This window comes from Phaenicophaeus curvirostris, chromosome 2 (genome assembly GCF_032191515.1).
Source record: "Phaenicophaeus curvirostris isolate KB17595 chromosome 2, BPBGC_Pcur_1.0, whole genome shotgun sequence".
Lineage (NCBI taxonomy): Eukaryota > Metazoa > Chordata > Aves > Cuculiformes > Cuculidae > Phaenicophaeus > Phaenicophaeus curvirostris.
This window is the reverse complement of record NC_091393.1, coordinates 14234541-14378719: the sequence shown is the minus strand read 5'-3', so window position 1 is coordinate 14378719 and position 144179 is coordinate 14234541. Positions and strand designations below refer to the sequence as shown.

The following is a 144179-nucleotide window of genomic DNA, read 5'->3' as shown; positions in this document are numbered from 1 at the left end:
AGTTCAGATATCTGAGGGGACAATCTGCTTTGTGACAGGGACGTAATCCAAAGGAAGGTGGTTTCATGCAAGAGAATTTGTTCTGCTCTTGCGTAAGACAGGGACAAATCCTACTTTCTCAAGCTACTCTCTCCAGGGAAGATTAATTTCTAAGCAGACCTCTGTAAAAGCCACAGCCTCCAGAAAGCTTATGATCTCTCATGTTGGGCTTGGCCTCACTTGGGTATAACTTGGAAAGCACCAAACCAGCATTTAGAAAGCAAAGGCTTTTTAATTTGTGTTTCTGAACTCTGGTAGCAAATACCTCTGAAGGATGCCACTGGAGAACAAGGTCACAGGTGGTCACATTCAAATACAACACACGTCACTGAACACCAGGACAGAAGCACTGACCTGAGAAGTTTCAGACACTGATGCCATGGTTTTATCTTTGAACACGTGACATATGGGCAGCTTCTAAGAAATACAAAATCCAAATATCTCCAAAGTTATCAACATAGCATCAAGACAAACGAGTGCAAGTGAGGGAAGTTTATAAATTTGACCTAGTATTTTAAGCTCTGCAGGCACACTGTCTTAGGGTGATGGAACACAGGAACAGGCTGCACAGGAAGGTTGTGGAGTCTCCTCCTCTGGAGATACTCAAAACCCACCTGGACATGTTGAATCTGCTTTAGCAGGGGAGTTGGATTGGTGATTTTGTGAGGTCCCCTCCAACCTCGATCGTTCTGTATTGCCTGACAAGTATTTACTGCTACAGACTCTCAGAGAAAAAGCTTAACTTGAACAGAAACCAAACAGACAGCAATTCTTATCTGGTGCACTTCATTGAAAACATCAAAGCAGCACTGACGGGTATAGTCAGGAGAAAAAAGGTAAGGCATTGAAAAATATTTTAAGGTAAAGATACAAAAATATTTGTTTTTTAAATTTGAACACAGCCCAAAAAGCAGCAACTGGTACTTGGAAAAAGATAAGGATTATGGATGAAGCAGAACATATTGGCATTTCAAGTGGCAAACACAGTTTAAAAACCAAAATATTTTAATAACCAGTAACTGGGAGATGTCCCCTTACTCACTGTATTTTGCATTAGCAGCTACTCTACAGATGAAAGCCAGTTTAATATTTTGTGTGTGTTTTCTGCCCTGCAACGTACAATGGTACATACCCTTAGCCTATAATTCCAGCAACAAGGAAACAACACTAGTTAATATCTTAAAATCTTTTGACTGCTTAAAGTCCTGTGCTGCCACATTGTACTCTGCAAACAAATTATTATATGGAATTACAGAAATCCAGCACACTAGAAATGCTACCTCATTCCACAGTTTATACAGGCTTATACACTTAAACCGCTAGCTTAAAAAGATTACACCAGTAATTCAGTAAACGGTCATGTGTTTGTGATCAATTAATGGTGGTGTTTAAAGCTAGCTGCTATAGATTAAGCTATAGGACCATGAATAAATAACTTCTTATAACAAATATGCAATCCTAGAAATACAACTCGCTTAAACTCATTTGCACTTGAGAAAACGTCTCTTCATCCAGATGAATATAAATCCCTGTTCAAGAACAAAATACAATATCTTATTAAATGGTTTGCAGAATTTATTAGGTCTTTAATATACTCAATGCTTTCTCAAGCTAATTGCATATAAAGATCTCCACCATATACATGACAATTTCTGTGCATCATCTAAAAAAAAAAGTCACCAAAAATAATATTTTACAGAATACAGTTACCTTTTAATGAACCTAAAATCTAACCCTTCTGTTCTTTGATTTAAAACCCTGACCTGCACATTGCTTTGAACTGCAGTACTTAAATTAGGTTTCACAGCAAGCCCAACCTGCATTTCAGTGAAAAAAATATTTGAATTTCTATAGTTTACTGTCTCAACACAGCAAAAAATGAATGCGGTGTTCACTCCAAATAAGAAAAAAAAGTGTATCACGATTCCTTTACAAAAAAGCCTGCTCAGCATACATATGCCCCAAGAAAATTAGGAAACTCCTCCAGTAAAAGGAATTCACCCAAGCTTGTGAACGGAAAAAACACTTTAGGTTCTTCTTAATTAGCACTTGGAGCTGCTCAAAGAAAGCAAAACTAGCAAGCATAACAGGTAAAGTATACTGGGTATGACTTAGAGCAAAGAAAATGTGAAAAAAGTAGATTCTACCCAAAACAAACATTTCCCAATTTAGAACAAACTTTAAAAGGGACTCACACAGGTAACAAACAAATAGGTTTTGTGATATCTTTGTAGGGTACTAGTTTACTGGCCAGGCACATATATTGTAAATACACAAAGAATCCAGAGTGCTAAAATTTACACAGCACTTAAGGATTTAACATAACAGAGGTGGGCAGGACACAGGAAAAATATTTAACAACTTATATAAATATATTAAAATCTCAGCAAGAAATGTAAAAGCCCATGCACACAAGACAGTAAATTGAAAAAAGCATTTAAGACTTGACTTTTCCGTTCAACAACACTGACACCTGAATTCCAGAAAGTTAACAATTTACAGTATCTTATAACAGTCTTTCCCCACACAATCTGTATGTACTGAATCATACTGACATTACACAGCACATGAAGAAGCAGCAGATGCATCAAGGGAACAGGAGCTATATGCATCGTGTGGCCTGCCCAGTTAGAGGCAAATATCAGAACATTGTTTCTGACATCGGCAGAGATACAATCGATAGAGCTAATTGTATACCCATCATTTTTAAGAGTTGATCCACAATACGGGGAAGGGAAGCTTTAGATTAAAATTATGTACCCAGTTGCAGAAGTGACGGAAGCAGAGATTTATCTTTCAAAAACTGGGTCTGTTCTGGACTGGCCTTGATGCACATGCAGTACATTTGTTTTCAGAACACAAGATTAATTGGGAATGTCTGCACTAGTGTTTCGATTTCCATATTTGTGATGGATGATCAGCAATACAACTCCCAAGAAGAAGCATATGGACCCAACAGTAATGTAAGCGATTCCCAGAAAGGGATTTTTGCCTCCCATCCACGAGATGGTGCTTAGGATCATTCTTTTTCTTCCATCAAAACTGTGTACGGGATAATCTGAAAAAATACATAGGAAAACAAGAAGCACATTCCAAATCTAGCTTTATATAATCAGGTACATGAAAATTTTAGATTATTTCATTCAGGTTCCAAATACAAGCTGCTGCCTCTGAATATTGGAAATGCAAATATGAAACATATAGTTGTTCTTTTAGGCTGAGACTAATCAGAGCCCTGACAGCTACTCCAAGAAAAATGCCACATTAGGAAATGTTAACCGTTTTTTAAGGGAAAAGTAAATGCATGATTTTGTGAGGTTTTGAAAGCAGCTTCAGTAAGTAGGGAAACTGAATTTTAATTCTTCGATAAAAGTAAGTAAAAAATGACCGTTCTTTCAGTTTTATACACACTCCAAACAGTCATGCAAAGGAAAATACCCCAGAAGCTATTTAAAAATTATTCTTAAGTGCTTTAAAATTCTAATAATTCAGTAACTATGACAACCCTCCTCCACTAGACTCCTGCACTTCTAGCTAGTCTTTAGTTTGTCCAAGACAGAAGGACAGAACTCCCTCCCTTATCTACACCTATGGACTTCTCTCTGACATCCAAAATCAGTCTGCTTTTCATTGTCATTACGCTCTGAAGTTAAACTTCTCAAATTTCTGGGCTACCAACTACCTCTGCTCTTTCCTTCTTCCTGTGCTTCTCTCAATCCCTTTACAGCACCCAATCAACCTGATTTTGCTCTCATTTAAGCTACCCAATCTGATTTTATACACAGTTCACAAGTCCTAGTCCTCACGGAGTTTCAACCACTGTAAAACCTGTTGGAAGCACAACACAGCATGGCATAAACAATCCAGGAGGCTCCTGGAATGCATTGATGATAACTTCCTTCTCCAAGCGATACAGGGGCCAACAAGGAGAGGTGCTATGCTAGGCCTTGTTCTCACCACCACGGGTGGGCTGGTAGGGAATACGAAGCTCAAGGGAAGCCGTGGCTGCAGTGACCATCAAATGATGGAGTTCAAGATCTTTAGGGTGGTGAGAACACACAGCAAGCTCACTACCCTGGACTTCAGGAGAGCAGACTTTGGCCTCTTCAAGTGTACACAGAAGACATTAGTGTCCTACTGGGTAAATTCTAACACTGAAATGTTCCCTAGGATTAACATCTCAATTATCTCCTCACAAAGGCCTCCTCTGAAAGTTGTTTTTTGTTTTTTTTTTACCGAACTAAATGTATTTATCCTGGTTAAAATTGTAGTTTTATAAGAATGTAGTCTTATACGAACTACAAAATAGCTTAAGAACATTACGTGTAAAACTGCACTTAAAGACTCTACGTCCAATCCAGTCATTTCATTTATGAAGCTTAAAAACTTAACTTAATTTTGCATTCCAACAGGTCATACACAAGTTAATTTTAGAAAAAAACTTGCACAGTACTAGACGGTAATTATTTTACCCCATTCTCACTACCAGTTTTCAGCCACAGCTCAATACCAGCTTTTTTCCAAAGATGGTAATAAAAATGGCTAGCTCACACTTGCCCAAATATACACCCGTGTAATCCAGCTAAGGTCCTTAGCCGTTTTCTAAAGTTTTTCAAAGGATACTGTATGCAATAACCAAAGAATATTTTCCAGCCTGTAAGGTAGGTTGTAAATTATTCTTCCTTTCAATGAGACGATACAGCTTGCGGAACGTTGGCAAAGCAGCAGTACGCATCCACACAATGAAATCTTCATTGATAAAACCATTGTTGTCAGGCTCTGAGTCCAGCATATACACTGGCTTGGGCCAGTTCACAGGTTTTGTTGTGCCTACAATTAAAGACAAATAAGAATAATAAAATATTTTTAGTAGAGAACTAAGTAACACACTGGCTCATCAAAATTCATTCTAGTATTACAAAAAACATATCAACTAAACAGCACGAACAAACAGGTTGGCTCAGTAATATTGCAAGAACTGGGCTGCCAGTTATTTTGCAGCTTAAATAGTAGTTCATATCCATTTATTCCCACGAGAGCATTGTCAATTTGTTTAAACAATTATGCCTCCTCTATACATTTATATAGTTAGGAAGTCTTGCCTCAAAAGATTACTTCAGCGAGATAGATCTCCATTATGATGACATCTCCTCTGCTCACTTGTTAAAGAGTTTGACTACCACTTTTTGGACTGTGAGCAAATAAAATTCTGTACAGTATTTTAGATGATGCCGCACTAATGCTTCCGCTAATTTTATTGGAAATACATTTCGACACTGTATTAGGGTAAGGTATCTGCTTTTCCAAGGCTGGCATCACATCGGTAACATGTAATTTGGCTGTGACTAAGCCAGAAACCCACATCAGATGAGACCTGTAATTACTACATACACCTCAGATGAACACACACACCCCTTAGAGCCCTGAGAAAGATTATTTTCGGACACTGGTAGCCAAAAAAAACTTTGATTTACCAAACTCTATTTAACTGAACAAATGAGAGAAAACAGTCACTTCTATTCATGATAAAGAATGAGGGGTTTAGATTACTTTGCACAATCTACCAGCAGAAACATTTGAATATAAACTCCATATGCAGATTAAACAAAAACTCCATCTGTTTGATTAAACAATTGCATAATTTCTTTTCAAGTTAAATCCAAGCACTTCAGCAGTTTGTTAAAGCCAGCACTACTGGTTTTGGCTGGGACAGTGTTACATTTCTTCATAGTAGCATGTATCCTGCTATGTTTTTGTTTTGTGATGAAAACAGTGTTGACAGCACACTGATGTTTTATTTATTGTTGAGCATTGCTTACACAGCCTCAAGGCCTTTTCTGCTCCTCACACTGCTTTACCCTGCCAGCGAGAAGGCTTGGGGTGCACAGGAGGCTGGGAGGGGACAGAGCCGCAACAGCTGATCCCAAGTGACCAAAGGGATATTCCATTACCACATCACATTGTGCTCAGCAATAAAACTGGGCACATAGAGACAGGCAAGAGCTGACGCTGCTCAGAACTCAATGGTGGCAAGCAATTGTCTGATGCATTACTTACAATTATTGAGTTTTATTTTCCTCTCTCTTTCCTGTTTGGGTTTTTTTCCTTACAATGCGGGGTGGTTTTTTTTAATTATTAAACTATCTTTATCTCAACCCACAAGACTTCTCAATTCTACCCTTCTGATTCTCTCCTCCGTTCCACTGCGTTAGTAAGCAGTCAGCTGGGGTCAAACCATGACAGCGATGCAGACATTACGGTCTTCTCGAGGTGAGAAAAATATCAAAGATTTTAAAAAAGAGCAATTATTACAGTCAATGTAACACCAAACACTTCCACATGAAATTTGCAGCTTTCATTATTTAAAGACCATCTTTCTACATAGCAGAGTAGTCCTTAGCTTGGATTTCCTCAGAGAGCCACAATATTTTTAATTAGCAAATTCACTAAAATTCTCCCAGCTAGGTAAAATTCACTGGAATAAAAATGTGTTTGAAACATTCTGTTGTTCTTAAAATTTCACTTTTTTTTTTTTTTTACCTTGGAAAAGCGCAGTTAAGTTATTTCCATCTCCTGTAGGATTCCTGAACTTTACATTTTTATCTGTCCACCACGCAATGCCTTTTTTAATCAAAGTAATAGGGATCCTTGTGTCATTATCAATGCGATACAATTCCAATGTATCTGAGGAGAAAATCAAATTAGGAAGTGAGAAACTTTATTTAGAAGATGACCCTGAAAGGCAGTGAAAAAATTACCTCTAAGAGAAACAAAACAAAAAAATGGACAAGGTATTTATTATGTGCCTGCCACAATCACAAGCTGTTCTGTAAGAATCAATGTATATTAGGTAGCACCATATTACACGTATATGGTATCTGTATGTCCACACCATAGCAGCTTCTCAGAACAGTTATTTCCATCCTTTGTACGCTATCGCATTAAATTAATTCTGATCATAATTTTGAAAAAAGCAACAGCAATACAACACAAAATTCTGAACAATTAAGAAGTGTTAATTCAAAACAAGTCTGCATTGTCTTTACTCAGAACAATTTGCAACACAACATGAAACTTTCACTGCACCACAAAAACATCTAAGTGAGAACTCAAAGTTGTGTTACCATACCATTAAACATACTGTTGGCAATAGCTCCACAAGGAGCAATGGGTTTGTCCTCATTCGTGCGATAAGGCTCACATTCCTTACTTGGGTTCTGATAGTCAGAAAGAAAAAAGGCAAATGAGTCTGTGCTACTTTATCCAACCAACCTGCTTTTTACTAAAGTACCTCAGTAACATGCACATCTTAAATGTACCACAAAATAACATTTTCACAAGTCAGGCTATTTACAAATACTTTAGCATTAACTACTAGTTAGCATGATTGATTTTTTGTTTTACAAGCAGAAATAAAATCTAAATAAAATATGAAGTCAGAATCCATCCCATCATGGTCATATGAAACATAAGATTTTTCTGGGAAGCTATTAGAATTCTTATCTTTTAATATAAAAAGTTTTCCGACATGAAGTACTTAAGTAGTCTTGTATTAAGGTTTTTTTTAAGTATTTATCACTGTATAGAAAAGAAAGCTATAATAAGAACTGAAGTGTATCATAAAACACAAAAGGCTGCAGGGATTCCAACATCATACTAGAAGTGCAAGCAGAAAAAGTGTCCCTCCCAAGTCCCCATGTCAGTCATCGGATGTAACCTACTGAAATTCTCCCCTTTTTTAAAGTTTACAGGTAAAAAGGGAGAATTATTCTTTCTGGGGCAAAAACCCAACTGGATTTCCACTCCTTGCAAAAATTTCTATTCCTCCAATTTCCTCATAGGAAGAGGAGAAGTCTGGCCCGAAACATTATGCAGCACCTTGAACAGACTGTACAGCACTGGTGTTTTCCAATATTGCTGATGTTCAATATTGAACTAGAGTGTACAAAAATGGATGCACTTAGCTGCAATATCCAAATCAAGCGCTAGGTAACCAAATATTATTTTATACTAAGAATAGAAACTTCAGACAGAACAGACAGAGATAGTTACTACTCACTGATGACGACAAGACAGTTTAAAACTATATAAATTTGAGAAGTGATTAGAGTACTGCATTGCTGTCCAAGTAATGAAATGGACATGAAATTTCACAGTATTTTACATAGTTATTTTCTGTAAACAAAATATGAATTCCTTCTGGTTGTCTTCTGGTACACAAAAATTCTAGTACCTCATTATTATTAAACCAAATACTCTATGTGGTGATTTATGCAACAATCAGAAGTTAGTTGCTTATTAATAACCAAGCATGAATACCTACAAGTAGCGAACTGTTATCTCCATTTAGCTGGCTGTCATCTCGAGATTTCACATAACGACGATGGTTTTGATAGAAGTTGGAAAGTCCGTAATACATGAATACATTGCTCTACAAGAAGGAAGATGGGGCAAGAGGAGACTTAATTCACACAAAGCTTAAATTTTCACCTCTTAAACTCTGCTTTTACTCTACAGCAACATTCATAAAGTAGGAGACTCAATCCTTTCTTCACACTGAATACCTAGGAGAACTATCTGAGCATAAGCTGGCATCCTGAAGTTAAAGAGTATCAACATGCCATAATCTATCAGAATGATACTCGTCATCACTAATCCCAACACCTATCTTGTCCGATGTCAAGCATACAAACCTCATTATTTGCCTCTAATTTGTCAGAAAGCTCTGGTATTTCCAACTCTTGTTGGAACTTTTATAAATCATGCTGGGATAGCAGATCTACTCGCCAGCTACGAGACACAGAGTAAGTCTAAAGGTGTGGAACACAAGCATTTGATGTTGTACATTTATAGATAAGCAAGGTGTTTAAAACCATCTACTGGAAAGGCATACAAAAATCAGATCCAAGTTCATAGGAAAATTAGAAATAATTCTTTAAAATGAAAGAAAAAAAATAAAGACTTAAGTGATACAGCTTTCCTATCAGTTACAAAATAAACCCCATAAACTGTTCTAATTTGACTTTGCACACAGTGGGGCATACCTCAAATGAATGTTCCAGTGTGAAATTGATGGTGCAAGTACAAGGGGGTGTGCTGTCCCAGGACACATTCAAGCACTTGTTGCAAGGACTAGAAGGCTCTGTTCCTGTATAGTCAATCTATAACAGAAAAAGAAAAAAAAAAGTCATTAACTTAAAATGGGAGAGTAAAGCAAATGGATTAATAAGCCAGAAAATTGACATGGCATTTATTTCACAATCTTATTACACATCTGGTGTATGTGTGAGAATGGCTGCACCATTCTCAGAAAAAGATAAAAACATCCTCCATCAAGAAGAAGAGGAGGGTGATTGTTGTAGGGGACTCCCTCCTAAAAGGAACGGAGGGACCCATTTGCAGACCGGACCCGCTCCACAGAGAGGTCTGCTGCTTACCGGGTGCATCAGGGAAGGAGGTAGCTAGAAAACTTCCTTGCCTGGTTCATGAGACAGACTGCTATCCTCTGATAGTAGTCCAAACTGGTAATGATGACCTAACAAACAAAAAGGCCAAAGCCATCAAGAATGGCTTCAGGGCAATTGGGAAAGTGATGGAGGGCTCTGGGGCACAAGTAGTATTCTGCTCCATCCCAATGCTAAATAGAGAGGAGGGGGAAGCCAGGAGGAAGAATTCGATTAATACCTGGCTCCGAGCCTGGTGCGAGGAGAGGGGCTTTGGTTTTTTTGATCATGGGGGGGCTCACGCACCCCCAGGCTTTCTCGCTAAGGGCGGGACACATGGGTCTCCTAGGGGGGCTAAAGCCCTTGCCAGAAACCTAGCCAAGCTCATAAATCGAGCTTTAAACTAGATGTGAAGGGGGAGGGGGTTGAGCCCAGGCTAGACAGGAATGAGCCTGGATGTGGGGAATTGGTGATTGGGAGAGGGTGCGCGGGCGAGGACCACCAGTACCTCACCGCACAAAAAGTGGGGGAGAACACACCTCGGGCTGTTAAGGGAGATGCAGGCACTCTGGTGTCAACTGATCCAGTTACCAGGCAGTTGGGAACGAACCCTGTTCCCTCTAGGAGGGCTGAAGGCTCGGCAGCTCAGCTGAAGTGCATTTACACCAATGCACGCAGCATGGGAAATAAGAAGGAAGAGCTGGAAGCTGTCGTAGGGCAAGGGGCCTATGATGTTGTTGCCATCACGAAAACGTGGTGGGACGACTCATATAACTGGAGTACGGCTATGGTGGGGTATAAGCTTTTCAGGCGGGACAGGAAGGGTAGGAGAGGAGGTGGGGTAGCCCTCTTTGTAAGGGAGGACTTGGACATCACTGAGATGGATTGTGGAGATGAGGAGGTTGAGTGCCTGTGGGTCAAAATCAGAGGAGCCCACCAGAAGGTAGATTTTGTGATGGGAGTCTGTTACAGACCACCCAACCAAGGAGAAGCAGCTGATGAGCTCTTCTATAAACAGCTGCGGTCAATCTCTAGATCCATGCCTCTCGTTCTGGTGGGAGACTTCAATCTGCCTGATATCTGCTGGGTGTACAACACAGCAGAAAGGAAGCAGTCTAGGAGGTTCCTGGAGTGCGTGGGAGATAACTTCCTTGCACAGTTGGTGAATGAACCAACCAGGGAAGGTGCCCTCCTGGACCTCCTGTTGGTGAACAGAGAAGGCCTTGTAGGGGATGTGGCGGTAGGTGGACGCCTAGGACTAAGCGACCATGAGATTATAAAATTTTCTGTTCTAGGTGAAGTGAAGAGGGTGGTTAGCAAGACGGTAACATTAAATTTCCAGAGGGCAGACTTTGATCTCTTCAGCAGGCTGGTTGGTGAAGTCTCATGGGAGACAGTACTCAAGGGCAAGGGAGCCCAGGAGGGCTGGGGGCTCTTCAAAGGGGTGGTCCTAGCAGCTCAGGAGAAAGCCATCCCCGTGGTCCGGAAAAAAAGCCGGCAGGGGAGAAAGCCAGCTTGGTTGAATAGAGAGATCTTGAGGGATATCAAGAAGAAAAGAAATGTTTATGGCCTCTGGAAGAAGGGACAGGCCTCTTGGGTGGACTACAGGAGGGAAGTGAGATTGTGTAGGGAAAAAATCAGAAGGGCTAAGGCTCAGCTAGAAATTGGATTGGCCAAGTCAGTGAAAGATAACAAAAAATCTTTCTACAAATATATAAATAATAAAAGGCAGACTAGGGAGACCATACAGTCCCTATTGGACACAGAAGGGACAACAGCAACAGGGGATGAGGAAAAGGCTGAGGTACTTAATGCCTTCTTTGCCTCAGTCTTTAGTCGTAAGGAGGGTCGTTCCGCCTGTGTACAAACCCAGGAGCTAGAGGAGCATAATGAGGCTCCCATGATCCAAGAGGAGGTGGTCAGAGACTTGCTAGCCCGACTGGACAGTCACAAGTCTATGGGGCCGGACGGGATTCACCCTAGGGTACTGAAGGAGCTGGCGGATGTGCTGGCCAAACCCCTTTCCATCATCTTCCAACAGTCCTGGAAGACTGGGGAAGTCCCACTGGACTGGAGGCTGGCTGATGTTGTGCCCATCTACAAAAAGGGCCGCAGGGAGGACCCAGGAAACTACAGGCCTGTCAGTCTGACCTCAGTGCCAGGGAAAGTCATGGAACAGGTGATCTTGAGTGCTATCATGAAGCACATGCAAGAGAACCGGGTGATCAGGCCCAGTCAACATGGGTTCACAAAAGGCAGGTCTTGCCAGACTAACCTGATCGCCTTCTATGACAAAGTGACCCGGCTACTGGATGAGGGAAAGGCTGTGGATGTGGTCTTCCTGGACTTCAGCAAAGCCTTTGACACAGTTTCTCACAGCGTTCTGCTTGAGAAACTGTCAGCCTCTGGCCTGGACAGGCGCACACTCTCCTGGGTGGAAAACTGGTTGGATGGCCGGGCCCAGAGAGTGGTGGGAAATGGTGTGAAATCCAGCTGGAGGCCAGTGACAAGTGGGGTTCCCCAGGGCTCAGTGCTGGGTCCAGCCCTGTTCAATGTCTTCATCAATGACCTGGATGAAGGCATCGAATGCACCCTTAGCAAGTTTGCGGACAACACTAAGCTGGGTGGAAGTGTCGATCTGCTGGAGGGTCGGGAGGCTCTGCAAAGGGATCTGAACAGGCTGGACCGCTGGGCAGAGTCCAATGGCATGAGGTTTAACAAGGCCAAATGCCGGGTCCTTCACTTGGGGCACAACAACCCTATGAAGTGCTACAGACTGGGAGAAGTCTGTCTAGAAAGCTGCCTGGAGGAGAGGGACCTGGGGGTGTTGGTTGACAGCCGACTGAATATGAGCCAGCAGTGTGCCCAGGTGGCCAAGAAGGCCAATGGCATCTTGGCTTGTATCAGAAACGGCGTGACCAGCAGGTCCAGGGAGGTTATCCTCCCTCTGTACTCGGCACTGGTGAGACCGCTCCTCGAATCCTGTGTTCAGTTCTGGGCCCCTCACCACAAGAAGGATGTTGAGGCTCTGGAGAGAGTCCAGAGAAGAGCAACAAAGCTGGTGAAAGGGCTGGAGAACAGGCCTTATGAGGAGCGGCTGAGAGAGCTGGGGTTGTTTAGCCTGGAGAAGAGGAGGCTGAGGGGAGACCTCATTGCTCTCTACAACTACCTGAAAGGACGTTGTAGAGAGGAGGGTGCTGGCCTCTTCTCCCAAGTGACAGGGGACAGGACAAGAGGGAATGGCCTCAAGCTCCGACAGGGGAGGTTTAGGCTAGACGTTAGGAAAAAATTCTTTACAGAAAGGGTCATTGGGCACTGGAACAGGCTGCCCAGGGAGGTGGTTGATTCACCTTCCCTGGAGGTGTTTAAGGCACAGGTGGACGAGGTGCTGAGGGATATGGTATAGTGTTTGGTAGGAACGGTTGGACTCGGTGATCCGGTGGGTCTCTTCCAACCTGGTTATTCTGTGATTCTGTGATTCTGTGATCAACTCCGAAAGCCCACTCTGGCCTATTTGTTGATCTCAAGAGGTCCCTAACAACCTAAATGATGTTGTGATTCTCTCTATAACCTTGTTTGAGGATGAAATAGAACGTAACACTGAGGTGGGCATTACTGCTGGATGAAAACAAAACAAAAGAAAATCCAAAATAAACAAAAAAGAACCCCAGACTAAACCCCCAACAGTAAATACTCCAGACAACACAAACACTATGACAAGCAGATCTGAGCTTTTACATGCCTTCCAGAAAGTTTATTTCTTTTAAAAAGAAGCCTAGATACGCAATAAAAAAGATTTGCATTAGAAAACTTGCTTTCCTGACCATTTTTAGCCGTTAGTCAGAAGATTTAAAATTTTGTTTAAAAAGAATAAAATCATGTCGTGCCCAAGAAGTTTCCTAAAACAGGGAAGATGAACATACTGGTATGGAAGGTGATCAGTGTTTATCTGGCTTATACAATTACCACCCATCTTTAACGGTGGAGCTCAAAACATGTCAGTATCTTAAACCTGTACATATAGGCTACCTGGGCAGTATGCATAATGTATTCTTAGCAGCCATCAGCTCACTCTACAGCCCAAGCCACCTCAAGTCCCTTGACCACATCAGCTTTCTCTCACATACAGCTCCAGCATGTGCATGGCAGAAAATTAATTTAGGCTTAGCAGGAGAAAGTGTAGCAGGAGAAAGCTTCCATCTGCCTATAAACCATGTATTTCTACACTTACCATCAACTTCCAATTTAGAATTTAGATTGGTGCAGTGTATACCAAGTTATGGCAACAAACTGTTTTAACAGCAGTATCATTTAAACTACAACACCTATATAGTTTCGTGAAAGGCTGCTGCTGTTTTGCCCCGATTTATGCTTGTAGTGAAATGCATTATCAAGAATTAGAGTGATTTAAGATCTAACCTAATACCTGTATTAAGGTTGGCTAAAACAAACATGCAGTTTCAGGGTTCAGGAAACAACTAAAGCCAATTTTCCTCTGGATGTTCAAGGTCTCTCTTCCTGTGATTTCTCTGATCTCCAATAATCTGCTGATAGAAGAAGTAGCTTTCCCTCAGCATTTTTAGCCAGATTTCTGACAGATGAGACCTACACCCTAATAAGCCTGTGTGAAACAACTCAGCTTCAGAAGCTATTAGCTGGCAGAAAGAGGATCACATAATCTTTGCTTCCTTTGCTGACCAAGATATTGAGTTTATGCTGATCTAGAAATAGCACTGCTGCAGCAGTCCTGAACAGTTCTGTTTCACTACAGCAGACAGACTACCACTGCTCTCAACAAACAACACATCTCATTTATTCAAGGCTAATCTGGTGGGGTTTTTTTACCCCTGCTAAAGTAAATTTAAGCAATCATTTCCTTCTGAAAGAACATAAAACTCCAGATCCTGAGCTAGTTCTTTAGTGTGGAGAGATGTTTTAAATCAAGAACAAAACTCAAATACTCTAAAGCTGCAAAAGACCTAAATACTTCACTTAAATTATAATTGGCTAAAACCTATGGAGCATGAAACTGATGTATATTGAGACAGAACCATGCTTTTGACCACTGACACCAGCTTCAAAGCTATCCAAGAGCTTTCCTGTACAGTAGGTGCAAACACAAGCAGGTTTTTTCTGCATTGACATTTCCAGGCTACATCAACAGATAGCTGAACTTTAAAGGGATAGAGATATCTGTCTTCATCTCTCAACAGAACAAGAAAACAAGGACTTTGAGAATTGAAGGACTGAGCTGGGGGTCCATGACAGGAATTCAACTGACGCACTGTTATGTCCCATGGGATCAGCCAGCAGCTGAGGATGATGAACCTACGCAGAGTCAGCTGTTCCCAACAACTGCTGATCTAAGGAGCTTGGGTACATCCAAGCTATCTGGCACCAGTGCTTTTTCAGGCTGTTGAGTCCTTCTCAGTTGATTTACATTTTTGCAGTACAGAAATAACACAGCTACTGTACATACACATTCTCCAAACCATTTGTGATTTTGGACACTTTATACACTGTCATGTCATTATCTTATGCTGCTTGGCCACTTCTTACATAAAAGGCATCCCGTAACTCTGGTCCTCCTTTCTGTCTCTCTCTGTATGATTTATTAAGTTCCATATCATTTTTGAGGTGGTGTTACTGGAACTGCTCACAACACCCAAAGATGTATGCAATAACGATCTACTTGCAGTTCCTCATTCCTATTAATGCCTTAAAGTCTATCTGGCTTTTTAACTATGATTATGCATTTCACAGCAGCAGTTACAGCACAAAGATCTCTTTCCTACACAGCTAATGTTTTGGATATTCCTCAATTTTTTATCACACTGTCACATCCTCCGTCAATGCTTCTTCCTTTAATAACAGGGCAAAAATACATATTTACACAGTTAATTCTCATTTGCCACAGAAATGAGCTATTTTTCATGATGGACACAAGAAAAAGGGCTGTTTATACCCTTTGAAACAGTGAGAACATACTAGAGAAGAATCAACACAAAAAAAACCCCTACAATGCTAGTACACTTAACTGTTGGAAATCTTCCACATTTAAGTTCAAGAGAGCTTATAAAGGAAATCAACAGAAAAGCTACATTTTGCTGCTCAGTCCTCACACCTGTATGACAACAGCACTGTTCACAGAGCTACTAATGGCTGCAATATCGAGTCCTAGGAAAGAGTGATTTGAATTGTACATAAATATGTATTTCAGGGACACAAATTATACATCCTACTCAATTCCAAACCGCGAAGTTTACAGGCAGATATATACATGCACACATACTTAACAAGTATGCTACAAACTAGGAAGCGGGAGTAAATAACTACCTCTGCTTCCTCCCCCAGTTACATTTTCAAAAGAGCTTAGTCACTGCACCTAGCTTCTGTGTGTCTTGTCTCCCAGAGCTAAATTTACAGCTAATTGTGAATAACATTTGGAGGTTACTAACAAAAGCCAGCATACAAAGCAGGGACATAGCAAAGCACATAGAGGATGGCAGTCTTATAGTGCATCCCTCACTGGTGTCAGAGCACAAATGTTTGTCCATGAAATGCTTCATCTACATTTTGGTGCTGCAACTGTAAAGACTTTTTGGATTTAAACTTTATTTCCCCCAAAAAAATTCAGCTGCCCTTAGGATGGGAGAACAGAACCCAGGTTTCCCCAGTCATACCAGCGTACCCTGACTGACTGATCATACTCTCAGAAGCCAAGAACTCTGTCCCTCCTGTCCTCATGAAAGCCTAATGATCTGACTTGGGAGAGCCTCATGTAAAGTGAATGATACAAGTCTGAACCCAGAGTAAACCAACCAACCAAAACCATTCCCAATCTTGAATATCTTGAAATTAGAAAGGGTAGAAGGGCAGCACTTGCCAACCATTTTCCAACTACAAATAGCTACTACTGCTTCACATATGCAGTCTGACTGCACAGCAGAGCATCAGTCATGGTCTCAGTACATTTTCCTATGGTAACATCTAGTCTTTGGCTCCAACTGGAACTTTTCAGGAGTACATGACTGAGCTGCTAAGCAATAACAGTACATAAAAATTCTGTATATTCATACTGCAACAATTTAGTTACAAGGAGTTGCTTATGTTGCTGGACTCGTGAAACTCTGATACATTTCCTGTCCTTCTAGGCCAATGCAGAGCCAGTTATAATAAAAAAAGGGAGATATATTTACTCTATTACATTTACCTTGCAATCATCACGATCCAAGATTTTGTTTCGCTTTACTATAGAACAGGCTATTTTAAATGTAGTTGTCAAAAAAATCAGTTTCCAAGGTTTTGTTTTTTCACTTCTCTCCATTGAGTATCCAGTTGAAAATGTGACTGTATGTACCTATTGTATGACTATAACTTGGAAATGTAGAAGCCTGCATACCCATGACAACTTGGCAACGTTCTCTGAAGTATGTGTGTTAATTTTCAGACATTCTGCGTGTCCTCAAACCTTGACACAGGAAACAACTGCTTTTCAAACGTATGTTTACACACAACATTGGGATACTGTAAGATAGGCTTCAGCTTTACTTTTTTTCACTTCTGCTTTTCTCCTTGACTTGAATTTTAGTACTTAACATAAAAGGAAAGTGAACCCTAAGTTTTCTTATAACATTGTTTGCATTTTAGCAGAAATATGAAAACATGAACCCATTACTGTTTGCCTCAGTGTTTCTTTAGTTAATCAGGCTTCATTACCACATTGCTACCACTAGCCAAGCCCGTCTTCAACACTACCTATTTGAAAATGACAGCTTACTCTGATAACTGGAATGATGTGATCCATGAAAATTCATATTCTCCAATATAACGATCCAACAAAAAAAACATGCTTTTTTTCCCTACAATCAATTTCAGTCTCATTAACTCACTGACACTAATAATAGTTGTCAACTTGCTTTTCGAGGCTGTCCCCAAGCCCTTTTGTTTCTTTAGAACACAAAGTAATTCTGTTAGCAAACAGACCTGTGATATATGTTTTAGTTTTTGGTTAAGGCTCAGCAACTTTTCACAATAGAGGTGTGGTTAATTATCAGATGTAAATGACTTGGGGTTTGCAAGTGTAATTAGAAAAAGCCACACTCTTCAATCTTTGCTTCTGAGTTTACTTTGAACACCCTGGTCTCCCATAAAGCATCTAAAACATTAAATCAGCAGTGCGCCTAAGAGTTATAGCAACATATTCACCACAGAGTCTTGTCCTGAAACTACAGTTGCTTTACAATGTTTAAAGATTTATAATCTATTGCCACAAGCTATCCCAAACATGACGCACATGTACTACTGTACTACTGAGAACTAAACTCGCATTGGGCGGTGTTAATTAACACATTAACTTTGACAGAATCATAGAATGGTTTGGGTTGGAAGGGACCATTAAGGTCATGTAGTCCAACCCCCTGCAGTGAGCAGGGAAACTTCAACCAGATCAGGTTGCTCAGAGCCTCATCCAACCTGACCTTGAATGTTTCCACAGATGGGGCTTCTACCACGTCTCTGGGCAAGCTGTTCCAGTGTTTCACCACCCTCAATGTAAAAAATGTCTTCCTAGTATCTAGTCTAAATTAGATAAACTTTTTAGTTTAAAACAATTATCCCTTGTCCTACTGCTACAGGCCCTGCTAAAATGTTTTTCCCCATCATTCTTATAAACGCCCTTTAAGTATCGAAAGACTGCAACAAGGTCTCCCCAGAGTCTTCTCTTCTCCAAGCTGAACAACCCCAACACTCTCATCTCAGCTTTCTTAGGTGTTTGTTCACTGGGGAGCATGACAAATTTGGCAGGAGGGCTGTGATCTACGCAAAGGATGCTCTGTAAGCTCAATATCTACTCAGGGCAATTACTGGATGGTTTCTCACAAAGCACACATGCTAAACCAACATTCAACAGCCAGGGCAAGGTATCTGTTTGGCACAGAAACTACCTGTCCATCCCACCTAGTGCAGCAGGAAGGGATGCGGGTAGATCCACAGGAAGGTGTGGCCACCTACAGCCAGGCAAGGTCCAACATTGCTCACCCTTCCCGGGCTGGTGCCCTCCGAGTGGCCTCCGGGGCTGCCAGCCCCTGCCAGCCCAGGCTCAGTCATACAAAAAAATAGTTACTATTACAAAAAAATGGAATATTTTTATTTAAGCTAAAGGAGAGTTAAGTTTTCATCCCAGTAACAGTATTTTTCTCAAAGTAAGACAGAATGTCCCTCTGATATGATGCTTTTTACAGCTTCTTTTTTCAAATTGTGTTTTTCCAGAAAATGTTACACATTTTTTTCTTTTGGAAATGATAATATCTTGCGTATAGTATGATCTGTGGTGAACAAACGCGTCTTTTTCTATAATCACTGCTGTTTGCAGTCTCTCTGTATCTCAAATGCAAAGTCAGGCAGAGCTGGAGCCAGCTCCAAATCAGCAAAGAGATTTAACTGTTGTGAAGTTCATAAAAACATTAAAATTAGTCCTCGGAAGGTAAAATAATATGCATAACATTTCTGAGAAAGTGTATACATATGCATGTAAGTGGGGAATATATTCTGTGCCCAGCTCTTGTCTCGTTGCAGAGGATCGATGGAGATCACAGAATGGTTTGGGCTGGAAGGAAGGTTCCTTCCAGCCCAAACCATTCTGTGATCTCCATCCCCCCTGCCATGGGCAGGGACACCTCCCACTAGATGAGACAACTCAAAGCCCCATCCAGCCTGGCCTTGAACACCTCCAGGGACGGAGCAGCCACAGCTTCCCTGGGTAACCTGTGCCAGCGCCTCACCACCCTCATCGGGAAAAACTTCTTCCTAATGTCTAATACAAATCATTCCCTCGCGTTGCCCACGCCTGATAAAGGCCGTTCCTTCCTAAAACGCCCAAATAAATCTCAGAGCTGTGTCACCAGGACCCTCCGAGCGCCCCCCGCCGCGTACCTCGTACTCGCGGATGTTGTTGGAGGTAACGAAGATGCCGATGCCGATGGGGATGAAGATGAGGCCTATGATGAAGAAGGCCGGCAGCACCGTGCCCGCCGTCAGGATGGGCTGCCAGGCCGGCAGCCGCTGCTGCTTAAACGCCGTGTTATCGGGCTTGCGGGTCTTCACGGCGCCCCCGCCGCCGCCGCCCCCAACCGCGCCGCCGCCCGGCACCCCGACGCCGCCCGAGGGGTGCCCGTCCGCCTCCTCCTTCGCGCTGTAGTTCACCGCCATGGCGCCACCCCGCCGCCCGCTCCGGCCTCACCGGACCGGAAGCCCGCGGACCGGAAACCCCGGAAGGGGGAGGAAGGGGAGAAGAGGCGGTGGGCGCGCGGGTGATGACGCCCCTCGCTACCTCCCCCTGCGTGCGCAGAAGCGGAGGGGGACACGTGACAGGAAGCGATCGCGCATGCGCACTCTCCCTGCGGCGCCGGATTGGGGGGAGGTGAGGGCAGGCAGCGCGGACGCCGCTGCGCGTGTGCACAATCGGGCGGGGCATGTGACCGGAAGCCACGCCCCCTCCCTGCCGCGGGCCGGGGGTGTTAAGAGACACAAGAGGGGATGGTTGCGCGCGCGCAGAAAGAGGGAGCACGTGACCGGAAGCCCTCCGCGCCTGCGCACTCTGCTGCCGTAACATGAGGTGGGGGAAGGCGCGCTCCCCACCCGCTCCCTACGGAGCGCCCTCCCGGAAGCGGAGGGCACGTGGCCGGAAGCTGCTGGGCTACGGGACGGGGTTGGGGGAAGGAGGTGGAGGGGGAGTCACGTGCCCGGAAGCCCCCGCGCATGCGCAGTTGGGGTGGGGAGGCCCCGGCGTTGCTTTCTGGCAGGGTTTGTGGGAGCGGGGACGCGTTAAAGTCGGAGGGCTGGAGCACCTCAGCGATGAGGACAGGCTGAGAGAGTTCATAGAATCATAGAATAACCAGGTTGGAAGAGACCCACCGGATCATCGAGTCCAACCATTCCTATCAAAAAAAAAAAAAGAGTTGGGGCTCTTCGGTCTCAGGGGAAGAAGGGTCTGGGAGAGGTAGAAGAAGGTGATGTCTCCTCTCATCATCTCTTTCTGCAGGCTGCCTGTCTCAGGAGCACGGTTGGATGGAGAGCTGGCGCCAAAGCTCGGACCTAGCAAGAGATTTGACTGCTGTGAAGTTCTTAACCACGTTAAAATTAGTCCTTGGAAAGTAATACAGTATGCGTTAGATTTCTGGGGGAAGTTATACATATACGTGTAAGTGCCCTTGTGGCATACGTTCTGTAACCAGCTTTTGCCTTGCCACATGTGATTGATGGAGATCGCTCCTCTGTGTATCCCAGGCTGATTAAAGGGTGCTCGCTCTCTAGAACTCCAAAATGAGGCTTGGAGCGTTTGTTTGCCCGCATATTCAGTATCGCAGGAGACCTCATCATGGCCTTCCGGGACCTGAAAGGGGCTATAAGGAAGTTGGGAAGGGACTTTTTACAAGGACAAGGGGGACTGGCTTTTAGTTGGAAGGGGGAATATTTAACTTGGACATGAGGTAGAAATTCTTGTCAATCAGGATGGTGCAGCGCTGGCACAGGTTGCCCAGGGAAGCTGTGGCTGCCCCATCCCTGGAGGTTTACAAGGCCAAGTTGGATGGGGCCTTGGACAGCCTGGTCTAGTGGGAGGTGTCTCTGCCCATGGCAGGGAGATTGGAACTGGATGGGCTTTAAAGTCTCTTCTATGATTCTAGATCCAACGGTAAGCCCAACTACTACCATTCCTACTAAACCATGTCCTGAAGTGCTGCATCTACACCGTTGGGCATCTCCAGTGATGGAGACTGTACCACTTCCCTGGTCAGCCTGTTTCAATGCTTCACCACTCAGTAGCAACTTTTTTCTCTAATATCCAACCTAAACCTGCCCTGGCACAACTTGAGGCTATTTCCTCTTGTCCTGTTGTTCTCCTTAGTTGAAGAGACTAACACTTACCTCACTACAGCCTCCTTTCAGGTAGTTGTAGAGAACAGTAAGGTCACCCTTCAGCCTCCTTCAGGGGAAAAAAATGCAGTTCACTCAGCCACTGTGGGTAACACTTGTGCTCCATATGTTGCCTTTTACTTGCCTTAGAAGATGACCTGTAAGTCAGGAATGTGCCCTTGTGGCCAAGAAGCCCTGTGGTATCCTGGGGTGCATTAAGAAGAGTGGCCAGCAGGCTGAGAGAGATCATCCTCCCCATCTGCTCTATTCTAGTGAGGCCGCATCTGAAGTACTGCATCCAGTTCTCAGCTCCCCGGTTCACAAAAGTCAAGGAACTACTGGAGAGAGCTCAGCGGAGAGCAAAGGTGATCAGTGGGGAGGAATATGTGTGTCATAAGGAAAGGCTGAGAGACCTGGGTCTGCTTAGCTTGGAGAAGACTGAGAGGGGACCTTATCAATGTTTATAAATATGTAAGGGGCAGGTATCAAGAGGATGGGGCCAGACTCTTTTCAACAGTGCCCAGTGACAGGGCAAGGGGCAACGGGCACAAACCGGAACATGGCAAGTTCCATCTGAACATGAGGAAAAACTTCTTTACTGTGAGGGTGACAGAGCACTGGAACAGGTTGCCCAGAGAGGTTGTGAAACCTCCTTCTCTGGAGATCTTCAAAAAAGCTGCCCGGACATGTTCCTGTGCAATCTGCTCTGGGTGAACCTGCTTTGGCAGGGGAGTTGGACTGGTTGATCTCCAGGGGCCCCTTCCAAGCCCCACCATTCTGTGATTCTGTAACCTAGCTTCAATTCACTGAGTAGTAATCACGTGGAAGGAGTGTGGGGGTAAGCATGCGTATGGCAGAAGAGCTACTGTATCAGGCACTGCTCAAAAGAGCAGACCACTCAGCGTCTATATAGTTCACTTTATTGGCACTTCAAAGTTTTTTTGTGAGGACATGTAGTCCTCTACTGTGTTTAGAGAGAGCACAGCCAAAACCCACTTTCAGCAAGTATTTATGCGTTTGCTTGATTTTATGAAATAATAATTAGAACTATTTAATTAAATAATTGTATAAGCATGTAATTCAATCTAAGACTTTTCGGCTGCCTATGGAACAGTTTCCATAAAACAAATGCTTTTTAATTCTCCAAAGAATCACAAGTATCAACAAAGAGCACTGAGGGGAGCAAATGGCCTGTGCAGATGCTGTCTGGCTGTGGCAACTCAAGAGACCTCTTTTCATAGGACACTTAAGCATCTAAAACACAAGAATTAACTGGGTGCCTAAATAATAATTTAGAGTTCAAAAATTCATTTCATTTAATTCCTTGTGGCATCTTTGCTAAGGCTATATCTCATTCTTAACCTTCGCATTATCTTGTGGCCCCTACCTTTTGCTGTCATCCCCTCCCTTGTTCCCATTATCACCCTTCTCATTATTATCTTTTGTTTTCAATTACCAGCTTCAGCTACGGTAACTTTTACTCCCTCAGACTCACAGAAAATCCAGTGAGGTGTAGCCTGGGATGCCAAGGGAACAACACTGCTCATAAACCTGTGCTGTGAGATGGCAAGAAATTTCTCTGGCATCAGGAATCAGCAGTATTGGGAATTCACAAACCTCATGCTGTCAGGTACGAGAGGACTGACAAGAAAGAGGACCTCAGTCAAGAAAACAAAGGTTGATGTGAAAGTTTTCCTTCAAAAAGTTTCAAACTGACTTAAAGGGGAGATGTTTTGCCTAGGGTCCAGACTAAATCCCATCCAGGAAAACCTCAAATAATGATCAATGGAGATGCTAAGTGCCCTGAACTTTTATGTGCTTATCATCTCCTCCATTTGTATCAAATGATATGCTAATGCAGCCATAGCCAAAAAAAACCACAAAAAAAAAAAAAACAAACAAAAACAACAACAGGATAAATCTGGGAAATGTGGTAACAGGAGAGAACAGGAGAACTTCCTCCTCTTCCCCGCAGTGACATCAGCTCCTGTCTGATTTTGAACTGGACAAATTTAACAAGGTACGATGGGGTACACATCCTTGTGGCCAAGTCCTGATGCGAGGGCAAGTTCTGACAAAGCAACAGCTGAAGTGAGGTGTCTGAACTAATTTTTGCTTACTATTCTGCATGATGTGAAAAACTTGAATGTACCACATAAATGAGATCCACCACTGTTAGCCATTTACAGCTCTCTCTTTTCAAGGAGTTGTATCTTAATCTGTATGTTCATCAGTAAGCTTGGCCTATACACACACTGTAACAGCTGTGTTAATTAGAAGCATGATCTTAATTTTTACCAATAATTACATCTTCCATAGCATAACTGGAGGCAATCACCGGGTACATCTTACTTCCATTCTTTAGAGAAATAAATAATATCAGCATAAATACTTCAATATATTTGGTTTACTTTTTCTGCTGGTAAGCTAAGGTCTTGGTTGGATATTATTCTACATCTTTACGGTAAGGCAAATTCATTTATATCCTGGCAAGCATAACCAACAAATTTCATGTTTATGAAATTCTACAATGAGGTGCTGTGTGATGTAGTGCACTTCACATTAGTTTGTGAGCAGATATGAGACAAATGGGTATGGAAAAAAAAAAAAACCATACATTTATAATGTTCCTATTTCATATGTGGAATGGCAAGCTGATTTATTAGGCACTGACAGCAATGCTTGATACACAGACATCTTACATTGTCAAGGCCTCAGTGTGTTACATTTATTACCCTTTAAGGCAAGGAAGAAGCAAATACATGTCAGGCCACCCAAGCAAACATGCTAAAATTACAAAATTGTACATTGAAAACTGAAGTCTGATCTGGGGGGGTATAAAATGCACCTTAAAATTGTACAAAAATGGGTGTATTGTACTTACTCTAAAATACCATTAACTGGCATTTACTTTTTATTTGTGTTCCATTAAGATCTCAGAATGGTTGTCTTCTGGCACTTATCCTATCACACTGCCTACTTTTTTCTAGGAAAGATGTAAGCAATACTTTTAAAAATCTAAAGACATAAAAGCTTATGCTGATAAACCCACTAATATTTAGAACAGGCAAGGCAAATAAAATGAATGCACTAACTGCTAAATAGATTGTTTCAGGGAGCAAATCTACCTAACTTAAAGCATTAAATTTGGAGTTTTCAACCTAAATGTTACTGTTCAGAAGAAAAGATAAAGCCCGGCAATACACAGTAGGAGGTGGAACATTCAGGGCATTTAACCTCCATTTTATATCTCGTTTTCTACATTAGAGATGGTTCTACAGAACAGGCAGTTTTATCTCCTCTTTGTGTCCAATTATGTTTCACAGTGAGGCAAAATGAAAATTTGTTGCCTGTAGAGTTTTTCTCTAGAAATTGAAGTATTGGAACATCATATTTTATCACCTATAATTATACTAACACAAGACTTTTAATCCTTTTTAGACAGTAAGAGACCTTAAAGAGAAAAGAGATCTTCACTGGTTTTCAGTTGCTTAAAAACTACTGATGCCTATAGCCCAAGGTAGCTTCTACATTGTCTTAGTCTGGAAGCTCTCCATGATTGCTTCTTTTAAAATTACAACACTTGTAGAAATAGAGCATACCTTTAGTCTATATTAATCGCCAAATATAGGCTATTTATGTGGCTAATGGACTTCCTTTACTAATTTGGTTTATATTCAAATCCAAATTAGGTAATACAAAAATTGACTAGGAACATAAGTGCATTGAAGATGAAATGCACCCTTTGAGTTTTAACCTTCCAGGCATTTCTATGAAATAACTTTAGTAGCTTGCCAGGTGTCAGATCAGAATTTATTATTCTACCTGCATAAACCATTATCAGTGACAAAATAGTGTGTATCTCCATGGGTCTTTTAAGCACAGTGTTACTCCTACTTCAAAAGCTACAGTTCATCAGAAGTATTTTAAAATCTAAATTATTTCAAAATCACCACGACTGTATTTATGCTTTAAAGAAACTTTTATTTTGCAAAGCTGAAGAATGTAATGTATTTGCAAAACTGTAATTGTTTATCTATTTGTTCAGGAATCATAAACCAAAAAGGGACAGCTTATACACACACTCCTACTGGATTAGTTTTATATTAAGATCTAGACAAGGAAAAAAAATTCTACGTTTATTGGGACCTTTTAAATCTAGACTCAACTTCAGAATAAGATTTTAGTTATATTTTACTCATATTTAAAAGCTGAAGTTTCTTTCAGGCATGTCACTGTCACTTTCAGATAGCCAGCAATTTCATTCCAGATGAGCTCAACGTATTTCTTAGCATGGATAGGTTTTGATTCCCAAGTAATGTTTGGAAAACAGAATATCTGGGTCATTACAATGTTTATTCTGCTGTGCAGTAAATTGAAATGTGGCACATACTAAACTTTATTCACCTCAGCTGCATTACTCTCTGAAAAGCTGGACTCGCTCTAAGGTATGATCTACAGACACAGCTATGCTATTAGCATATATTGTCTGCCTTAAGGAAAAAACCCAGACCACTCAAAAACTGCACATACCATCTGAAGTACAAGTTATACCAACAAAATTACTCTTTTGCAAGGATAAGCGGCATTTATTTTGATTACTCAGCATAACTGTTTTAGCAAATTTTACAACGCAGATCAACACCAAGAAAGTTTATACAGGTCTCAGAATATCCCACCTCTCTACAATGTCAGCATTTGCTGCAGAACTCATATCTAAAAGAAAAAAAAAACATCTCCTATGGCTAGCAAGCAAACTAAACCATGAAGTTCAAATTGGCTACGCAGCAGTCCATTATTACGGCTTCAAAGATGAATTGACCTCCTCATTTCTGTGGGACACTGAGTTAATGCGCTATTTCTGGTGTCCCACAGTATATCTCCTACAAGCAACACCGTTTTCCCTTCCAAAAAGTAGTTTTTCCCAGGAGCTTCTGCAATTAAAAAAGCTGCAGTATTTTAAATATGTGCCAGCGGTATTTTAAATATGTGTCAGTGACTTAGATTAAAAATAATTCATTGTAGAATGTACAAGAAGAAATGACTTTGTCTTGCTGTATCCAGCTTAATATATAATTCATTCAAAAATCATTTAAAGTACAGCTGCCACAGAACTCTCTGGATGCTATTTGAAAAGCTACAGCCACCATTATAAAATGTGCCCTTCAGCGTATGGCAGAGTGCACGGCGTCTCATTTATACAGTCCTGCTAGTCCAGGGCTGCATATTCTGATCATAGCAATAGGACATCTCTGCCAATGCAGCGAAAGCACAAGGTTAGAAGCCATTAAGCCATCAGGGGTTTGGCGATGGATTTCTCTCCATATCTTAACATCTGAATCAGTTTTACTCTGTACATCACTGTGATCCCACAGTGAAATGTCAAAAAAAGAAACTTCCAGAGCCATTGATTCTTTCCTTGTAAACAAATACATCTACGAGTACTGTCAACCTTAAGAAATTAAGAGTTAAAATTCAAACACTTGATTACATTTGCATAGTTGCGAAAATTTATTAGTTACAGTGTAATGAAAATCAACATTTTTGGTACAGGCAGAAGTAAAAACATACATTATATAGAAAAAATCACAGCTTTAAAAACTGGCTTATATTGTTTAAAATGAGTAAATCTGGTTGTATTTCAAGGCATTGGACTTCAATACTTAATTTTAAGCCAACCCATCACACAGTGCAAGAAATATTCTGCAACAGTACAGATTCCATACAGCAGTCTTCATAGTACTTAGTCTCACAGAATTTTATGGTGGCAAAACAATGTGCTGAATATTTTTCCATTTAAACACAAATCATTGTTGAAGTTAAATTTTTCTTGCTTTACATATTCTCTCTACTACAAAAATATCCAATAGCAAATTTGACAGTGTATTCTACAAATAAATGCGCCATGGACAACAGGAATCGCAACTTTGGGACAGTTACTTTACAAAGTGTATTATAAAAATAAATTATATGGCAAACAACAAACAAAATCAAGCACGTGCCTTAGGCTTTGCAAACCAAAGTGAAATTCAGCTGGGAGAAAGACTGCTTCTCTCTCTCTGACTATATACTTTCAAAATATCAGCAAGGCCCTTCGTTCTTAAAGCTCTACCAAGAAATATATATATAAAATCTTAACGGAAGGAATAAGTACTTCCATGAATAATCAGTAGCACAAGTGACCCTGGTGTTGATGGTAGAAAGCTTGTACAGTGATCCATCCAATGGGCAAGGAGGGCAGTGCACACAGAGCGTATAGTGGGGGCGGTAACTCATCTAGAGTTCATGCGTAACTGGTGAATGATGACACTCTCTAAAAGAAAAGAGCAAAACATTTGGTTTCATGAAACTGCAAATATATTACAAGCTACTTTAAAGAAGAACAATTACAATGGCAGCGCCAAGCAGTTTTCTTCTAGAAATGTCTCGCAGGCTTACTTGCACATCACTGGTTGATAAAAACAGTCCTGGCTTATGTTAGAAAGGGAGACTAAATTAGTACCAGGTTACAACTCGGAAGACTTTGGCTTCCACTTCAGTGTCAGGGCCATTACTCGGTTGTCCATAGGGAAATGGAGTAATGTAGTTGAACGGATTAAACCACAGGAACACCAAGGTTCCAGCCCCACACCTGCATCAGGCAGAGGACTTGGAGTTGAGTTTCTTGTATCCTATCTGAGCAAATCCACCATAAACCTGCTGGTAATTCTGAAATCAGGATTAGGAAGAGGTATGAGGTCAGTTCTCATTTTTAATTTAAATATGTCTTAGAAATCTATGCTGGTTTTATTCAGCAAGTCTACTTGAATTTTGCTACTGACTTTAACGGGGATAAATTGAATCCACAGCATTGAAAACTTAAGTGTTGGCATTGTCTTTGAAAGGCTGGGTTTAAGCTTGCTCTAATGTAGGAGATCCCCAATCCTGATTAATCTCTGGGCTCTGCTGAGATACTAATGACCTCGGCATCTGTTCTTCTCTCTATATACACTACTCTTATAGGCAACTTTTCAAATATAAGAATTTAGCAGTTGATGATGTTTTCCTTTGAAAAGGGGTATTTTATGCATTTTAAATAATATAATTGTACCAGTGCTAACTAGAAACATAGACTAATATATTTTAGAAACATTCATTTTCTTAATTGAAATTTTTTCTTTTCTTTCTGAAGATTCCTTCCTCTCTTAAAAGGCTGAAGATTTTTCAAAATTTACCCACAGAATGACACTGATCATGTATTTATTCCCTTTTATGTTTTTATTGAATTCTGCCTTCGTCTGCTTCCTAAATAATATTCGAAATTCGTCTGATGAAGTTCTAAGAGGAAAGGAAATCAAAATGATTTCGATGCCCTCCCAATGCCAGAGCGTTGCCACTAGATGGCAGATGGCAGTGATGCTTTTCATACCTGGTGAATCAGGAAAGCGAGCAGGGCTAAGGCAACTTTCAAGAACATGTGCTAAGAAAATGAAATAACAGAATTTCCCAAATAAAAAGTATGTATTTTCCACATAATTTATCATTAACAAATGTTTCCAACAATCTATGTATACCTGTTCTCCCGAATTTGAGCAATGAATGTGAAGGAATGACAAACTACAGTAAGATTTTACCTTGCACTTCTAGCTCTTTCAGATTACAATGTAAAAAATTGCACTTACTTACTTAATATCTGATTGTAACCTCAGGTGAACTCTCCCATTAACTTCAATGGGAGTCACACAAACTCTATATGAAACATTTTTTTCTTAATATTCATTATGTGTATTATAGATTAATACAGTTTAGATATAAAATTCAACAAACTAAATGGGTAGCAGAAGAATATCATGCTTGAACAGCAAAACTACAGTATGTTTCTGAACAAGTCTTCCTCTGCAAACCAAATACAGCAATTATGCAAAAAGTAGGAGAAATAATTAAAAAAATCAAGTAATTTCCACTTCTACTATCTATTTGTTCATACATTTCTTATACACATGTGTATGAAGCCTGAGTTTTTTCTAACAGTTTCTTGGTATTTAAAATGTTCATATAAATAAATATATGTATTTATACACACACACTGTAGTTAGTAAAAGAGACATCCAAGCAGTTACTCAACTAAAATTGTAATAGATTTTTTCAGAGTTCTGTAGGACTAACCTCTATAGAAATATGATTATACCTGTAAGGTACGATTTCATAATTTTTTCTAGTGCTATACATACAAACATTTCAAGGAGCTAAGAATTCACTTAAACAAAACAACTGATTTTAAGAAAAAAACCAAAGTTATTGTAGAACGGTTGATTCTGCTTTCAGTCCCACTGATATAAGTCAAAACTTCTCTGGGAAACACATCATTAATAGCTGACTATCAAACTACCAGTTCATATAATGAAACACATCAACTGACATTTTAACATAGAGAGTTTAATTTCATCTTACAATATATACAAACGAACAACACCAGATAATACAAAAAAACAGTGTGTACCACAGACAACACATGCCCGGGTGACAGAAAGGAACCATACATCAGTATTTCTATTTTTTTAAATCCTGTTGAAGAAAGATTATAAAGTGGAGAACCATTCATACCTGAGTGTTTTATACCTGACTCTCAGAGCTGATAGCTCTATATCTGAGAGGAGTTAACCCTGACTGCATCTTCCAAAAAGCCAAGTACAAGCAGTGTGAAGGGAGTAAAAAAGATTCTGTAATAAGAAATGTGGCATATAGTTTTACCTGAGAGCTCAGGCAAAATTACAGGAAATAGGGTAACTCACACTGATGCAGGGGAGAAAAACATTCCCCTAAATGAAAACAAGTTCAAAAGATGAGCTCATAGAAACTCTTGCCAGCAAACTACAGGCTTCAAAGCAGCTCAATGAAATCAGCCACTGATGTGTGATGGGAACATATAATTGGTCTGAAAATTGTCCCGACTGTTGCAGCTTATGTCAGGCACCTGAAACCCAGCAGGACAGTAGCTTACTCTCATTAAAGACATGCTTTTCCACATCTGATCAGAATCACTGAATATTCTGTCAACACGAGGCATGTTTTATAACGTGTGTAACATATTTCAGGCAGTAACATGTGACTTGGTGTAAAAATGGCATGAATGAGCATGTTAATATGATGCTAATTGCTATGTGCTGCAGGTGGTTCGAGGTTTAAATATTGAACCATGCATATCCAGAAGACTCAGAAAGCGTTCCTTGTTTTTTTGAAAAATTGCACTAATGAGTGTCACAAAAGGAAAAAAAAAGGGTGGAAAAAAAAAATCTCTGTTCTTCTATTATTTACTTAGCAAGTTTACTGATCTGAGAGAAATCCCCCAGGCATTAGGGATGAAGTTCTATGCTCCTCATATTCAGTCGCACTTACTCAAATGTATTGCTCTGCTAATGACTCTGTTCGCAATACTACTGTGTAATGGAACAGTCATTGAGGTGACTGTGACTGGATCTTTTCTAGGGAACACAGTGGAAAACTTAGGAACAAAATATAAAGTTAGAGAACTGAAGGTGCACCTTCTCAGTCCCTGTGTGTTGCTTGTGAATGGGTTGGCCCTTTCCCTGCTCTTCCCCCTTTCCACCTTGCTGCTGTCTTCAGCCTTGTTCCCACTGCCGGGCTTGGGTTATTGCAACTGCTTATATGGCTTCACAGTCAGGAGCAGGGCGTCTCTCCAACTAACATCGAATCCTACCAAAATGACAAAGATTGGTTCTCATCTAGCCCAGTTCCTGTTAAAGCACTGTAATTATCATTATTACTCTGAGTTGAGTGCATTTTGCTACTGAAACTGTTTCACTTCATTAAAAGAAAAAGTCAATACAAAGAAAGAGAGAGAAAACATGAGGATGAGTCATTCTAGACGATCACCTGGGCAGAGAAAGGTTTGGTTCCTGCATTGTTATCCAGTAACACAGAATACACAAGAAGCTCTTAAATAAAGGCCCTAATGTTTTCCTGTGGATTGGTGTCTCAGTCTGATTCTTTGTTGCCAAGTAAATTCCCAGGTTTGAACAAAGCTTGTCCTTGTGGTGTTCCTGATATCACACTCTTGTGTTCATTCTTTGATGTTGTATGAAGGTGAGCTCACCCTACATTCTTCCACACAGTGGGGCACTCCTAAGGTCTTGCTCCTCTTCTTTGTCACACTTTTCATTAAACTGGAAGAACTTGTTCTGGAGACCCCTATTGCTTTGTCAGGTTTGGTTGAAATTGATTGATGTGTTCGGTGGTATTCAACGAAGGACAGATAGAGGGATGGGTGAACAGAGACGCTTCATCTTATAAGCCTTCTTTTGAAAAGGACAGGCTCTAAGGCTGCCTTTGGAAAAGAGACCAGAATCCTGGGGACTCCTTCTTCCTAGTTCAGTAAGCTGACCACTCAACCACTCTCTTGTTTCTGCTCAGTGAATACTGAAGCCCTCCATGCAGAACGGCACAGCCTTTACAGGAGGGAATGAGAAAGCCATCTCCGTCCCCCTCAGCTGTCTGTCATTGGTGAAACTGGCTGGAGCTGGCATGGGTTTGAGTCTCCTCTGAGAGAGGAGGGACCCGACTCCTAGCTTTGAAGAAAGGTTTCAATCAAAATCTTTGTAAAGTAAGCAGCACTGCCCCAACATTTGTGTGGTATTTGATCTACTAGAAGACATTCATGATTCACTTTAAAACAGCCCCTGGTTTCCTACACCTTCCTTCTCTCTTTTTTCTGTCCTGAGAGCCTGGAACTAAGCTATGTTAAAGCTAACCTTTGTGCTTTCTGACAGATTCCTTTTAGTTCAGATCAGTTCCCCAGTTAGGTTCAAACACTTGTGCCAGCTCAAGGGAACCACATGGAAGTGAGTACTTTCATGTCTGGAGGTGACAAAGAGAAGACCACAGCTTTTGACTCCAGTGTGGAGTTACATCCTGACTTTAAGTGACCATGAAATTGTGGCTTGACTCAAAGCCCTTAGAGGAAATACAAGAATACCTAGATTATGGATCTCAGTTAGGTTCAGAAGCTGCAGTGCTAGTTAAGTCACAACTGAAACACCGATTAGACAAGTACAGTGGAAGAACTTCAGGAAAGTCTTCAGGATGCCTCTGGGGCTTAGGCACCATCTTTAGACTTGGTTGTCTAAATTGCCTTCTGGAGCCAACCTACTGAATGGAGGATCTTCCTGTAGTCACTAAACATAACTGTCTTCACATTCAGAGGAAATTCAAATATAATAAAAATATTTATACTTCAACTTTTAAGACTTCTGAACTACAGGCTTTCTTTTTTCTTCATCTTACCCTTTTACCTTTAAGAAACAAGAATCTCAGATCAATTAAAACAGATGTTAAACACTATGAGTACAATTAAATACCTACTTTTAGCTATTGTTAAAATCAGTTGCCTGATTCCAACTCTTTAGGCTTCTGCTATGGAGCAAAAGTTCCTTTTTGTTGTGCTGCCCCCAGGAAAAATAATAGGAACCTCACTCTGACCTGTCTGGAATTTCTTGAGTCCATCTCACAAAATACTACTGACTCCACAAGAGTAATCCCCAGCTGCAGTTCTGATTCAGTTGTTCTAATCCATGTGTCCTGGATTTTAGGTCCTGTAAGGCTGGCTTGTTTCTTCAGGTTTCTTAGGTCTCAGGCAAAACAAACACATTTTTCAACAACAGGCACACACAAAATATTGCCTTGCGTATAGCAACAGTTAACTAAGAATCTAAGTTTCTTTGAAACAAGGCTCTGGAACTGAAAGCTTAAGGCAGCTGTAGTTCATCACCGTATCTAGTCACATTAACTTGGGGCTCATGTTTGCAGTATTAAGTGACTGTTTTGACCTGAAGACTTGCTTCAGTGCCTGTATTTATAATGAATATCCAGCAAAAAAAAATCTCTTAATAATGTGTTTTCTTCAAACATCTACTAAAACATCTATATTACAATAAGAACAGTAAGATTTCAGCAACAATTTATTAACAAATTAAGGCATTTAAGTGATAATTATTGGTTGAGAGGATCTAATGTATTTCTGGCATAGTAACTCACATTGTTTGCTGATTCCAGTTTCCAAGTTTTATCTGAAATAGTGGGAATTCAGTGTTATGCAAAATGCTACTAATAAGAACCTGATTTTCAGATGCCATAGGAACCAGAACCATAAAATTAATGGGTATTGCAGATGCTGCACATGTAATACTTGAAATCTATTTCTTTTCTGATGTGGCAACAGCTTTTATACCAGACAAAATGCCCTTCGTGTAAGTAATAAAATGCCAGCTTTACTCTGGGATAGCAGCCATATCTGGATCTTAAATTGGAGAGCAATGCAAAGTGCAGACTGAAGACTAAACATTGCTTGGACTGAATATAATTTTATTGACCCTCTGTGGTAGCTTCTTCCATCAAATCTTCTCTCCCAGACTGAAATCCATATAATATTTCACCCACTGGTGCGTTTTCTTTTCTGTGAATTCTATTTATTATTTATTAGTGGTCTTCCTGCCTCCCCCTCTGAAAGCTATTCATAACCATTTTTTTAGCTTGCTGTGGTGGTTGAGGTATTAGATAAACATTAAAACCTTCGTTCATCAGTCTGCCCTATTTCTTTTGGTTGTGACTTTCTTCTTCAGAAATTGATCACCTAGTGGAAATGTCCTTTAATAACTTTACTGTTATTAAATAAACAATCACAATGATCACCAGCCTCCACACCATTTCCATGCTGGAACAACTCCTTACAACATGCTTAAAAATGCAAACACATAGATGAAGAAATCACAAAGAGGGAAGGAAAAACAATGGTGTTGTGAGGTGGTACATATTAAAGACAAAATATTTCTGAGAACGGAGAGTAACTTCCATACCAAACCCTATCTTTTTCACTGTCTATACCTGAGCTGTGCCTTCAGACAGCAATTTCTGCCACGTGTAGTTTGTGCTGACTTCCCCTCTGGGACACAAGGATGCTTGTCCACTAAGGTTTAAATATAACACAAGTTAATCCAATCAGGAAAATTGAAAGCCTAGTGAAATCAATGGAGTGACTTGCTTCGTAGCCTTTAGGGGTATTTGGAGCAGGCAAAAATGGTCTGTATTGATTTTAGCCAGATTACTGTTTCTCAGACTTTTTCTAATGACTAGACACCTTTTGGCTTACTTGCCTTATTCCCAACACGGAGCTGGCAGTATCCTAGAATGTGTAAGTCAGGGACCTGGTTGTAAGTACTGTCCACAAGTGTTAACCCTCCTCTGAAAGAAATAAGCTGCTGCTTAGCACTGCTGCTGCCAAACGTTGTGCAACCTCCCTATATCCTTGAATTTTGTAACCGCCTTGAGAAAGGAGCTCACTCACTGGTGAGAAACACCAGTTTGCATGGAACACACTCAGAGAGCAGGCTGGTCACACAGTGCCCATCCTTTCTCTCTTCCCCTCCCTCCCACACCCGAGGTACTAGTTTTCACTAAAACAGCACCTCAAGTGTTCTGTCTCCTGGCACTGCTTCCCTAGGAAATGTGGCATCTCAATAATGTGATCACAGGCAGAAAAGAAAGTGCCCCATGCAGTAGCAGAGGTAGGAAGTGATCCATTAAAGTGGAAGACAAACTAGTAAAAGTGACCAAACTTCCTTCGATCTATTAAAAAGTGACCAAATCTATCATTAAGAAGTCCTGAACCAGATTAATAACCTAGCGCAGTTGCCTCATTCTCACTTCCTAGGCTGAAAATCTTCCTGGTCTACAACTGCCTTTTTAGTGGCCTTTTTTTTATTTTTTTGCTTTTTTAAACTTCAGTAAGAAAACAAAAGGTTGTTGTTATTTTTAAGTAGTGAATGCACACAGTTATTAGTTTGTTGTAAGTGACAGCTGCAGAACTTCATTAGTACAGGCAAATGTGAGCAACTACACAGACAAGGGGCTGACTTCCATGGTAGCAGTAAAACCTGCAGAACGTACCCCCTGAGCCACCGCCATCAGCCCTGACCCCCGCCCAGGGATGCAGAGCTGCTGGCTGAAGATTTCTTCAGTTCTATTTTCATAGACTGAGTCTCGGCACGAGGCTCGAATTTTGTCACATTTCCTGCTCCTGGGGCTGCCACTACTGGCTTTCCTGCTTTCATACCTTTTGACACAGGAATGCGGGTGGGTGTAGGTCTCGGGGATGACCCATCCAGTCCTGTCTGCAAAAGAGTGAGACAGAGCGAAATTACATGAACGGAGGATACATATATGCTTCTCATATATGCTCATCATATACTTTTTACTGGTTCTTCATTTACCTCTCAAGCAACCGTGTCCCAAATCAGGCCTATCGGCAAATTAATATTCACATTCAGAACCTGGCCATAGCACATAGAGATAGAGTAAGGCCAAAGGTACCATCAGGATCAGAGCTGAGGTCCAGTGTTTTGGATTAAGATGTCATAGAGATGTGATTCCCTGCAAAATTTTGATTCCACAGCATGACACAGTGCAGGACAGCCTTAAAGGCTACCAAAATGCTGGCTTAGCTGTCAGACAGGTACAATATTAGTGCAGGGAGGCTCTGCAAAGAGATCTGAACAGGCTGGACCGCTGGGCTGACACCAATGGCATGAGGTTTAACAAGGCCAAATGCCAGGTCCTGCACTTGGCGCACAACAACCCTATGCAGTGCTACAGACCAGAAGTCTGTCTGGAAAGCTGCTTGGAGGAGAAGGACCTGGGGGTGTTGGTTGAAAACCAACTGACCATGAGCCAGCAGTGTGCCCAGGTGGCCAAGAAGGCCAATGGCATCTTGGCTTGTATCAGAAACAGCGTGACCAGCAGGTCCAGGGAGGTTATCCTCCCTCTGTACTCGGCACTGGTGAGACCGCTCCTTGAATCCTGTGTTCAGTTCTGGGCCCCTCACCACAAGAAGGATGTTGAGGCTCTGGAGAGAGTCCAGAGAAGAGCAACAAAGCTGGTGAAGGGGCTGGAGAACAGGCCTTGTGAGGAGCGGCTGAGAGAGCTGGGGTTGTTTAGGCTGGAGAAGAGGAGGCTGAGGGGAGACCTCATTGCTCTCTACAACTACCTGAATGGAAGTTGTAGAGAGGAGGGAGCTGGCCTCTTGTCCCAAGGGACAGGACAAGAGGGAATGGCCTCAGGCTGCACCAAGGGAGGTTTCCACCTCAGGAGGTTTCCTGATATCCAAGGCTGGATATCAGGAAAAATTTTTTCACAGAAAGGGTCACTGGGCACTGGCAGCGGCTGCCCAGGGAGGTGTTTATAAGAGGGGTAGACAAGGTGCTCAGGGACATGGTTTAGTGGCTGATAGGAATGGTTGGACTTGATAATTCAAGAGGTCTTTTCCAACCTGGCAATTCTATGATTCTATGATTCTGTCTTGCACAGAGGCTACCATGGGCCCTCAAAATAGTACAGCCATGTAAGGCTAGTGCTGAACCCAGAGTAACTGCCATACTTTCAGTGCTGCAGCAACATTTCCCAGCACTACAGATAAAATTGAACTTAGCTTCCCACCCAAAGTATGGCGGGGCCACGGCTGGGGCCACTTATTTCTGCACCGGGAAGTGCAGGGAGCTGGGAGTGACAGAGGGCAATAATTTGGATTTCCTTTTCCCGTGGCTGTGGGAGAAGGAACATGGAAGAGGGCTTTCCCCCTCCAAGCTCTCGCCACAGCTTGATGAACTCTGGTGAGGGTGAAGCAGGCAGCCCAGAGTTCCAGGGATACCTCAAGGCAGTGCAGACATAAATCATTTTACTACCTCTGCCAACTTGCCATCCTGGAGAAGAGCCTACCAAGCACACATATCCTAAGGTTTGGGGGCTTCAGAATGAAAAAAAAAGGCCTTGGGAAATTTTTAATGTTCCTTCTGTATGGAATCCAATTGAGGACCCAAGCATGAAGCTGGCAGATACAACATAATTCCTGAGATCTGTGCCATCTGGAGCTCCAGCTAGATGCCAGGCTGGCTATCGTAGGGCTTTGAAAATGGCAGTCAGTACATACATTTAGGCAACTGAATCCCCCTGTGTAAACCCGCAATGTGCACTTGGATAAGGCAAGAGGATTCAACAGGGCCAACTAGACTTTTCTGTCTCCATTGGCCAGATAATGTTGCACGTACTTGGCAGAGCCAAACCTGGAAGCTATCTTTAATCAACCATGACCTAAAGAAAATACTTAAAAGCATGACAGTTCTGTGAGGAAAACGTGTTCTACCTTCTGCAGCGTGCAATACAGACACAAACGTTAACGGTGACAACTTCACTGTCTCAGCTGAATTTCAAATGTGACTTATTTCTGTTCAGATACCAAGACTTTGATCTCACAAAACAGAACACTTTTCATAAGATCCCGCAATCCTAGCTAGACCCATCGACAAAATGATTAAATTCTGCAATTTATGACCTGCAAGCAAAATTAAACTAAGCTGCTGGAATAGACTGGATAAGGAGTTTGTGTTGAATGCAACACGTATTTGCACATTTGCTTAAAAATGCTTCTACAAAATGCTCCGTGAAGGAGCAGTTTTCTCTCTCGAAGGAATTCCAGCCAGTAGCATCAGAGCCTTCTGTCTGCATCCTGAGTATTCAAAGGAAAACCATTCCTTAATCTTCTAAGAACAGTTCAAAACCCCATGTGTACACAAAAAAAAAATCACAATTGGAAAACTTGAATGCTGTCTGCCCGGCAGGAAGGAAGCCATTTTCAATAACTAAAAGCAACATTTACAATAGGAGTCTAAAGGGTAATATGGAACTCACATGTAGATGTCAAAACAAGTTAGAGCCATACAATTCTGTAGGGCAAAACATGCAAATGCATTCCATCAGCCTTGGAAAATACGTCAACATCCCAGGGAACCCAAATGACAAACATCTTGTACTCCTTGAAAGAGCTGCACAGTGTGTAAACATGAGGCAATCAAATGAAGTAGCTGGAATCTCAGGCATTTCTTCAGCTTTATTCACATGTAAATTATTAACTAAGGATTTGGGGGCTTTCAAGTTACTCATTTCAAGCCTAAATCACTCAAAAGCACTTTGAAAAGAACTCTAACTAGCTTTACATTTCTTAGTTGCCTTCCTCTCTCACTTGCTTTAAATTTCTTAGTTGCCTTCCTTACAGCATACTAACATGCTTATCATATTGAAGCTAATGCCTGCTTCACACACAGCAGCAAAAGCATTTTGTGTTCGCCAAGTGAACTGGCACAAAGGTGGCTCTTGAGCAAGCCATCCTCTTTGGTGAGAGCGATAGGATAAGCAAGCAGTGGACGCGCTCTGGTACGTGTCTGTAGCGTTTGTGGCTGTGAACCCACACGACTGTCTGTCTCTTGATCATTTTTTACAAGGACAAAGCTCGAAGTAGTTCCCTCCAGCCCTGTTTGTCTGTAGGCTGCTGTCTTCTAGCTGATTTGGAATTTTGCTCCAACCAGAAACCGAGTCTTAGCTCCATGGGATGTAGAGTGACTGTGGCTGGCTCTGAATGGGCAGAGCATGGTGCTGGAACAGCACAGGGGGCCACAGCAAGGTTAGAAAATACAGTACTGAGAGCGAGATAAATACATGCAGCTGCTAAGCTCCTTAGGTCGATAATCATTGCTCGATGCAGAAAGGGAGTTGCAGTAAGGTTGGACAGTCCCATTAAAGGAAGAAAAGCATTCAAATATACAGAACATCTAGTGTGATTTAGTGGTTTATAACAGATCCTGTTTATTGCAGTTTATTGACATGCAAGAGTGCTTTCATGCATGCATTTACTTTTGGAATTTTCTCATTAAAAAACAAGTGCTTTTTAGAATCATAGAATAGTTTGGGTTGGAAGGGACCACTGCCATGGGCAGGGACATCCCATCAGCCCGGGCTGCCCAAGGCCCCATGGAACCTGGCCTTGAACACCTCCAGGGATGGGGCAGCCACAGCTTCCCTGGGCAACCTGTGCCAGCGTCTCACCGCTCTCATAGTGAAGAAATTCTTCCTTATGTCTAGTCTAAATCTGCCTCTCTCCAATTTATAGTCATTGCCCCTAGTCCTATCACTACAAGCCTTTGTAAGCAGCTTTCTTGTAGGTCTCCTTCAGGTACTGGAAGGTACCTTCCAGATACTTGTTCTCGATCAAGTCAAGAACCAGATTACCCTGGACAGAAATGGTTCAGTTCAGTGATGGACACAGTTGTCTAGTGTTCTGCACAGGGCTGATAGGTAAGATAGAAGACTCAAGGAAACCTGCAGCCTCCGATAAAGCTGCTGGAAGTTAGGTAGGCTGCTTGGCAGCACTTAATGACAGTACAGTAGTATATTCTGGCAATTGAATCCCGAAAGGGCGGGACCTGAGATGTAGCCAACAGAGTCAGTGGTGCCCAGTGGGCAATTCAGCTCACACTGAAGCTGGCAGCATCTCAGCTGAATCATTCTCCAGTCTCCATGGAGCCAGCACACGGAGCTCGGTGCTGACAAGCAGACTAATGACTAGGGACTGACTCAGTTGCCCAGACTGAGGCATCTCGTGCCATCTGAGGCATCCCATCAGCTTCCACTGCAGAAAGGTACAGGTCTGTGTTATACACTGCAGCCTTATCTACATTTCTTAGCTGCCACGGGGCATGCAGATGGCACCAGACATCTCTATGTGGGCAAGTGAGCTGTCCTTTGGGTATTTAGTAACTATAAGAGGAGCTTAGAGCATATATGGAACACCTACAAAGAACAAAATGATTTCAAACTGCATGCTGCCCAAATGCAAGTAGCCTTATAGCTGCTTTAACATGTGCCCAGTTAGCTCTGGCACCCAACAGCCTTTCAGCTGTACCCCACTGCCTCAGTCACAGAATGTTCTGCACGGTTGGTGTCGTGCCACTATCCTGGCTCTGCTGCAGCAAGGATTCCCTCTGCTCCCTGTAGATTTGCATGTCACTGGATTCACTGTGTACCCCTGGCACTGGATGCCAGTGTTGCAGGAGGTGGGAAGCACAGGGATTAAGTGATGATACGACTGGCACCCATCCTGGTAGCTGAACAAAATCTGAATTCACAAGCAATCCCACAGACAAATGTAAGGCCAAAACAAAACAAAACAAAACCAGGATATAGGCACCACAGCTGTTTTTTCCCCAAAGACTGTTTGGTTTTATTCTGTTTTTTTTCCAATGTAAATTATACGAACTGTCCCGCAAACGGGGACTTGGGCTGATGTGCTAAGGCAAGACTAACAACCAGGCTACAGTTTCAGGCTCATTTTGGTCTGCGTATCTATGGTCTCATAACCATAGAATCACAGAATAGTTCGGGTCGAAAGGGACCTTAAAGAACATCTAGTTCCAAACCCTCTGCCATGGGCAGGGACACGTCCCACTAGATCAAGCTGCTCAACCTTGAATTTTTGGTTGTGCTGTGGGCCATCTGTAATTTAAAAATATCCGCTAGGTCTGCTAGGGTAGTCCAAGTATTCTCCTGGGATTGGTTTTGACTCTAATCAAGCTAAGGAGGACCAGAACCCAATGTTTCCACTTCTATAGCCCAATTCCATAGGGTATCATATAAAAGGTGGTTTACCAGCCTAGGTTTTGGTTCTTTTTTTTTAATCAAAGTGGCAATGGTTCTGTGTAAATGAAGAAATCAATCCAACTGGTCTAACAATCTCTATCACATCAGCACTGGGATCCAGGATGCATCAAACCTCCTGCTGTGGTGACACCTGCGGGGCTGGACCATGCGGGGGGTGGCGCTGATGTGATGAGTTCAGCTGCTCAGCTGTCTGGCCTTGGGAAGAAAAACAAAACATCTCTAAAACGTTTGGGTCCAGCAAGTCCAGGTGTCACTGGAGACTGAGTTACTGAGCAGTTCCTTTTTTTGTTGATCATTCTGGTTAAATTCTCCTTCAGGTGCCTGTGACTTTCTTTGGATCAGGGTCCCATTTTATCCAAATAAAACATGTTGCAGACTCAGAACAGGACTTGGATCATGGGAATATAAATCTCTAACTACTCTAAAGCATATGTTGGTGTAAATAAACAAAACCGTAACACCCTTTAGTCCATGGGATTCAAAAATCATGACTATCCATCATGATTTTAGGCCCACATATGCACAGGGAGACACCGCAGCTCTGACTGAACCTTTAAAAGCACCATGTGTGCACCTTAAAATTCACTTCACCTGCAGTACTGAAGATAACTATAAATTCAAATTGGAAGAAGAGTTAAATGTTTTCAAACATGAAAACAGTAACTGCAAATTTATTTTAGCAACAGAGAAGAGCTAGGAACTTCAGTGTACTTTCCCCTTTGTACCTGGCACTGCATTAGTACATTGTACATTGTATGAGGACAGCTAAGAAAAATATTTAAACCAAGTGAGCTAAGAAAAGCAGTTTTATATCAGTTTGTCTTTGATTCTATGAACTTAAACACTCAAAATTATATCAATGGTGGTTTATTCTAGTGTTACTAAGTAAATGTTTGCCCCTTGTTTTTTCTGACTAGGGGTATTGAAATGTGTTTGTAAAGTAGTCATTTGCAAAAGAGATGGTGAATATACAACTTCTAATTTTTTTTCATGGGGTAGAGGTGGAAAGGTACATTTGCACTTGTTAGAAGCTCCCTGTTCATCTGACTAGGGACTTCAAGAAGCAAAGGAAAGCATGAGATAAAGTAAATCTTACAGTTGAACTATTTTCATTACATTCCAAATCTGGGAGGAAGAAGTGAAGAAAGAAGTCACTTTTTAGCCAGATGAAAACAAAACCAAAAAAGTTTTGTCTGTCATGGTTCAGTGCATCATCACAGCAGAGACAGACATCTAGTAAAAAAAGAATGAAGAACTCTGAAAAAAAAATTTCCAAGCTTCCGAAAGACAGAGAAGTTTGTAAATTAATTAGTTCAAGACTTCTTAAAAAATGAACTTGCCTGTAGTATGTAGAAAAATACTGCACTGTAAAGTATCTACAGTACATTATATATATGGGGAGAGAGAAAGCATGCATGTGCAATCCCAAAAGGATCCATATGATGACTGGAAGTTTTCTTAAGCGAGGGAAATGGGAATGATAGCCTCACTCCAAAAGTGTGGAACTGTATCTTGAATACCCTTTGACATTTCAGCTTGGAAAGAGATGCCTGAAGAGGCTTGTTGTAGGGGTCTGCAGACTCCTGAGCAGCACAGACAAATGAACAGGGGTGACTATTCAGTATTTGTCAAGATACAAGAAAGAGGCTGTAAGCAATGAAGGTATTGCATAAAAGGTATTGAACAAAAGAGCATTTTTCCCAGAGCCCACAGCTAAATTCACTGCCCCCTGATGTTGCGGAAACAACAGCATAAATGAGTTCAAAAAGCAATTAGAAGAATAAATAGAAGAAAACTTAGCCATGGTCTATTAAATACAAAGATGTGGCTACAGGCCCTGGTTCAGAAAGAAATGCCCACCTACTGCCAAAAACTAGGAACAGACACCGAGGGAAACATTTCTGCATGTTTACCCACTTAAAATAATCTTCCCCTAAGCATCTGCTACAAGCTCTGTCTAGCTAGATAATCTTTTGCACTAATACACTACTGCTGGTTTTATAGTTCAGTTAAGTTCTTCTTTCTCGGGGTATTTTCAGCTAAAGTAATGCAAAACCATGTCCAATAACAAACTTAAGGGGAGGAATATCAACAAATATTGTCCAATATGTTTAAAGACAAAGGTTGAGACACAGATTTAAATACAAAAAAAGGAGCTGGGAAACTACCACAGAGGCTCAGAGAGAAAGCAGCAAAAAATATGCTGAGTAAGGTCCATTTTAATACAACATTTATAGAATTGAGAATTTCAGAGGAACAGAATGAGCCTTACTATTCACTGGCTGAAAGAGGTTTGGAACTGTAAGCAACAGTACCGTGTCTGCCTATTTATTTCTTCGGTGTTCAGTATTATAGGTGATATTAACTGAATTGGAATTATAATAGGATTCTACAGAAGAAATACCAGCCTGCATGATCAGACTTCTAAGACCGACCAGCTGGGCCAAAAATCATTGAATATTTTCAGAAGTCTGAAATTGCACCAAATAACAAAAATACAGTTTCCCGCTCTGTCATCACCATCATTCTTTGTCCCTCTATGCCTCTCATTTGCAATTTTACAGGATTGCCACTATGAAATTACCTTTAAAGGAATTTTGCAGGGACTTCCTTTGAAAGCTATTCCTTTGGGAGATCCCAAAAGTATTCCAGCATCCAACACTGGTACAAAAATACATGAAAAATACATGAATTTGGAACCTCTTGTGGCACGAGGATGGGACTCGGGTCCCACTGAGGTGCTGAGGGACATGGGTTAGTGATTGATGGGGATGGTTGGACTCAATGATCCAGTGGGTCCTTTCCAACCTGGTGATTCTGTGATTCTGTGAATCAGGAAAATTATCATTTTATAGTAAAGCTTGTATCTGAAACAAATGTAGGGAAGTGAAGAGTTTCTCCTCACCCTAGCCATTCTTTCTGGGGTCTCAAACCCAAACTATTGTTTCACTTCTCCTCACCATAAAGACTACGACATCATTAGACTATGCTGCTTACCACTGACTGTGTTCCTCGTGTGGAAGACGTTGTAACAGGTGTTATAGTGATAGTACTCGTCACCTTGCTTGCTGCAGGTCGCGAGGACAGGTTGTTCCGAGGCGATCGAAGGACAGTACCGGTCACAACTTCTTTCTCTGCTGCTATATTCACTGGTCTTACTGTTATTACAGGACTGGCACCATCAGGTGCAGCACTGGGAGAGCGTTTGAACTGGGAACCTAAGTGGATGTGGATTTTGTTGTCTTCTGTTGTAATAATGTTGGCATTAGCATTATACTTGCGGATTGGAGTTGGGACGGTTTGTTTTTCTGGTGTTACTTTGAAGACAGCCCTTCCCATGGTCATATCTTGTGACTGCGGAGAGACAGCGATTTCTGCCGGTGCTGCAGATGTTGATACTGTCATAATCTGAATGGGTGATGCAGGTCTGTCCGCGAAGGGTGGTCTCCCTCCCTCCGGGGATTTTTCCCTGGAGAATGTTGTTATAGTGACTGGAGATATAGAACGATCAGGGCCCATGGGACTTTCACCGCCTTTCCCTTTTTGAGGCATAATGTTGGGAGAGGGAATGATGGTTATTCGTGGCTTCTGATTTCCCAAAGTAGGAATAACAGTGGTACTTGAGAAAAATTCCTCTGAGGTTGGACTGGTTATCTCCAAAGTGGCTGTGCTGTTCTCATGGTCTGGTGTCACCCGAATATGAAGAGGTTGACCCTGCTTTGGTGAAAGAACAACCTCCCCAGGATGCGCTGGACTACCATGGGTTCGGACTCCTTTGTCAGGAGTTGCCTGAGCCCCAGTTTCCCTCTTTCTCATCCATGGTATCCACGATTTCCTCATTGCAAGTTCATTCGCTGCTGGAGGATACCTCTCGAGCACTGAAGAACGCTCCATGGGTTTTTTTAGACCTACTTGTCGCAGATTGCTCATGATGTGGTTCTCCTCCTGGAAGGATTTCCTTATAAACACTGCTGGAGTTTCTTCTTCTGCTGCTTCACTGCTTACAGCATCTGTTTGCACTCCGGTGGATGTCACAGGAACATCCACCATTCTTCGTCCATTTATGCTGGGCCTGAGAGCTCGGCTGTAACGCTTGGAAAGCTCCAGCTCTCTCGTTAGGTTCAGAACTTCCTGCCCCATACTCTTGTTTTTATTTTCTTCTTCCACAAACCTTTGCTGCAGGACTGAGTAATCAACTTGGAGCTGAGAAAGCTGGTCTTCTTTGTTCATCAGCTCATGGATTTTTTCCTTAAGAGCTTGAACTTCTGCTTTCAAATCTCTGCTTTTAGCCTCTTCCAGACGAAACCTGTGCCTCAGCTCTGCCTCCTGGCTCACTGCTTCACCTTTTTCTATTGCTTTGGTTTTGGCAATCTGGAGCTTCATCTCCTCTAGTTGTTGAGAAAGAAAGTTAGCTTTATCCTGCTCAGTCCTAAATTTCTGTTCTAGCTGATCATATTCATCTTCTGTCTTCATCAAATCTCCTTCAACCACTTCCAGTTGTTTGAGACGTTTTTTCAGCCTCTCAATTTCAACAGTAAGTTCTTTAATCTTGTTGTCCTCATGACAACCATGCTCTGGTCCTTTCCTGGCTCGACCTCTTGTAATTTCTCTTTCTACTTCCTCTATACCATCAATTCTTTTCTTTAACAGGTCAACTCTACAGCTTAGTTCAGAGGATTTTTCTTCTTCACTTCTCAGTTTGCCAATTAACTCATCCCTTTCCTTTGTCAAGCTAGACACTTTTTCCTCCATTTCAGATTTCAGTTTCAAAAATTTCTTACTTTCTTCTATCAGTTTCTCTGTTACATCCATAACTTTCCCTTGTTCAACTTTAAAACTCTTGCTTAGACCCTCAACCTTTTTCTCCTCCTGTTTTATTTTTTCCATCATATTTTTTCGTTCATCAACCAACATTACAGTAAATGACTTCAGCTTAGTAAGGTCATCTTTTAAGCTTATTTCAGCCTTTTCCAACTTGCTTTCTGATGCCTCAAGGTCTTTCACTCGAGTTTTCACCACATCCAACTCATTTATCAAATCCTTAGTCAAATTCTTTTCTTTCTCCAAGTTTAAGTGTAGCTGGGTGCATTCAGACTTACTTTTACTGAAAGCATCTTCTAGCTTCTCTAGTTCTGACATTCTTTTCTGCAGTTTTTCCACTTCAAGTTTCAACTCTTTGCTATGGTGCTCTTCCTCTTGCAGCTTATTTTTAAGCTCTTTACACTGGGATTCAGTTTTTGTGATCTCTTCATCTTTCCCCTCCATTTCAAGCACACGCTTCCGGAGGTTTTCCACTTCTGCCATTAAGCTAGAGTTCCCACATTCTCCTTTTGCTATTTTATCTCTTAGTTCTTGAAGTTCCTCTTCAGCTTTTTGAAGATTTTTGTTGGTTTCTTCTAGCTCCTCTATTCTGCGAGTTAACCCCACTAGCTTTAGCCTTAGCTGTCTATTATGTGACTCTTGATTAGCCAGTTTAGCAGTCATCTCCTCGTGTTCTTGAGAAAATGATGATGTTTTGTGTTCAAGTTCAGCCTCTAACTTCATCAGTTTTTGCCCATCTTCTTTTGTTTTTGCACTAATAATCTTAAGCTTTTCTTCTTCTTCCTTTAGTTTTTGATTTAAGTCCTGTATTTTCTGGCTTTGTTGCCCAAGTTGTTCAATATGCATTTGTCTTTCATCCACCAGCATGAGTGCAAATGATTTGAGCTTGACTAGTTCTTCTCTTAGTTTATTGAGTCTCTTTGTATGTTCTTTTTCCTTCCGGGCTTGATAGATCTTCTCCTGCTCAAGAAGTTTCTTCAACCTGAAACAAGTTAGAAGAGATGCATCACACTATAATATATATATATGTGTATGTATGCGTATTGGTGTAGTTCTCCAACTTTTAAGTCAATTTCATTTTATCAGATTTTTTTTCATTAATAACCTAGGTAGACTTTCAAGAAATAACTGCCTGCTACATGCAAATATTTTAAGTTAATTTAACTCAAAGCTATATAAACTATATAAACTATATAAAACTATATCATCTAGAAATCTGAAAAACAGTGAGATTTTATATATATATAGATAACAAATACATTAGGTTTTAATTCCTTTACATTTATTTCTCTTTTGGGATGATGTTGGTAAAAATATGTAATATCCCAAAAGTTGCTCACCAATCCATTTATACCAAACTTGTTTTACAAAGTGGTTTTCTCTTTATGTCTTGCATATAAAAAATGTATAAAATAAGATAAAAAAAGAAAACTAATTGTTATATGCAGCCATAGATAAATGGATCAGTCCTGGCTATAAATAAACCAGCAGGAGAAAATATTGTATTAGCACACAGCTGAAAAACATTTGGGCATCACGGGCATAAGAAATTAGCAGGAATATAAATCCTCAGAAAGATAATAAGGACCTACATTTTTTCCAGCCTTGCACATGCAACGTTTCAATAGAGAAATGATAAGTAATGTAAGTACTTTATATCTGTGATTTATGTTCAGGATACACTGACATCAGCACGGGAAGTGCCTGCACATACTGTAAGCACAGATGATGGTGATCCTCAGCTGACAAAGAGACACAGATAACCCAGGGATATATCCTGTACTAATGTAATTGCCTTATTGTGAAAGCAGTAATAAGACTTATAGAAGACAACACAGGTATACATGCTGAATATGTTGTGAAATGACATGCTTTTAAAACCACTGTCAAAGTATATCCAACTCCCATATGCCCTGTCAAGACACGTGTGATAATTCAAATCCACTTGCTTTGCTTACCCTGTGTCTCTAGCTTTTCAGCGTCTTTGTAACTGAGAAACACAGTGAAGCGATAACAGCAGAGCAATTCAGCACCTGTTAACTAATTTGCAACAACTGAAACACCCGCATCTTTGCAAAGATCAACTTGTATCAGTATTTCTATCTTAAATGCTGGACTGTAGATGGTAGTGGACGAAACACAGATACACATTCCTCTCTCCTGCTGCAGCAATGAAGTGGTGCAAAGAGCTCCAGGGCATAGTGGCATATACAAAGGATGTTTCAGGGAGCTCTCACCTGAACTCTAAACTTAAAACAACAGCCATATTAATCTGGTCCTCCCGCAACTGTTAATGTTTCACTCCTTGCTCCTCAGGGACCAGAATGAACAGGAACTACAAAGAAAAGCTATAAGAAAAGAGAAGGAAGTCAGAAAGCAGAACACAGGATGCAGTAGGTAGGGAAGGAGCAGGCTGAAGTATGCATTTGAAAACAAGAGTCAGATAGGATGTGGGAGTAAGAGAATAGTAGGAACCCGTGGGAGAGAGAAAAACAAACAAACTTTACAACCAACCTTGCTGGGTCAGAGATTATTCTCAAAAAAACTCTTTAGTTTTGGCAGCTCTTTGGAAAGAACTGAAAAGGCTGCTGGTGGATGCCTCAATATGGGTCAAGTCAGAATGTCAAAAGGTAAGAAAAGACCTGCTGCCACTCACAAAGCATGCACTTTTCACACTGAAGAAGGAACTTTATTTGCATGCAATATATTCCCTGGCTGCTCCACCACACTGCTTCATGCAAAAGTTTCTGCCAAGAACTCTACTCATCTTCCCCGGGCTACATTTTTAAAGAAATAGTATGCATCCTTCCACAAAATATTATTTCCCGTGACAGAACAATGTGCCCTAACCTGGTGATGCTCCAAATGACCCTTCTCCCAAAGTCATGAACATATATATGAGAATATGAGATCTCCAAAACAAGGAATGTTCCCACAGGAAATTTTAAGGTCAAACAAACAAACAAATAAATAAAAGAAACCAAAGCAGAAGATGGAAGATAGAAGAAAGCACATCACCACCTTGGTGTACCTAGCAAGACAGCCAGCACTGGGGAATAACTGGCCTGGCCCCTCTGGCAAAAGCTAAAATAAAGCACTGTAACTGTGCCAATATGTGGAGGTAAATTGGTTAACCTGTCTGTGCTGAACAAGGTAGGAAGCACTCTGCAGCATGATTTTATCCTGCCTCAGCTTTTACATGGTGAAACTAGACCACCTGAGATCTGACAAGTGGACTTCCACAGAAGATACTTGACAATGCTTCTGTTTTCCACGTCCAGGGAAACTGCTTCTAAAATCTGGTTCTGTGAGGGATGGGTGGGAAAGCAGCATCTAAATCCGTGCAGATGCTAAAGTAATAAACAAAAACTATGCCTTTTCAGTGTCACTTCTAACACTAGAAGAAAGCTGAGTTTAAGCTTGCTCCTGCTTTTCCATCTTTGCACAACTCTCATGCCCCAGTGGTTGAAGTGGAATTTCAGCAGGATTGCAAGGTGATGTTGCCCCTTCATGACTCTTATAACTAATTTATCATCAGGCTCCTCATCTGACTGCTGCTGCTAATGACCTGCATGGGCTCCAATGCAACACTAAAAGCACCTCACAGACTTAAAGCACAAGTCTCTGCAGTGTGTTATCCACAGCAACTGCACTCTGGATTGTCAAGAGGTTGAAAGTACCTGTATTCAGGGTCGAGAAGAGAAGTGGAGAGCTTTAATAATAAAACACGAAGATAAGATACAGCCAAAACACCAACAAGTCAAAAATTTGGTACCCTCAGTCCAGTACCTGTATTTGCTGTGTCAGTTTGGGGTTTTTTTTAAGAAATGGGAAGAAATACTTAGACAAAATTGGACAGTCTGCATTTATCAGTAAGAATGGTGCTGAAGCATTTATTGCACAAGGTCTCTCTGCTTCCCCTTCCCTCCTCTACGCTTCCAATTGATAATCAGAAGCAAAATGGGATGCTGATAACTGCTGAATCCTATCCCTCCAGAAAAGGGACTTCACAGAACCACACAGAATCATAGAATAACCAGGTTGGAAGAGACCCACCGGATCATCGAGTCCAACCATTCCTATCAAATGTGGCACTTTTATGTGGCACTTTTGCTTCCTTTGCTAAAATGATGGGGTTTCCCCTGTGACTAACCATACCACAGTTTTTTTCTCTACTGTGCCTTTATATAGGTGTGAGGGAGGAGGTGTTGCTCAGCTCCCCCATATCCACCAGAAAATACGCAGTGTTGCACCATCAAAACAATCTGATGGCTCTTGAGATCACAGTGTCTCATTGCCACAACCACCTCACCACCGACTACAGCTGGTGGGTCAGCAACTCCAGGATGGACAATGTGAAAGGTGGTTCCTCATGATCATTTAGGTTGGAGAAGACTTCTAAGATCATCGAGTTCAACCATAAAGCTAACACTGCAAACTCCACAATTAAACCTTGACCCTAAGCATCAAATCTCTGTGTTTTTTAAATACCTCCAGGGAGCCTATTCCACTGCTTGACAACCCTTTTGGTGAAGAAATATTTCCTACTATCTAGTTTAAACCTCCCCTGGCGCAACTTGAGGCCATTTCCTCTTGTCCTATTGCTTGTAAGGTGGGAGAAGAGACCAACATCTGCCTCGCTACAGCCTCCTTTCAGGCAGTTGTTAAAAGCAATACGGTCTCCATTCAGCCTCCTTTCCTCCAAACAACCCCAGTTGTCTCAGCCTCTCCTTCTAAGACTTGTGTTCTAGATCCTTCATCAGCTTCTTCGCCCTCCTCTGGACACGCTCCAGTGCCTCAATGTCTTCCTTGTAGCGAGGAACCCAAAACTGAACACAGTATTTGAGGTGTGCCCTCACCAGCACCAAGTACACACGGATGGTCACTTGCCTGCTTCTGCTGCTCACAGTTTCTGATACAAGCCAGGACACTATTGGCCTTCTGGGCCACCCAGACACACTGACAGATCACATTCAGATTGATGTCATCAAACAGCCCGAGGTCCTTTTCCTGAGCCAGCTTGCCAGCCACTCTTCCCCAAGCCCGTAGCGTTGCATGGGGTTGTTTGGACTCAAGTGCAGGACCCAACACTTGGTGTTTCTTTTATTATGGTTATATTCCCATGCTTTGTCCTACCAGTCCTCATTGCCTTCCCCAGGCTGGGGCTAATCCCTCCTACAGGATCAGATCGCATGTTTTCCTTAAAACCAAATCTGGCCAATATCCTAACAGTTTTCCCCCGTCTGCTACATGCAGCTTCCAGAAAGTCCAGTTATTGTGTCAATGTATTTGTCAGACACGGTTCTGGTTTATGGCATAGCACAGCTTGGAAGATGGCACACTGGGTAAGTCGGGAGGAGGTGTCAAACACAGGCAGGTCTCCAGTCTCTGCCCCAAAGGATGAGTGATGGAGGACACAGATGGCTGTAACTCCTTCCAATGTGAAATACAGAGTGGCTGAAGGACTTCTTGCTGGATTCTATGCTGGATTAACTCTCCTTGTTAACCATCGGGGTGGTTTAACATTCTCTTTAAGGCTGATCAGTTCATTGAATCAATAAAGGCACAGACTTTGCTTAACCACATACATTGTGGTTAACACTGGGGGTGCTGGTTGACAGCCGACTGAACATGAGCCAGCAGTGTGCCCAGGTGGCCAAGAAGGCCAATGGCATCTTGGCTTGTATCAGAAATGGCGTGACCAGCAGGTCCAGGGAGGTTATTCTCCCTCTGTACTCGGCACTGGTGAGACCGCTCCTCGAATCCTGTGTTCAGTTCTGGGGCCCTCACCACAAGAAGGATGTTGAGGCTCTGGAACGAGTCCAGAGAAGAACAACAAAGCTGGTGAGGGGGCTGGAGAACAGGCCTTATGAGGAGCGGCTGAGAGAGCTGGGGTTGTTTAGCCTGGAGAAGAGGAGGCTGAGGGGAGACCTCATTGCTCTCTACAACTACCTGAAAGGAGGTTGTAGAGAGGAGGGTGCTGGCCTCTTCTTCCAAGTGACAGGGGACAGGACAAGAGGGAATGGCCTCAAGCTCCACCAGGGGAGGTTTAGGCTGGACATTAGGAAAAAAATCTTCACAGAAAGGGTCATTGGGCACTGGAACAGGCTGCCCAGGGAGGTGGTTGAGTCACCTTCCCTGGAGGTGTTTAAGGCACGGGTGGACAAGGTGCAGAGGGGCATGGTTTAGTGTTTGATAGGAATGGTTGGACTCGATGATCCGGTGGGTCTCTTCCAACCTGGTTATTCTATGATTCTATTGTTCTTCCTATCTGATTTCTGCGTATATCAAGCTTAGTCACTGAGACGCAAAGGAGGAATCCCACAGTATCATTTTCATAGTGTCTCTTTGCAAAGCAGAGTGGGACTTCATCATGAATTATAACTTACAGCTGGAGAATAATATTTTCATGTATTTGAATGACATCACAATGGTTTCATACCAGAAGAGCTGCAACGGGCGTTACTGGATTATAGATGGGATTTATCTGTAAATGGTAAAAGCAGTAGCTGCAGAAAGACCTTAGCCTAGCTAGAACTTCTTGCCTACATTTGTAAAACAAATTACAAATAGTGGTCAGTAGATATTTTCTTGCCTCCTAAGGGATCATAAACTTCATGAGTACATTTGAAATACAATAAATGTAGCAAAATGGGAACTATAAAAACTGTGCTTAGCACTGATAGCTGATGTGAGAAGCCATCCTCCAAAGTGGCTCAAAATATTTTGAAAGAATATAAAGAGGTTTCTGGTATCAGGGGAAAGATGCTCAGTGATTTCCAAAACCCTACCTCCCCCCTCGAGAAAGTGCTCACTCTAGAATGTTTTAGACAGAGCATGCAATAGTGAAAAACTCCCAAAACATTTACTGAAAATTATACCAGTGTTTGCATTGCCTTTCCCATTTATGCTTCCATCAAGATAAGAAAACAAATGCTCGTGGATCCTTTTCCTTCTCTAGCATAAAAATAGGCACTCGCTTATATGAGGAAACCCTCGAAAGGAAAGGCAAGTCAGTTGATGACCTGAAAACACACAAGCTGCTCCTGCACTTTGCATGAATATTTTGGCTCCACATTTCAGCTGTCTTGGCCTGGTTTAGCTCCCTGCTTGGCAAACAGACCAATCCAAGCTTCCTAAGGTGTCTCCCAGTGTTTAATGAAGCACTGACAGAAGAGACTAATGCGAAAGACAATGTGGAGAGGTGAAGGGCTTTTCCCTGCTATCAAGATAGGAGCAGCAGGAGGAACATGAGGTTGAAGAGAGAAGTTGGGAAGAGGGGAAGTAGGTAAGGTCTCTGGAGGACCTTTTAACTGAGTCCGTACGCAGCCTGGAGGTCCACAGAGCTCCTTGGTGCCACTCAAGCACAAAGCCATCTCAAGATGTGCTGCTCCTGTAATACATTATTTTGCCATTTAAATCCTGACAGGTTCATTGGGATGGGCTACAATGACTTCTATCCTATTTTGTGGATGGCCAGCGAGTGGGGGTTAAGAGAAGTGCATTAAGGAGGACTCAGTCACTCTAAGGATGAGCTGACTGATGGATGATGATGGCTACTTCCTCCCCAAGGGGCCAGCAGCATTTCTGCCACTCACACAGCTATCCCGATGAAGCACTGGGAAAGTAAATGCCTTTGCAAGCTCGTCTTTCCGCATCAATCCTAAAGAGTTTGCTACTGCATATGCCAAATTAGAGGGACTGGATAACTTCCTACTGGTAGCTAGAGAGCTGCTGTCCATTAAGGGCTGCGAGACACTGCCCGCTATGATCCCAGGGCAATGAAAACCAGCAACAGGTGTTTTAACTTAATAAAGGAGTTCCCTTCATATTGTTTTTTTCCTGTTTAATGTACAACAGCTGATTTTGAAGATTATTTCTACAGCCACTGGGAAATCCTCCACATGCCAGCACTGTTTCTGAGTGCTCCTGTGTTTGGGACCAGTCTGATATCTCCAGAGGCTGAATTTCACCGATTCTGAGCACTTACAACTTTAGCTAGAGTCCAAGTGAGCCAAAAGGTGGTCAGGCTCTGTAGGAGGTGAAACAATCAGGCCTAAGACTCAAGTTGAGCAATTCAGAATTAGGTAACACCATCAAATCATCAGCTTCAGCCCTTCCCTCGTGTCCATCTCAACTGGTAGAAGAAAGATGTAAATGAGATCAGATCCCATGGCAAGAAAAACAATAAAGCACCTCTGTGTTACTCTCTGCTTTCTATTCATTAAACTTTTAAGGCAAGGAACAGAGACAAATGTTTGAATGACCTTGCTACAGAACTTCCCGAGCTGCTCTTCAGTTTATCCCAGGGTCAACAAATAAAAAAACGTGTAAACAAATAAAAACTTGTAAAAAAATAGTTATCGGTTACGGCAATTCTCAAGACATTTTTGTGGCTACCTCCTCTACAAAGTTGAATTGTAAAAACCTGCGTATTCTTCACTGCTGCATTCACTTTTGAGAAGCGGTTGTATCAAATTCTATCAAAAAGCAAATTAATATTCTTGCTGCTTCAAAACCACGTGAACGATTCCCAAGTTATACTGCAAGAAAGGAAACATCATCTTTACTTAGCAGGACACACCGCTCGTCTTCCACAACCGTTTTTCCTCCTCCTTTTGTTACTAACACTGATTTTGTGAAAATTAAAATCCAGTTTGCCGAAATCCTTCGTTTGTGCTGACACTTCAACTCCACAGCGACCGAGGGCACTATTTTGGACTAAGAACACCCACCAAATTCAGCGTCCCAGTTCCTCAGTCGTATTAGAAAAGCACCCAAGATGCTTAAGAAAACCATCAAAACCCGTTCGGGTTAACGAAACAATATCACGACCAGACAGGCTCTTTATTGCAGCCTCTAATTAAGATATCCACACCGTGTGGAGGGTCAGAGGAGGGGAAGGGGGCTGAGCACAAGGCGTGCAAACGGCATCGGTGAGAACGAGGAGCTGAGCCAAGGAGATGAGAATTCCGAGCCCTGTCTCCAGAGCTGCGGGTCTCACGCCCAGCCCGGCTTATCCCGCACATCGCCCGGTGCCGGGCTGCGGCGAAACCCCGCACGCAGGCAGCAGAGAGGGGCGAGGCACAGAGAGAGTTACAGCGGTCGTGAAAATAGAACAGTTAAAATAAATGAAACATTTAAAAGAATTAAAAATAATTAAAACAATTTGAAAGGTAAAAAATGAAACAGGAAAAGATAATTAAAATAAATAATAAATAAAAGAAATTAAAAAATTATTTAAACAAGTTAAAAATACTAAAAGATAAAATAATTGAAATAAATTAAAAAAACAAGGATTGAAGTTATTACAAGTTAAATAATAAATATTTAAGAATTAAAAGAAATTCAAAAAGAAATTGAAAAATAGTTGAAACAAGTTAAAAATAATAAAAAAGTAATATAAATAAACTAAAAAATAAAATAATTAAAACAAGTGAAAAAGTAATAAAAAGGAAAATGAAATAAATAAATTAAAATAATTAAAAATAAAACAACTAAAGTCAGAAATTCGAAGTAAAATACTCAAAACAAGTTAAAGTAATAAAAATTATTAAAATAAATGAAAAAATAATTACAATTAAAATGCTTATAAGAAGTTAAAAATAATAATCAAAATAAATTTTAAAGTAATAATTAATATTAAAATACTTAAACCAAGTTAAAAGTAATAAAAATAACTAAAATAAATGAAAAATAATTAATAAAATACTTAAAGCAAGTTAAAAAGTTTAAAACAAGTTAGAAATAACAACTTAAAACAAGTTAAAAAGAAAAATAATTAAAATAAATGAAAAAATAATTAAAAATAAAATACTTAAAAGAAGGTAAAAGTAATAAAGCACAAAATAATTAAAATAGAATTAATTTAAATAATATTTAAATATAGAATTTAAATAATATTATTTAAATTGTTATTTTAAAATAAAAATAATAAAAAATAATAAAAAAACATTTAAAACAAGTTAAACAATAAGAATAAAACAGTTAAAATAATAAAAATAACAGAATTTAAATAAATTAAAAATAAATATTTAAGACTAGTTAAAAATAATAAAAGACAAAATAATTAAAAATAGTTTCTCAAGTAAAAAATTAAATATCAATCTTTAAAAGCAGTTAAAAATAATAAAACACGAAATAATTAAAAGTAAATTTTAAAATAAAGAAGCAAATAAAGAATAAATATTTAAACCGAGTTAAAAAATATCAAACCCCATAATAATTAAAGGAATTAAAAAAATCAAGATGCCAAACGACTGGAAGTAAGCGCACCCTGGCGCTGCTGGAGGCTGAGTCCCCGCATCCCCAGGTCCCCGGTGCCCCCCCCATCCCCATCCCCGCGCGCCGCTCCCGCCGCTCCATCCCCGCGGCTCCTGGGCGGCGCCCCCTCACCTCGCGGCCGCTCGGGCCGGTCCCGCGGCGCTCGGCGGGCTCCGCCCCGGCCGGGGAGCGCGGAGCGGGGCCGGGGGAAGGGGCGGAGCCCCGGGGCGGCGGGGAGGGTTCGGGGGGTTCCCCTGGGCACAACCATCCCCCCCACCACCACCCCATCCCCGGGGTGTCCGCGCCCCGGTCTGTCGAGCGATTCCGTCTCGGGCCCCGAGGGGCCCGCGGTCACCTTGCCAGGCTTTACAGAGGAAACTACGAGGACAGGCTGGGAGAGTTGGGGTTGTTCAGCCTGGAGAAGAGAAGGCTCCAAGGAGATCTTAGAGCGACCTTCCAGTATCTGAAGGGGCTACAGGAAAGCTGGGGAGGGGCTGTTCACAAAGGCTTGTGGTGATAGGACAAGGGAAATGGGGATAAACTGGAGAGGGGCACAATAAGACTAGACATTAGGAAGAGTTTCTTCACCATGAGGGTGGTGAGGCACAGGCACAGGTTGCCCAGGGAAGCTGTGGCTGCCCCATCCCTGGAGGTGTTCAAGGCCAGGCTGGATGGGGCCTTGGAGCAAACTGATCCAGTGGGAGGTGTCCCTGCCCATGGCAGGGGGGTTGGAACTGGATGATCTTTAAGGTCACTTCCAACCCAAACTGTTCTATGATTCTATGAACTAGAAACCACTCAAACCTTTCCCTTCCTCTTCCCTTTCCACCTCTTTTTTTCTTTCCTCTCTCTCTTCCCCTTCTTGTTCACTTTCCTCTTTTCTTAAGAAGCCTGTAATATCAAAAAACCCACAACCCACTGAAAACATATAATGTGAAATGCTATCCACAACAATGGCCCAGTGTGTGTGCTTACATTTTTAAGGAATTATCTAATTCCATGCTCCTCTATTATTTTTTATTGGGAACCTTGCCTTACCCAGTCTACAGACTGGACAGTGCTCATTTCAAAGACAGATACTTAATGGTTGATTTTGTTTTTTATTCAAGGCCCTGTTTACCACAAACTTTTCAGACTCCACTGAGAAGAGAGCTTCTCATTTCTGGGTGGGAATTGAAGCACAAAGGGAGTAGGGTCTAGTTTGGACACCTGCTCTGGGGTGCAAGGGATGCGGTTTCCAGAGAGCTGTGGGGCAAGTGCTGTGTGGGCTCAGACCACAGCCCCGTTCGCTTCCAGCTCCAGAGTCCTGCCTGTCAGAGCCCAGATCTCCAACAAGCTCAGTCTTAAAGTGAAAAAAAGTTCACTATCCATGTAAATTAGCTGCACGTGGCTTAACTAGCACCATGTAGGAAATCCGTCAGACAAGCTCTGCATGAGTAGAGTCACATTTTCCAAGGAAATGTATATCAGCCTTAATAATCCTCTCCCACTTTATATTCTCCTACACCAATTACTAAATACTTTCCAAAACATGAGGTTGGGGTCCTACAGAGAGATCATTTCTTCCTATGTGCACAGATGACGCATCACAATATGTTTGTGTTTTTCCAGTGTCAGAGGAAAGTTTCTGTACAAAACTTGTGCTTGATTATGCAATTACAAAGATCACCTGCACTGAGCAGACAAATGTTCTGCCTTATCTCCTTACTGCGTCCATTGCAGTCCAGTAACTGTTCTGGAGGAGCTACACATTCTTTAAAAAGAGGAAGCTGCACGTGCAATGGCAAGCACTAAAATAAATAGCCACCATCTAAATTTAATGATGTGGCATTACACTGGCACTTAGAGGGACCTTCAGAAGAATTCAAATCCTTTAGATTGCCCGCATAAAAGTCTGCACTCTTGAGGCAACAAAATAATTGACAGCAATAGCAGGTTTTCAGCCTCAGGGCAGTTTGATACTAGAAGGGCACAGAGGATTTTATAATCAAGTTTCAAAACTATCTGCTGACAGATGGCTCTGCATAACCAGCAGCTGAGAGCAAGGCTCTGCCTCACCAGTGCAGCCGGCTCTGCAGGAGGCTATCTGGTTGCACACGCTGTCCCAGCCAGCTCTGGGCTCAGCTCATTGCACAGCTCGTCCCAGTCCTGCTGCACCTCTCCCAAATCCACAGCACTCCTAGATGTTCTCTGATCCATGATGTGCTCGGACCAGGCTGCAACTGCAAGTGACATATTCCCTCATTTGTGTTTTCATGAACTGAGTTCAGAGAAGAAATTTTAGAGACGGCAAGAGGATCCTAATATTTATATTCAGAAAGCAGTTGTGAGGCTATAGCAGTCAGCTCTGTACAGATGTGACATAAAGCAGCGGAGGGGCACTGGGGGTCCAGGACAGAACGGATCACCTGTCTCAAGAAGTCTGACCCCTCACAATCACAGCAGCCATGCAGCAGACTCCTGCCTACACCACAGATTTCAAGGCATTATCTCTGCTCATGACAAATTTGACAGCAAAAAAGCAAATAGAATGGTAATGTACCATGTGAGGACCAGAGGGTGACTGACGACATTGCCAGTGTCCTCACCTGGCAAGGGATCACTTAAAGGGAATTCCAAGGGGATGCTACAGACCCTGCTCCAGTCTAAGCCACTGCCTCTTGCCCTGGTGCAAGCAGAGTCATCAGGAAACACACAGTGTCCCCCAGAGAGTACCACATCATAAAACTACAGAATGGTTGAGGTTGGAAAGGACCTTGGAGATGTCTTGTCCAGCCCCATCTCTGAGGGGTATGGTTCAGTATTTGATAGGAATGGTTGGACTCAATGATCTGATGGGTCTTTTCCAACCTGGTGATTTCATGATTCTATGAGATCTTGTTAGAGCAGGCTGCACAAGTCTTGCTCTACCCAAGTCTCAGAAACTTGCAAGGATGGAGATATCACAACCTTCTGGACAACCTGTTCCAGGGTGCAACCAGTCTCATCTTGAAAAAAGTCTAGATTAGGTCAGATCACTAAGGAAAGGCGACATACACCATATACACTGCCTCATGGTAATCACCAGTGGCACCTGTGACCACCAGCAATCCCTTGAGGGTACTTATTCCAGACCATGAGCTCCTCCAGTTTACTCTGCAACTTAGAAGAAAAAGCCCAGGGAACATCATGTAGAGACACTGAAGTTGTCTGGATGTGAGCCAGGAGATGACTGGATGCAAGACTTATTAGAGAAGATGCAGCATGGTCCATGGTGAGTCTACACAGCCTGCACTACCTGAGGCACATCCGTACCATCACCAGACACTTAAAGTATTCTCCACCATCAATCCAACTATTACAGGTACCCTCCACTTAGGCAGTACCAGAGCTATAGAGGACATCACGTAGGATGTCACAGCTAATGTGAAACATGCCTCTAACCTTTACAACTTTTCTTTTACTGCATACGAATCAAATGATAGGTATATATAAAGATATAAAGGTACTTTCATGTTGTTATTTCTCCAGAGGTTTTAAGTTGCATCTAAGACCGGGGAAACATAACTTTCTCCCCAGAATTTCATGACTTTTTTTATTTATGCTATTGGGATGACGTAGTCCAAGAAACACGTTCCTGAGTGGAGCAGCACTTGCAATATTGTGAGACCAGATAAGAAAAACACCAAGAAATAAAAACAGGGGAGGGGATAGACAGGAATCCCAAATTCCCATTCACCTCTGAAAGTCAGAAATAGTACTGTGCATCTGGCACAGTCGTCTGCTGTAGAGAAGAGTAACTGGGAAGCAAAAGATGGGATTGGTTTAACTGTTTAATGATGTGCTAATAGACTACACATTTCTCTGATATGTTGTTCTCTTTAAAAATTCACTGAACTCTGCAGAGCAGTGTATTCCTCTTGTGGATCTTAGAGACTTGTAAGGAATTATGTCCTTGATTATGAAATACTTTGTAAACAGGAATTTGTAACCTTTCCAGCAGACTGCCCTACTCTCTGTTGGCCCTTTATCTTCAGTGCGGAAACATATGTAACTTTTATAGAAGGCAATGCTTGCAACTTTCTCCAAGTTCTCTAACAGACGAAAAGCCAAAATATTTCTGTTTATGCAGAACAAAACTTCTCCTGAATTTGTTTTTCCTTACATACATGAAAAAGTACAGAGTAGCTTGCTAGGTCTAATTTTTTTGTTCATAAAACCCTCAAAGGAGTGAAAATGTTCCATATTTTTTTTCTGTGCTTTTCTTTCTTTTGGTAAGTCAAATCATTTGATAAATCAGACCTGTCCTCCACTTTTAACTTAGCCAGTTGCCTACTCTGAGTGTAACAGGTTTTAACAAGTTCAGTGGCGCATTGGTAGAACACAAAAACTTCGAATATCAAGGGAGAGAGGAGGCAGATTTTAATTTGCTGCTGAAGATACCGTGAACAAGGTGTTCCCCTAGGCCTTATGAGCACTAATAAATAATGAAGATAAATACAATAAATTCTTGAAACATGACTTTGTAAGAAAAGGCTGAGAAAAAGACTTCACGTCGCACTCCATGCTGTTATATCTCAGGCAATACATTTTATATGCCATGTGTATGCACACTAAAAAACTTCATTTGGTGGGCTGCATTGACAACTGGCTTTGTTCACCTTTGTTCTTATTTAAAACAGGTTGTTCTATGCAGCTGTTAAAGAAACTGTGCATGTGTGCACACACACACACTCAAACACTAGCTTTTTATTGCTCCCCAGATCTTTCTAAAGAAGTCATGCTGCCTAGATTTAAAATTCTTTTTCTCTTTGCAGCATGAAAATTGCCCTCTGTTAGCATTCGCTGCCTTTTATGGAAGCAGGATTCAAAAGTTTAACAAAAACATTTCTGGCTTTATTTTCATTTTCCATTATTTTTTTCCCCCCTTCTGGCTTTCTTCTTAACACTTGTGTATATCCTTTTGGTATCTGGGAAAGCTCGGTGTCTCCAACATTACACACCTGACTGGATATTTTAATAAATAAATAGAACAGAATCAAGCAGAAATCAGAAATTAATATGGAAATAGACATGAAATTGTATCACTAGTTTCTCCTCTCCATGACAAACAAAGCCTGCATTAATGGGAAACCCTTAAGTAAAGGGGATTGCAGGTGAAGTAGGACCTGTCTACGTAGCTAATTATACCTGGTCAAGGGTACTGGTTTGCGGTATGTTCTCATCATTATTTTGTGAGTAAGCACCAACAGTATCATAGAAGCAGGCTCTGGCACTCTAACATCTGGACACCTTTGGAGTCAGGGGCAAAGGTTTCCAGAACCTCAAAGAAGTGCCACATGGCAGGATCATAGAATCATAGAATTAATTAGGTTTGAACCATTCACCTAGCACTACCAACTGCACTGCTAAACCATGTCCCTAAGCACCACATCTACACATCTTTAAAATATCTCCAGGGATGGTGACTCAACCACTACCCTAGGCAGCCTCTGCCAGTGCTTGACAACCCTTGCCATGAAGAAATTTTTCCTAATATCTAGTTTAAACCTGCCCTGGTGCAACTTGAGGCCATTTCCTCTTGTCCTATTGCTTCTTACTTGGGAGAAGAGACTAATATCTGCCTCGCTACAGCCTCCCTTCAGGTAGCTGTTAAGAGCAATAATGTCTCCCCTCAGCCTCCTTTTCTCCAGACTGAATAGCCCCAGTCCCCTCGGCCACTCGTCCTAAGACTTGTGTTCCAGACCTTTCACCAGTTTTGTTGCTATTCTCTGGACACACTCCAGCACCTCAATATAAATGGTTGGACTTGTTGATCCAAGAGGTCTTTTCCAACCTGGTGATCTTATGATTCTATGATTCTGTGAACTGTCATAGAATCACCAGGTTGGAAAAGACCTCTTGGATCATTGAGTCCAACCACTCCTATCTGCCACTAAATCATGTCCCTTAGCACCTCGTCTACCTGTCTTTTAAACACCTCCAGGGAATGTAACTCAAGCACCTCCCTGGGCAGCCTGTTCCAGTGCCCAATGACCCTTTCAGTGAAAAATTTTTCCCTGATATCCAGTCTGAACCTCGCCTGGCACAGCTTGAGGCCATTCCCTCTTGTCCTGTCCCCTGTCACTTGGGAGAAGAGGCCAGCTCCCTCTTCTCTACAACCTCCATACAGGTAGTTGTAGAGAGCAATAAGGTCTCCCCTCAGCCTTCTCTTCTCCAGGCTAAACAACCTCAGCTCTCTCCTCGTAAGACTTGTTCTCCAGCCCCTTCACCAGCTTTGTTGCTCTTCTCTGGACTTGCTCCAGAGCCTCAACGTCCTTCTTGTGGTGAGGGGCCCAGAACTGAACACAGTATTCGAGGAGCGGTCTCACCAGTGCCGAGTACAGAGGGAGAATAACCTCCCTGGACCTGCTGGCCACACCATATATACTGAGGGATGGGACACAGGATTCGAGGTGTGGCTTCACCAACTCTGAGTACAGGGGAATGATCGCTTCTTTGCTCCTCCTGCCCACACTGTGTCTGATACAAGCCAAGATGCCATTGGCCTTCTTGGCCACCTGGGCATGCTGCTGGCTCATATTCAGACAGGTGTCAACCAACACCTTCATGTCATCTTCCACCAGGCATCTTTCCAGCCACGCTTCCCCCAGCCTGTAGCCTTGCATGAGGTTGTTGTGATCCAAGGGCAGGACCCAGCACTTAGTCTTGTTGAATCTCATACAATTGGCCTTGGCCCATTGATTCAGCCTGTCCAGAAGGTTCATTGCTGTCCCCTGTAGACCTGCCATATTTAGCTGCTTCCTAGCTTCCATGCTTTATCAGAACACCCTGCTAATACCACCTTTCTCTGTTCTGGTCTCCACGCTTGGTTCTCTAAATTACTCTCTTTTGATGTGCTAGTGACCTGGAGGCTTTGAGAGCAAGGAGAGCTGTGGCTCTCCTCAGCTTATTGGAGAGAGAAAAGCTTAGTCTTTTGGCAGTGTCCTGGCCTCTTTTGCTCAAGCTGGATCTGGGACATTAATTAAACCTGACTGACTTTCGCCTGTGGTGCTTTTGCTCTGTTGGCAGTTGACTTTCTGTTGTTGCCCCTTTTGCTGCCGCCCCCTCACCTGACTTCTCCAGGTGTGGGTTTATAGAAATAGAAGTACTTCATCTAGAGATAGGGGGTCATGCTTTCAAGCATGACAGCAAGTAGCTCATAAGGAACAATGGTGAATATTCCCTTACTTGAAAGAGAAAATCAAGAAATCAATACAGAATTACCTTTTTTTTTTCCCCTAAAATGTATCATCTGTTTGTGCAAGCAAGTTCTGGGAAGCCCAGTGCCTGTGCTATAATGCATCAACCAACATCATCAATATGTTGCCATCTGCTTTGTTTTTTCTGTATTTTTTTTAATATATCTTGTTCTGTTTGCAGCTCAGTCTCTCTTCCATATTCATCTCTTCATCATCTTTCTTCCTTCTGTCATCCACCTTTCAGGCTCTACAACATTCTACTTTTGCCAACAGCTACTTCCCCTCACCACTCCCTCTGTTCTCATTAATCTCTTAATTCAGATTCACTTCCTATATTCTTTGTCTTGTGGCTTCCATCCCTTGCCTTAAACGTGCCTCTTCATTATTCCTTGTCTTTTACCTTTCAGTTCCATTGGTTCAGCTCTTGTCCCATTGCCCTAACTCTTGCTTATCTTTTCTAGACTTCCTATAGTAATGTATTTGATAGAGTGAATAAAACAAGCAGGCAAGAAAAATGAGAAAAACAGGCACCAAAGAATTGCTGCTTAGTTTTAGCATCAAGCAGCTGATGGTCTCTGGAGTCAGCTTAACAGGGTCTAAAACATGGGAGAAATGTTAAAAAAAAAAAAAAAGTGAACAGCTTTAATATCTGGTTTTAGGAAGTTGCATAATTCATGTAATGCGTGCCCTGGGCTAGTCAAGTATGGAAAAGCTCACACAGCTTTACAGTGGCAATGCAGCTTGAAAGCAAGAGGCTGCTCTAGTGAAGTCAATATAAAAACTCTGTTTCTCTCAATATGGGGTCTCAGAAATATTTTCTTAGAAATACAGGCTATGTGTGCACTGTTTATGTTGCATTTGGCTCCTTCAGTCATAGCCTGACAAAAGGAACCTGGCCTTGTTGTTTTCTAGATGGGTATTTTGTTGTCAGCTGTTGACTTCCACTGAGCATCCTTGTTTAGAAGGATGGTATTATTTTTAAAAATGTTGCATTAATATAAGAAAAACGCAGAATCAGTTTGGAAAAGCTTATAACCTTTTTGGCAGAAGCAATAAGCAATACTGACCAAAAATAATTCAAAATACCAAGGCATTATATGGCTGTAGGAATTACATAAAAATAATCTAGCAATAAATTATTACTATCATAAACAGAAATGCCTATAGAAGTTATAGAAAAATATAATCATAGAGGAGATAAATATTGATGGTAAGTTATTTTGCTGGAGAGCAAAATCTTATCCAGGAGTTGTAACTCCACTCAAGAAACTCTGTGTGTAATATATTTGTATATGTTTATATGTATACTTCTGTAGGTGCGTGCACACACACACACACACACACACACACACTCTCGCTCGCTCTCCCTCTCCCCAAACATTTTTAAACCTTCTTGCCCTGATTATCATTATCCCCATTAATCAAGAAGAGCTCTACTGACTTCAAAGGAATTGCACCAGTGCCAAGTTTGTGCTCATAAAATCCAGTGTCAGGTCAGTGTTTTTACAGATTACTTATTTCCTAAGACCTGAAGAAGTTGGATGCAGAGAGCTCTACGTACTAATGATGGGCACAATAGTGCCTGCCACAGAAAGCAAGTTGAACCAACAGCACATAGTCTGTCAGGTGAGGACACGAGCCAGTGAAACCAGGACACAAAGTCTTCTCCATAGTGGGATTAGCAGTGCCCACAAAGCATTTGTTGCACAGCTCATGTGGCAATGCTCTGTCCTACCCACTGCCCCTCTACCTTTCACCAGTGTGGACGTTGCTGTGGCCCTACTGCTTTTGGAAAGCAGAATTGTATCCCAGCTAGTAATTTACAAAATGAAAAGAAGTTGAAAGCTGTGCATCATTTTAAAACAAGTTAAGTCATCTAGGAAAAGCCTGATATTTAAATGATGAAAAGAGAATAAATCTATGCTTTTCCAGTTTCTCTGAAAATAAAATTTTAAAGAGAACTGTACAGGAACTTTCATCCTGTGATACATATACTTGTCACCAAGACATACTTTTTCACCTATGACATAGTTACTATTATCAGAAAAGCATTGCTGTCACTCTGCTATAATTTAGCCTGATTTTCTGCTCATTTCTTTATCTTTTGTCATTAGATCATTACAGATTCAGCTATGTTATATTGATCGTTGTCTAACACAAACACGTCTGGATAACAGAGGTGTGTGAGCAATTGATTTTTCGGTTCCAGAGCTGAACCAAAAATTCAATAACTAATTATCAAAGAAAAAAAAAGCTTTATTTTGTCTCATTCAAGTGAAAAAAGAAATTAATGTGGCTTTCAGTGAAACATTTGTTCATCTTGAATAAGTCATTTCACTTCCATCTTTGCCATTTTAAGAAAAGCAGCAGAGAGGACTGTATCTGGGCACCACTCAACAAGCCAACAAATGGAAAATCCTCACTTTTTGGGCAATTGAGAGACCTGGCTCAGTGAATTCCTGTGTCCAAGGGAATTTGAATGCCCAGACACTGATCTACAAGAAGTGTTTCACCCCTTTGGTGAATAGAACTCTGAAAGTATGAAGTGACTTGTAAAAGCAGAGCAATTTTACTCCAGAAGAGTGGGAACAGGCACCCTAAGAGACCCAATGACATGACGAGGGAGGCTTCTAAAGAGGGGTGGGTTCAGGTCCTAATAGGTTGAAGAGAGGATTGAAAGTCTCCCACAGAATAAGTGAACAGCATAATCACAGGGTTATTTGATGGTGGGTTTTGTTTTTTTTACTAGCTGGCCTTGTGAATTAAGCCACCAGATTTCCTTTGGTGATGTTTATAATAATTATCTTACAACCAAAGTGGCATTTTTTTAAATGAGCTTTTAAAAAATTAGTCCAAACTCTAATTATGGCAACACAATATTATAATCTCAGGGGCTTTACAAATATGCACTGAATTATATATTTTGCATTCTGCATTTCTTCCCCCTCAGATTTGCACAAGCTTTGGCAAATTTCACAAGAATGTTTAGCTTGGATTTTTGCACCCCTGTTTTTTTTTTATTCTGCCTTAACATTTTTCCACATAGAAGTCTAAAAAAGAAATGAAAACTGAAATATTACAAACATAAGCCTCATTATTGGTATTCTCCACTGTGGGTGGAGATACTGCAGGAATGAGGAGGGATGCACAACTTGGCACCCTTTTGGGGAAAGAAGATGGAAAAATCAGTATCTCTATTCAGGGTTAGGAAAGCATCTATGTAGGCTTACTGAGTCAGAATAAACACTCAAATCAAATGACATCTTGAGTTTCTTCGCTCAAACTTAGTGGAAGTTATCTGATCATGTAAAACAGGTCTTAAGTATTTGTACAGCATTAATCATAAGTCATACACTTCACTATCCATCTGTACATCTCTGCACAGGTAAACTTCCATTTAAATGAAAAGCAAATATCCAACATGTTCAAGCCTGGGTGCCTGTTAGAATATATTTATACTTGTAAATAATTGGCATCTATCTAAATTTTTTTAGAAATTCAGTGTAACCTGGCACTTCCACTGCAACCTGTTTCCAGTCTTTCTGAGAAAGCAATTTTCCCAACATAACCCTGATTCAGTTCTTGTTTTCTTTGCCTAAAAAAATGACAACTTAAAAAGATGGCCTCAGTAGAGCTGTGAACTGATATTTATTTCAGTAGTATAATAAATCTGAATCATGCCAAAGGCCTTTTAAATGTTAAAATGGTTACCTATTGCACCCTGGACAGAGTTTGGGTTCGTGAGCAGATTTTGAATGAAGTCATTTTTTCCCCCCATCTGACCCTGGGAGCATTTGAATTGATGATTTTAGCAAGCAGACTTGCTAGGAATAATGAGCTACATATAATTTTGTATAATAATTCTCTCTCAAGCACTGTGAAGCTGATGCCTACTTAGAAATAATTTTGGAAGAATAGCTGAAACAACACATGATGCCATTTTATATAATCCCAGAAGTGACTGAAAGACTGGACAGTTTTGAGGACTATCCAAGTGTGATGAGATGGATTTGGATTAGTCACAGCTCATGGCAAGCCTCACATTGTGTAAGGCTTGCAGTACTTGCATATTGTTTCTCCACAGTCCAATGTGGCTGTTTGTTCTCACATTTTTAAATTACATTTGGAGCCATTTTTTTTGAACTTGGGATCAGATTCATTAGTTAAAATACATACTTTGAGCAGCAGCTGCTGCCCTGCAGTCAGCTAGCAGCTGTAAAACAGGACCTGCAAAGTGGACGATCTTCAAATTTACTTAACTGTGCAGAAATGGCACTTGTCATTGCCAGTTTTTTTCATTTATTTCTTTTAATAGACTACTACAGAATTTGTGATCTGTGATCCTGTGACTGTATTACACTGACAAAAAAAAAAAAAGCCAGTGTTGCCAAACCATACAGACAGCATGTCAGCCTAAAAGTAAAGAGTAAAAACTGTACCATTGCCCTTGTCTTCTACATTATAAGATTCAAAGTTTAGAGATGCAGTTACTGAAAAGTAGACAGAGTGACTCAGTGCTCTACTCTAGCCTGTAATGTGCAGTAAGATGAGTAACTGCTGTAGGCAATGGTGAATTCCCACAGTCCCATTGGGCTGGCTCTTCTTTTTTTCTGGGTTATGATTTGGATACCAGGATGCAGAAACAATCGCAAAATGAGAAGAAAGCCAGAGTACAAATATGGCTAAGAACTCTTAGAGAAAAAAAATATCAAAAATCTTTCTATAAAGTAACTTAATTCCCAGACTTTAAAGGAATCACCAACAGATTGCACAATTACAGGTCATAGTCTGTGTTTGCTCTATACACCTCTGTATGGGGCTGTTCTTACCACAGCATTTGGCCTTAAACTAGTAAATCACAGAGATTTATGAGCTCTGAACACTTCATACTTTTGGCTTGATTGTTCCTTTAACAAGTAATTGACCGATAGATACTCTGCCACACTGTCTTCCTGCCAGCTTCATTGTTTTACAATCTCCATAAAAATCAAGAGAAAATACAAACTGGAAAGATAATGCACACAAAACATCCAAGCTATGTCACACTCCAGCTTTTATGCTTGTTTGGGTCCCTGAAATAAACAAAAATACAAGCACTTCCCAGTGAAAGGCTTGGTGCTGCCGTCTCGTGGGAAAAGGGAGAAGGGGAACTTTGGTAACAAAAGCAGAAATGAAAAAAAGGGGAAAAAAAAAAAGGTTAAAACCTTCTTACATTAACACTCCCATTTTTGTTTCAAGACGGCTGTGTGCTTTATTGCTCACAGATCAGTTTCCTTTGCAGGTGATGTGGGCCCAGAATTACATCACCAGCAGAGCAGCCAAGAGCATCCTGGTGCCAGGATGACCGAAGCCGAGAGGAATGTATTATCACAGACCGCCAAGGGACTTGCCAGTGCATTCCTTGCTGGGGGTGCTGTGATGGGGGAGGCAGAGAGGAGTCAATTTTACGTGAAGCCTGAAAAGAAACTTTGTGGAGGAAAGATCTGGGGTCATAGTCCTGCTGTCTCCTCTAAGCAGATCTAATTATGGCCACGTACTTCAAAAAAAGAGTTTAACTAAAACCAGATTTAGCAGGGCACTGCTTAGGAAATACAGACTGAGTCCTCTGCCTTGCCTTTGAGGAAAATGCGAAATGCTTCAGTGCACTGGGAACAGTGTTGTGGAGGCTGTAAAGAATAATTTGAAGCTGCAGAAAGGAAAAACTGAGCCAATGTAAAATTCTCATCATTTCAATGAAGCCTTACAATAAGATGTGACTAAATATAATATCTATGCTTTTGTGCAGACAGTGCTTACATTAAATACTGGGTGTGTATTTACTGAGACATTGTGTGGTGGGGTAAAAGAGTCTCAGCAGTCTCAGGGATCGTGCTGGAAATTATCAAATTACTCACAAAGCGGTTGCACAGATCTCCCTTAACAAGCTTCAACAAAGCCTTTCTGCCACATCGCACACTCTGTTCGACAAACTGTGTACCCTGCATATGAAAGGAACTCCTTTCTCCACCCATTTTTGAAGGCTTTTAGGCTATTCCTGCCATCCATCCTGCAGGACTGGCTGCAGGTCCTCACCACAAGCCACTTTCTGGACCATTCAAATCAATGGGAACTTTCCAGTGCCTTTAATAGCAGCAAAATGTGTTGTCAACAAACGGGATTAGAAGAAGAGTACAAGACAAATTGTTCAGAGATTAGCACCTCTAAAAATGTCAGGATTTTAAACCTCATCTCTTAGGTCGATCCAGAGGTCAAAGAAGTGCCGAGGTTACACAAAGCTCTCAACCCTTTCCAGCAGAAGGAAAAGCCCTGTGGATCACATTAAAAAGGTTATACTCAATCCTATTATTTTTAGTTTCTTATTTTTTTTCCCTCCTGCTGTCCGCTAAAGAGATGGAAGGGCTGAGACTAGGCAGAGGAGAGAATAACCAAGCACTGCTCTACGTTAAGCCTGTTTTGCACAAGAACTTTTCGGGGCAGGGAAGCGCCAATAGCTGGTGGAGCAGCAGCCAGTTCAGCTGGTGCCCAAGCTCACGCTGCCAGCTAAATCCCTGAAGTGGGGCTGAAGACCAGGAGGATGCCTGTTCTGGGAGGACCAACTTTGTCATTACAAGTCTTGCTGCATGATATCCTGCTCTTCAGGTGTCCACTGCAAGCTGTGGTGCCAGTGCAGCTCCCATCAGACCCCTCATTCTGCACTTGCCAGACCAAAGACTCCTTACCCTGCTATCTGCCACAAAGGATCTCTGAGGTCTTCTCCTTATTCCTCAGCCTCCTCAGGTGGCTGTTTTTGCACTCACAGGGACAGAAGATACTCAAGGACAGCTTGATGTTATGGGAACAGTGGCCACGGTGAGCGAGTATGGTAAAGGGGAGTTTTGGTCAAATGGTAAAAATAGGAAATACTGACCATAACTTTCAAGGCATTCCAATCTTTAGATATGATTACAGCACACTATAGGGGAATTTGCAAAACACTTACGCCACCATGTCTGTAGAAGCGCCTCCCTTTAAAAGCACCAAATTTCTTTCATCTTCATCTGGCAAATGGTTGTCAATACTCTTTTCCTATAACATACTGACCTTTTCCATAACCTTTCTACAGCTTAGCTGCACTTGGTGTCACGGAGCCAACAGCAACAGTCAGGCCCTCTAGCTTTCTCCATTTACCCCTCCTGGCTGTCTACATTTTGAATATCCCTGTGTACAATTTTCGCTTTTTCATGCTTTTCATACAGAATTATTCTTGAAAAATCATGTTTTCCTGTTACATCCTTCCTATGCAAGGCTAACCTAATAATTAGTCACTCATAGGGACTGTTTGCTTTGATAGCATGTTGTGGACAGGTTAGAGATAATGTATGAAATTTTATGTAAAAAAATATTCCAAAGTAAATACATTAAGAGAGCGCTAGAAATACATTAGAACTGAGGTACATTTCTGCTTCTAAAGATTTTATCTTTTATCTTTTTTATCTTTTATCTTGTTAAAACTTCCACAAGACAGCAAAAGCATCTGTGGCCTCTGAAAATTGTTGTGAAGAACAGCGGTTAGGAAAGACTGTTAAAATGCTGTGAGAAAAGAAATTACTTAAATTCAGGATAGAATTTATTCTTCTCTCATGGTACTGGACTGCTATGAGATGCTGTCCCACAGGACTGTTCTTCCTCGGGCTCACCCTGTCTCATTAACATTATAACTGCAAGTGCAGTAGAGTGGCTGACAGGCAAAGTTTGCCTCCATGTCCCTTTTCTTTTTCATGGAGACTACAAGTCTGTTCAGCTCTTAATAAAATAACTCTCAGGTCTCAAAGCACCGCAGTAAAACAAAATACATATATAGCGGTGCTTATAAAACAAAAGTGCCTAGGCAGGACCCTGAGAAATGCCTTTCGGCAGGTCAGTTCTCCATCTTAATATGCAGGTTAAGTGAGTATGGGAGTTTCTTTGCATGTTTTAAGATATTACAACTTAATCTTTCAACTACAAACTCTTTCATTTTGAAAAAATCTACTGCTCATTGCTGCTGTGGGGCTTTTATGAGAACTCATCCCATTACACATGCAGGTCTTATGAGGAGCGGCCGAGAGAGCTGGGGTTGTTTAGCCTGGAGAAGAGGAGGCTGAGGGGAGACCTCATTGCTCTCTACAACTACCTGAAAGGAGGTTGTGGAGAGGAGGGAGCTGGCCTCTTCTCCCAAGTGACAGGGGACAGGACAAGAGGGAATGGCCTCAAGCTCCGCCAGGGCAGGTTTAGGCTGGACATTAGGAAAAAATTCTTCACAGAAAGGGTCATTGGGCACTGGAACAGGCTGCCCAGGGAGGTGGTTGATTCACCTTCCCTGGAGGTGTTTAAGGCACGGGTGGACGAGGTGCTAAGGGGCATGGTTTAGTGTTTGATAGGAATGGTTGGACTTGATGATCCGGTGGGTCTCTTCCAACCTGGTGATTCTATGATTCTATGATTCTATGATTCACTCTCTTTCTGAAGTGACAGGTGACAGGACAAGGGGGAATGGCCTCAAGCTCTGCCAGGGGAGGTTCAGGCTGGACATTAGGAAAAAATTTTTCACAGAAAGGGTCATTGGGCACTGGAACAGGCTGCCCAGGGAGGTGGTGGAGTCACCTTCCCTGGAGGTGTTTAAGGCACAGGTGGACGAGGTGCTGAGGGGCATGGTTTAGTGTTTGATAGGAATGGTTGGACTCGATGGTCCGGTGGGTCTCTTCCAACCTGGTTATTCTATGATTCTATGAATATAGCTGATAACACAATATAAGCTCTAGCGATACTCTTTCCAGATTTTAATACCTACATAGATGTGGGTACAGCCTCATTTTCATGTGCACTCAGCAAACAAAGAAGAGGAGTTGAAATAATTTAAGGCTATACACTAATAAGTGGTTTCCAGCTCATCCTGATTTTGCTGATCTGCTCTACAAGTGATCTGGGAGTAGGACCCTGAAGAGGGAGGGATGAGCATGCTTGGTTTTCTGTGTTTAGCTACATGCCGTTTTCCATCCCTTTGGTCACTACTAAACTGGAAACAAATTTTCTCATTAGTGCCTTAGACAAACAAAGTGGATTAAATAGCAAATGTCAGGTTTCTCTTGTCACTCAACATAAATCAAAAGGCCCTCAGCACTGCAGTTCTTCCCCTGCAGCCACCAGTACAGAGGCACTGGTGACTAAAGCAAGTGATTTTAGTTGCTCTTAAAGTTCTGCTTTCAATAGAAGTTCAAATTCAATTCTCAGTTTTTATTGCTGTTTTTCCAAAAATTGTAGAATGCAGAAGAACTGAAGTTGAAAAGACACGAAAGACCAGGAAGGCTAGGAGAAAATCCCCACAGAGGTGCGAGCTGAGATCTCAGCAGTAGTAATGTGAGACCGAAAGATTTGTAATCAATTCATTGAAGGAAGTCAGTTCAAAACAGGTCATACTCTTAGGCTATATAGTGGGCTTCACAAGTTAAGTTGTAATAACAATAAGGCAACATTTGACAAATTCAAGTGAATATAAAATGTAAAGACAAATGTAAATGGTATTTTAATACCACTCTTAGTTTTGTAGTACTTTAGTTGCCTGCATGTCCATGCATTCAAAGATATCCAGCACAGAGAAGAAATGGCATCTATGAGAATCAGATGTGAAATTGCTTCTTACTTGGAAATAGAACAAATCCCTTATTTTCTGCAAAAAGAATCAAATTGCTAGGATGCAGAAGCATTTTTGTCATTTAAAGTCTGCCAATCAACCCGGGAAAATGGAGAGACAGAAAACCAGCAGCTATTAAACCAGGAAATATGGTCATTGTGGCTCATGTGCCACCTACTCAAAGCTGGCGCTGAACTGAGCTCAGGAAATACACTAAACAATTTAGCTCCTGGCATTTTGCAAATGTCTGCCACCAGACTGTGGTTTCCTCAAAAGCATTTCTTCTTTGTACTTGCCTTAAGTATTTTTCTCAGAGCTTTTTTTTTTCCCCCCTTAAAAAAATAGCATTGTGGATTGATTTCAAGCAGTGCGGTATGAGCATGAAAATTTGGTATTGAAAAAACTGAGGCTGTTAGTGAGTGCTCGTTCTTCACCTAAGGTAGGCACTCTTTCTTTTCTTAGAGACTCAGAGAATAAATTACTCCCATAAGGAGGGAAAACACTTGAAGAATAAAACCTGGAGTGTATCAGCCCATGAGACAAACACTGGAGAGAGTCCATCGCAGGCTGGGCACGTTTTATTAAAAGTGAAAATGTTTTCTTTCAGGGGAACACAGATCTTGCCTGAGGCGTGCATCTTAAAAATGTGAAAAATGCTGCAATGGTTTGTGACTTTGCAAGCCTAAATACAAAAGGCATGGCAAAGTCCCTACCACTTGTGTGCCAATATCCTAATGTGTGTTGTGGTTTATAACCTACCCTTGTACTCCGGCTGAGATAAACAGTGCCCTGTTCTTCACAAAATACAGTGCTTTGCTAAGCAAGCCAGCCCCAAACTTAGCCAACATAAATAACATCTGATCAAAAGCTACCAGGAGCTGAACCCCAAAAGGGCATGAGTAATTCAAAACAAATCTGTTTCTTAATTCAAGCGCACGTTACAGGAACATTCAATGGTTTTCCTCCACCTCTACTTCTTAGTATACTAATAAGATGAGTGAACTGACATTTACAAATGGTTTACATATGAGTTTAGTGTCGTTTAAACTCAGAAAATACCAGACCATGTCACTACTGAACCAACAAGTGCTGGGACATTGGGGATACTCTTTGCACCATCTCAAGTACTCACCTCTCCCGCTCCTGTTCCAAGAGGTTGGTAAAGTCATCGCTTTTGTTCATGTAATCTGTGTGTTTATGTTTCTCATTTTCTAGCTCGTAAACTGTACGGCGATGGCATTTTTCTGCCAACAGGAGCTGTTCCAGCATGCGCCGATACGTCTCTCTCTGCTTTTCTTCAAGTCTGTCCAGCTGGATTGTAGGAAAAGAGAACAGACTCTTTTAAAGGTCTCCTTGCTTACTTCATCTGATTTATTAACCAACAATGTTGTGTTTGGTAAATGTGAGTCCCATAATTTTATGTCTTGGCCTGTCCATAAAGCAGGGACTAGAAATAAGAGTAACTGTTCTGTAAAAGTAATGATCTCTTTGGATGGCATATTTGCAATAAACTTTTTCATGGTTCTCAGAGACACAAAGGACAGAACTTTGCTTAATTTTTAGATTAACAAATATTGTTGCAGTGCAGCATTTCCCGTGTGGTGAGGTGCTGTGGGTGTTTTCCTCATTTTACACGGGAATATCTGCAGCAAATGCCAGGGCAGGATACATGCCCTCAGACCCTGGGAACCTGAGTTCACACACCTATATATAGGGACTAGACACCTACATGTGGAGAGTAAAGTGGAAGCTCAAGGCTGAAATTTGAGTAATGCATCATCAACGCACCTGTAGGACTGCTGAGGTTAAAAGTCTGAGCTGTTTAGATTCAGCATAGATTCAGTTTTATGTTACCAAATACAATTCATTATAAGCTTTAGTGTTTTCCCCTCAGCCTCTCTTTTTTGACAGAAATTTCTCTCTATTAGCAACACTTCACCTTTTTTCTGTTTTCTTTTTTAATTAATTAAATATGCTAATTATTATTCAAGTAATATATAGGCCTGAAAGGTGTGGCTAAAAAGTTGCTGGGGCACACCAAAGCCACCATAGGTATTCAGGCTGCTCCTTTCACTGTTCCTTTGGAGCAGATTACAAACTCCATCCTCTTCTCTGCTAAAGCAGCATGCAGCCCCGGTGCTTCTCTGCTTGCCTTCCCCCAGCATGGCAGAGACTGCTTTGCACACCCCTAGCCCCTGCCTTGTGGGAATCACATCTTTCTCAGCCCTGGCTATACCAAGCAATTGCTGTTTCGTAGAGTTCCTTAGCAAACTGAGGGGCTTAAAGATTGCAGGAGGACCAAAGAAATTTGCTTTCCAGAAGTTGACCATGGCAGCCAAAGTAAAACAATCACTGCATTTTTTTAAAGGAACCAAGCCAGATTCAGCCTTTGAGAACAGATCTTTTGCACTTGAGAAATTTTGTCACCATCCTGTTTTAGCTCCAACATGAACCATGTGGACCTACACATGACAAATGTTTTACACTGAGGTCCTTGTCAAATTATCAGCTTCATCAGACAAAAGCCCGGGTAAGCTCTTTCAATCTTGTTCAACAGTATTTCATGCATGCTCCCAAATGTCAATGTTTGCTTTCTTTATTTACCATCATCCCAAAAATATCACAAGATGCTTCAACAAGAATGCAGAATACGAAGATGTCCCATGGCAGAAACAATCCCTAGTGACAAAAGTTCTAATAGGAGAAATTATGAAGATTTGGTAAAGCACTATAGTATATTGTATTGCACATTGTTGCATGCTCTTTCTCCATGCCCTAAACTATTATGAAACTACAAGCATAAGCACTGGATGCTTATTTTGTCATTTTCACTGGCCTCAGACATCCCCAGGTCTATTCTGTGCTCATTTATTGCTTAAATCTTAAAGCAAGAGCTCAAACCCTATAGCTCTTCTTTAGGGGCTGAACTGACTTTGCAGTCCAAGAGCTTAAGTGATGTAAAATGATTACAGATTTGTTATCCCATAAATATGGTCAAAGTCAGTCTCTGATGGTCTTCTTTTCCTAACTGCCCACACTACAGTGCTCTCGTATGCCAAGAAAATCGAAGAGCGCTTACCAGTGCTGTAAGCAGTAGAGGTTGGAGCTTATAATTGAAAGGAATTTAAAAACCAGAAATGTAACATCCAAAGATTTTGTTCTCACTTAGCAGCACTAGCCCTAAGGACCATACAAGCTCTTTATTGTTTCTGTTTAAACACAGTGATTTTGCTTGCAATACATTCTGCGGTTAAGTGAACAAGAACATTCAATTTTTCTTTAATTTCTTGTCATTTATACAAGTGCTTTGTTATACTCTTGCGTGCTTTGCATGCGTGCAGAGTGTGTGGAGTTTTATTTCTAGCTATGATTAAACCTGCACAAACATAATACTGTAAATCAAGAAGTTATTACCTCTGAAATTGGTTTTTCGTAGACGTCTTCCCCTATAGACTTTTCCTGGGCAAGGATGGCATCCCTGTGTAGCACTCGCAGCACGTTTCCTGGAGTTGCAGACCCATAATGAGCTTCTAAAGCTTCAGGTTTGGTTTTTTCTGTCTTCAGCATGTGGATCACATCCTCCCTTGCCTGTAACATTGCAAATCAGTACCATAAGCCAACCTATTAACCAACAGGGAAAACAAGGAGAATAGGTGCATTGCATACACACGGACCACAAACACAAAAATAAAATAAATTAGAAGAATATCAGGCTGCCCATGTAAATATAAAAAATTTAGTAGATATCAGAGCAAACATATTCTGTGCAATCCAAATGTGCTTCTTGTAGGCATTAATTATTCTATTCCTGCCTGTCATTATATTTGAATGCTATGAATTTTTATGTGGGTTGCAACTATATCCAAGGAACATCATTACTCTTCATATACTTAATTTTATTCACTGCCCATGCAGTTGCCTGACTAGAGTAAGGAGATGAGTATAACAAGTAGTACAAGCAGGCTGAACTCCTGCTCTTTGCCCTGGGTGGGAGCCCCCAGTTTCAGGCAGCACGAGTAGGTGTCTGGGCATGATCAGACTATTCTGCAAGGCCATGCAAAGAAGGCATTTTAGGGCTATGCTGCAAATAAACATTTAATGCTGAGCTCTCTTTTGGAAGTTACTTGCTAACATCCATTAAAACGTATTTTAAAAAAATGGGGGCAGGGCATTTGCTTGTCCTTCAAGGCAGGTTTATGAGGCCAAGATCCAGGGAAGAGCTGTAAAAGGTATAAGTTTTCCATGGGTGGGACAGAGCTCCTGGAATTCCCTGGAGCGTATGTCTTCCACAAGCCCAAAAGTATGTGGGGCAGAAGAGTACAGGCACCAGTTTTTCTCTCACCTGCCCTTCCAGCATTCATCCCAAGTGAGCTTGTGAAGCAAAATAAGGACTAAGGAAAGCTTCAAATATTTTTGGAAAAATTCCATACAAATCCTGCTCCCATGTAAGCAATGACTGTTTAGGATTTATGAACTGACGAACTCTTCGTGGTTTCCACAGTGTTCATAATGGCAGTCCGTATTATCCTTAAAGCGAATCTTAAACCTTTACCCAGCACCACGGATGCATCACAGCTCTACGAAAGTACCTGCTTTTAAAATGAACCAGGAAAGAATTTCAGGAAATGACAAAGACCCTTTAGTCTTTCTTCAACTAAAATAGAGTAACATGAAAATAGAACAAAAAAAAATAGCTTAAGGCAAAGATCATGCCACCTAGTTGTGAAATACCCCAGTTATAAACAGCCATCTGTAGGTGCTTACTCTGTACGTTTTGTAACCCCAAGTAAAAGCTTTGCGCATTCTCTGCAAGATAGAAAATGCAGACTGAAATAGTATTAATGTTTTCCCAGCACGAGCGTGGAAAGGTGCATCACTCATGGATGTCAAAACTACAAATGAATTATGTGTGCTAGTCTCAAAGAGTGCCAAAAGAGCCTGTACACCTCACTACATCATGTCCTGAGAATACACCACTCTCAGTACAGAAGAAATATTATTTTAGGAAAGTTTTAGACAGGTTCAGGAATATATCATTTTTTATATCCCTGCAGAAATAACAGCTATCTTAGTAGTTTTGTTACTGTGAAGCCAATGCTCCTGTATTGCAGAAAAAAACCTTTAAAACATCTAACAGGATAGCACGGGAGTTAGAGGGGATTTATAAATATCACCATTTTATGACATGTTGTCTTAGGCCTTTTTAGGAACAGAGCTCTTGAGCTGTATCTGTGTCCTGCCCCAGTGAACAAGTTTAGTGTCATGCTGTGTGCCTTTGCAGAAGGAGCCCCGTGCCACAGATGTGCTCAGAGAGAGCACTGTGCGAAGGGAGCACCAAGAACAGGGGCATCCCTTTCTACCCCTATGCACCAAAGGCCACAGCCAAGCACGATGAATCATAGAATGATTTGGGTTCGTTGGAAGGGACCTTAAAGATCATCTGGTTCCAAACCCTTTCCATGGGCAGGGACACCTTCTGCTAGATCAGGTTGCTCAAAGCCTCATCCAACCTGGCCTAGAGTACCCCCAGGGATGGGGCATCCGTAACTTCTCTGGACAATCAGTTTCAGTGTGTCACTGCCCTCTTTCTTCCTAATAGCTAATCTAAATCTGCTCTCTTTCAGCTTAAAACTGTTATCCTTCATCCTATCACTGCACTCCCTGATAAAGAGCCTCTCCTCAGCTTTCCTGAAGGCCTCCTTTAAGTACTGGAAAGCTGTTATAAAGTCTCCTTGGACCCTTCTCTTCTCTAGATTGAACAAGCTCAGCTCTCTCAGCCTGTCCTTGTATGGAAGTTGCTCCAGCTCTCTGATCATCTTTGTGGCTGTCCTCCGGACTCACTCTAACAGATCCATGTCATTCCTGTCCTAAGGACTCCATACTGAACACAGTAGTCCAAGAGGCGATCTCACTAGAGAAGACTAGAGGAGGAGAATCACCTCCCTTGACCTGCTGGTCACACTTGTGATGCAGCCCAGGACATGGTTGCCCTTCTCAGCTGCACATTGCCAGCTCACGTTGAGCTTCTCATCACCTAGCACCCCTAAGTCCTTTTCTTCAGGGCTACTCTTAATCCGTCTTCCTCACAGCCTGCATTTGTGGCTGAGATTGTCCCAACTGAGGTGCACGACCTTGCCCTTGGCCTTGCTGAACTTCATGATATTTGCATGAAACTTTTATTTGTTTTGGTCCCAAGCACAGAAAGCTTCAGGTCCTACCACAACGCACACCTCAGGAACAGGCACACCTCAGACCCTGTGCTATTATGGAGGGGAGGGGGATGAGTTCATTCTCTCTTATTGAACTTGTCGGACCCTGGAAACCTCGTTAAACATTGACAGGGCCAGGTAGAGCAAACAGAGACAACTCGGGTTCGGTCATTTAATGCTGTGACTTGGGAGAGCAGTCCCTGCGTAATTCCTTAGTACGGTAATAGCAGAGACGGGGAGAACACTGCTCTTCCCAGTGAGTGCCCCAGCCCCTGTTCAGTTGTGCACTGCCGTCCATACTTTCCTTCCAGCCTCGTTAGTCTTTAACCATTGAGGATTAAAAAGGAGCTACTTTAGCAGGAGGGAATCAGTCCCTGAAAAACATTTAACTTGTCAGCTCAGAAAGATTTCTGGAAGCTGCAAGTTTGAGTCTCCAAGAGGCAGAGGGAGCCAAGCCAGGAGAACAGGTGATGCTGAATGGAGGAACTGGCACCCTAAGCAAGGAAAAGGTGTCCAAGAGCTTTGAAAGAGTTTTGAAAGAAGCCCTTATTGATTACTTTGTATTTAAAAGGAAGCAGTGATCCACTCGGGGAGTCCAGGGGACCGGGCAGGACTGTCAGCCCTGAAGACCCCTTGCTGAAGCCCAAGGGGAGGATACCCAGCCCAGGGACAGGCTGGGTGGCATCATCTCCAGGCACAGGCAGCTCCCTGCTTGTCTCCCCTTTCTTGGACCCCCCCATGCTCTGCAGGCTCTGGATCGCATTAGCGTGACAAGGGGCCTTCTGCCTTTTCTGGGCTTGGGCATTGCTCCTATCATTATCTTTACAAGGGTATCAGCTAATTCACCAAGTACTCTGTTTCCATGGACTTACGATAACAGTTTGTGAAAAGCAAACTAACAAACAGACGCTTGGGTTGCTAGGAAGAGTTGGATCAAAAAAGAGGTCTTGTGCTAATAATAAACTGGAGAGAAATATGCTTTTATTTGGTCAGCAACAAGCCCCCGCACAGGAAGACTCTGAAGTGCAGCTATCACAGGTCGGAGAGGGCCCAAGGCAATATCCTAACCTCCTGTCAAGCTCGGGATTTCCAAACTCCAGACGATCTCTCTGAAACTCCTTAGAATTAATGTAGAGGGAAGGAGCTGAAACAGCAGGCCTGAGTAACACATGATTTCATATTTCCCCTAAATCACTAATTTTCCAATGAAACAATTAAAAGAGAAATAGGGTTTCTGTGATTCTATGATAGGGTGAAGGTGTTTTCTTTCAGTGTATAGTGAACAACTATCATTATATTAAACCACTGGATACAGACTATTTTCAGAAAGCAAGTCAGAAAAATCCTGTAGAGCAACACTTTCACTACTTCAACATATGTATCTAGAAAGAGGTACAAGAGGCTCAAAGTGGGAGTATCGTAGCTAAGAAGAGGGAACCATACTGCAAAAATGCTTCTACTGGTGGACATCTACTATAGGTGCCTCCCTTGTCTCAAAGCACAATGCTCTCCAGCATAAATCATAAGCTAGGAGACAAAACCACAAGGAAGAGATTTCAAATTGGAAATAAAATTGTGTATCAATCCCAGAGGACAGTTTTTAGCTGTTTTCACAAAATCACAGAAGCACTAGGTTGGAAAAAAAACCACTGGATCATCGAGTCCAGTTTTGGTAGAAGGAGCATGGTGTTTGGCACAGAAAAGCCATCTCTCAAGTCCTTTTTTTTGTTTTGTTCGTACTCTGATCATAGAGAGCATTCAAGCATGAGACAACCACATATTGCACCAGATTGTAGCACAATCAAACTTATTTGCCTAAGTCCAGAAGACTGCAGTTAGTCACAGAAGCTCTTTGAAGTCAAGATACAAAATACATACATTTACTTCTATTGCCTTTTCATAGTTTAAATTGTCCTACAGAAAACTTGATGTTAACTTTCTCCCTATATTGTTCAGATTGTGAGTTCTTGAAAATAAACAGGCTTTTCTGTTAATAAAGTGCCCTCAAGTACCTGATTCTTTAAACAGTAGTGGCAACAAAGACAGATTAACGAAGAAGCACTTTCACCTCTTAGTAATACTCTAAAGGCAAGAAACACAGAAAGCCAAATATGTTGAGAATATGTTTTCCCAGTCATTTTCTCCAGGAGCAAAGCTTGCTTAGAGGCTCCATGTCCATCAAACTCTTACAATCATAGAACAGCCCAGGTTGGAAAAGACCTCAAAAGATGAACTGGTACAAACATTTGTCAGAAAGGAAGCCTAGATAAGATCATCTAGCACCATGTCCAATCTCATCTTGAAAACATCCAGTGATGGGGACTCTACCTCACCCATGGGGAGGTTGTTCCAGGCAGTGCTTGCTTGTTCTCACTGTAAAAAAATTCTTTCATGTGTCAAGATGAAACCTCTTTCAGTGCAATTTGCACCCATTGCCCCTTGTCTTCTCCATGTGGCCTCTTGTAAAGGGAGAGCTTCTGTCTTCTTTGCAGCCACCGTTTAAGGACCGGAATACTGTGATGAAGTTCCGTCCCAAGATTTCTCTTCTCCAGGGAGAGAAGAGCTATCTCCTTCAGTCTTTGCTCACAGGGCAGGTTCTGCAGGCCTTTGATCCTCTCCATGGCCCTCCTTTAGGCTTTCTCCAGTCTGTTTGCATCTTCATTGAATTGTAGGGACCAGAACTGGACACAATACCCAGTGAACTCCTTTGGCTGTCCCTGCTGATAGAGGTGCTACAAAGTTGAATTCTATCTAAGCCTCATTTTATACTTGTGGGGGCTGCCAAAATCTAAACGCTGGTGATCTGAGATCTTTAGTATGTCCATGGAGGGGGTGAAGTGCCATGGAGTGCTGCTGTCCTGCACAGCTTCGCTCCTCTACTGCCTGGTGAGTAGTGCCCTTAAGATGTGGTGTCTGTGTTTCTACCTGGGAAATACAAATTCCACAAGGCAATGCTCCCCTCAGGACTGCATGCTAGCTACCCAGCTGGAAGGCTGACATGAGGCCACTCTTTGCAGGGTTACCCTTAAATACTCGGGGGGGGTTGGCAGAATAAAAGAGAAGAGCTTTCTTTTGCTCGCTGGCTTTAGCAGATCCAAGGTTTGGATCCGAGTTCCAAACCTTGCTCTACTACGTGCCTAGTAAAATATTTAAATGATATAGAAAGGATGTAAAGAGGTCCCTGTATAAAACTGAAACCATTTAGGAAACAATAGCATGACTCTGCTGCTTGTAAAAGGGGACTGGCAGCCTAGCAACCAAATTCTTGTTCAATGGAAAGACCGTTACACAAGCCCGGCGTTCGGACGTGCTTCTTCCTCGTGTCCTGCCCTGCCGATTTACTACAGCTCTCTCTCCCCATTCCCACAGTCTTTGGCCTCTCCCGTGAGACTGGTAACAAAACTCAGCACCCACAAAATGGGGAATTTTTGCCACAACCCATTTGTCACCTGGGAAATGGGGCTGAGCTGATCAAACTTGTTCCATCTGAGGCATCTAGTAAATTGGAAAAAAATTCCAGTAGTATTCAAGATGGACTGAATGGAGTCAAAGTAATCACTATCAGCTGAGAGTAAAACCCAATGAAAGATCCTTTGCCAATACATCTCCTAAACTCTTCTCCTGAATTTTGTTTGTACGTAGCCTTCCTGCAGATTCACCGAATGCCTCTGTCAAAATGAGTTACCAGTAACAATTTTCTTCATAGCTCCATGTCTGGAGCCATCTAAAATAAATCTAAATACTTCAGAGAACTCTAAATATTTCAATATTATGAAAATCCTCTCAATTAGTTGAAAGGAATTTTGAAAATTTGGGAGCTGAAGTATTGTTTACAGGGAATACACTTCTGTAATATTTGGACAATCTGGTATTTCCAGCTTTTGACTATTTCTTTTTTGGTTATTGTGACACTTTGTTTTGCCTTCACAAATGAAAGCTCAAGCAATAGAGGTTTAATGTTTATGAAATTGTATTTTTCTTCCCAGTAGTAAATGGCAAGAAACACGGGGGCCAGTGTCGAGTGGCATTCCTCAGGGGTCGGTATTGGGACTTGTGCTGTTTATCATAATCTTTGTCAGTGCCGTGGACAGTGGGATTGAGGGCACCTTCAGCAAGTCTGCCAATGACACCAAGCTGTGTGGTGTGGTGGACATGCTGGAGGGAAGGGACTCCATCCAGAGGGACCCTGACAGGCTTGAGAGTTGGGTTTGTGTGAGCCTCATGAAGTTCAACAAGGCCAAGTGCAAGGTCCTGCACATGGGACAGGGAATTCCTAAGCACATTTACAGGCTGGGCAGAGAATGGATTGAGAGCAGCCCTGAGGAGAATGACTTGGTGCTTTAGTTGATGAGAAGCTCAACATGACCAGACAATGAGCACTTGCAGCCCAGAAAGTCAACCATATCCTGGGCTGCTTCAAAAGAAGTGTGGCCAGCAGGTCGAGTGAGGTGATTCACCCCCTGTACTCCGCTCTCATGAGACCTCACCTGGAGTACCGCATTCAACTCTGGGGCATGGACCTATTGGAGCGAGTCCAGAGGAGGGCCATGAAGATAATTGGAGGGCTGGAACACTTCTCCTGTGAGGACAGACTTGGAGAGTTGAGGTTGTTCAGCCTAGAGAGGAGAAGGCTCCAGGGAAATGTAATTGCAACCTTCCAGTACATAAAGAGGTAAAGAAAGCTCAAGAGTGACTTTTTACTGGGGCATGTATTGATAGAATAATGTTGTCATGGCTTTAAACTGAATGAAGGTAGATTTAGATTAAAGAAGTTCTTCATCATGAGGCACTGGAAGAGGTTGCCCAGCAATATTGTGGGTGCCTCATCCCTGGAAGTGTTCAACATCAGGCTGCACAAGGACTTGAGCAACTTGATCTAGTGCAAAGTGTCTCTGTCCATGGCACGGGGGTTATATATAGATGATCTCTAAGGTCCTTTCCAACCCAAACCATTCTGTGATTCTAAATAACTGTCAAACCACAGACAGGAACCTTTACTTCTAGTAGTAGTGTTGTTACTTGTATTTCACACAGTACAAGTTATTTATAGTGCAACAGCTGCTCTGCACTGCATCAGAATCCACATAGGTCACAGGTTCTCCGTGTAAATTTGCAGTCTTAGGCTGATTTACTAAATTCCAGTAGACTTTATAAATGTTTCACTTAGAACTAACAAACATCACAACCAAGGTATCCTGCTGAGGAAGATCAGGAAGATGTTCTCACATTGTTTTCTGTGCTATCTGGGACAAGCTCATGCTGTGTCACTGTTGAGGAATAGTCTTGGCTCTGAAAATCCCCATTAGAGACCTTAAAGAGTGAGTACCGCGTGTTCTTTTAGTTTAGATTAATGGAGAAAGCATCTTCAGGCAGCTGTACCAGAAAAACTGTATCTGCAAAACTTTCTTAACATTAATCCATGTTTAAACTCAATAAATTCCCTTCTTTTCTTATACCAGGATGACATTCAAATAATTAAAAGGAAAGGACACTTTCTTCATTTTGTATCATGATGCTAACAATATGAGTAGAGAAAGTAATAAAAACTACCCCTGCCTACTGGAATGACATTTTTGTTAAAGGCCTGATTCCTCAAACTATCCCTATTTGTCTTCCAGGTCAGATGTACTTAGTGTATGAAGCATGCTTCGAAGTTGGGAAGTTAGATGCTCTACTGTATATTGCATTGTACACAGCTCTTTTTGCTAAAATCTCAAGAAATATTCTTTTCTCCCATACTAGGTATCTGAAGCAGCCTTTTTTATATCAGTCACTGAGTGATTCATGCAAAATGGTGGCTAAAGACATATATACAGAATTTTTCCTGCCCAGCAGCAATTTTTTTTTCTTGCCTTTAATCTTAGCTTAATTTCCTAATACTTGAAATTGTGTATTTCACTTGCACAAATTTCTTGTAACATTTCTGGACTTGAGTATATCTATGTGATTTACTTTGGAGATGTTTTCAGTGATGAAAAGTGACCATCGGTGGTTTTGCACAAAGGTTTACTGAAATATATCTGGAAATTCAACTTATCCCTCAGGAGTCTGGGGATATGAAGCAGAATTCTCCTGTCTACTGCACACCATGCAGAACTTTCTGGGCCTGTATGAAGCCTTTGGAGCCATACAGTGTATTTCATTTTTGTTGCGCATTATCTTACGGTGATAACACAGAAAGTCCTAAAATCAATACTGGACGAGAGGCACGTGATAGACCAGCTCATCCACTGCACAAACCCTCTGAAGTGGCTCCAGAAGAATTACATCAGAGATTAATTTGACCTCTTACGTTTAAAAAAGTTCACGTTCAAGATTGCAGAGCTGAGGAGAAGCAGCACTGAGCAATGTATTCCTGCTTGCAGCAAGCTTTGAAACAGATCAAATGAGCACTAGAAGACATCTGTCTGTTATTTCCTGCCCACACAGCTTTGTTCTGCTTTATTGCCAGAGAGCTCTATGGATGATGTCACTTTTTTTCTGAAGAAAACAGGCCACCAGGGCCTTTCACTGACATAATTAATTATCTGTAGTCTGGGCCACAGCCAGAAAATTCCCATGGCAAGGCCCTGAGAAGCATTAACTCCACACTGCTTGATGTTTTCAGAATTATTAGGGTCTGGGATATCCTGTCTTCTCTTTTCACACTGAGAGAGTGCTTTGCTCAATGTTATCGAACCGTGGGGCAGTTACTGCAGCATATAGAATTACAGTGTCATGATCCAGCCAGCACAGAGAGATCAGTGCAAGGGGTTACTGTCAATTATGCACAAGAATCTGTGTTTTGGGATATGTTTGACATGCTTCAGTAATGCCTAAATAGCTAAACCCACTGTTTGGGTTTTGCTGTATCTAGTCATATAGTTTACACATCAGCCAGCATTAACCATATAATAACATTTTGCACATGATCTAAAGCCCAGCAGCAAGCAGAGACCACAGATAAATCCAGCCAGACAGCAGGGAGAGGAAGGAATATCTGTTAAAACACCTTTCTGGACACCTGAGCAGGCATATGAATGACAGTATTCACAGTTCAGGGCTGGTATGTGGCTGCACAATGAAGTGTGCATCCTAATGAATAAGGTAATTAACAAAGCAACTTTAGGTCTTTTCTCTGACCTGCAATAGGCACCACAATGCTTACAAAAACAGAGGAGAGCTTCCTGGTTCAGGAACTCCAAATCAGACATGAAAATCCAAATGACTAAGTCCCTGATCTGGTTTATTTATGCTAAGGAAACAGTCTCCAGCTTTTCTTATTCCAGGTGAATGGCCAATCACAAGCTACTATAGCAGTACAGAAAGTCATTAAAATTGCACTACATTCTCTGCACATTGAGGTGTTTTTATATTGCTGGAGTTACGTAGTAAGTTGCTGCGCCCCTTTTGTAACCACAATTTATTTTGTGATCAGTTAGCACCTCTTAAAGAATAAAAAAAAAAATAAGATTAATGAAAGGGTAATAACGAAAAAAGCATTTGTTTTCCTCTTTCTTGTGTTCTCACATGCCCCTTAATCTTATGCTAACCAGTTTGGACCAAGACTCAAGAGATTCATGTTCTACTCATGGACCTCTTTCTTGTGCTTCACACAAAATTAACTGCACCGTGCTGCAATTTCCATTCGTAAAGGAAATAATACTTCCCAGGGATGTTGTGAGATTTAATTCATAAGGATATCATATATAAGATCTAGGTACCAACACTATCAATACTATGAAAAGTATGACACTGACACCAATATAGATGTTCTTCTGTTCATTATCCTCCATTCATTATATACTTTGATTTCCTCTGTGTTTGTATACTTCTGTGCTATCATGCAATTTGTTGAAATCCATTGGTAGCTAAAACGTATCTTCATTAGGCATGTAACTCAAGTTGTCTAAATTGCTCTTCAAAAGTGCTTCATTGACTATGTAAGGAACTGAAGCATCTGAAATTAAGTGCTCTGACTTGAACTTCAGGGAGGTACTTGAAGCTGCTGGTGTAAGTACTCCCCTCTCCAAGGGGAACAAAGTTGTGCAATTAATTTTTCCACAGTGATCTAGCTGCCTTCTAGCAGGAATGATCACACGTGGAGCGGGACAGAGTGAGAGACAATCTGGTGCCAGTGGAGCCATAGCTATCAGGATGATGAAGTTCACAAGGAAAGCTTCTGCTTCCTCTGCAGAGACACAAGCATAACTCAGAGTGGGATGCCAACAGCCATAAGTGTGTATACGTGTGTAATAAACTGTATACATAACTTTCTCTTGTTCAAGCATTTTGTTGGCTTCATCAAGCTGTTTTTTCAGTGCTCTGTGCTACACAGTGCATTCAAGTTACTGATGACTGATGAATGGGCAAGAACAGTAGGACTGCATTAGCGCAAGCACTCACCAGCGTAGCCAATTATTTGAATAGAGGAGCTGTCAGAGGAAACAAGGGAAGTGGTGCAAACTCTTATGAAATGACTTAGAGAGGGCGGCCAATGAAAGGCACAGAGCAAGAGTTCCCGGCCATGCCCACTATGCCCTCACAGCCTCCTGCTGTCTCCGAAATCCCCCCGTTCCTCCCCAGTGTCTGCCCTTCCAGTGACCCTCCACAAGTTCCACTGAGATACACTCTCCTCTCTCTCCATCCTCCCATTGCCTTCCCAGGAGTAACTCTGAAGCCCTTCAAAATCCCTTTTTGCCTGAACTGCTGAGACTGCCCAAGCCAATACTGGGGAAACAGGTTTTCATTATGAAGCTGACTGTATCAATACTTGGGTTTCTGACTAGTTTTAACTTGAAGGTGACAAATGCCTGGAAGCTACCATACAACTGTTCTTGGGTTTGTAATTTCCACTCATTTTGCTGGCATAGAAGAATTGAAGCTAATTGTTTTGCAAAGAACAACAATCATTTCCAGGATAAGAACCATTCCTGACTTAGGAAAGTACTTCCCTTCAATAATGTCTCAGCAGTGCATCATTTTGGGTGCTGCATGTGCACAGCCCTCAGAACCAAGTCACGGAGCTCATTTTATCATGATATCATACAGAATTCTACACTGAAGCCAGCAATTTCATAAAGATGTGGCAAGACACAGGATGTTTAGTCGGGCCAGTAGTTTTCTATGTGAAAATCTTAAATTTCTCTCATTTTAGTCAGCCAATAGGTGGAGCCTTTAACCCTAGGAACAAGACACTTTCTCAGATAGCCGCTTTCTTACAATTATTATATAAAGACTTATATTTGCTTTTATTAAAGCTCATTTTGGATGGAAAATAAGCCATTTTGCTCTCAAGAGCTTATCTGATCCTCAGCTGGAGAAAAGGAGACACAAACTTAATAAATACACAACTGGGACAGCAAAGTTAATAAAAACAGACTCAGCTACAATTGCAATGTTAAATTAACAACTGGTGACTCAGAGTACTAGACAGTATTATGACACATAAGACATATGCTCATTGCAAGCTTTCCCAAGAATCCCAGATATTTTAAAGCCAGATAGTCCATGCTTCTAGCATTTATTGCAAAAGGGTTGGCCACGTCCTGTCCCACAGAGTGAGCCTTCTCTTTAGAAAATGAGAAAATAGACAAGCTTTCTCATTAGTGTTGAACTGAGTATACAATCTCTATGAAGCAAATGAAACAAAGTAAAAAGGAATCAAATGACATCAGTTGATTAAAATTATTTGAGACAGATTGCAAAGAAGGATCCATTAAAGACAATGATCCCAATAGGAATAAGATTAAAACTTAAAAGTTGATTGGGGGCAGTCCTTACTGTTCTGTTTTGGACAGAAGACCAAGAATTTTTGAAAAAAAGAAAACAAACCAAAAACCCAGCTGTTCGTACTCTTCCCTTCACTCTAAATGGGATATTCAATGGATCAGAGACACCTGTCATTTATTCCTGCCTCTTTTGAACCCCCAAGCTTAAATAACATGATAGGTGTCACTCTGTAAAGTACAGTTCAGGCATTAACAGAGATGGTTGTTAAAATATGTCTATGAAAGAAGTTTTCAGCCTACAGCTGTCCATTGATAGTGATGTATTATTGAGGATAATCACTCTGAAAAACAGATAATTCTGAAGAAATTGCATTGCCGAAGAGGTGTGCTGTCTTTTTTTTTTCTCTCTCTCGCATAGAACAGCAAGATTCTGTTTTAAAATTCACAGTTTGTGTTTGCTAGACAAGTCCTGCTTACTGCTGGTATCTCCTGTACATTGTGCAGCAATGATTGCAGGCTCCAGAAAAAAACTATTCTGGACAAAATCTCCGGTTGTAAATTATTCAATGAAAACAGAAGAGAACATTTGTGGTCTGAAGTCTGTCCTAACTTAACCTTTTGTCCTGCGAAAGCCTGCTTCACCAGGAAAACAAAAACAAACAAACAAGGGGTCAGTCAGAGGAGAAACATTTTCTTTTTTAATGCATTTTACTGATATTCTTATGCCAGACATTTTCAGGGATATTTTTAGGCTCTAATTTTGCTACACTGTGGATACCATTTCTCTCTTCATTGTCTTGCCTTGTCTAAGTTCCTCTTCCATTTCTCCAGCTTGGCTCCATTTATCACTGTTGTATTCCCCTTTCCTTATGTTCTTTTTCTTCTGCTGCCCAACCTCTTCCCTCTCATTCCATTCTCCTTAAGTCACTTCTCCCTACTCGCATTAACCCTATCTTCATTTTTGCTCTATAGCTCTGTACATGACAAGATTTTTCTCTGGGGACTTTGAGTTTTATTTGTATTATATGCTCAGACATTCCTCAACTATTTCAATGCAAATAAGAAGAATTCACAGTTATAAACACTTATGCAAAGCTACTCTACATGCACTTTCCTATGACTTTCTCTATTCTTTCCACGCTGTCTCCTCTTCAGTTTCTCAAACTGTGAGATATTACTAATGACCATTTGAAAACTCTTTCTCTTCACTCTGTTACATATTCTTTCCTCTGGTGCCAAGGCATCTTGTTTCAACTTTCTCTTCTGACTTTAATATTGCCTGAAAGGAACACATCTGGTGTCCGCCCACCTGTCTATCCCATATTCCTTGCTTAAGCTTTCAGGCAGCTCAATATTTAATAATATTAATGCAAGAGTATCAAGAAAGTCACGTAAGAAAAAATATGTGTGTATATGGTGTTTTTAACTAAGCAATACCTAGGTGGCTCTGACAATGTTGATTCAACATCTCAGGAAAGTCAGGTTCAGAACAAAAGCAGTTCCATGAATTACATGAAAGCTTACATATTGCAGCAAGAGGACAAAGAGACAGAGAGAAAAACATCACTACAGCTACAGAGTCAAAATCTCTTGCTTGTACCAGTCAGACTGACAAGTGATAGGAAGGCCAAGTAAATCCTTGTTAGCAGAGAAATGAAATATTAAACCCAGTGTATAAGGCACCAGTGAGCTCTCTCCTACAGCACCACACACAGGTCCAGCTGCAGACGTTAAGATGAACCCAGGGTGCAACTGGCACTGAGGAAGGGGTGATGGAAGATGTGGAACATCTATTTTGCTAAAGGAAACTAAAAAGACGTGGCACAGCTAGTACAGCAAAGCAAGGGCTCAAGAGTGTGTATCTCCACTGGAGTCTACAAAAACATCAGGCCTTGAACAGTAGGGAGAGAGGTGGGGTTTTCAAGGTATGATGAGTATATAACGAAATTTCATAAAGGTTTCACTAGACATAACTACAATTGCACTAGAAATTAAAACAAATAAATTGCTGAATGTTCAAGTTTTCAGTTCTAGAACTGTTTTCTAATAGGAGTAGTAAAGGTAAGCAACCTACCTTGTCTTAAAACACAGCTTGATAAATTCATGACAAAGGTTAAATGAAATGCCTGTTTAAAGAATACCTGAGCTCATTATCATTTAAAAAAAGAAAAAAAAAAGACATAAACATCACTGCTAGGGCATATCTTCATTGTTTACTGGCATGTTCACCTTCAAAATGAAGAGCTAGGATGTCAAGACCCAAAGTAAGGACTCAAAATTGATACTGACAGCACCACGGCATGGGTCTGTGTTTGCTGTGTTCTTAGATTGTGTGAATAGTGAAGTAAGCACATGAAGCATATGTGTACACCACCAGCTTATCCTGCTAACCCCATGTTTGTCATGACCAGAGTACTTCCCATGGCTGAGCTCGTTGCTTGGGATTTACAAGGCAGTGTCACCCTGCTTTGTGTTCGGTAATGCAGGCATAACATCTCCCTGCTCATGACTGCTGAGTAAACCATCGTGGTATTTTATCCCATTTTGTTCTTCAAAACATATTGGATCTCCCTACAGGCACAGCTTGCTGTTATTCTCAAACAAAATCTTCTTACATACACCTATTTGCTTTGCAACTGTTGAAATGGCTTCAAAACCCACAGTCTGATTTGTCAGTCCAACAAAACACCAGTCAGCTACCAGAGATGTCCGAATAAATCTGAAAATGAAAAGCCACAAAATGACTCAGTGCATTAGGTCACTGTGACAGCCAGGAGGTAATACCAGAGTATTTACTTTGGCTGGAGTCTTCCTTGGCTCATCTTCATTTGTAGTGTTAAAGCCAGGCTCTCATCTCAAGCCAAAGTGCTGTAGCTTGCCCACTTCAGTAACAGTTCAACACAGATACCAGGTAAAGAACTAACTCAAACAGTGTTTTTTTCAAAACTAAATTAAAAGCTTCTATGGATGAAAAAGAATAATGAGTCTCTTCCCTGCCTGGCAACGGGTAGCAGAACAGACACACTCTACAGCTACCAACATGGTTGTCTTCACAATCCTCTCATGATGCTGAGAGGCTTTAGCAGAACCTAAATATCTCTGTGGGTCTGCACGTATGAATATCCCAAAAAGCATTATCCAGGGCAATGGGAGTATCATCTTGGTGAGGATTTTCAGCCCCTACTATGGTGCAGATGGCAGCTGTCTCCACTGTCCCCGTAGGGATAAGGAGAACATGGACAGTCCTTTAAAGTTTGTGTAACAGTCTGTGAAGAAAAAGACTGTGGTGAAGAACCACATTTCCGTATACTGAACAGGAAAACTACTCAGAGATAAGACTGAAGGCATTTATTGCCACCCAGGAAACTTTACTGACTTTCCTTCTCATGTCCCATTTCCAGACCACAAAGGTGACTTCACAAACTTCGTTCTGAACAGCATGAGCATGATACATTTCTAATGAGGTTTGGCTTTGTTCACCACTGAAGCTGCATGCTAGATTTGTCTTCTGGGAAATGACATCTATACGAGCTTTTGTATAAAGTAAAAAATGAAGCACTATAAATAAGGATACTGTTCTGTAATGATAGAATTTTTCTCCTTTGCAAAATTGCATTCCACAAATTTTCTTGCTTATTTCCCCAGTTTTCCCGGTTGGGCAGGTTTTTTCTGCTTGTCCACAGATTCAGTGAAAAATATCATTAAAGTGCAAACAAATTTTGGCAAGCAGTCCTACCACAAAAGGGGATAAGCTTTGAAAAGTCAGAAGTCTTCATGTGAGTTTTTTGAAATACCATGTTTCAGCTCTTTAATTTGAAATTGCATTTTCCCTGAAGGCTCAGACTCCCAAGAGCTCAGTGATTTATTAGGAACTAAGAGAATTCTCAAAACTGGATAGAAATTTGGGGGATGTGAGATAAGCACAAATTCAGGCTGTCTGTCATCAAGGACTTACTACTTGGCTGAATAAACATGCAAATCAGGACAACTGAGAAAACTTTCAGGTGAGCACCACTCCAAGAAATAAAACTAATGGGCCTTTGCAAGGCAGGGAATGTGCAGAGTGCTGGAGGCCAGGCAGGACACACAGAGTTTTGGCTGAGCTCTGAGCAACATCTGAATATGCAGGAGGTCCAGGGGCCATCTTAAGTCCTTCCTTCAGGATTACTGACTTGCAGGTTTTTCCCTTGAATACTTGCATTACAGATTCTAATTACACTGACTATGTTTTCTTGCCTTTTTCTGAACTGATTCCCTTGTGGTTGTTTTCTGCCTCTTTTTAAGTGTTCAAGACCTTCATATCCTCCTTTCTTTGCTAGTTCTGACAGGTGCTTATAATTTCTTTTGCCTAAGTAGGTGCAAATAGAGATGATAAATAAAGCAATACTAAAAACTATGACTATAAACAGCAGCTACCGCTGCTCTCTCCTTATGGTCTTTTGCCTTAAATTCACATGTAACTCTCAGCTGAGCCCTGTGCATCTCGAACAACCTAAAAATAAATAGACATATAGAAAATATAGTAAAAAAGATGCTTGATTTACCTGCAGTTCTCCTTCCATTATACTGAGGAGCTTTATCAAGTCCTCTTTAGAAAATTCTATGGACTTCTTGTTCTTTCGTTCAGTAGGTCCAGGTGATTTTGAGTGCCGTTTGACAGTTGCTGAAACCATGATCTCATCTTCCTTCCGATGAGGTTTGTTCTTTTTCTTGGCTTCCTCCTGAAGTTTTTCATTCTCTGCATGGCTGATGACAGGCTTGGAACTGGAGAAGTGCCCATTAGATGAGCTTTCTCCACCTTGGTTTCGGGACCTCATCGCTACCTAGAAAGAAACAAACATAAAGATGCATTCATAAACAAAATTACTTACAAAAAGCCACAGTGGAAATACTGCCTTTTGAAAGAACAACAGTCTTCTAAAATACTGTCATGCTCATGAACCAGCAGTAGAAAGCTCAACCATTTCAACAACTCTGTGTGTGGTCCACAGTGAATCCAGGACATCAATTATAAAGTCCTGAAGTAAGGGTAACCATAATTTTCAGCATGCTGAGATGCTGATATGAGTTTAAATGTAAGGAAATTAAAAGTAATGCAGGAAAATTATAAAGAACATTTTCCAATGCTCCCTTTCCTTCAGTCAACAGTTTGATTATTTACAATTCATCACTAGAAAACAAAGCAGATTGTTAAGTAGATCTTACTTTAACATGAGGTTTACTTGAGAGACAAGAATGCAATTACATTTTAGAAAAGCATATGCCTTGCATATAAATTCTCTACAAGTGTAGTGACAATGCATAACTTCCCTGAGAGAAGCGATGGTTTTATTCCAGTTAGCCAGGAAAAAATGGAGACTGCAGACTAAATCAAGTGGTAAACTCCACTTTAAGTTAAATACTGCATGAGATTATTAGACCAAAAGTGCCATAAAGGAAAGTTGAAAAGAAGTTGAAAAAAAAGAGCACAGAGGGCATGAAACCGATAAGAGGTAAATGAGCAAGATAGTGCAGTCCCACCAGAAGATCTGGGGCTTCTCCAGAATGTCAGGTCATGGTTATTCAGTGCTCACGTCTCTGCCCTCTTAAGCACCTACACTGCATTCTTAGACTGTGTCTACGCTAGGAAATTAAATAGTGACAGCAAATTTTCCTAAGCAGTGACACTTGACCTACTGTATTGCTGACTTTTTGGTACACTCCTTGGAACACTTCTGGTCCAGATAAACTACCAGTCTCCGAGCCAGTTCTAAGGCACAGTTCAGGAATTAACCCAGGCCAGGTCCAGATGCACCTGCCCTGTTCTGGAGGAGAGTTTAGTAGCACAAGCATAACTGGATTGTGCTATTTGATTGCAGGGATGGAACTCGGGGCCCTAGGACAGTTAAGTTTACAAGTAACATAGCCTTGGTATCACACAAAGCATACTTGTGAAAAATCATCCTTCCTGTATATCATCCTCATCAAACAACAGTCTTCTGTGTTCCCCTCTGCTGAATGCCATTCAGCAATATAAAATTAAACCATTTGCCTTTATCTTCAAATATTTTCACAGTTCTTTTGCATACACTTTTCTCTTCTTTCTTCCCCCTTAACCCTGCAGATCAGCCAGGGACATTGCTAGCCCTTAAAATCTCTGTAAGGTCTTGTCTCATGTCACTGACAAGCAATGGCACGGAAGGCAGGATGGGTTCATCAGTGCGTATTTCATTACAGATGTGCATAGAATACTCAGACATGTTTATATATGGACCCATGTTGCTACCCCTGTCACCTTATGTCACCTCATGTCCAATGTTATGTTGAAGGGCTAAAGCACAACCAGTTCACTAAGCCTCTTCTGAGTAACTTTAGTTTCTGAAAGTTTCCAGTGCAGTGGCTGCCTCTAGAAGTGATAAGCCTGGTATTTATGACAAACTAATGGGACATAGGTATGAAGAGAGGCCATTGTTCTGACTTATTCCAATGTAAATCAAGGCCAACAAGGAGTTGGTGGAAGGGGGTTGCACCTGCGGAGAGGTGCGGACATGACAGGTGACCCAAACCTGACCAACAAAGTATTCCATGTCATACACATCATAGTATAAAGCTTAAGGATCAGAAGAGTCAGGTCCTCTTCTTTGATGGCCAACATTCAGGGAGGACCTTGCCTGTCAGTCTGCCCCTGAATGCATCTGTGTGTTCCAGAACACAGTTCCTGGATGCAGTTCCTGAGTCCAGCTCCCACCTTCAACTGAATTTAGTCCAGGACTTTCCCTGCACCGCCCCGGCAGAGTCAATGGTGACTGTATGATTATCAGGGAATTTTGAATTGGTTTTGTATACTTGCATTTATTTTATTATTTTCTTATTGTTACTTTTCTTAATATTGTTTCATTAAAGTTGTTTTAGTTTCCAACCCAAAAGTGCCCTTTCTCTCATTTCCCTTTCCCTGTTCCTCTGTGGGAGGATGTGGAAGCTGCCCAGTTCAGTTGCTGACCTGGCCACGGGTGGAGTGTGGGGTATTAACTGGGACAGTAGGTCTTTGCAATTATTTTCTGTGTTTAAATGAACAGACTTTGATTGTTATTTGCAATTAAGGTATTTGTCATACAATATACAAAGGCAACGGTGAATTTAGGCTTGGTTAAGGGCCAAACTCAGATGTCAAAGGTAAGTCGGTCTCCTAAAAATTAGATTTTCTTCATCCTACTTGAAATTTCTTGCAAAACAGAAAAGGGAAACCATCAGGAACTTATTCTGCCTTACTCTAATTTACTTGTGTATTTGGTCATATTTTCCAGTACCTTAATCTTTTACTTAAATCTTGTTTACCCAAGATAGTCTAAGAATACTAGAAAGTAAAATCTGCACAGAGAAATATCTTGTTTAGATCAATTACAATTTGAACAAACAGACTGAAGAAAGCTGGAGAAAGCTCCGTCCGTATGTCTGAAACTTGTCCAGTTTTCATATCAATAGATCTAATGGATCAATAGATCCACTGCTTCCAAATCTTTCCTCTTACTTAAATTTATCTCTGGATTTAGTTTAGCAGCTTGTTCATTAGTCAAACACATGCTTCTCAACATCGCTAACATCACACACGTTTCTGATAAGGATCTCGGAGCAGCAGTTCACTAGTGTTGGGGCAAAACCTAAAATAAATTGACTAATAAGCTTGGCTAATGTTACACTGGGCCTGTTGTGGCTTGCTACTTACTTGACTCAGGCTGGTGTTATAAATCTCACTCACATTAGCTTTGCGTTTTGGTAGTTTCACACTCAGCAGGAAGACCATCTTTTTATTATCACTGGTTACTCACGTCCTAACTTCATTAATTCAGTGGAATTTGTCCAGCAGCATAAACAGGGACAGAATTAGACCCAGTGTTTTTGAGTGAGTTTCACAATGAGATTCCTTGCATTTTAGGTCTGCTTCTAGCCAAACAATATGTGATACAGGTATACAATGACCTTTAACTTCCTCAGTGCTTATGCAGCGTGTTTTTCATCAAACAGTTTGGATTAAACACATGAATTACACTTTCTAAAAACAGATCTCCATTATAAGCATGAACAATACCTGAGAACCTCAGGAAATCTTTTAGGCCTTAGGTTTGTAATGGAAAAATAAACATTGTACTATGTTTCCTCTCAGATAGGGCTTTTCAATTTGTTTAACTTTAATGGGTTTTAAACTTTCCAACCATGCTTCCTGTCAGGAGAGAGCACTTGGGATTCAATCTTTCTCTATTTTCTAAGTGTTTCCTTCTGAGTCCCTGTGGGTCACAGCCTCCAGACACTTTCATCTCTAAACCAAACCTGTTTTTCATGGCTTACAGTGAGTGGCTGCATGGCTCTAGAACATCCTACATGTTTTAAGAATAAATATTGCAAGTCTGTCTTACATATGTTTTCCAGAGGAAACCAGATTATTACGTTACAGTGTATTTTACTTAGTAACGTGCTGTGTTAGTGATTTCTCCTTAGTAAGATGACTTCACTGCAAGGCCTGAAGGTGCACAATTAATTCTGAATTTAACTCATGACTAGTTCAGACATATCATCCGCCTCAAGCATTGCATCATCAGCCAGATGCGCTTAGCTGGATATGTTAGACCTCAGGAAAGGTGGTGCGCCACCCTGTCACATCATAACTCCAGGCAGCCACTTTGATCCATCTGTCCCTGTGGGAGCTGAGATAACAATTCATGAAGCCACGTAAAGACTAAGTAGTTGACTATAGGTTTATAAGCACGCTAACAGAGAAATAAAAAATTACTATTTAATGAGTGCTTTTACTTGGTGTAAATCAATACAGGTTCACAAATGACAGATGCAAATTTCTTTTACTAATTTTTTTTAAGAAAGCAGTAGAGCAGCCTCATCAATTAACCTGGAGTTTCTGTATCAACCAGCTAATTAGAGTATGACTGTCACTAAAGGAAGGCAAACTTGGCTATTTTAAAAATTCCTTTAGCACTTGTAGATTTATTTTGCAGCAAGTCTTGCATCACTGTAACAGTAGTAGACTGTATGCCACCTTCAGGGATGTTGCCCCTAACAGTCTTTCTTTGCATAAAAGTCTGCCAAAATCAGTGTAATGCTAACACCTGCTCTGTCTTCAGCTATGATTCTGATACTTTTCCAACATCTTACCCAAAAGTAAAGGTGTTGTGTGCTGAAGCCAGAGATTCAGGTGAATTCAAGCTTAAATGGTGACAGAAAAGGCCAACATTTTTACATTCACACAGTCATTTCCAAGGAGTTTAAGGGCCAATCTATGGCATAATCCAGCTGTCATACAGTGCTCTAGGAATACAAAGCAGCTGTAAGGATGACTGAATTTTAATTGGAGGAGTGTAAAGTAGCCAGAACATACCAGTGATCTTGGCTGAAATACTGCGTGCTGGAAAGGAGCGCTTAGTGTTATCATTCTGGACATATGTCTGTATTTCTGATAGCATCATGATAAAGAACAAAAGTTCCTGACAAGTTGCATGACATTATTTTGGTATGCGGACACAAAATTCCTAAAACTTTGCCTATCTGTTGTTTCACCAGAGTTCCAAAATTGATTTTGGGGAGACTGCCAACCTAACACTGGTAACAAATGTCCTCCTGTTGTCTGCCCTGATGTCTCTGTATCTTACAGCATTCCTGATCTGCTAAAGGGATCGTGTTCCCTGAAGAAATAGCTGGTAAGATTTACAATGACTTTAGCATTTAATATTTAACTCTACTGTTGTTTTCTTCCACCTCTTATCATTTTGTATATTAAACTGGAAAGCTTTCCTAACAGTCTCCAGTCAAACAAGAAGTCTTTATGTGATCAGTCACCTTGATTTCAACATATATTGGCTATTCATTTCGACATGCGCTCACAGCATTGGCACTTGGCAGGGAACTCTTCAGCCTGTCTTCTGTTTCACTAGTTTGTTAAGCTATAAGCACAAAGGACAAATGCTATGATTATTTACTTGAGTCTGTATTGTTGTTCTGGGCATGGGTCCTTTGGTTTTCACGAGTTAGCAATCCACACATAAGATTTTATGAAATAACCTTTATGTTAGTTTTACAGACAGCAGGAGGAGGAAATCAGTGAGGAATTTGCTGAGCAGGATGTCAGGAGAGGACAGGCTGCATGCTGTTCCAAATCTTTCCCCTGTTGACGGCAATTTGTTCTCCCTATAGCTCTTGAAATGACAGCTTCGATTAGGCTCTATTACTAGTGCTATTAGAATCAAATAATGCAAAAGAGTTCTTTGAACTTAACATGTAGTTCCCTCCTAGAAATCAGACATGCTGATTTCGGCTCCACAGCACTTTCCCATAAAAAAAAAAAAAAAAAAAATAATAATAATAATAATAATAATAATGGTATAATACACACGCGCACACACAAACAAAATTGGTTTACAGCCATGATATGGTTGTTGCCTTTGGCTATAAATTTATAGTCTGGAGTTCAGTTGCAGATCTAACTGATTAAGATATCACATGAAATTTCTGGGTTTCTATCAGGCTAACAATGCATTGTAGAGTCGGTACAGTTGGGTTATTAGTGAGCCAAAACTGGAATTGTTTCTCAGCTGTGGGTTTAGAAAATTTATGATGGGGAACTATATCTTTCAGAGGTTTGGCTGTGCAGGCATTTGGAGTGGAGCAAAGTGCTGTGCAGAAGTGCCTGGTACACAGAGGAGGTTGCTGAGAACTAGGGCACTGAGCAACCCACATCTCTGCCTAGTAATGTACAGTACCAGGAGTGAAAAGGGAGTTAAAATATGCTCAGAAAAAATAGAACAAATAATGTAAAACCTCCATCAGATCTGAAACACCCCACAAGTGAGAAGGAAAGCTGAAAGACTTTTTCAATAGTATCAATCTGTATCTGCAAGTAGTAAATACCAACAAACAAAAAAAAACAAATAAAAATTTAAAAAAGATGACACCTTCTCATATGTCAGGAAGAGAGGGAGACAGGGACACCAAATTGACCTTGTTGGCCTAGAAGTCCTCAGCGAGGACCACTGCAGATGGGGATGGATGGCTTTAGCCCCAAGGAATGCAGATTGCCAGAACTAAGGCTACATGGCCTCAGAGGTGTGGCTTTCACAGGACAAACATGTAGAGACGTAAAGCATTCACACTACCTTAGAGACAGATTAAAATTATTGGGTTTATTACTAGTTATTGCTTATTATTAGTTATTCCAGGCTGTTTTTCCTGGACTCTGCAATGTCTGTTATTATTATTCTGTCCGACTTGAAATAAAAAGGAATCACACTACCAAGGGATTGTCACGGGACTAGGTACGAACTGATGTCTGTATCGTGCAGAGGCATGTGCTGAGCAATACTGCCCAGTTGCACTTGGATGCTGCATGAAACAGACATGTCAGACTCCAAACTGTGCAACAGGAGAACATCACGCCAAGGGAACGCAGGCCTCATCCTTGACTTGCTTTTGCAGATGCCTCCAGTATTTGTTTCAGTCATGCTGGTCAGAGGACAATGCTAAACCAAATGCTAAACCAAATGACTAATATAATGAAGAACAGCACAAATATCTACGTTAAGCAATTCTGGAGTTTCCTGAATTTCTAAACATCCACACATAGAGCAATAATCCATTGTGTTCTCTAACTTTCCCCCAATCCCTTGCCCTCATGTGCATCATGACTTATCTGCAAGAACAACAAAAGGTCTTTGTTCCTTCTCACATTATTATACGTTACCAGTGTGCTTCTACAAGAGTATGTGTTAGCGGTTTGCTCTTATTGTTGGAGACTGGCATGGAGGTAACAGATACTTTATGAATCAGGACAATTCTCTACTCTGTTAGCAGCTTGAATAAGCGAGCCATAGGGCTGTGATTTTTATATAGAGAACTTATGGCTAGTCTAGCTACACAACATCACTACTGCCTTCATCCTTTCATCTGGTCTGCTTGCTGCACTGGAAAATGATTGTCATACAGGTGTTAGGAGGAGAAATGCCCAAGCACATGTGCTGAACTTCATGTACTGAAGAAGAATTGTTCACGTCATCCTGTTGATGCTGCCTCCACAGCAGGGATTGGACCACCTGCATTGGGAGTTCTACTCTGTGGGCTCCCTCCTGCCCTGTAAGCCCTTTGCCTGATGCAGTAGATTGGGCTGGTTCCTGGGCTTGAGTCTTTAATTATGAGATATAAGGAGAATTTGTCCCTCTTATGGATATCTGACAAAAATGCAGTGACTGTTACAGATGCAGGACACATTTTCTTCCTCTATCAAGCCACCACTACCCTAACCTATTTTGGTGAATAGAACTTTTCTTTTTATGCTGCTTGCAAATAGTGTAGAAAAGTAGCAAAGTATAACAGACACGCTTGTTGAGGTACAGCATGAGAATCAGCAAAGCCTTTTTGCTTTATCAAAGATTTATTTTATAGCTTCTAAAAGTGATTCTTCTAACAGTGGAGTGTAGTAGCACATGGTTTATATTCACCAATGACTATATGAACAATTGTTACTTTGCTTTGAAAAAAAATAAGATAAATAAGCATAAATGTATTATCAAGAAGAAAAGAAAGAGATTTCTGAAAATGCTATATACAGGTACCACTATGAATAGGCATGAACTACGTGAAAGCACAAAAGGATTTCACAAAACTAAAAGGGTAAACCCAGTCCTCTCTAAGGCAGATTTATACTGCTTTAACACTATTTTCTTTATTCCAAGATAAACTGTTCTCTGGCTAAATTATAGTACAGATTTACAAAGAACAGAGTTTATGCTGGTATAATTCCATTCATTTTGTCATTTTCAGGAAAACTTGTGGTTTCAGCTGGAATACTTTAATTGAGTAATGCATGCTGACCAGCTAAGGAGTAATGTGTTTCACAAAGATTCATGTTTCCCAGGCTTTATCTGGAAAAACATCTTGGATGCATGAGGCCTGAGGAATGATAAGCTATTAGATCATCATTCCATCAAAAAAATAAACTTTTATATATCACTCTACCCATGTTTTGATTACTGTGCTTCCCAGCTGCCAGAAAGTACAAACAGGAGTCATAGAGAAGAGACGGCTCAAGTAGCTGACACCACTAGACAAACATGCCCCTAGGTCTGACGAGGACTTAGATATTTATTCTCCAGAGTGGCTATGTGGCTGAAATGGTCTGGCTAGGAGCAAGGTACCTGGCAACAGTGCTGACTATCTGCATTGCAGCATTTTTAGCACGTTTTAGCTGAACTGGGAGTAGGCTGGTTTCTACTCATTCCTCTTTCTGGCCTGTTTCCAGCCCATTGGAGTATCCAGTGCCTAGGACTACTCCTAACTCGAAGGAAAAGCACAGATCCCTGGAGGAAAGAAATGCCCCTGCTTCTTGGGGCTGTGTACCTCACCCCCAGCTGATGGAGAGTGTCTCAAGGCATAGCCGCCCCTGAGGAGTGCTGGATGAGTGCTGTGCCCTGTCATGATCCTTCACGTATTGTTTTACAGCTTTCTGCCCTTTTGAGTCGTGCCATTCCAATTCAAAATCAAACCGTGAACTTCACGTGAAGATAAAGTTAGTAATGTCACCATTCGTTTCAGTCCAAACCCACTAAACATTTGTTTTATCACCTGACAGCCAGAACGTGCCTGGAAAATGGTAAGAGAGGTGATGCAGATTAGCTTGCCTACCAAAGATTTTTCACTCCTGCAGATGGATAATCTTTGGTGTTAGGTAAGCATTAGCCATTTTGTTTTGTTGACAGCATAGAACCAAGCTGATAAACTGCAAGATCAAATATACTGTGGGCTACGTCTTTTGTAAGTAGTTTCTAAAGACCTCTGCTCTTATAATAATATATTTTCTGCTTCCAAGATAGCAGGAAACTGCTGAAAGCAGCAATAGACAGGAGCAGGCTGGTATCATCACAGCTCTTGCCTCCAGCTCCCTAGTCCCTAAACTTACAAGTCATTCTGTGATGCTTGCAACCCTACTTCGACCTAGGAATGAACTACGGGGCAAAAAAGGAATGCATGTAGGAAATGAGGATACCAACTCATCCTGGCTTTCTACAAAACCTATTTCAAATTTTCACTTTAAAATTATTTTTTTGTTTCTAAATTAACTTGGATTTTAACAAATGTGAGACAAAAAAGCAAAATTCCCAAAAGAAAACTTCAGGCTTTGGGTCAAGGGAAGCATTTTGCTGTCTCTTACTGACCAGATGTGAATCATGAAGTCTGTATTCTTTTCGGTAACCATGATTTGCACAACTCTGATTTTACTGAAACCAGTAAATAACTATAGCTATATTTTACATCTGACTAATTTACCCTTCTTTGTTTTTTAAAAATAACAAAAAAAATCACAATGTAGATACCCTTACAGATTTTACCGCAAAGGGAAAAAATATACAGAGGACCTGTATCTTCTATAAATATTGTCTCCATGAGACAAGAGTGTAAAAACACATCTGCAGCATCTCAAATTTCAGCTGTCAACCAAAGCAGGGAGCAAGTTCCAAATCTCTCTCAGTGACTCCTTTGTAGGAAGTTTCAGTTGTTGATAGACACAGAGTACCAGCTTGCACATGAATGCCTGGTCCTTTGGTGAGAGGTGAATTTAACCCCCTCTGCCAAACTGGGCTGCCTTCCACCTCCCAAAAGCTCCCTCCTCTGTGAAGTTTAATTGCTTTCAAAATAAGGAGTTAAAAATAGTCTCTGATACTAAACCTGTCCTTGAGTTTTGCTATAAATTTTGCTCATTTCACAATAATATTACTCCTGTTGAGGGTAAAAAAAAAAATAAATTCTCTGGCTACATGTATCCTGCAGATTAACCGTGGACAGGATTGCTCTCTGACTGTGAGGCCAGCTGTCCTGGAAAATCCTTCAGGCTCTTAAGCCCTTTTAGCATCCATAACATGCTGGCTGCATCCACTGTCTACTGGGAATTGCTGCTAGCCCATGCTTACTCCCAAAATACGCTCTCAAGTGGTTCAGGAGGGTGTTAAGTGGCCTGGCCAAAAGTGTGCTGTGGACCACTCCAAAGGTTTATCAAGTACAGGCATTCACCTTCCAGTATCCATGCTTATGCCCTGGCATTGTTTAATTTACAGTCTTTCTATTCCACAGCCTGCTCCTTTACAAACAAAGGAAATGGAAAACTAATCAGCCGTGCAAAGGGAAAGTGCGACTCACCATAAATACACATTCTGCAGAGAGAAAATAAGCAGAGGATGGTGGGAAAGTAGAAAAGAATCAGTAATTTTCAAGTAAGTCAAGGCATGCAGAGTATATTACTTATTCTAGAGGTGTATTTTTAACTTGCTCCTGAGAGATGGTCTGGAGAAAGAGCAGCTCAGCAAGGGTCAGGAACGGACAGGGCAGAGGGAGAGGTTGCACAACAGCCCCACTTCACACCAGGCTCCTCCTGGTTTTTGCTGGGCTTGTTGGCACAAACTTTGAGCTCTTCTGCTTCATGTCACTGGTAAGAGGACTAGCACGTGGAGGCTCCACAGTGGCCCTTGCATTATTCAAAGCCCCAGCCTTCACTTGTCATTACTATTTGTACAGAGGTAAAAGGAAAGGAGAGTCTTACTTCATTCCTGGTGGTGCCAGCCTAGTAACTGTCATTATTTCCCAGTAATCCTACAGGCTTTCCACTGACTTCAGAACTTGTGGCAAAGAAAATAAAGAAGTAATGTCCACCTAACTGATTTAAATGCCTCGTGCTGACAAAGACTAGTGCAAAAACCTGTGGATACTTCACCTGGGTTTTGAAAATTGCCTCATCCACTCTAATAGCTTTCATTTATAGAAATCATATTTAAATGCCTTTTCTAATGTCTTGTTTTCAAAATCCCAAGACAGTTTCTTCACTTGAAAAGAATGAAGTTAAAGAGTTATCCTGCATCTACAGATTGAGCAGGTTTTGATCTTTTTTTTTTTTTTGAACAGGCTGGTCAATGTTAATCTGCTCAGATCTTCACTTGGCTTTCTGGTTCAGAACAAAAAGTCAGGTTGAGCTAAAAACACAGCATAGCTACTTTGAGTACGGAAGAAAGGGAGCAGGAAGAAGTAAATAAATATCTCTGCATGAGCTTGGTCTCACATTCACATAACTAAAACTACCTGCTGCAGGATCCAAGTTGTTTTAATGTCTATGACTCCCTAAAATCCAATTTCAATAAGTTTAAAATCCAAGTGAATTGTGTTTGTCTTGTTGCACCTAGCCAAACACCCTACCTTATTTAACTCTTTTAAAAATGTTGAATTTCATTTTTTCCTACTGGGATAAAGTAAAAAAATCTTAGCTGCTTTCCTTAGAAAATAATTTCAGTTCAGAGGCATAGAAAGATATTAAAAAGAGCTCCTACTAACAGAGGGGGCGGTTTACAAGCCTACATGACGATAAAATCATCTGCACTGGTATAAATTCTCACTGCTCAGCTTTAAGTATCTCACTCGGGCGTCTGAGCTAGGAGTTTAGGTTTCATCCATAATCTGCAGTGTCTTTGAAATGGAGCCCAGGTTCTCTGACCCTATGTTAAGGCTTCAGGCATGTCCTTGTCCTCACACATGCAGTTCTAGTGACCACTAGCTGAAGCCCACCATGGCTCCTGTCTATCAGGGAAAGCATTCCTTGATTTTCTTTCCACGGAAAATAGTGCTGGGTAGAGGGTGGTGTTGCTCCAGCCTCCATATGAGATGATCCGGTGGGTCTCTTCCAACCTGGTTATTCTATGATTCTATGATTCTATATGATTCTATGACATGGCTGGAGGGCACCGCTGCCATCTGCCCCTGGGGATGTGCTAAGAGCTCTCAGTTTTGCCCCACTGAGTCACCACTGACCTCTCTAAAGAGCTTGTGCTCTGAAGTGCTTGTGCTATGCCAGGGGAGGTTCAGGCTTGACATCAGGAAAAAATTTTTCACGGAAAGGGTCATTGGGCACTGGCAGAGGCTGCCCAGGGAGCTGGTTGAGTCACCTTCCCTGGAGGTGTTTAAAAGACAGGTGGATGAGGTGCTAAGGGACATGGTTTAGTGATTGATAGGAATGGTTGGACTCGATGATCCGGTGGGTCCTTTCCAACCTAGTGATTCTGTGATTCTGTGACCCTAATTTGAGCACAACAGCAACACAGGCTGCTGAGAGGAGCAGAGAACCCAGTATTTCTGAAAAGTACTGAAAAGAGTCAAAAGCTCACACTTACTGAGCTATCTAACTGGGAAATGAGCTTGTGTGCAGAAGTCTTTTTCTTGGCAGGAAAAGGGGGAAATTTTGCCATTATTACCCAAAACAAGTAATTTAAGATACAGCAACAAACAATGTATCTATGTTAGTTTTCTTTTACTTTGAATAAACAAAACTAGAGACTCATTTTTAATAATTGATGTAAATCTGAAAAAAGTTAATCATAACATTTTCAAGTTCCTATTTCCTATGAGGAGGTAGATGAGAGAAAAGCAATATGGGTCACCGTTGCTGGTGGGTGCCTCTACATATCGAGGCATCACTGTGTCTTTCAGTACAAATTTAAGACTGATTTGACTTTTCACAATAATGCCAAAAAGTTTGATTCTGCAAAACAGGTCATCATCTGAGAAGAAAAAACAGAGAAGGAGGCATTTACTGATGGTGTATGATTGGTAAATCAGGTATGAAACCAGGTAAACAAGTAGCACATAAACAGGGAAATTACCATTCCTCTTTATTTAGTGAAAAACTGTCTGACCCAGCATTTATGTAACGTTTCAGCATTTCTTAATTGTTTACTTAAATATTTCTCAGCTGCCTTCAAGGAAGTCTAGGTGACTGAGAAATTACTTTGGGCTGCTTCTCCTGTGCATGTGTGGTAGACCCGTGGCCTTGGCAAGGACCTGCAGCAGTGGCTGTTGGCAGCTCCATCATGTCTTGGCTCTGCGGGGAGTGAGCTGGACCTGGCAGCACTGCCCAGGCAGCTGCTTTCTTAGGTGTAAATGCTAGTTACGGTCAAAAGCCTAATCTTTCCTCCTGCCTCTAAGTTGCTCAGAATGGTTTTGTTGTTTCTTTTTAACTTCTGAACGAAGGAATAAATCATTAAGAATAATAAGAATCTAATCTTGGGCAGCTCACAGTAAGCAACAATGTGATTGTAACAGGAGTTTAGCTTGTTTACTAGTTGAAACATGGACAGCCCCCCAGCAGAAACAAAGGACAGATGAGCTCACCGAGAAGACAAAATGAGGATATAAGATAAAGAGCATCAGAGGATTCGGAACACACAAAGGAACTGTGATGTACATTTGAGAGTGGGTGATAACATATGATAATGAGTTCTATGTATGTTTAACCAGTATTTCCAGAATGTGTAGCCAGTGTTTCTCAGAATCTATATGAAAATGTATGTTTAACCAGTATAAAAGTCCTGTAACCAGCCGCAATGGACACACACATTAGGCAAAATGATTCCCTGTGTGTCCAGCGTCGTATTATTTATTAAAGCAAGCTTAATAATTTGGCATTGATTACTGAATTTGGCCTGTTTCACGGTATCATTTCTCAGTGTGGTTTGAGAAAAAAAAATTAACCCATTTTCCTGCTGTGAGGAAGCAAATTCACCTCCTGTCATATTAAGGTACTATATTTAGTTATCTTAAGAAATAAGATTTAGCAGTAAGTATTCTTACATGCTCGTTTTATATTTCACGTACTGTTTTAATCACAGTGAGAATAAACCTCTCTAGAGTTTCTATCCCTACTGACAATACCTATGTGAGCTTTGAGTGCCTCCTCTTTCCTCTTAATATTCTCTGCATAAGGACATAGATAAGAGCTTTTCCTTGTCTGTATTTGTCCACGTGCATGCTGCAGGAATTTCAGAAGAGTGTTTTTGTCAGACCTGCCCACCTGAAAGTGAATGGCTGCTCTCCAGGGCACCCAGTAGCTTACTGGTAAGTCAGCTGTCCAGGAAAAGCAAGCTCAGACTGTTCAGCTGAGCCTGCGCTAAGAATACTTCACAAGGCTTTTGGAAATATCAGGACAAAGTCCTGATGCTGAATAAATATTTCCTTAATGAATTATTATAAGTACTTTATCCAATCTGAAAGACTCTGCTAAACTAAATGTAATCTGAGGAATACATATACTTTATTATTATAATATTTAACAACTAGGAAATTAAATTTAATTAATCATGTTTATTTCTATTCAGTTACACTTTCAGATTTTGTTTTATTGGCACAGTGCTTTAGGGGTTTTATATCACTCTCTTAGAGAAAATATTAAATTCAATCAAAGAATTGAATTTAAAAATTCAATTTTTAAAGCCAAAGAAGACATGTTTGTCTCCATGTTAAGTTCTGTAACTCCAAGTTAATTCCAAAAATCCTGTACAACATCATTGACCTTATTGCAAACAATCAGCATAAAAAATATATATCACTCAGCAGTTTGTCAGTCAATTACAGGACTGCAAAACTGACCTGAAAAAACTTTCCTCTCTGGAGAAAGTCATGGAACAGGTGATCTTGAGTGCTATCACACAGCACGTGCAAGAGAACTGGGTGATCAGGCTTAGTCAACACAGGTTCATGAAAGGCAGGTCTTGCCAAACTAACCTGATCGCCTTCTATGATAAAGAAGTGACCCGCCTACTGGACGAGGGAAAGGCTGTGGATGTATCTTCCTGGACTTCAGTAAAGCCTTTGACACAGTTTCTCACAGCATTCTGCTTGGGAAACTGTCAGCCTCTGGGCTGGACAGGCGCACACTCTCCTGGGTGGAAAACTGGTTGGATGGCCGGGCCCAGAGAGTGGTGGGAAATGGTGTGAAATCCAGCTGGAGGCCAGTGACAAGTGGGGTTCCCCAGGGCTCAGGGCTGGGTCCAGCCCTGTTCAATGTCTTTATCAATGACCTGGATGAAGGCATCGAGTGCACCCTGAGCAAGTTTGTGGATGACACTAAGCTGGGTGGAAGTGTCGAGGCATCTTGGCTTGTATCAGAAACAGTGTGACCAGCAGGTTCAGGGAGGTTATTCTCCCTCTGTACTCGGCACTGGTGAGACCGCTCCTCGAATTCTGTGTTCAGTTCTGGGCCCCTCACCACAAGAAGGATGTTGAGGCTCTGGAGCGAGTCCAGAGAAGAGGAACGAAGCTGGTGAAGGGGCTGGAGAACAAATCTTATGAGGAGCGGCTGAGGGAACTGGAGGTGTTTAAAAGGTGGGTAGATGAGATGCTCAGGGACACGGTTTAGTGGCAGATAGGAATGGTTAGACTTGATGAACCAAGAGGTCTTTTCCAACCTCGTGATTCTATGTTTCTATGTTTCTATGATTCAATGATTCCATGATTCCATGATTCTATGATATGAAAAATTTCCTAGCTGGGAGTTTGGCATGTGCTTGAGCTAAGGTAGCTGTCATGCTTGCAAGAATATCTTTATTGTAATTGTACTCACTGATACAAATGTCATTATTTTTTAGCATAAAAAAAACTGCAAAAGCCTTCATGGAAAAATGTTTGGCAGGACATGGCAGCATGGTAGCATGGCTCAGTTGTAGCACTGGCCGTTCAGGCTCTAGAAATCACCCCATGGAAAGCAGCGAACACAAAATATTTGGCAAATCTTGGACTTGTATAAGCATATGTGTCAAAGACAAAGGATTATGAGTGAAGGGATAGGAATGTCTAGAAAATAAAAATATTGTCAGAACCCGGTATTTAGCATTATGGCACCGACATTATGAACTGCTGCACCAGCAGCAGGCTTAGCTCCTCTGCCCCCTGCTCGACCAGGGTATGAAATAATGTAGTTCAAACAACTTCTGCAGGTAGCCAAGTACATTACATTATCTCTGTTTAAGTAGGCAGGAACAAGGCTGGAGAGTTTTGTATATGTACTTGCCACTGCCTGATCTCTTATACTGTGAAGACACATTTCTAGAAAGGACAAAAAAACAAAACAGAAGTGTTCTTCCTGTTGTATCTTAAAAAAGCTGAAAAATGCAAATTTATCAGGCTTTCTCAAACTTCAGAAAAACTTTTCCAAATGTCTATAAAGGTTGAGGATTAAATAAATGTTCTGTTGAAGTAACAGAGCAGTTATTAGACTTCATAACACACACATATTTTGAAATAAAAAAGAAAATACCGTGCAGGGTTTTTTCCAGTTTGGTTTAAGAATTCCATAACTGGAAACAAATCATTAGCAGTTTGTACTCACATCAACTTTGTATCAGAGAAAAGTAAAGGTTTTGTTTGAGTAACATTGTTAGGCAAAACAGTAGCTATACAAGTTTAGAAAAGAAAATAACTTATTTATACCAAGTTAATGGAAATTAGCATTATGAATGACAATTTAAGGAGCATTATATGATGTATTGCAGATTTCAACCAACTGAAAATAGAAAAGTGATACAAGCCATAAAAATTGCACAATGTACAACTTTCAGTTCCAGGAAGATCATGTTTGCAATCCCTTACTACAAATGGAGTTGCTTTCTGACTGTTGAGATTGATCTTCTGGGGCCATAATTAGTATAGACAATCCTGAGCTTTCCAAATGAGTCAGACATTTTAAAATATTATATGATACTGGGCTTAAAGTTGTGTAATTTTTCTAAAATCATTTAGTGATTGCCTTCCAGTTTTTGAGCTGGGTTCACAATTTCAAAGTACATTCCAGCACTGTGAGACATTTTAAAACTGCAAATAAAGATTACTGTACAACCAATGTGATGCTAGTAATGGGACTTTTAAAAGACAGGCAAAATCCCAGATGAATACTGTGAGACACCCGATATGGTCATAAAAGTCAGTGGTGCCTGCTGAAGTATTCCTTGTTCTGTTAATATGTTAACTTAGAATGCTTATCATTTACTTATTATGCTAAATAATTTCAGGGAAAATAATGTACATTCAGGATGTCTTGGTAATCCTCAACAGTCCCTGGGGGCTTTGATGGTTCTGCAATTTAGATGAGCCTTTGAAAGACAAGAAATGACATAAGTATTTTGGTCACCTCCTGGAGCTGACATCTGCAGGAAGTGCAAGTCTTGCTTTCCAGCCAGGCTATTGCAACAACATCTCCTGAATGTTATTAATTTAGGAGCACGGCTCCATCTGGAATCCAAACAGCCCATGGTGTGAAGTAGTACCTGTGTTGAGGGATGCTTCCAGAGCAGGGGCTTCGCTAGAATCTAGGTCCAGACAGGGGAGGAGGGAGTCGAGGATGGAGGTGTCCCTGTGCCATCACTCTGCTGCTCCCACCTGAGGCTGACCGGGGTCCCTGCTGCTCCCTAAAGAAAAGATAAGGCTCAGGGGCTGCACACGAGGAGAAAGTGATGAGAAAGACAGAAGCAGCATGGTCTACTTACTGTGCCTGCCCGCCAGCAGGCTAGCTAGAAAACACAGACTTCCAGACTTAAGAGTGTCCTGAAAATACTTATATTCTTTAATTTAGAGACTCCTATTGACTTTATCCACGTATTTCCAAAGCCATGACATTGCATATTGACCTGATGTAACCAGAATACACTAGGCAACGTGTTTACAGGTATGATACAGTATACAATCCAGCTGGCAAAACCTCACATTCCCACTGCCTCCTAAGAGCTGGTACCACAAGCTTCAGCTTTCTGCTTTAATTGAGTAATCCACACCAAGTAAACACCTCCATCAACAGAAAAAAACACCCAACCCAGCTGTAACAATGGAAGGAAAAGGCTGGTAGGCAATGTGGTGGGTTCCTCATTGAGTAGACAAGCAGAATATATGCAGTGCAATGCAATGCAATGCAATGAAATGATAAAATGAAATCAGAAAGCAGCATGTCCAGCTTAGCCTATCTCACTGCACTCCACCTGCAGAGTTCTAGCTGCTCAGTGAGAGCACAAGAATCCCTTGGCGGGCCAAGCTGGGCAATCCACAGCACAGCAAGAGCTGCAGACTAGATCCTTTCACAGCCCACAAAGCAATCAAAGAAAGGCTGGGGACATGGTGACAACTTCGCACACCGTGGAGGTATAGCAGGCAAGGGAGGGAGCTGGGAGCATTGCTGCTGGAAAGCTGGGGATGTGGCAGGGCATAATGGGGAATAAAGCCATAACACTGGAGGGAGGCAACAGCTCATGTCCATAAAAGGTCATTCATGCATTTGATTAGTTTGCATAAATGAACAGAATTTGAAAACACCCTGTGGATTCCCTGAATTCTGCCCTGACCTTCTGAACTGTGCAGCACAGATATGGTATAAGCAAATTTTGCTAAGCCAAACTCACTACCGACACAGCTAGCATGGAAAGATCAAAGCCAACGGATCTGAGCAGTGAGGTATCCAGGCAATCTCAGTGGCAGGACTGGTGGTGCCAGAGAGCTTGGCAGTGCTGGGAGACCATGGAGGTTTTTCCTTTGGTAAAACACAAAGCTGTGAACTTTTTAAAGAAAACAGCAACAATTTTGTCCAACTCCACAGACTGACTGTTATTTAAATAACTTCTGTCGTTTTCCTAATAACAATTAATTCATAGTAGTGACATTACTGTTAAAATTCAGTCTTGAATATCTATTTCTAGGAGAAATTTGAGCAATTATCCATCTATTTACTTAGTAACTCTTACAAATGCAAGAATTCAGGTTATCATGCTGTTATACCCACAAGCTCTGAATTACGTCTGGCATGACAGTTTAGAAGAAACAAAGTAGAAATAATTTGTATGAGGCACATGGGGTTTACAGAAATTATTTCTTTGCCCTATGAAAAGTTTGCCCTGCAAAGAAGTCTGTGAGAGTTTTCTTACTGGTTTGATCAGAGGAAGGATCAAGACTATTGTCTTTAGAAGTTAATATGCAACTATCTAGAGCTAATAAAAGAAAGCAAACCATATTTCACAATGAAGAGCTTCATTTTCAGTGCAATTCACAAAGTACTAATTATTAAGATTACAAAAAGGGTGAATCAAAGCTTAATAGGTCAAACGCTGACCTCATTTGTCTTGACTCTTCTGAATTTAAAGAACATACTCAAGATTTTCATCAGTCAAAATGAGATTAAAATCTCATGCACTGAATGCAGAAACAAAAGTGGTCTTGTTTGTGATTTGCAGAAATCTTGTTCACGGGAAATGTTGTTTAAAAATAGGCCTTTAAGAGGACATTCCCTTCAGTATATACAGTTCCAAAGTCATCTCACAAGTGTACTAACTACACCTGAATATTCCGAACAGGAGACATCCCAAAACAGTTAGGACTTGAGTAATTTAGATAGTCTGATGTTTTAGAAAGCAGCACGACAAGGTAGATGTTTTACACTACTGTGGAAAATGTTTTTGTTTCATTAAGCTTTAAAATATCTTGAGATAATATTTATGCCTATACTTGTCTTATTCTCTGTTTTATAATAACTAAGTGATGTCACAGTAAATGTGGTGAGCAAAGGAAACAGTTAGGATTGCATTTAATTAAAATACTCTCCATTATACCTTGTGTTGTATTGAAAAGCCCATGGGTTTTTGCCACTGACTTAAATAAAGCTGGTATTTCACTCACAGCCACCACATAGATAAATAAAAATGTTCCCAACCACCCATTAGGCTAATGAAAGAAGCAGCTTTGCTTGCAAACTTCACCTTACTGATATCTTTAACCTTATAGGGCTACAATAACATCACATCCCTTTGCACAGCAGGATGCCTCTTGGGCAATTTTTTTGCATGTCAGTTGTTGAGAGTTTTAATCAAATGCACTGAATAGAACCATTTTTTTGCTTGTTACTCTCAGTGCAGTAATATGAAGCTATAGATTCTCTCTAGATTTATTTTGGGGAAAGCCTCTCAGCTTTCCTAATTCACAAATGCCCCTTTCCCCAGATGCACAACGGATCAAGGAACCAATTTTAGCACAAGGAAAGCTGAAGTTTTCTTTAGCAGGTTGGCCAAGATACCGTAATGACAGCTCTGATGAAAGTCCCCATCTTCCCATTGATCTAAAGCCCCAGTTCACAGGACCCTCAAAGGAATGACTGGGGAAAGAGAAGACCTTTCAAAGCTGTTTTTCACTCCCTTGCAGCTCCAAGCCCCTGCTGCCACACTGGGCATGGTACAATGATGGCCAAGTCCTTCTGGACGGACTGCCTGGTGGGACTCTGTGACGGTCTCACTGTGCACAGCTGCTCAGAATAAGATACAAACTGAAACTGATTTTGGCAAACACCCTATGCCACATCAACATGACTGGAGAAGGCTTCAGGATGTCTGAAGGGGCACCTGCTTCCCCCAGTCCACAGGCTACCATGGGGACAGGCAGCATGCGATGGTTTCCGTTATCAAATTGACTGTTGTTGACAACTATTATCAACAGACTTGTTTGTTAGAATTACAGTTCCATTTCATTTATTGTCAGGGCCCAGGATCCCATGTCAGCCCCTCCTGAGCCATCAGCCTCTGCCCTGCCCCAGCATTGGCGCTAGTCTCCAGCTCAGCCCTACCTGACCACAGGCCACACTGAGCTGAGCCTACTCATGGACAGCCCATCCCAACCACCAGGGAAATGCCTGATGCCCAGAACTGGGGGAATCCCCATTTCACTACTCCCCATGGGGATTCTCCCAGCTCCCAGCCCCCACAGAGCAGCCACCCATGTGGTGCCCTGGCATGTATTTCCTATATTATGTATTTAATTGTTTTAATTGCGGTTGGGATTCCCTTTGGCCCTTGCTTAAGAAATAACATGTATTTTAAAAGCATTTAATTTTCATTGATCTTCATACATGCATGTACCAGCTTAAATTTGTACTTCTTCTCTTTTCTTCTTATGCTACAGGAGAGAGAGAATCCAGAAAAGAAGCCAGTGATTTTATTCCTGAGAAAAGCAGGATTGTAGAAAAACAAATGCCCTCCCCAACCCAACTATGTCTCTTCCTCCATAACCAACAGAGGCGTCCCACAGTCCAGTGATCATGGCCCCAGACACTGGGATGGCAGGCTCAGCACAACTGGGAAAAGGTTACTGTATGAAGCTGCTCTTGAAACTTGATTAAACTATCAACTCAGTAAGAATTAAAAGTGAAACATCCAAAAAGGTTCTTGTCACAGGCTTAACAGCTGGGAGTCAGGAGTGTCCTTGAGTTTTCCAAGAAGCTATGGTGCAAGGGAACAGGGGATACTGGATTTGAATAAATATCCTTTTCTCTGTGGTCCTGGGAGGTGGTGGCATCAGTTGTCCCCATATTCTCTTCTGACTGACAGGGGCTCACACTGCCAGAAGCACTTTACAGAGCTAACTCCAGGGAACAAACACCCTGAACTCTGCCACTGAAATTTCTTAAAGTCAACATGAGAATGCAATTGTGGCTTCTCCAGGAAAGATTTATCACGTACTACACAGTGTTCAAGGGAATTTTCTCAGTTGTTATTGTCAATCAAACTTTGAAAATGCCAGATCCATTTCTTCAATGATTACTATAAAAAATCTGATCAACTGCATACTCTGTTGGCCAATAACTCTAAAAACTTTCATATTGCAATTTCAATTAACAGCTTAGAAGAACCTCGCCATGTTTTCTAATAAAGATCCCTTTAAACGATTTTGAAACCTTTATTCAACCTCCTAAATATTTGGCACAGCACATCCTTACAAGCCTGAAATTATTACTCTGTTTGCCATGGTTTCTTTTATTATACTATTATACAAGACTGTTCTACTTGGTCATTTGTAGCACATTACCTCAGACTTGTCCAGGTACAAAGATGGACTTCTAGGATGATCAGGGGAATAGAGAACCGATCATATGAGAAGACAGAATGAAGAGCTTGGCTTGTTAGCTTAGCAAAATAAAGTCTGTTAAGGGATCCAGTTACTGTCTATAAATATATCAAGGAGGCAAACATCAGGGAGATGGAAGAGCCATTTAAACTAAATGTAATGTTGGCAAGGGAACCCATTGGCACAGATTGGCCAGAATTTAATTTATGCAAGACATCAGAAACAGTTTTTCACTTGGAGCAAGGAGATTTGGGAACAATTTTCCAGTTGGAGGAACAGCAGCAAAAATCCTAACTGCACTCACAGCGGAACTTGATAAGTTTATGAAGACGATTATGAAACTGGATCCTTGCAGTATTAGGACAATAGATTTGATGAGGTATTTGATCTTTTCCAGTCCTCTGTTCCTGTGTAAAGCTATAGTATATCACGCAGATTCTGCAGCGTTTAACTGTGCATGCTTCAGAACAAGATATGCCAGGATACTTTATGTGTTTCAAGGTATTTTAAACCAAAACAAATCAAAACCCCCAGCCAAACAATCCAGTTTAGTAAGCGTATTTGTTCAGGGTAGCAGTGCAACTTAATTAATTTTCCTTCCTACAATGACAATACATTCAACAGAAAACAAAGTATTGCAAAATAAACATATTTTACATTCGGTTGTCCATCACTGAAATTCCTAAGATTACTGATAATTAGTTCTACTTGTGCTCTAGGTTTATTACAAATTTTATACAATATTTTATCCATGACTTTAAAACCTTTGTAGCTGAAGTTCAACTGTTATTTATGGTATTCTGCTCTAAGCTATAAATTAATTAAGGACAAATACATTTTTGTGCTAATTTTACGTTGGAGGGTATCCAAAAGACATAGCTGGAGGAACAGAATTATGATTGTTCCTCATTTACTTTGGTCATAGCGTGGGTTGTACACGTGAGAGGAAAGACAGTTTGTTAAAAACAGAGCTGCCTGGTTTTGGAGACAGTTTGAAGAATTCCATTCTTTTCATGCTTAAAAGATTGCTTACAGAATCATAGAATGGTTTGAGTTGGAAGGGACTTACGTTGAGCTTGAAGTAAAAATCTCTTGGTGAACTGCCGCAAAGCAGAAAACCTCTTGGGTGAAAACAGTGTTTGGGAAAAAAATCTATTTTCACAAAAACCAGTAAAATATTTACATAAAAATCAATCATTTATGAAAAGTATTTCTTTCTAAATGCACATACACACACAGAGCCCCCCAAAATGGGACGAATCTATGACCATGATGGAACTACACCTATTTTCACTTTCCTGTAGCTCCTCTTTGAAACTTTGACAGACACAGCAGCACACTATCTTCATATAAAACATGCTAGCACAGAGAAGGCAAATTTTACTCTAAAGGTGCTCAAAACTTTACCATATAATTCTGTCTTATGGCAATTAATAGTATCTTAATTTGATCCACTCTACTCCCATTTAAGGTGGCTTCATAAACTTAATTACAGTTTTGCTGTTATTGTTATTAGCAGTTCACTTTCTTAGACAGTGAAGTTGAAAATCTCTCATCAGTTTCTTGTGAACAATGCTAATCTCAGCTCTTCAGATTCACATTAGACACTCAGGAAAAAAAAGGATCCCTCCATTGTTATCAGTTAATGGATGGCTTAGCACCTGAATTATTGACTTCTAATGTCTTTTCCTACCTTATATAAAAAATTCTTTAGAAAGCATTCTAAGCTTCTGGCTTTAGTCAAACATGGTGAAAATCAAGCACCCATACGTGTTTGTGCAGTTAACTTTCCATATATTTTTTTCAATTTAATTTTGTTGCCCTTTGTCCTTACCGTAGGTACATGCATCCATATATATGTTTTTAAGGATTCAGTGAGAAGAGAGATCTATTTTTCATGTTCCTGATTTACCTCTGCAGTCCACATGATGTAGACACATCAAAAGTCTTGATTTCTCCTTAAACTGCTACTTTTGTCTCAAGCAAAATTAGTGCTTCATTTGAACAGAAATTGACCATGTGCTCTGAACTCTTTCAGAAGAAAATTGGTCATGAATAAACAGAGACTGGTGAGTTTTCAGAAAGCTGATGTTCTGAAATATTTTTTTCATACATGGAGGAAATATTCTTGCTATTTTTAAGAAAAAACTTGATCCCTATTTAAAAGAAGTTATATGCTGAATTTATGCTTTCTGACACTAGATTCTAAATTTACATATCAGTAATTCAAAACTTTTTTCAAAATATACTCCTTTGATTTGTCAAGATTTATTTGTCATTAGACTCCTAATTCTTGTTCCTCCCACTTTAAAAGTAACATGAAACACTGAATCACCTTATTTAAAGTATGATGCCTGATCTCTTTTCCGCCATTGCAAATACAGCAATGTCATTCTAACCCAGTAACATGTCAAATTATGCTAATCTTCATTTGAAAACTTACAGATTTTTCTTAAAGGCTTGTGCAAAAACCAACGTAGTTAGGCATTTTATTCTCAGTGCTTAATAGGTGCTTTACTGTTTAAACAGACTGATTACACAATCCATAAATTAAATCATCTCCATGTCTAATGGAAGTGGTCACTACTCAGTGCATTGTTTTAGACAAGATAAATGAAGCCTGGCTGCCATACTCAGGAAGAGCTTGATCAAAATGCAGCACTTAAATGTGCGTGTGACGGTAGGCCAAGCTAGTAGTTGGTAGTATAGGAGCTTGTATTTTCTCATGACTTCTCTGATGTCTACATGGAATAAATTAGTAGCCGTGGTGGGATTCCTAATAGACACTTATTCATGTTACAAAAGAACCATGGCATCTTGCCTGTGGATCCTATGCAGCTGCCACACACTGACAAGACAAAGATCATGAATGTATTTCACAAGCGAGTCCCCAAAGACATGTAAGGGCCTTGAAAAGCACCTGAAATAATCCTAATTAGTCACAATTTTTCATTTGGGGTTGTTTATCAGGTACAACAGATGGATTTACTATGGAATCTACAAGCATTGTAGATTTTAAGTCTTCATTATGACTGGTGTATGTACAGTAGAGACTCCCTAAGGACTGATGATTTCTGTGCTTCTTGGAAACATTAGGGGCAAACAGTCCAGGGGCGGTCAGAAAGCTTATGGTACTAATTCTAGATCTAGACCACTGGGCAAAAATTTCACGTGCATGTTTTTTACTCCTCATCTGCGAGAGGAGATGTTCTCAAGGATCTCCCAGAGTTATCAGTTCGTTTCTGTGCATTGTGGCAGCTGGAGACCCACGTCTTTTCTCCACCGTTCCTGGCTTTTCTGCAGCTCAGGGAACTGGGCTCCACAAGGCTCTGGAGTTGACTGCCTCTCATCCCAACTGTGTCTGGGGAGGAAGCCAGGAAGGTGGGTGACTTTGACACCTTTCAAACCCATAGAGTTCTAGTAGTAAACTAGTCTGTGCTCCTGTCATGTCCTGGCAGCTGCTCTCTTTGGCTAGTTATTTTTGGTTTACATGGGCTTTGACGCAGTCTCCACTGACAAAGACAACAGGGTGGTTCTACACACACCGAACAGCAGATCTGCAGAACTCTTGTCCAAGGATGCAGAAGTTAATATGGCTTGGATGGAGACAGTGGAAATACTTGGAGGAAATACTCGCTTATAGTTGCTAACCAGGCAAACCACATCAGGTTCAGGCAATCTCGTAAAGTGAAAATAGCTGGAGGCTAGGAGAGTGCTCAGGGGAAGTTTCACATCCTTGCCCTGCACTTGCTCTCCCTGGCTAGCTGCTTTTGGCTGCTGGTTTGTGTGTTGGTTGGTTTGTTTGCTTGCCCAGAGCTGAGCAGAAACGCTGTCCCCAGCTGCCATAAATTACACTGTGGAGTTCCCTGCAGCTGACTGAATTGCAGGGGTTGGCATTAAGAGAGCACAAGGCTTAAACCTCACCTTGGGAAAAACAGTTGGTGGCTTGCTATTAATTTAGTAAACTTCTCTCTTTTCATCTGATTGCTCACGACAGGACATGGAGCTAAAACTGAAGGACTTGATGCTCAGCTATTTTAAATTATTATGGCTTGGCTGGGCCCTTGAAAGCAGGCTTCTTTATCCCACTGTAGTTCTGACATGAAAAATGTATTGTTATCTCACTGAGGATGCTTTTATTGAATCAATTTGCATGTAAATGTTATGTTTTCTTTACTGCTTGAATGAAAAATAGTTCTATTTTTAGAAGAAAAATTGTAATTCATACCCTGCAGCAACAGAAGCTCACTGTATCCTCAGCTGAAGTACACAAAAATCTTATTTCCCAGCAGGTGCTCTGGAACTGCCTTGTTAGCCTTAAACCACAAAAATTCGTTGTCATTACTGAGCAGTTCAAATAAGAAAGCTGTTCTTGCAAAACAGTATTTAATGGGTCTGCAAATAAGAACAGAGCAGCAGGGAACTCCAAAATGTTATCTCGAAAGCACTTGCCTCGCCCTTAAATTAAATCCCAAATCAACTCTTCCCATGGACAGAATGAAAGGCAGAGCATTCTGCTTATCACTGCACATGTGAATGAGTTGAATTCCATGGCTCACATGTCACAGCACAACTTTCAGTAATATTTTTAAGCTTTCGGTAATGCCTCAAGTACCTAAAATTAAAGGTGAATATCTTAAACAGCAAGGATCTTAATCTCACATATATATAAAAATTTACCTTAATTAATGTAACAGTTGCTACTCAGGAACAACCTGTGTACAAATTTTTATTAAGCCAGAAAGACTATTTAAGGTAAAAGTACTGGAAAAATAAATTACTCTGAAATAAATTTTCAGAGCTACAATTTAAAAGTGTATTGTATTGCTTCTTAATTGCAGAACAGTCTGATATCTGAAAGCATTAGCAATGTTCGTGATGCATGTCACAACTAAAATTCCACATAAGCATATTTTTAAAATTATCTCTTCTTTCACTTGGCCATTTTGTTCAAGAATCCCTTTCTCACGGATGAGTTGGTAAAATATGCATCACTCAAAGTTCTGTAAAGAATGCAGCCTCTGCTCTGCTTTATGTCAGATGATTTCATCAGCTCTTGGAGAAAGATTTGAACAGGGATGTTGGCAGATAAAAGTCCTTTTGGTTTGTTTTAAAGTTGTGATATATTCATTCCTAATTTTAACAAAGCGTGCATTGTAAACAGGGCATTGAAAACTTACGCAAAACCAGGCATGGTCTTTTTAACTTCATAATATCACTTGGGACAGAGTTGCCTCTGAGGTTCTGCTCCCTAACAGGGATACAACTCCCGGGGTTCTATGGTACCACCACTGTCCTTTCATAGGAGAGAAGGGACAAGGGATACGAGTTGTTGCAGACTCCAGTACTCTACTTTGCATGGAACAGTGTAGAAAGCGCTGCACGGCCTCATGTTCCCACAACATAAAGTCGTGAGCTCTATCCTGCTGAAGCCAAGGCTTCAAATGGTTCTTCGAGTTTCTGGTTGGTTTGCTGGCTGTTTACAGATTAGCTGTTGATGCATCAAGGAAATCACAGAATCACTATCACAGAATCACTAGGTTGGAAAAGACCTCCAGGATCATCGAGTCCAACCATTCCAATCTTATTAGTCTCTCCTCTGACAGAGCTTAGGATTGCATGTGTGAGTATTATGTTACTTATTGAAATAGTATTCAATAAAAGAGAGTCCTCCAAAAACACATTTGGTTAAAATAAGCCTTTTTTCCTGGCATTTTGTTCCTTGTTCACAAGCTTTCTATTTAAAATGAGATAGTCCTGTGAAATCCAACAATTATGCCTGTAGCTCTAAGCACTATTTGTCCATGAAGAACTAAGAAGACCCAATGAAGCATTATTAGCTTTGACTCATCTGACCAAAGTATCTTCTGCTATGCTCACTAATTGCAAGAGTTCAGGTGGCAACATGGGTCCCCAAGCTTTATTAAAATTATTAGCACTTGTTTGCTTGCATTTTTTTTCTTTAACTAATTTAATAAAGAGAGAACAAGAAAGCGGACATTTGAAGCAGAACAGTAGAAAGCAAACAAAGGAGCATGCAGAGGAGGTACTAAATTAATGCCTAAGGAACAAACTAAAAAAAAAAAATTTAAACATTTATCACAATTTATTTTCCAATGCGAGAATTTTCCACCATTGAAAGTTCAAAATATTCTTGGAAAGCAGTCACCCTATCCATAATCTTAGAGGAGCCTGATTCAATAATTATAAAACATATCTTTATGATGCAGAAAGGTTTTTTATGTGATTGTTCAGATGATCCCAGGCATTTGATGTGTTCAAACACATATGGCATGAGGATTGTCACTTCTCCCAAGTGACAGGGGACAGTATGAGAGGGAATGGCCTCAAGCTCCATCAGGGGAGGCTTAGGCTGAACATGAGGAAAAAAATTTTCACGGAAAGGGTCACTGGACACTGGAACAGGCTGCCCAGGGAGGTGGTTGATTCACATTCCCTGGAGGTGTTTAAGGGATGGGTGGATGAGGTGCTGAGGGTCATGGTTTAGTGATTGATAGGTATGGTTGGACTCGATGATCCAGTGGGTCCTTTCCAACCTGGTGATTCTATGATTGCATCTAAACTTGTAGACTAAACAGTGCCAGGGCTTGGTCAAAATTTCAGCGTGGATTAACCAGTGGTCTTCCTGGAATGGTTCAGGAATTAGCCTTGGCTGGGAACTAGCTTTGCTAGGGGTTGGCAGCCTGGACATAGCTAGCCTGTTTTAAAGGCTAGAGAAGTTCACTAATCTATGAATGACCACCCAATGACAAGTGGACTGAGGGTCAGAGAACCAGCACTGGCATTGTCTAGTTTCCTAAAAAACAGACATAGCCAAAGTTCCAAAGAATCCTGACTGACAGGTACAAATGTTTCATACAAGGGCTTGCCACAGTGCTATTCCTTCCCTGTGACACTCCCTAGCAGCAAGGGTAATCATGCTGTCCACAAAATTTTTCCCACCATGGCACAGGTTCTGCTGATGAAGTGTTGTTGAAACAGATAAACCAAGAACCTTCGCCTTGTTTTTTGTGCTGTAGTTATGTAGCTTCAGATGAAGAAGTAACTGTGGGAAGAGTATTGCTTAACCCTGTAATCCTGAGGTGGAGGTACTCTCTGGAATTGGTTTCTGCATAAGACAACAAGAGGTGAGATGGGGGGAACTGAAACAGCATCAGCATATGTGGGCTATCATAAGAAGTTAGCCACAAATCTCTACCACGTATCTTTAGTGAATACTTTTTTCAGTGGCTCTTAGACTGGCATAATTTTCACAGGGATGGCAAAAGTCAGTTTGCTGCCACAGAGCAGTTCCCTGGATGAATTTCAGTAGATCACTCTGGAACATGGAGACATTAAAGCTCTTCAGCAAAATGATTGTGATTGTTTTCACATGGGCAAACAACAATTCTCTCTCATCTCATTCCTGGAAATGCTCAAAGCATTCTAGTTGAAACTTCCAAAACCCATTCAGATTCAGCCAGACATCTAGCCTGAACAACCTGAGGCAAAGCTGTAAACAACTGGGCTTCATATGAGACTAGATTTTTTTAAATGAAAAATGTCAGGAAGACTTAGATAGGGGTCGCATTATCAGCTTGTTTTGGAGTACATCTTCTCTTCTATGTCCCAGATTAACATCGCATTTTAAAGTCAGCTGGCATACCTTTTAATTTAGCATTTAATACCTGCTCACAGTTAATACCTGCCATTTTAATCTACTACTAATTCCCAGTCAATTAGATATAAACTTGCTAACACAATGACAAAACATAAGACTAATTGAAATCCTTCAAACACCTCTCTTAACAGAGTTTCAGATTATTTTCAAGATCAGAGAAATATGTCAGTCTCACAAAAGTACCTGAATGGAACATCTTGATTTTTCCTAGTTTTCTCATGACACTAAGCGAGGCCTCAAAAGGAAATTTAGGAGAAATTTGCTGAAGCAAACTTGGATGAACTAGTTCTAGAATCAATCAGATGAGTCTCAGAATGTACCTATGCTGATAAGACTACTTATCAACACACATATTCCCTCCCTTCTCTGTTCAAAAAGAAGCATTTTTAAAGATGCTAAAAATAAAAACAGAAGTGTTATTAAAAAAAATCATATTTTCCATATATTTTTGTTCGTAATTGAAATACCAGAAGTAGTGTCTGCTCTGACTTTCATTATCTTATTCTCAGTGCATTTCATAGTTTCTTAGGACTACCTGAAGAAAGGAGATGGTCATGATTGGTAACCTGACATACACAGAACATTCTCAAAGGTGGCCTAAGAATTTTCCAAATATTCCTTATAATGGTTTCAGCCAAACTTTCTAATATTTTTTCCTTTACTTGATCTGCCAATGTCCTATTTTGTTCTATTATGACAGCATTTTTAAGATGAACTTATCTGACACTCTGCCAAACTTTTCTAGGATGTCCTTGGGAATTTTGACCTATTTACTACAATGGAGTTTTAACATTTGCTGTACAAGGCAAAGCCTTAGGGCTTGTTTCCATAAAGAAACTGTTTTGATTTTAGAGGTTACTCAGATGAAACGCTACTCCTCAGAATTAGAATCCCAATGACTCCACTGAAATGCATGACAGAATTGCAAAGATTTCACCATCCTTGAGAAGCATGTGGAAAGAGAGTTGTTCCAAAGAAGACAAAATAAAATAAAATTAAAATACAATAGTACCTGCACTAGGTATTTCTTAAATTGCCAAAGACTACATAATGAAGTATCATAACTGGACTCACAGAAAACCTTGGTTCTTTTCTTTCTTCACAGTATAGTGACAACATATTATTTATTTGTACTGGTACATATTTTTTTCAGTGATGGCTTTGTGCTTGCTTAGGTTTAGTAAATGGAGAGAAATGGAAATATGAGATTAATACCAAAATACTATGGGTATTAAATGAGTTGCCCTGGCCTGGAGCAGGGCCGGGGCACCTGCCCATTATCTCTAATGGCTCAAGGATGTGCTTTTCTTACTTAGCCCCTGATGTTACAGTCACACATCCATCCTGCTACCAAAGTTTTGCCCCTTGGGAATCCGCACCACACGGCACTGTGACTCACAACAGACATCTGCATTTCTTCTAAATACAGACAAAAATGAAAGCCTTTGAAGGAAGGGAGAGCCCTGGCAGAGTGAGCAGGTGCGGGAACTCCTGCTGGGAAGATCCCTTTTGCCTCACTGCTTAGTCCTGATACTAAACTTTTCTAGTGGCACACAGTAGCACTGACCACATCTCTTGCTTTCCAAGGTGATACTTGTAGCCAGCAGTACCCTGAGGGCTCTTGCCTTTCACTTGCCTTGCAGCAAGGCAAGGTTTGTGGTTTTCTGGGGTCTTACGTTTAAAGTGCATTACAGAGCATAATTTCTAGCTTCCTTTCCTGGCTCTGCTAATAATGATATTGTTACCTGGGATATATTGAATATATCCTTGAATACTGTGTTCAGCTCTGGGCCCCTCGCCACAAGAAGGATGTTGAGGCTCTGGAGCGAGTCCAGAGAAGAGAAACGAAGCTGGTGAAGGGGCTGGAGAACAGGCCTTATGAGGAACGGCTGAGAGAGCTGGGGTTGTTTAGCCTGGAGAAGAGGAGGCTGAGGGGAGACCTCATTGCTCTCAACAACTACCTGAAAGGACGTTGTAGAGAGGAGGGAGCTGGCCTCTTCTCCCAAGTGACAGGGGACAGGACGAGAGGGAATGGCCTCAAGCTCCGCCAGAGGAGATTCAGGCTGTACATTAGGAAAAAATTTTTCATGGCAAGGGTCACTGGGCACTGGAACAGGCTGCCCAGGGAGGTGGTTGAGTCACCTTCCCTGGAGGTGTTTAAGGGACGGGTGGACGAGGCGTTGAGGGGCATGGTTTAGTGATTGATAGGAATGGTTGGACTCAATGATCCAATGGGTCTTTTCCAACCTGGTGATTCTGTGACTCTAAAGCCTGCAGCTGAAATTCTGCCAGGCAATTTCTTCTCATCTACCATGCATCCCACCTAAAAGCACGGGTTTGAGAACCTGTTAGAGATTTGGGCCAAATTCAGTATAAAGTTTCAGAGAAACAAAAAATGAAAACCGAATGGATGAACAGCAGAAACAATTCCTTTTGCTATTTCCATCTTTTTTCCCCCTACACTAACATCACAAGTCGTCAGAGGTACTATCAGAGTGAAGAAGAAAAATGACGAGAAAGTGGTTTCTCTGCTCTCTTTTTCCATATGTCCCATTTCCCTGTCAAGGCCCAGTAGAGTTTTAACTTCTTACTATACTGAAAGAAACTGTTGTCCAAATTGTCTGCATGATTCAAAATGGCTATTTGAATACAAATGAGTGAGTGTGGGTCACACAACAACTCTGTGACTTTGCATGTATTTCATACAAAGTAGGGGGTTTCTTTCTGCAAAGAGTGAAGCAGTGATATCAGAATACCTTGTATTTAAAGCATTTCCCTGGGAGGTGGACGACTAAATTTAATCCCTCTATTGTATCAATGAAATAGTCTAACATTTTCCTTTGTGGGTTGTTTTGGTTCTTTTCATGGTTCCAAACTCCCCTTGGCCTCCTGATCTTTAAATTTTACTACAACAGACCCATAATAAAGTATTTTTGCAGTCTGGTAAAATATTTAATTCAAACAAAAACTAATGTGCCTCACTGCAAATCCTAAAAAAACCATAGCAAAGCATTTATTTATAAGTTTTTATTTCTTAGACTTAACCATCAATCAAAAAAAGTAGAGATATAAGCACAGTCTTAATCATAATTAATTTTCCTGGGAATTCCTTTGAAAGACTGGCTGAGTGATGCCTCCTTCTCATTTTTCTCTTTGGGTCTCTTTTACATTCAGGCTTCTGAAAACTACCCTCCACTTTCTTCTCCACCTCTCTTACAGCCTCAACAGGTTTGGGGCACAACTGAGAGCACTGTAAAGAGTGTAAAGGTTCTTGTTTTCTGTCTGGGAGGAAAACAGAGCTTCACTAGTGAAAAATTTTGGATTAATTGCCACGGTGTTACTGATGGATTAGTACATGAAAACTTTTACAAAGCAAGAAATCAAAGCCTGTTTGCCAAAGGATTATACATTCAGATGGATATTTTTTTATATTGATTATGACAACAAATATAGCTAAAATTATAATTTAAAAAGTGACAAATAATGTATTGTTAATAAATATTAATGGACATGTTGCATAGTTATATATGCAATATTACTTTTATTCCGGATTCAGGTGCCTATTTTCTTAGAGTGTGGGAGAGGAGGTGAAGTAAAAGGGAAAGAAGAGGAGCTGTTGCTGTGCCATTAGCAGCTGTGGGATGGCTGATGTCCTTCCCCAGCACATGTTCTGACCACAGCTCTATTTCTGCTGCTCTGTTGCAAGGGTCCAGTATGAATAATATCACAGTTAGAGTTGCACTGTGATGCAGGTAAAGCCATGAGGAAGGCAGACTTCTCAGTCTAAGTAAGGGAGCCTTGAGACAGGGTTGGTGCTGGGGTGAACTGAAATGTTATCTGTCAGCTGTAGCTGTCAGCAAAAATATTGAAGAAAGAGCAGCTGCATCATGCCACAAGAAGGGGAATGGAGCAATCGTAGCTCCAAAATAGATATGAGTGTCAGACAGAGTTTTCTTTTAATGAACCACATTAATAGTCACAGACTGTTTATTTTCATACCTGCTTTGAGACAGTTGATAATGCTACTGCTTTGAATATGTTTTAAATAAATGCTAGAGATATAAGTATAGAATAGTTATTTAGAATCGGGCTTACTGAACAATACATTACTACTCCTATGAAATGTATTTTTTCCTCCTAATTATTCTCAGCTTCTGTAGCCCTAAACTTACCTCCGCTATTTTGGTGTGCAAGTGCTGATATAACAACAAAATTGATATGACAATAAAAAGTCATAACCATGTTTCTCAGCTGGAAGAAAAACTATTGACTTGTAGCTTCTGTAACATTTTTTTCTTCCTTTTCAGAACATTTAATGAATAAGAGATTAAACTATCCTGAAAATATTTATTAAAGAATAATAACTTGCAGTCTTTTTGGATTACTATTAAAGAAAATAATAAGCTTCAGTCCCTTCTGGATCTTGAATTCTAAGATAAATGTAATAAGGCTTACCGCAGGGTGTTATTGTTTACTGCTTGGAAAAACTTATGCAACAACAGAATACTGTTCTGATTTTTGAGCTGCTGCTAATGAAGTTCAACTGGACAGGGTACGTTGCCATGAGTCAGGAAATCTAGATGTTCCTGGACAGAGGCCAAGGAAGCTTAGACACATCAGAGATGTGATGTATATGTATCCACTGGCAGAGATAGACTGAGTTGTTTTCAGGCATCTTAAGCTGCCTGATTCAAGAAGCAACCAAATGACCACCCTGAAATGAAATTACTAGCTGCCTGTTTCTCAGAGTCCCTTGTGTGTTACACCAGGAAAAAAAGAATGAAGTAGGCTCTGCAGGGGAGCTTAGTGATTAGATATTAGGTTCAGCATTGAGACAGTAGGTCCAAAAGCCCAAGGGTATAACTTTGTCTTTTCACTACAAAAAGAAAACAAGGGAAAAAAAAAACAAACCAAGAAAACAAAATGCACCCCCTAGATTATAAAAAAACCCACCAAACTATATGCTACAATTTGCTGCGAGCCTTTAAACAAACCTTTTGAACTCATGGTCTGTTAAAGAACGGCACGATGTTTTTGTATGAGCATGGGTGCTATGTACACGTGGGGAGAAGCTCCCCTCTCCCCAATGCTGAATTGTTTGCTGAAATGCCGCTACATTTCAGTACAACCCTATGGTACGCTTGCAACTCCCTAGCATTTTTAGAGCCTTTAAAATGTTGTCACCACGGGCCCCCATTTTTTCAATGGAAATAAACCAGTTTGCTAAAGTTTGTTGGGATTACGTAAAAGGGTGCCACTGGTTTCTTTTCTTCCCACTCCCCTTTCTTGTAGCTTAGTGTAACCACCCCAGGAGACTTTAATTTTTCACTCTTCCCCTACTCTTTTCTGGTAGGTGCATTTTCTTTATCTTCCCACAAGCCTTCCCCCACTGTGCCCCAAGGGAGGCCTACAGCTTTCACTGCCACTTGCAGCAGATCAAGTCATGCAGAGCAGTTTTCTCCCTGTGCAGCCTGTGCTGGCACTCCCAGAAACATGGGCGGCTGCCTGGACTTCCACGCTTCTCGTCTTTTATCAGGGGATGGTCTCACTACCAAAACCTGACCTTCCTTTCATGAAATCCAGGGAAAGGTAATTTAGTTCCCCTCTCTTCCGTTCCCCTGGGAAGATTCTCAAGTAGACTAAGAAATCATTTCCAGACCTCCTGCTTTCATCTGGACTAGCTTCAGTCCTATCTTCACAGTTGCCAGTGCTGTTATATCACACCAGGTTATGGTGTGGTAGACTTGAGCTGCCTTCAGTGCTATTTCAGCAGCTGCAAACCTTGTCCCTCTGTGCCATGGCACATATGTGAGCATGAGACTGCCCTGCTCTCAGACTCCCTGTCCTTTCTGTCTGCTGGTATTGCCAACCATACACTCTCAAAATCTTGACATAATCTTCCGAAGCTGTGTTTGAGGAGATTTTTTAGCTATACCTTGTGGCCTCAGTTCATCTACAGCTCACAGACTTCAACGCCCTTGAAGCTTCCTTAAAGCCACCAGGACTCTTTTTCCCCCTTAATTTTATTTGGTTTTAGTTAAAGCTGAGAGTCGTGTAATGGCAACCTAATCCCTAGGGTAAGTCCTTGTCAAAAATCTCAGCTGCCAAGAGCCACACCTGGGCTGCTGCCGTTGCTTTAACAAAGCAGGCAGGACTTGAATCATAGAATCATAGAATCATAGAATTGCCAGGCTCAAAAAGACCCACCAGATCATCAAGTCCAACCATTCCTATCAAACACTAAACCATGACCCTCAGCACTTCGTCCACCCGTGCCTTAAACACCTCCAGGGAAGGTGAATCAACCACCTCCCTGGGCAGCCTCTGCCAGTGCCCAATGACTCTTTCAGTGAAAATTTTTTTCCTAATGTCCAGCCTAAATCTCCCCTGGCAGAGCTTGAGGCCGTTCCCTCTTGTCCTGTCCCCTGTCACTTGGGGGAAGAGGACAGCACCCTCCTCTCCACAACCTCCCTTCAGGTAGTTGTAGAGAGCAATGAGGTCTCCCCTCAGCCTCCTCTTCTCCAGGCTAAACAACCCCAGCTCTCTCAGCCGTTCCTCATAAGGCCTGTTCTCCAGCCCCTTCACCAGCTTCATTGAAGCCCTGGCCATCTGCTGAGCCTGCAGAAGACAGGCAGCGCTGCAGGACATATACGTTTTCCAGGCACTGTCTTTTTCACCAGCCAGTATATGAGGCTTATGTGGCCTTCCCCCAAACCCACAGCAGCTCTGTCACCACCCCACCACTACAAGCTAATTTGGGCAGCCACCACCTGCCCATCCCTTCCATCAATGACCCTTTTTCCTCCAGGTTGTTTTTATTTTTCCCCAGCAGCCACTTCCCCGTACCAGGCAACTCATCCTGAGCACTTCCAAAATGACATGCAGCCCACAAGCTGACAGCACCATCTTTGCCCTGAGAATTACTTCTGGTACAACTGAACCTAAGGGAATGCTTTTGTTTTTCCATAAAAATCTTAGTATTGACACTAGTTAGGTTTCTATTTTGGTATGGGTTTGCTTTTACAGCTTCCTGGTCACGTCCCCTATCCTCCTCTTTCCTTTTACTGCTGTGCTTTACCATTATGGTTGATTTCTTGCTATCCACAACTCAGGGCATAGCTATCTTCCCTCTGGGGAACTCCTCTAAAAATACTTATTCTTGTCATTCATACTAATTTAACTTGTATTCCTACTTCTCCCAGCAGAATCTGGTTTCCAAGGAGGGCTATTTAAGTCTCCTTATTCAAAGCTGTTGACATGATGTTCAATACTGATACATGTCAGGGTGTCAAAGTCACTACTATATTTATTCTTGTAACATCCCAGGTGTTATTGAACGTGTAGAAGTAAATAACTTGCTGAGAGTCATACAAGGAGTCAGTGATGTAAAAGCCAGCCATTTAGCCAGCCTTCCTCCTCCCAAGCGTCTTGCATTTTAAGGTGACGTTCTTTGAAAGGAGTAAACAACAAAATTCAAACATGGCACAAATATTTTGGAAAAGGAAGCAAAGCTTTTCTGATTAATAAGCAATTTATCACATGTCCAGTCACACTTACAGCTTATTCCCTGCAGTGTGATTTAGTCTTTGTTTATACAACTAATGCTGGAGGTATCTAAATTAACTCTCTTTGTCTGCAGTTATTCTTGCCTCATTTTTAGATATTCATTGCTGTCTTGGAGGGATTTTTTTTTATTTGAGTTGATAGCAGTTGCCTGAAGAATTGTTCCTGCTCTTCTTATTCATTAACAGTTACAAACAGCATATCAACTGAAAACTTATATAGATTATTCAGTTTATTTCTGATACATTCCTGTGTTTCCTTTGTGCTATATGAGCTAAGGAGAAACTCATTACACTGTTTATAGATAACATCACATTTTTTTCTAGGACTTCATTAGTCCTAAGAGATCTGTGGTAATATATAAGGTCCGAGACACAAAAAAACAAGACTAACCCTATGGCTTGGGAACAAAGAGTGGGAGGGAAGAGACAAAGAGATGGTTATAGAACGTGTTCTAACCTGTCACAGTGAGACAAGGCTCCACTCAATCACTTCACTCAGCATGAGTGGACACATATTCAAATATAGAGGTTTTCTTACCCTCAGTCAGAAAACGTTGATATGCGCCAGCCCACAACGCTTTGTCTGTGAAGCATTTTTTAGCTAACAACAACATCACTGTGCTTAAGCACCCACCCTACTGGGCAGACCTGGGTCCCTCTTCCCAAAGATCAAGTTGGTGCTCAAAGGAACCGTTTTTGTCAGCAGAAGATCCGAAGGAGAACCTCAATAGCCTTTCAGACAAGGATCTGTGGAATTGCATTTTATGTTGGCAGCATCATATGCAGCTGTGTGTCAACTCAGAAGGGAGCTATTTGGAAGGTGATCATAGGTGATTTTCTTAAAAAATAAAAATAAAAATAATATAAAATAAAAATATATAAAATATATAAAAATAAAATAAAAATAATGATAGGCACAGTTTCTTTTTGTGTGTGTGTGTTGGACTTCATATGGTGTTTGGCTGGTAGTGATATTGAGCAGGGACTAGAAACTAGTATCATCACACGGAATTTGTTCTCTTGGAGCCAGGCTGCATCACTGTCACAGAAAGGGCTCAGAATGGTCATGAAATACTGTAGCAATCCTGTTGTGTATTTCCATTTACAAATAGACCAAATTTTATATCAATGCTATTAATATTTTATCCCATCTTTCCATTTAAAAACTCTTCCAAGATAATTTTGGGTTTAAGAATGTGTTCTCTGAAATTGGGAAAATCAGTTTAGTTATTTTTTTTCTTCAACCCATAAACTACTTCTAAAGACCATTGCCCAGATGGACTCAATGCAAGGCAGTTAAAGATGCTGTTACCTGGTTAATCCATGGTTTAGAGGCCCCTAGCTTTAAATCACTAAGCTTCCTAGCCTCATATTGAAACACTTTGTGTCTATCCTGGCCCATTCTAGCATCTTTCAAAGCACAATCCCTTCTTCCTAAATCTCACTAACTTCCTCACTAACTTAATCCCTATTGGAGCATATGACAGCTTTTTTCCTTACAAAAGCTGCAAGGGTAATTTGTATTACATCAGTGTGTGTACAAGTCACATTAACTCCTCAAGTTTCTCTCTGCAGCAAGTGCTGAGTTTGCTCTAGACAAGCACAATGGGATCTGAGACCTCAGTATTCCACTACCTGTGAGAATTCCTAGCTTTTTCCCATTCATCTCTACTGATGATGGCACAATTTTAATTACAGTAGGATACAAGTGGAAGGAGTTTTTCAGTAAGAAAAGTGAGCTCAGCAGTCCAGAGTTTCCTTCCTCAAAAGCACCATCTCTGTCTTCCTTTCTAATTTGCTTATTATTGCCAATCTCAATGCTAACCTTTCTGCTAATTAGACTACCTGTAAAGATAAAGATAAAATATACTTAACATTTTTTCAGCATTCCTTTGCCAAGACATTGCCTCTTAATGGCATCCTAATTGTAAATGTTTGGCTTTCAAACTGAATGTGGCAGGGAGGAGGAGGTTGTGCATTCTAAAACATGAAGTAAACTAGGATAGATAGTTACATACAATATTTATCATTCTTATTATGCTTATTTTAGCATATAACACAACAAACGTGACACAATCAAACAAGAAAAACACCTGTACAGATATTGATTGTATTGCAATTTTGAAAGTGCCAAAAGCCTGTGATTTAGGTACTATTAATCATCTCTCCAGCCATCCTTTATTCAGCTTATTGATTTTGATACATTGATAATCATTACTGGCAAAATACTTCTGAATCAGCCACGTTCAAAACTTTGTGATCCAAATAAGATGTGAGACCTTATAATAATTACCAATTAAAAATACTTAACATAACTGCAAATAACCAAAGCCCCAAGAAACCTGATCAAATGCTGGAATTACTCCCACTTTGAGTGAGACTGGACAACTTTTGTCATTTCCTTCCACCTAAATCCTGGTTCTCTAACTCCATAAGTGGCACATCTCATTCGAAGGACACGCTACTGTGATGCTGCCTTTTACTGTTTGCAGTGTGATACCTTTTGTGACTTGGATTCCAGCCTCTGGCTCCTGTCACTCAAAGCAGCAGTGGTTCCCATAGCCAACTGCCACATAACATGTGGTCCCTTTGGCACTCAGGAGCTCTATTGCCATGTGTGTCATTCCACACGAAAGTGACATCTTGTTCTGCACTGTATGACATGCCCAACAACATCATTCCATTCCTTCTATGTCTTGCCCACAATAAGAAACTAAGAAATTTTTCTCTAAAGAATTTTATCAGATTGAGAAACTGAAATCTGTATCTACTGGAATATAATTTGTGTTCCTATTTATTACAGAAACCCTTGTAGAAGAATATAAGGAGGAGAAATAACACACTATAGAAGAAGTACTGTAACCTTTACTTTAAAAGTCCAGGAGGTTTTGTGATTACACGTGGTGGGATAAGTGAGATTTTGGGGATAAGTATGTATGACAGACACAGAAATTGATTTTGCCTAATATTTAAAAAATTTTAGTCAGCCCAACATTGAATCAGGCACGGGTAACCACACGTGTTTTGCCACCCTTCCATTTATGTCCTTGTCCTTGCTTATGGCTTTTAAAGGGATATATTTTCAACAATCTGAGTTATATATGTTAAAAATAAAAATGTCCTTTGAGCCACATAACTAGATAGTGTGAGGTTTCATAAACATCCTATCTACTGAGTTCACAAGACTGAACTTTAGGATAATTATTATATGTTTTTCTTTAGTGTATTGTATATTTGTTGCCATGGTAACTGCAGTTTTCCCAATAAATGGAAATGGCATTGTTTCCTTAACATTCAGGTTATTACACTGAAATAGCACCATGAACTCACCACCACTTCCCTTCCTGTTGTCAAGTTAGATCTCATTTAGCTGCAGGAACAGCCACTAAAACAGGTTAGTTTAGATATGTGCACATTAGAAAGCTGAAGCAAGTCTGCTTAGCCCCATTACATCCTATGACTCATGCATGTGTGGGAAAGACCTTATTTTCACAGAGATCTCTTAGATAAACAAGGCAAGCTGGCAGCTATTCGATTACATTGATGTTAGCAGTCTTCTGCTTTCTGTTGCGTTCATTTGCTTTATATTTTCTGAAAAACACAAGCAGTCTGATAAACTCTGATCAAACTGCTTGTACCAGGCACACAGGAGCTTTAATTTTCAAGTACTATGTTTTAATAGGAGCAGCCTTAAAACCAGTGTCTAATGAAACCCTTTTCTGTTATTACAATATAATCCACTTTTTCCTCATTTTTTCACAAGTTTGTTAGTGAAGCTGTAGCTTCTGCTATCCACAGCCATAACACATTATTTACTTAGATACCTACCCTTCAAACATACAAGCCTCCAAACACCATAGCTGTCATAGAGAAAACAGATATAGCTTCCAAAATATTACTTTTACATATGCACTAGAATAAGCTTCTGAACATCATGAATCACAAAGCGTTATACACTTTGACACCACTTCCCCAAAAAGGAAAAGCAAAGAAAGCAACCCTTACTGTTTTAAAGAGCTTTTAAAGTGTATAAACCAAACTGAAAAGGTTTATTGCAAATTCATCAAGATTTTTGCTCTTGTTCTGAAACCCCAGTGGTTTAACATCTGAATGAGTCTGCCCACACATCATAGATAATTAAGATTTTAATCACTATTTTATCAGCTTTGAAACGAAACTCATTCGGACATTGTACAGCAATCATTTAGATTCACACACCCCTTTGCTTGTGTCAGCGAACAGCAAGTAACGGGTTGCCCATTTAAGGGAAAAAGTACAAGCTCCAGCCTGTTTCCCTGTCCTTCGGGTATGTTTGTCCCACTCCTTAAGAAATGCATTCTGTAATGCCAAAAAGCGTTTATTTTCTTGCAAAAGGCACACACACATGCACTGACACATTTCTGATTAAGTTTCAGCTCTCACCGAGCCGTAAAATTAAGGGAGTAGATGTTGGAATTCTTCATTTTCTTTTCAGTTCTATAATGCCACATATAGCAATTTTCCATTTTAAGGGGGGGGAAAAATAAGGAATGCCATTTCATTGCCTGAGAACATTACCCTCTAAGCAGCCCAGGATAAATCTCGTATTTAACAGCTGGGTATCTATAGAAGAATGATTTCAAAATAAAATGCAATTGCTCTTTCGGGATTTGTGCTTTCGCGGTAGGAGTTGTCTCTTTCTCTGTGTTTGTAACTTGTACGAACCATTTTTGAGGCTACCACAATCTATGTAATCTTACACATTATCTTTAGAGCTAGCATTTGCATACTTTACTTGTGGAAAAGAGATATAGTAGAGATGTAGTCCAGCCAAAGCAGAATGAGAATGATAGAGCAAAACAATCTTGAATTTAAAACAAAAAAAAAAGCTGTCCAATTTAGAAAGACTTCATGTTTGCATTGATATCAGTACTTATTTTGTTATGATGATAAGAATAAAACGTAATACAGAAAGTGCTGATTACCTGCAGAAGCTGGAGGAGAAGGTGAAAAGACCCAAAATAAAAAGACAAATCTAATCAAGTATCCAGAAAGGCACATTTTTCACAAATACATCAGGCGTCACGGAATTTTCAACATGGTGGGAGACTCGAACTGTCTCTCCTGAACAGGAAACAGGTACAGTTGTTCCTGTCCTTTGGACACTAGTACCTCAAAGAATAACTACAGGATTGTGTCATAAATGCTTTATTTTTCTAGTACCACTAACTTGGAACAAACGCTAGGTACTAAATAAGAAAAAGAGAGGTTAATAAATCTTAATTATTTATTAAATAATTATTTCCTCAGTTGTCCAATATCCTCAATATCAAGGAAAACCTGTGTTTTCCAAATAATTCCCTGTATTCTGTATAAAATTAGGAAGCAACTTGCAGTAGAAAACACTGAAATTAAAAGAGAAAAGGCTAAATGCAAAATGCACCAGAATAAGATGATGAAGCTGAAAATTATAGGTGTTTGTGCGTCTCGTAAAGAAATATTTAAACATTTCTATACAACAGATTATCACTATTTGAACACATATACCTTTCTAGCTTTCATTTCTTATTAGGTTTTATATACAAAATATTTTTGTTGAAATAAGAATAGATGAAGCGGAGTTCCTTCTCCTTTGCCTTGTGGTTTCATATGGCGTCTTCACAAATATTATAACTTTATTTCTCTAAATGGCACTTTAGACATGTAGAAGGATAAAATCTCTGCCTCCAAATTCAATTTATATATTAAAATATGATGACAAACTGCAACACCAGACCTTGAGAAAGGGAGGGAAGAAACAGGAAATAAGAGAAAAAGTAAAATGTCTCCTAGGAAAAAGATTACTTGGACAGGAAGAAAGATGATCCATTTTGTTAAATGTTCTCAGGGGCAGTGGAAATTTATCTGCTAATCATTGAACACTAAGACCTGACTCTGAATTCAGCGGCATAAACCTGGGTTCTGACTCAGCACAGCTTTGAGGCACTTTCTTAACTTATGACTGGGACAACATCAACCAAGTTAGAAGAGGTCACAAAAGCCTTAAATTAAATATGTGTGGAATCTGTGCCAACAGAAAGATCCTGTATCAGGAGGAGTTTTACAGATACACTTGTATCAATAAAAAGCTTTTAATAAGTGTATGGCTACACTGGCAAAATTGTGACCCAGAGGAACAAAACAGGGCGTACTAATAAAGATTTCCCAATATACTCATGCTTCTTACTCCACAAGCTGCTTCCAGGAGGCACAACTATATCTTCAGGAGTCCTACTTGCATTGAAATAGCTTTGTCAATAGGCAAGTCTAGTCTTTCCATTACATCAATGTCAGGTGCTACAGTGAGAGGCACTGTAGAAAATTCATATATCATTAAGCCAATTTCTAGCTTATTCAAGCCAGTAGCATAGAGGATGAACCAGTTAACACCAAGATCAAAGCTTAATAGTCTACCAGATATGAGCAGGACGAGTATGGGAAAATCAGGGCAGATGTAGGCAAGGACAGAATAGTGCTGAGCTTTGAAAATGAATTTTAAGTCTTTGATGATAAAAGAATCAGACATTCTATAAAGAGATTGAAAGACTGAGGCGATGACAAAACTCTCAGTTAAAATGACGACTTTAGCTTTTGCTGGATTGGCTAAAAGAGGCCATATATTATAATACTGCTGTGATGAATGTGAAAGAACAAGCCACAGGCAGAGTCTGGAAGCATATTCTGACTGAGAGGGAAACACAGTCTTTAGCACCATGAAAGGCACCATTCATTCCACAATTACGGGAACATAAAACCAAAATATATAATGAGGAAAATAAACGGGTGTGCTACGACTACTCATCTTCCAGGAAAATCTCTACAATGGAGCATATCACCAAAACCTAAACTACTTTTTGATTTGATATAAAATTGAGCTTGGTTTCACAGTAGCCATTAGTAGAATTGGCTATTCTTCAAATATGAGGCCATCTGCTGAATAGCCACATTACATATTCCACTGATTTGATTGGAAAATCCCAGAGCCTCTTTGTGGACACCTGTTGAGAAGAGTAATTTTAGCTTCTTCCTCCATTTTGAAATAGAATGGCAGACAGATGTATGTAAAACGACAACTCCATGTGTTAGAGTTGGAAGTTGCTATCAGACTGTTCAAAAGTCACTTTATTTGATTGTTATCAGGCTGGTAAATTTGCCTTTGGATTTTGAAAACTTGCTAAATGTAAATTGTGCAAGAAAAGCAAACCTGTAAAACCACACATTATGTGGTACAACAACTAAAATAAAAAAGCAGTCAATAATTAGGATAGCATTTTCCCAAATGTTGTCATCCCTGTATATTCAGAAGGTCAAGTTTGCCATTTCTCCATGTTATTTGCCAATTAAATTAGTCAAAATAAGAAATGGTAATTTTCATTCTAATGTCTAGATTAAAAAAACTGTACAAATGAATTTGTGTCAGGTTTAGTTTTCACTGTACAGATTTCTTATGAAAAAATAACTTTCTTGCGATACGTCTATATTAAAAAGTAATACCAAAGTTCCCTTTCAAGCTTTACATTCAGGATACCATAGTGCTGTAGTAACTCCACAGTAACAATCAATTATCACATTAAATCATGGTCACTAAAAAGAATTCCTATTTAGTGCTTAAGTAGTGTGCCCTTCACTATGAAACAAAACGTAAACTGTATCATTTTTGCTTTTAAGAATTCTCCTCCATCCTAATATTTCAATTATCTTGGTATTTCACAGGCAGTTACATTCTCAGCCACCAAGTCAAAGTTGCTTCAGAGTATTTTAATTTCACCCAGTCTGCAAGCGTGTCACTGTTAAGATGTGATGTTGATGTCATTTATATAGTATGCAGGGATGAAACTAGTATTATTTGGCTAAAGCAAGAGCTTCTCATCTTCCTGAAGCAACTTCAGAGCTGACAGACTATGTCAAACATACAGACAGTCAACATACACTCATTCAGTCCATTCTTTCTTTAGGATAAATATTTTTTATATGAGACAATTCCACAAAAATTTGTGATCAGGATTTTTGCATGGATTACGTGTGTTATTTGAATCTTTGCCTTCATAACTGAATTTATACTGCCAATGAGTTCATAATCAGTGTGTCTTTTAAAAATCTATGCATAATAGATTTCCTTTGTTTGGAGAAAATGGCTTTAAAAGACAGAGTGCGGGATTCATTCTTCAATGGATGAAACTGCTTTTATCAGTATAAACAGAGCAAGCCATACTAGGCAGTGCCTCCCTCACATTACTCTTATGGGACCATAGGATAGGCATTTCCAATAGACAAACAGGCTTCCATTCTGCTGTCAGGGTAAAACATCTGAGAACTGGTTTCTCATTTGTTTTGCTAAAAGAAACAAACACTTAATAACAACAAGGCAGCTCAAGCACTCTTGTGTACAATAAACATAAGGTCAGTCTTTAGTATAGTTGCATTAAACAGGTTATCAATTGAGCAGAAATTAGTATTAATTCTATGTATATAAGTGCAAGGGGAAAAAACAAGAGTTGTTGTCACAAGGATAGCACAACAGGCACCAGGTGTGTCTGTATGCTAAAAGTTAGTAAGGAAACAAAAAGTCCAAATTCGCTGGGTCACAAAGTATTCAGTTAATTCAGTTACTGAATGGCTATTTCTTCTTGCTTATCACGCAGGCAGTCACTGTTTTAAATAGCTGCTGGACTATCACTAGTAAGGGGTGATATGTATTCTATTCTTAAATGTTGGTTTGTCTTCTGACAGCATGTACGCAGATTGCGCAAGATACATATCAAAACCTATACAATCTTTTTGTATTATTACTTTCTACTTGTTCTAAGAAGAGCAGAAGTTATTTAAGCAACCTTTTTCTGAGATGAAAGCATAAAAAACCCTGAAACTTTTATCCCAGCTTTAATCTACTGACATTTCCAAATCATGCAGACAATTGTTCATAGAAGGAAAGATACAATAGTCACTAGAAAATAAAATAACTTCTTGTAAAAAGAATGCGTTGGAGTCATTAGCTCAGTCTTACCTGTCTAGAGTACAAACTCAGGAATATATCCTTTACAACACAAGATCACAGGAGCTTGTCCCACAGTATTACCACAGCAGCAGCCTGATCCAGCCCAGGAGAACACAAAGAAACTTTTCCCACTTTTCTAGGTCTACCAGCAGCTGAAGTAATAAAAGAAACAGGGTAAAGAACAGAAGACCGGAGCTGCTTCTCGCAGAAATCCCAGGCAGGAGAAGTAGGAGGTATATTCTGTCTGTGTCTCACTCAGACTTTTGTTTAGAAGTTTTTTCAACTGTTGCTAGGTGGTGTTAGGCTTTGGCAGTTTAGTTCTCAGATTGTATTTCCCCTCTTCTGCTCTCTTCACACAGTGTTACAGCAATGACTTTGTTGAGCTCAGCTCGCTTGTTCTATATTTAACCAGTGTTCTCAGCAAGTCAAGCCTGTCAACAGCTGAGAAGTTTGGAGCAGCCTCTACTGAGTTCCTCAGCTGCTGAATTATCAGTGGATGTAGCACTGCGCAGCCCAGCTACTACATTCACTGAAAGATTGTGGGGAAACTGTCAAATCCTTTTAAGGATTTCCAGTGACTTCACAGGAGCAATTACTATTTAAAGTACTAAGTACAAGATGTGTACTTAGGCATACATTTTAGACTGCTAGAGAAGGAATACTTGTGTTCACAGCAGATGAGTTCAATTATTTATATAGTGAGGATTTTCCTAGGACACGTAAGAAATTCATAATTTGAAAGGTATGCACTTCATTTGAGGAAAAATTACACGTGGGGAGAATTTTATTCAGTATAACTTTTTACAGATTTAAAAAATATTAAGATGACATGGAGAAATTAATGAAAGACTTAGGCTGGAAAGTTTTCTGTGTGATATTTATTCCAATCCTTTTCTCCCAGATCAAGAGCTTTTTACAGTAATTCCTACTCTATCTCTAACTTTTTACAGTAATTCCTACTCTATCTCTAACTCTCACTGAAGAAGAAAAGGAAAGCCACACAAACCCTGATTTGTTTGATATGTGTATTACAACCGTATCACTCTAGGGCTGTATACGTTTTGATGTATCCGCAGTTGCCTCTGGATCTAATTACTCTTCCTTATTCTAAGCTGTAAGGCTCTTAATCAACAAACCAGCAGTAACATTGGACATCTTGTCAGCCCACAAATCACCGTGATATCAAGATTCTCCAAAGATGTTGCAGATACAAGACTCCAAAGCAAAGTTCTACAATCTTATAGCAGAACAGCCTCTGTAAATGTGTCCGGCAAGGAAAATTCCCTACTCCAACAACTCTGTTCTCTTTTGAGCTGTGCTTCAGAGTGAAATGTAGAACGAGTGCTCTTTGGAAAGCTTTTCCCTAGTGACAATTTATCATATTTATATAGGGTTAAACAAAGAGGAAGGAAAGAAAGAAGAAAGGTAAGAAAAAGGTAGTAAGATGCCAAAAAAAATGCCTGTCAGTATATATGTATGTATATATATAATGTGTATATACATATATATATACACATAGACAGTATATATGTATGTGTATATATATACAGAGATACCCCAAACTCTCAGAGCAAAAGAAGAAAGAAGACTCAGGCAAATCATAACAACAACACTGAGTCACTGTGCAAACAGTAGAATGGGTAGTGAAGAGGTACGATCATCTTCGTGACAATTTCAGCACGAACAAACCTGTTCAGCCACAACTGGATGTGATGCCAGGGCATGAGTACAAGCCCTTACGAGAAGCAGCTATAGGATCAGCTGCAGCCTGGTGCTCTAACCCTGACTCTGAAATGGCTTCTGCTTCTTTTGTGTTGTTTTCTAGTAAGGAACAATGAAAAAAACACTTTCATTCCCAAGGAACTGTTACGGAGAAAACTAAATAAATATTAGGCATTATGTTAAGTAATTGATATTTAGACATTAATGATACATTTATAAATGTTTCAAATGCTTCCATTATGTCTAATATATTTTATTTTGGAAACCTAGTAATAATCACTAATTTCATGTTGTCCATTTCAATATTTGACTTGGACTGAACAGTTAGAATGTATAAAACCAGAAACACTTCTATTTTATAGGAACAGCTATTTGGAAGATTATTGTAGGAATAGCTAATACATTGGCACGAAGTTTGGTATTACATACTTAAAGAACATCTAATTTTGTTGCCTCATATAAAATTGAGGTACTCCAATCAGATGAGTAACGTTTTGACTGTTCTGGCCTTAACTTCTTGCCCAAATTGCAATATTAAAAGTACTTTATCCATTCAACTGCCATAAATCAGGCAAACAAAACAATTAACTTGGTTTATAAATCTCAGAGAAGCCAAATGATTCTCAATATTTCTCTCCCATTAGTTAGTGGCACATTCACTGAGGGGAAAACAATACAGCCTCTTAGGAGACAATCTCTGCTGCCAGCCCTTTGTGGGTGGGTTTCAATAGCAACCTGCTGATGCAAACCTACTTATTCTTGTGTACTTGCAAACATCCTCCCCAGCTGTGTGCCATAGATATTAATCCTGTAGCACAATGGGAATTTCAGCAAAAATTTAGGGAAAATAGATATTACAAGTGAATCAAAGAAAGGACTTCTATCATAGGGAAGAGGGAAATTAATCTGCGTTACTAGAATTGCAAAACTTTTAACTTTCCGCAGCAGGAAAATGGTCCACATCTAAGTATTTCCCCTGCCAAATGACAGAAAAAAAATTGAATAGGTTGTGGAGAATAATAAGAGAAAAAACAGAACAACAAAAAAGACTTCGTAGTTTTGCATCCTACATTAGGTCCCAGTGTCAACATGCAGCATGATCCTAAGTCTCAGTGACAACCTACAACTAAGTCTAAAAAGTAACTTTCTTTCAATTTCTGATAATTATGATAACTCTTAATTAAGCTACAGGATGCTACAGTCCACAGTGACTATTTCTAAGAAATTTTTAATGGAAGCCAAAGCTCTCAACATTATTTCAATCAAAACACCAAAGGACAGAGCCCATGCAAAGAAAAAGGGGCAAGATATGGCTCTAGAAATTGTCCAAAAGCAGCAGCAGAACGGGCTGTGGATTTTGGTGATGTTAGACAAATACAGAAGAGGCATTGTCATTGTACATATTATCATTTTCTCTATAGTTACTTTACTAGAAAATGGAAGAAAATCTTTTATGACCTGAGCTACACTAGAGAAATTCCAGGCTTGAGACAGAAATCACTGGCAGAAATCCATGTTTTTTTTATGGAGAAGATCAAAACAGATGGTCTTCTTCTGACCTTACTGGTCCCTCTTGACTTTGAAATGTGTGCCTGCAAATAAGCTTTTTCTGGAACACATACAATAGTACTACTACATAATTTTTATCTCAACTGTTCATCACTGTAGTGTATGAGTATGCCTCATTCTCTTAAGTCACAGTAGCATCCAGAGATACGGCCTTCTACCTTTGTCCTTTTCAAATATTTTACATCATAACTAACTAGAACAATGTATCAGAAACAAATCTACCTAAACCAGCTTAAAGATTCTTAACTGTATTTCCTGAGGAACTCTACTGTGTGTGTAATTCTCTATGAGCCACCACTGTCAGTTCTTTATTAAGTTGATCCTTAGAATGCATTGAAGTAAGAGTCATCAGTATTTTAGTTTCTAAAAAATTAGTTTTTCATTGGCTTGAGAAGTAGTGCGCCATAATCTTCTGACATCTTGCTTTTATAATACTTCCATAAAAGCTATATTATTTTAGATTGTGCTACTACTTTTTCTTTGTTTGGCTTTGCAGTATTACTTGTGCTGCCTTACAGTATGTTGGAAGGGAGAGTGTTTGATCATGTTTTGATTAATCTGATTGTGGCTGCACTCCCTCAAGTCTATATTTTGAGAGGGTTAGGCTTCTTTTTTTTTTTTCATTTTCCAGATATTGCCTCCTTATAAAAGCCGATATTGCTTTTTAGATATCAGGTCTGCGGTATCTTCAGCTTAAGCACCTGCTTTTTTAGAACCAAAGTAAAAACACATTTCTGCCATTTAGCTCATAGATTTAGTTCAGATGTCTATTTTATAGTCTTGCCAAATTAATTAAATGAAAAAAAAAACTTTGTGACCTTTCACAATACAAATATTTTCCCAGATACATAAAATCTTTTCCTAAGAAAATCCTGTATAATTAAAAAGTTAATTGCATAATTAACAATGCTATTTATATTTTCCCGACACTTTTAAATCCATTTTGACATCTGCAAAACATGTCATTAATCTTAATTTTGTTAATGGTAAACATGTCAGGTATATTAAAAAATCAGTGCCTTAAGAACCTTGCCACAGTCATAAACCTCCAGGAAGACTTCCTGGAATTTTAGTCTTCCTTGTAATAGTTTTACATGCTTTATCAGTGAAATAAACCCAGAGT

At 40.7% G+C, this 144179-nt stretch overlaps 2 protein-coding genes across 5 annotated transcripts; both read right to left on the bottom strand.

Moving 5' to 3' along the window:
* Positions 1 to 808: 808 nt before the first annotated feature.
* TMEM30A (transmembrane protein 30A) lies at positions 809 to 19747 on the bottom strand. Its single transcript, XM_069851333.1, has 7 exons — positions 19416 to 19747; positions 9084 to 9200; positions 8363 to 8470; positions 7169 to 7256; positions 6580 to 6723; positions 4663 to 4869; positions 809 to 3097 (listed from the first exon to the last, which is right to left on the bottom strand). Exons 1-7 carry the CDS (start codon positions 19689 to 19691, stop codon positions 2904 to 2906), a joined length of 1134 nt encoding a protein of 377 aa, XP_069707434.1. The 5' UTR covers positions 19692 to 19747; the 3' UTR covers positions 809 to 2903.
* A 6210-nt stretch (positions 19748 to 25957) lies between these two features.
* FILIP1 (filamin A interacting protein 1) lies at positions 25958 to 140242 on the bottom strand. 4 transcript variants are annotated; one of them, XM_069851328.1, is made up of 8 exons: positions 139775 to 140241; positions 110904 to 111044; positions 93345 to 93623; positions 76296 to 76469; positions 74014 to 74192; positions 43926 to 46731; positions 35334 to 35557; positions 25958 to 27708 (listed from the first exon to the last, which is right to left on the bottom strand). In XM_069851328.1, exons 3-7 carry the CDS (start codon positions 93615 to 93617, stop codon positions 35351 to 35353), a joined length of 3639 nt encoding a protein of 1212 aa, XP_069707429.1. In that variant the 5' UTR covers positions 93618 to 93623; positions 110904 to 111044; positions 139775 to 140241; the 3' UTR covers positions 25958 to 27708; positions 35334 to 35350. The 4 variants fall into 4 exon arrangements, with proteins under 4 accessions (XP_069707429.1, XP_069707431.1, XP_069707432.1 ...); XM_069851330.1 differs by having other exon boundaries at positions 35500 to 35557; XM_069851331.1 differs by lacking the exon at positions 35334 to 35557 and having other exon boundaries at positions 139775 to 140242.
* Positions 140243 to 144179: the final 3937 nt, after the last annotated feature.

What these genes read in the sequence shown, in the direction of transcription:
- FILIP1 (XM_069851328.1), bottom strand. Translation starts at nt 93,617, where the DNA reads ATGAGGTCCCGAAACCAAGGTGGAGAAAGCTCATCTAATGGGCACTTC. An exon ending in ACGAAAAACCAATTTCAGAG is followed by an intron (nt 74,193 to 76,295) that starts GTAATAACTTCT and finishes CCTACAATCCAG; the next exon opens with CTGGACAGACTTGAAGAAAA. An exon ending in TTGGAACAGGAGCGGGAGAG is followed by an intron (nt 46,732 to 74,013) that starts GTGAGTACTTGA and finishes AACTTGTTTCAG; the next exon opens with GTTGAAGAAACTTCTTGAGC.
- TMEM30A (XM_069851333.1), bottom strand. Translation starts at nt 19,691, where the DNA reads ATGGCGGTGAACTACAGCGCGAAGGAGGAGGCGGACGGGCACCCCTCG. An exon ending in ACAACATCCGCGAGTACGAG is followed by an intron (nt 9,201 to 19,415) that starts GTACGCGGCGGG and finishes TTTCTGTTATAG; the next exon opens with ATTGACTATACAGGAACAGA. An exon ending in CTTAACTGCGCTTTTCCAAG is followed by an intron (nt 4,870 to 6,579) that starts GTAAAAAAAAAA and finishes CTTTAATTGTAG; the next exon opens with GCACAACAAAACCTGTGAAC.